This window comes from Xiphophorus couchianus, chromosome 11, assembly GCF_001444195.1.
Source record: "Xiphophorus couchianus chromosome 11, X_couchianus-1.0, whole genome shotgun sequence".
Lineage (NCBI taxonomy): Eukaryota > Metazoa > Chordata > Actinopteri > Cyprinodontiformes > Poeciliidae > Xiphophorus > Xiphophorus couchianus.
In genome coordinates, this window is record NC_040238.1 from 23,176,122 (window position 1) to 23,306,959 (window position 130,838).

The 130,838-nt window shown below is 40.2% G+C and overlaps 8 protein-coding genes and 1 long non-coding RNA gene across 12 annotated transcripts; 5 read left to right on the plus strand and 4 right to left on the minus strand.

Moving 5' to 3' along the window:
* The first annotated feature begins 1,538 nt into the window (after positions 1-1,538).
* esrra (estrogen-related receptor alpha) lies at positions 1,539-21,480 on the plus strand. 2 transcript variants are annotated; one of them, XM_028030644.1, is made up of 8 exons: positions 1,539-1,857; positions 3,618-3,715; positions 9,106-9,489; positions 9,711-9,827; positions 9,947-10,060; positions 16,091-16,258; positions 17,238-17,507; positions 18,266-21,480. In XM_028030644.1, exons 3-8 carry the CDS (start codon positions 9,111-9,113, stop codon positions 18,517-18,519), a joined length of 1,302 nt encoding a protein of 433 aa, XP_027886445.1. In that variant the 5' UTR covers positions 1,539-1,857; positions 3,618-3,715; positions 9,106-9,110; the 3' UTR covers positions 18,520-21,480. The 2 variants fall into 2 exon arrangements, with proteins under 2 accessions (XP_027886445.1, XP_027886446.1); XM_028030645.1 differs by lacking the exons at positions 1,539-1,857; positions 3,618-3,715 and adding an exon at positions 4,834-5,120.
* On the minus strand, positions 10,626-13,914 carry LOC114152695 (uncharacterized). Its single transcript, XM_028030648.1, has 2 exons — positions 11,929-13,914; positions 10,626-11,720 (listed from the first exon to the last, which is right to left on the minus strand). The coding sequence occupies exons 1-2, from the start codon at positions 12,764-12,766 to the stop codon at positions 11,293-11,295; spliced, it is 1,266 nt and encodes a 421-aa protein (XP_027886449.1). The 5' UTR covers positions 12,767-13,914; the 3' UTR covers positions 10,626-11,292.
* A 1,364-nt stretch (positions 21,481-22,844) lies between the features above and the next one.
* On the plus strand, positions 22,845-25,661 carry prdx5 (peroxiredoxin 5). The gene is made up of 6 exons (XM_028030660.1): positions 22,845-23,139; positions 24,147-24,281; positions 24,373-24,504; positions 24,592-24,630; positions 24,710-24,774; positions 25,308-25,661. The coding sequence occupies exons 1-6, from the start codon at positions 23,044-23,046 to the stop codon at positions 25,411-25,413; spliced, it is 573 nt and encodes a 190-aa protein (XP_027886461.1). The 5' UTR covers positions 22,845-23,043; the 3' UTR covers positions 25,414-25,661.
* Positions 25,662-27,167: 1,506 nt separating this feature from the next.
* On the plus strand, positions 27,168-30,335 carry banf1 (barrier to autointegration nuclear assembly factor 1). Its single transcript, XM_028030662.1, has 3 exons — positions 27,168-27,305; positions 28,120-28,272; positions 28,994-30,335. Exons 2-3 carry the CDS (start codon positions 28,147-28,149, stop codon positions 29,138-29,140), a joined length of 273 nt encoding a protein of 90 aa, XP_027886463.1. The 5' UTR covers positions 27,168-27,305; positions 28,120-28,146; the 3' UTR covers positions 29,141-30,335.
* Positions 30,336-30,395: 60 nt separating this feature from the next.
* Positions 30,396-35,854, minus strand: gng3 (guanine nucleotide binding protein (G protein), gamma 3). 2 transcript variants are annotated; one of them, XM_028030664.1, is made up of 3 exons: positions 35,736-35,854; positions 33,310-33,409; positions 30,396-31,634 (listed from the first exon to the last, which is right to left on the minus strand). In XM_028030664.1, the coding sequence occupies exons 2-3, from the start codon at positions 33,406-33,408 to the stop codon at positions 31,506-31,508; spliced, it is 228 nt and encodes a 75-aa protein (XP_027886465.1). In that variant the 5' UTR covers position 33,409; positions 35,736-35,854; the 3' UTR covers positions 30,396-31,505. The 2 variants fall into 2 exon arrangements, with proteins under 2 accessions (XP_027886465.1, XP_027886464.1); XM_028030663.1 differs by lacking the exon at positions 35,736-35,854 and adding an exon at positions 33,996-34,280.
* A 2,246-nt stretch (positions 35,855-38,100) lies between these two features.
* On the minus strand, positions 38,101-62,662 carry LOC114152681 (dual specificity protein phosphatase 10). The gene is made up of 4 exons (XM_028030627.1): positions 62,321-62,662; positions 45,084-47,170; positions 44,392-44,694; positions 38,101-42,662 (listed from the first exon to the last, which is right to left on the minus strand). Exons 2-4 carry the CDS (start codon positions 47,152-47,154, stop codon positions 42,397-42,399), a joined length of 2,640 nt encoding a protein of 879 aa, XP_027886428.1. The 5' UTR covers positions 47,155-47,170; positions 62,321-62,662; the 3' UTR covers positions 38,101-42,396.
* A 4,033-nt stretch (positions 62,663-66,695) lies between these two features.
* slc8a4a (solute carrier family 8 member 4a) lies at positions 66,696-100,734 on the minus strand. Its single transcript, XM_028030626.1, has 9 exons — positions 99,575-100,734; positions 99,181-99,256; positions 93,981-95,394; positions 93,019-93,536; positions 81,090-81,196; positions 79,847-79,965; positions 78,607-78,706; positions 72,339-72,611; positions 66,696-69,915 (listed from the first exon to the last, which is right to left on the minus strand). Exons 3-9 carry the CDS (start codon positions 95,322-95,324, stop codon positions 69,536-69,538), a joined length of 2,841 nt encoding a protein of 946 aa, XP_027886427.1. The 5' UTR covers positions 95,325-95,394; positions 99,181-99,256; positions 99,575-100,734; the 3' UTR covers positions 66,696-69,535.
* Positions 100,735-104,148: 3,414 nt separating this feature from the next.
* On the plus strand, positions 104,149-106,926 carry LOC114152711 (uncharacterized). 2 transcript variants are annotated; one of them, XR_003597209.1, is made up of 5 exons: positions 104,149-104,653; positions 105,296-105,633; positions 105,761-105,910; positions 106,017-106,098; positions 106,680-106,926. It is a non-coding gene; the product is annotated as an uncharacterized LOC114152711 (long non-coding RNA). The 2 variants fall into 2 exon arrangements; XR_003597208.1 differs by having other exon boundaries at positions 105,296-105,910.
* Positions 106,927-112,067: 5,141 nt separating this feature from the next.
* On the plus strand, positions 112,068-126,727 carry cnih2 (cornichon family AMPA receptor auxiliary protein 2). The gene is made up of 6 exons (XM_028030661.1): positions 112,068-113,732; positions 116,443-116,511; positions 120,035-120,082; positions 122,211-122,323; positions 122,396-122,539; positions 123,252-126,727. Exons 1-6 carry the CDS (start codon positions 113,652-113,654, stop codon positions 123,277-123,279), a joined length of 483 nt encoding a protein of 160 aa, XP_027886462.1. The 5' UTR covers positions 112,068-113,651; the 3' UTR covers positions 123,280-126,727.
* Positions 126,728-130,838: the final 4,111 nt, after the last annotated feature.

Genomic DNA, 130,838 nt, shown 5'->3' on the forward strand with positions numbered 1-130,838 from the left:
CACAATGGCTACTTGGTATTTATAAACCATATGAGCCTACACCTGTCGGAGGTCATGACCCGCACTAAGGAGCACCCTTGAGACCGCAGCTGGCATCCATCAAGCGTTCCTTACGCCCAGACCATAAAGTCGTTCTCCACCATAGGATACACGCCGCACTGACTTGTTAGAACATTTCACGAAGCAGTAAATCATAAAACAAAACCTGCTTAAAACACGTGTGTTCCCCCCCCCCTCACGCCACTGGATGCGGCGTGAATTCTTCTGCGTGACGGCTTTCTCGTCCGGGATAATGCCGACTCTGCAGCAGAAGGCTGTGATGCAGCCCCGCAGAGTTGCAGCGTCTGCAGCGCCGAGTGAGTGACCTTGTTCAAGGTCGCGCTGACAGCACCGGGAGTTTTTCCTCTAGTGAGTCGCGAGCCCGGCCCGCCACGCGCATGTGACCACATGGTAGATCCAACAGCTCCGACGCCGCGCGCGCTAGAGAGGGAAGCGAGCGTGACCGCGTCGGTTCCGACCACACAGGCGAACAGGGACCGGGCTATATTTAGAAGCAGATAATGGTGTAGTGTCAAGAGTGGAGGGGTATACACGTACCCAACTCCCAGTTTGAACAATGTTATATTTATTTCCTGCCGTAATTTAAGAGCACGAGTCTACGTGGAAGGTTAAACACCCTCTTTTGGGAACTTTACTCTTCTTCAGTCAGTCTGGAGTCCAGCGGTACTGAGATGCGGATGTCTACAAAGTTTGAACAGAAAAAACAAAATCACAGTGAAAAAGAGCAGCCCTATTGTATTCCCCAACTTAACCCAATTTCAGTGAACTTATGAGACATTCTTCACTGAACTCTGTCCAGTCAGTGGTACGGTGGACTGAGCCCGGTCAGAGCCATGAGACCAGCAGCATGACAACATTTTCCATAGTGGTGTCCCGCAAGAGATGCAGCTCAGTCTTTCTGGAACACTCTATTATTTTAACTCAAAAATAATCCAATAAAACATCTGTAAGCAGTTATATAAACAAAACATAAATGCACGTAATCTGCCAAAAGATAAAAAAAATATATGTAAATCCTAACTGGAGTGAGAGTTTTATGAGGTGACACTACAGTACTGGTAAGTGGGCAGTACAGACTCCGAGAAAGTTACCGGGGCAACGTCACTGATTGAATTTATTTTATTTCGGGGTTGCAGACCCTTATTTTAACGCCGATGATGACGGTGGCGGAGGTGTTGACAGACGTAACGGAGAAACAGCGGACGCAAACCGAGGCAGAGGGAGGAGTGAGGAGCACGAGACAGAGGCTGCGTCATCAGCTCGTCAAGCTAGCGCGAGGAGAGGCGGAAGTTCCGCAGCCGAGCGCGAGAAAATAAAACAACATTTTCTGCTTTATTTAGTTAGATACAGACAGTTTTAAGTTTTTCTAAACATTCTTATATACTGACGTGGAGCTAAAACATTTTCTAACGTTACTCGTTGCCTCAAAGCGTCAACTGCTCTCCGAGAGACGTTGCCAGAAGAATACAATTGTTTTATTGTTGCTAATTCTTACCGGAAGTTCTCTGTTTCCCCTCCATGTCTTGACGTTCATATTAAAACACAGCCTAGTTGTGGAAGCCTAAACGGGGGGATTGATAACGCCAGTGTCCAGGAGCGAACAGCCGGGTGGAGCTTTCTGGTCTCCCGGTGGAGTTGTTGTTGGTTATCGCCTTATTGAGCAGAGAAACGGCTCAAAGGTGACGTGATGTGAAAAAAAGAAGTCCGGGCGCCATCGGAGCAGTCCAGCCGACTTTCCAGCGTTAAAGACTTGACTTGAGACTGAATAGGATCAACGCGATGCTTCTCCATCTACCAGTAAGTATACCATGTACACTTCCAGCGCTGTGGGTTTGAGGCATTATTGATGTTTTTTTTTTTTTCTTCTTCTGGGCATGCCTCAGTGATTGCCTGACGTTCATTGCACGACTCGCCTGGCAGAGCTCTAAGTTCGCCTGACCGTGTTATTGGGCTAAGGGGCACAACTCGCTGAATAAGTAGTTGTACAAATTGTGTAATAATTTGCTGCACGCACTTCCTGTCTGTCTTACAATCCTCTCATGTGATCACCTCTATGCTAATTCACGCGTTTGTCCCGTCAGTCTGTCTAATGGTTAATCCCCCTGGCTCCCATCACACACTTCACGAATCTGCAAAATGATCGTATGAATGAGCACACACACATACAGTAAGCGAAGAATGCAGAGATTTGGCTTGGTTTTGTGCAGTGGTTATTTCTGTCCTTCTGTTTCCACTGCAGCTCCTCGCTAATGACACAAATCGTGAATATTCATAACACCCAGCAGTTCCAGAACTGTATATATATATATCGAGTTATTCATCTCGATTGCAATGCATGGAACTATGTAAGTCACTGTGCCTGCTGGACCAAGATTGGGATCAGTGATCTGAAGGCATAATCCACTTTGGCAATTAACCTTTCACCGGTCCAAGATCAGTAGGCAAGGTCACCACTGGGGTGCCGCTCCGGCTCCACAGAGCGCCGCATTTGAAAGCCTCAAACTGAGTTTAATGTGCAGTCTGTGTGATGCACTGACAGGGACACCCCGCTATCTATAACTTAAACCATAACAAAAACGCTCTTTAACACTTTGCAGGTGTCTAATAACAATGAAAGCACTATTTGACTTAGTTGAGGGTGAAAAGCAAAATCTATTCTGTCCTTTTTTTTATTTTTATGAAAGTGATCATTTTACTTTTTAAAATGAACAAGAATGCATTCTCTCTCTTTTTCTCAGGCTAAAATTCGCCCTATCTAAACTAATTTCGGTAAAGATTTACCGAGAGTTGTAACCAAACTTCTGCCTACATGACTTCAGATGAATGAGGGACAAGGTGTTGGCTTTACTCTGTCTGTCCTTCAAGCATTCCTGTGACTGTGACCTTTGGAGTGTGTCATGCAGCATTCAAGGGGGAGGGTAGAGTGAAGATTTCTGCATAGACACACTGGGTGTATTTATATTTGAAAAGGAAGTTGTTTTGCTGCTAGTATACTCAAGTTTTTGGATTGAGAAACCAAGACTACTAATAGAAGGTATGGACTAAGATAAGAAAATTATTATGGTACAACAGTTTTGAATAATCATACCACAGTTGTTTTATATAATGTTATTCTAGCAAACATGTGTTGACATGGTGCAGCTGATTTATTTGATGCCAAAAAGCACCAGTGACTTCACTGAAAATATGTCCAAGTAGTCAAATTTCTCTTTCTGATAAGTGTGGGAAAGTTTTGGTGGGCTTCTTTCAGCCAGCTGACCAGCAGTGTGCACAACAAGTTTGGGAGGGGCGACATTATACTGCTGTAAACAGTCGATTTAAACCACAAAAACTATGACAAATCCAACTTCAGTAGTTTTAAATCTAGGAGAAAATGTTAAAATCTTGGTATATTTTGTGACTAGAAACTGACCAACATTAACTTGATGTATATCACATGAGTGTAATTGGTAAGCCTTTTGTAAGTTGTGAAAAAAATGAAAAGTTAATTTAACGTTTTAAAAAATAGCTGTCTTCTTGCTTTGTGTGAAACTCAAAGCTCTTTGCTTACTTTGCAGATGTCCTGATAACTACAGACCTGCAGCAAGAACGAGCCAGCGATCTGCCGACCAGGAGTGAGCAATATATAGGTTTCAAGCTCCAGTTCACAAAACAGGTAAGCTGCCCCCACATTACCTTTTATGTTGATGAAATATTTGTCCACAAAACTATGCTTCAGTAAGGATTATAGATGTCCGGGTGAGTCACCGCTCTTCAATCCTGTGATGGACCTTCGGCTGACATTGTTAACGTCTTTTTCAAAAAGTAGTCACTCAGGCTAAAGACAGAAGAGAAATAAACAAAGTATGAAGAGTAGAAGAAGTTAGGTTTGAATTTCAAATCAAAAACACTTTAAGCAGCATGCAGGTCGAATAATTTGTGGAATATTGTATCGCTGTCAAGCACTTATGCTGTCATTAAAGCCACAACATAGATCTGTCTTTTAGGCTTTTACTTCAAAGTTTATGATATAAACTGTATAGAATGGTCTTTGATTACCCTGCTGATTAAAAAAAACAAGTCAAGTGATGATCAAATATCAGCTTGTGAGAGAGAGGACGGTCTTTCGTCTAAGATTAGTCTAAGTAGCAAATCAAAAAGGAAAAACGACACAATAAAATATCTGTTTGAAAAAGTTGTTTGCAAGTAATAATGTTTGCCTAATAATACAGTTGAATTGTGGTCATTTCATCATCATACATTTCTCTTGGGCGTTTCGTACTCGACTGTTCTGGTACAAAATGAAGGAATCTTTTTCTTTTTTTTTACCTGCTTCAACAGCCTCAGATTTAAAATATTTTCAAATCATGTAATAGTCTTCTGTACGGAGAAATGGTTATGTTACTTCAATAATTAATATCTGTCAGCAGGAGGCCGTTCAGAATCATTTTATTTAGATCAATAATCACAATCTCTTATCATTTCATAACTAAGAGATCAAATTTTGGTGGAAGTATGATTTAATATAAATCTTCAGAAAATAATCTTCGGCTAAGTTAAATTATGTAATGGATTTTAGACTATTTTATATATAAAAAAAAAGACTAAATGATATGTAACTGAAGATAAAGGCAGAACCCTGTTTATTTCATCCCTTGAATTAATAAAGTTACAACTGGAACTAGAATATTTCTGCAATATCATAACTTTTGTTTTAGTCCCAACATCAGAAGAGAGTCTTAACTAGAGTTAACTCCAAGTCTCAGTTTTTTTTATTTTATTTTATTTTCATGTGAGTCTAGCTGCTTTAGAAAGACATCAACTTCCAGTGTAAAACCGGTTTCTTGTCAGCTCCCAGTGCTGCTGCTGCTGGATCTAATGTGTTTAGCCCCAGCAGATCCATCCTGATCACAGCAGCTGTTACAGAAAGCCGATGTGGCCCGGCCCATGTGAACACGCAGCCCACACAAGCTAGCAAAGGCTTGGCAGTCTGCTCTCAGATTCTCCTGTCCAGCCTGTGCCATGAAACCACACCGTGGACAGAGCTAACCGCTAAGCACTGTAGTGGTCGCGGCTGTACGGTAAGACGCCGACTTGTCCCGGGCAGAGTGACAAAAATAAACCGCAGTGGGAGAGAAGGAAGCCGGCCAGTCAGGATTAACACCAGCTAGCCAGCTTAGTTAGCTAAGGTTAGCTAACCTACAGCTGTCATCCTAATGTTGACGCTAGCTAATGCTAACGCTACACCTAAAGTGCTGGCAGGGGTTCACATCGCCGCAACACACGTTTTCTATGCTGGGTGAAGTTAATAAAACATTTATATCCGTGTTTAACTTGACAGGAGTTTAATTATGTTTTAATTAATGTAGCTATAATGTATTCCATTTTCTTCAATGTTTTCTGCCAAAGCATATGTCGAGGTGGCCAGTAGTGCACATGGTTGATGAATTGATTTACTTAATCTCAATGCTGATCATGTAGATTTTTGCACAAGGTCTGTTAAGTAAGGGATCCTCTATGCTGCATAACTCAGTCCAACTAAGCTAAACTTTAAACAGGCTGGGTTTGCTGTGACCCCCTTTCTGCTTGCCAAACAGTCCTCTCCTAACCTGAGAGGGCAAACTCCAAAAAACGTGTGCCAGCACCTGTGGGTTTGTAAGATCCACTTTATCAAAGCAAACTTTGCTTTGAGATGATTGTTTTAGCAGCAACTGAAATCCCCTGTTGTATTATTCAGTCCAAGTATTCATGAAAGTTTGCTTAGAAATTGACTCAGTTTTCCTAATATCTTTGTGTCACTGGGGGCTTCTCTAATTTTTCCTTCCTTAAGCAAGTCTCAAGTTTACACGTCTGATATTGAACAGCTCTGATCACCTTCACAACAACAGATTATGCCTGGGGAATAAATGAAAAAGTATTCAGCGGATTAGGAACAGTCGTGTGTTATCAGGACTGTGTTTGTGTAAAGGAGTGCAGAACACCGGGGTCACGCTAAATAAATGCATTTAGAGATGTGAGTCATATCAGACTCTAAATATTGTCAGTAGATGCCGGTGCGTAATAGACATCTTTTGCAAGCAGTTGGGGCAGTTTAAACATGATAACAGAGTAAAGGCTTAATGCAGTGCGATAACAAACTAGACTTATCTACGAACCCATTATTATTTTAGTCTAGTTTAGAATTGATCATTGCAGTTTTCTACCCAAACTGTTGTTGTTTTTTCTTCATGTTCTGAAGCATGGAGTTCAGCTAAATAAATTTGGAGATTTGCAACTCTTCATAAATTCGTCGGCTGCCATGTGCTTATCTGGATGGTTGGGGGGGGAAAAAAAAAAACGAGAGAAAAATGTTTTGCTGAAGTTGACCGCCACTGTAAACACACAGGCCAGGCTCAAAAGTCACAGTCAATTCTTAACTGGATTTAAGTTATTTAGGCTGCACAGATGCCGCTGCGCTCAACTCATGCATTGGGAACAAGAGCACCGTCATTCATCATGATCTGAAACCTCGAAGCAGAAGAGGTACAGATTGGAGTCCGATAAATTAGTGCATGTATGGATAACCTGGCTTGTGTTTTTGTTTTTACACACACACATATATATATATATGTATGTCTATTTCAAAGAGATTGGACTTCTTTTAGGCTTATTTACGAAAGACTTCAGAACTAAGTTACTGGAAGCTGAATTACATTTTAGAAGCACAAGTTCACGTTGGGTTTCCATTTGGCAAAAATATCTGGATTTTATACGCAATCTTAGATCCTCCATAGTACACATTTGGTCACCATTTTGAATGAATTAGTTAAAAATTAAACAAGGCTGTGTAAAGTATTTTACTTTTTGGATACTTAGAGGTGTGCTTTGTTACCTTTCCTCTTAATTTCCTGTTTTAAATTTGGGGTTTGCACACAACCTTGGTCCCAGTCGCAGGTTACTGCAGTACCTTTACCGCATTACTCCAACATAAGTCATATCTCTGGATCTGAAGGAGGAGTGGCCAGTGTTTATGAGCACTGTGACCTTCATTCTGTCACCTTGGCTGTTTTAATGGCTAGAGACACGGCTGACACAATTCACACCGCGGGGATCGTCCGAGGACTCTAGAGTTTCATCTCAAAGTATTAAACGCTACATTTTGATCGGCAGGTAAAAATAATAAGCAAGGAAGAAAGAGCACCAAGAAGGTGTCATGTTAGATTTAGGCAGGTTGAGCACCACAGTTTGTGTCGAGAGTTTTTTCTTTTTTCTGCTTTCCTGTTCTTTACTATGACGGTGTTTACAGTCAACTCACACCGCTTCTGTGATATGAGTTCAAACCTTAAACCCGGCAGATGTAGACGCTCGACTACATGGAGTTGAGGTTGGCTATAATTGACTGAGCTCTGTAGCTGAGATTAAGTTTTCAGCCAGTTTATTTAGCTTTCTCAGCAAGGAGAACATGGAGCATTTTTGTTGTGTTTGCTGTGGTTTATTCAATTTTGGATATGGCATTGCTTTTACTTTAGCAGTAAAAAAAGACACTTTATTTAACAGTTGTATTAATAATTGAGTTGTTCAGTGTGAACATTCTCATGTTATAAGATGGCGCTCTAGAAGCACATTTCAAAATGTTAAATGGCTTTGATTATAATTTTTGTTAACATTAGGTGCGGCCCAGTTTGAGAGTCTTGCAGGAAAAATCTGCATTTTTATTCCCATTAATTCACTCCTTGGATTTCCATAGTTCAGAGTGACGTTAGCCAAGATCTACCATCTTTTTTTACAAGAACACACAGATATTTTCTGTCATTTGTTCCTTTAGTTTTAAGGAAAAGGGTGAGGAGGGAAAATGTTTTTAAAATCAGAAATTGAATTTGGTATTAAAACTTCAGAGATTTTGATTTTCTTAAACCATATTTCCCAACCCTGCTGGTTTCACAGTATGTACGCAAAAATAAAAAAAAAGAAAAAGTGAATGACATGAGCCTTTATTTAACAAAATAATGTATTTTAATTAATTTATTTACTATACGTCACAGTACAAGAACATACCAGCCGTACATTAGTGAAAAAGAAAAAATGTACTACAGGTTAATGAGTGAATATGTATGACCATGTATTAAATTAACAAAATAATGTAATTCATGTAAGGTTACCTAAACATTTATTATCTTGAGATAAGTTTAAACCTGCTAAACTTGATATTAGAACTCAGCTGCTTTTAGCTGATCTGTGCTGTAGAGTAATGGCTCATATTAGCAACTGAGTTACTTGAGGTACCTGCTTGAAGTAGCTAACCACTGTTGGCATTTGCAGCGTGACCTTTAATACGAGCACTCTTTTTGCATTCACGCCGTAACACCTGTCTGTGTTTTTCAGCAGCTGACTTTCTTTCTGGAAGTTAAAAGAAGTAGCATCTTTATTTTTTTCTTTCCTTACAGTCAGCTGACTGGAAGCATATAGAAACATGTGGGGGAGGGTAAAGTTTGGTTTACTCAATTTATGCTAGGAAAATTACAGGCACTAGTAAGCCTGTTAAATTAGAATGAGTTTGATTATTTTTATTTTGATAACTTCTTTTATTTAATGGAGATTTTGTTTACGGAGACATAAACCATTTTATTCATGATTTCAGTTGTAATTGGGTTTTTATTTGATTTTGTTTGTTTTTTGTTTCTTTCGGCTATTTAAAATATCTTCCAGTTCTAGTGTGAAGTGTTCTTTACAAAAGTAAAGCTTCTTGGTCTCTGAGAGGACGAAGTTGCACTATATATTAACAAAATGGTCTCCAAACAACATCGTTTATCGCAGTCATTTCTGGGACAGTTTATCGTGACAGGCGTAGAACTTGGTTTCTCTGGCAACAAGGATTTTATACCACAGGAATCGATCGTTGTTTTAATTGCGTCCACACCTGGAGCTCATCTACTAGGTATTTAAATAGCTAAAAAAAAAAATTCTGGTAAAAGTGAAACTTCCTACTTAAGTCCAGTCAGCTTTAATGCTCTTTAATGTGGTTTAATGTGCGGTAGCGTGCTCTGCACCTGCATTTACTTTGACCTTTCTTTGTTTTTGCTCCGTCAGGCATCATGTCTTCCCGGGAGCGCCGCTCTGAGGTCTACATAAAGGCGGAGCCGAGCAGCCCGGAGGGAGGCGGCGGAGGCCGGACCAGCCCCGGCGGGGTCTCCTCGGACTCCTCTCAGAGCGGCGGCGGGGGCACCAGAGGAGACGGCGCCAAGCGCTACTCGCCGCCGCTCTACACGCCGGCCCTGCGCTGCCATTTTAAAGACGAGCCCGGCGACGGGGCGGAGGAGGGCTCCGCCGGAAACGGAGCGGGGCGCTGCAAGTACGCCCTGAGCACGCTGCCCAAGAGGCTGTGTCTGGTGTGCGGGGATGTGGCGTCAGGTTATCATTACGGCGTGGCGTCATGCGAGGCTTGCAAGGCCTTCTTCAAGAGAACCATTCAAGGTGTGTGTATGAGTGTGTTGTGGTGAATAATTTCGTAGCACACCGACCATGTAATGTGTCACTGTAACCTCTAAATGCATTTATTATGCATTAATGAGAGACGGTGTCGCTGAGATGTTTACTTCAATGATCATGTTTAGTAGCTCATGCTGATCTAAATAAAGAATCAGTGATGAAGATGACATCTATTTCACCTTAAACTTCTGTTTTCTCTCGTTAAGGTAACATTGAATACAGCTGCCCTGCATCAAATGAGTGCGAAATCACCAAAAGGCGAAGGAAAGCCTGCCAGGCATGCCGCTTTACTAAGTGCCTCAAAGTAGGCATGCTGAAAGAGGGTAAGTGTTTGACGTCGCATACTGACTCATTTTCAGTTTTTTGGGTTTTGCACCGTACGTTAATTGCTGATTGATTGGCTTTGGTCTGAGCTATTTTAAGTATTTCTTTCTGTTTTTAGGAGTACGTCTTGACAGAGTCAGAGGTGGAAGGCAGAAGTACAAAAGACGCCCAGAAGTGGAGAATGCAACATATCAGAGCGCCCCTCTATCTCTGACGAAAGAGAGCGAAAAAGGTGAAATCTATCCTCCATCTATTTTTTGTTTTTTTCTTTTCACCTTTTGAGTTCAAACAGATTTATTTGTGCAAATAAGAGCAAAACTTTTTCATTTGGACCTGATACTTTTTTTAAAAAACAAATACCAGTGTTGTGTTCAAGACCACCTAACCCGAGACCAAGACAAGACCAAGACCAGAGTGTATCGAGACCGAGACAAGACCAAGACTTTTAGGGTCCGATACCAAGTCAAGACCAAGACCGAGGGAAGTCGAGACCGAGTCAAGACCAAGACCAGCGCCAGTATGTGACAATAAAATGTGAAACATGATCAAAATCACTAAAATTGATCTAAAAGACCCACATTCACGTAAAAACACCTAGATATTTTACACAGAGAACTGGAATAAACATAAACATCTTTATTTAGTACTTCTATGTTGTAATCACAGAATTTCAAACAATCAAAGTCGATCAAAATAGTATTTTCTCTGCCTTTCATGAACAGTACATACATTTATGTTGTTTTTAAATGTGCTATTTCAAAACCATGTGCAAATATGTAAAACTGAAAAAATGCCAATCATTTCTCTCTCGTATACAGATTATAGCTACATTATATAACTTTTCTTAAATAAATCTATATCTATCACTAAGTTGTGACAATATGTTATGAGACAGATAATTTGTTGAAAAAAAGATTGATCTCCTTCACTTCCTCCCTGAGCGACTACTGCCATCTGCAGAAATACAAACCCCATTGAAATACGTGCACAAAAACATGACTGACTTTTATCAGTTCTAAGACCCTTTTGCTGGATCAGATGGTTTGTTTTTGACCAAGCAGTGTATTTCTCCAGTTAGCACTGGGAACATGGAGAAAAGGCAGAGGAGCTCAATATTTTCACAGCTTGTCGGTCTCATAACATACTGACACAACATAGTGACATAAATATATAAAAAAAACTATATAACTTTTACAAAGATATTTTTTTGTTTTAACAAAGTTACATACTGCATCTTTAACTCTGCTGTTGAATGGATGTAGCAACTTATACATAACATACATAATAAAGAAATCTGACATTTAGAGGCCCAACTGCATGCGTTTCAAAAATAAAATTATACAACTGGAAGCAGTTTCATAATACGCCAAAGCTTTAGAAAACGTCAATGGCAAAACTCGAGAACAAGGATAACCATGTAGTTGAACAGTGGTTGAAATAAAGTAGGTGATACATAAAATTAGTTTAAAGTAAGGTTTCATTGCACTTCAGAAAGATTAGAGACTGCAGCATTTTTGCACCTAAACGTGCACGATGGGGTCTCATTACAATGCCTCCTCGACTAAAAACCCTTTCCACTGGTGCAGAGGAGGCAGGGACGGATAGCACTTTCAAAGCCAAATTGTGCAGTTGAGGATATTTGGACTGGTTTTCTCCCCAGAAGGCAAGAGCATTGTCACTGTCACAGTCTCTTATATCATTAAAGTATCTGTTTAATTGTGTTGCAATACTTGAATTCTGGACAGAGGAGCTGTGCTTCTTATGTGCCTTGTAGCGTGACAGAAGTCGAGGGCATTTGGCTGGTGGCGAATGACTGGTTGGATCCACATTCATGGCTTCTGAGCACTTGTCATCTGTACTCTCCATGTTCTCCACCCCAAAGATCAATGTGTCTGAAAAACACAAACACAATGACTGTGTTAGTTTTCAAGAACTTTGAGTGTACAAAATAATGTTTATGACAAAAGTAAACTGATGAAAAGAAGACTATAAATTCCACTTTATGATTTAAGGCTTTATGTGCTACGAATTTAAGACATTTTAAGATTTATAATTTTGCAAATAAGACTTTTTTTTCAGCAAAGAAAAATGCATACCAACCTGTCAGTGTCTTCTTAAGTTCATCTCTGAACTTCTTCACCGATGCTGCATTACCTCCGTTGGTAACATCTAAATCCACCCAGCTTAAGCCAAACTGTGGATCCAGCATGGCAGCAAAGAAGTACACATCATGGTTAAAAGGTTCCTCTCTTCCACTGTCTTTGGCCATGTTTGTTTTTGTAAAGATTCCAGAAAATCTTTTCACCAGAGACTGCTGGAGGGCTCTGACCAACGGCCGGCACTGCATTCGGGTCTCCTCCATCTTGAGGAGGTGTGTGTTCAAGTCCAGTACAGTTGGAACCACCATACTAATAGTCACTGATCTTTCCCCTTGGGTCAGCTCTGTTGCTTCAGCAAATGGAGAAAGAACTATACATAGCTCCTTTAGCTGGTTCCACTCCCGCGCACTGAACACGACATCCTCATAGTCTTTGTTGCACATTTCACTGAGTGATTTGTGTTCTAGAGTTGTAAGGGCCTGTACTTGTTTAAATGTACTGTTCCAACGAGTTGTATTTGCAGCTGGAACACTTTTATTGGTGCCAAATGCAGCCTCAAACTTATCTTTAAATTGTGAGCTGCTATGTAAAAGGGTTGCGAACTTTGACGTTTTTGCTATGGTGCGAGAAATGGTCTTGACCTCCTTCATACCATCATGCACAACTAACTGGAGAGAGTGTGCAAAGCAGGAAAGACGTTCACCAGATGACCATGGTAAGTCAATGTCTTCCTCTGAATTAATGTCCTCCCACAAGTGCTCGTCATCTAAATTATCCTCTTCACTCTCACTGTCATCAGATTGCTGCTGGGGCATGTGTACTTTGAAAGCACATTTCATATTGGGTGCATTGTCTGTTATGATATAGCTAATTTTGTCACGAATACCATATTCCTCAGTGATCTCCTCAAAGGCAGACGCAATGTGCTCTCCAGTATGCCTCCCTGTAAAACGCCTACAGTCCAGCAGGTAGGATTCAAGTGCATAGCAATCTTTAGATTTGTAGCACACATGGGCAGTCACCCCAAGAAAGGAGCGTAGCCTGCGATCAGACCAAAGGTCAGTTGTTAATGACACAGACGACTGGGTCTTCAGTTTCTCCAAGACAGTTTCCTTGACTTTTCTGACCAATTCTGGAATTCGTCTCTCAGAAACTGTTTTTCTAGAGATTGGTGTGTATTTACTGTCCAGGACTTCAAGAAAGTGTTTAAAGTGTCCATTTTCCACGAGGGAGAGGGGCAGACAACATCCAATGATCAAATCTTGAACAATGGCTTCACTGATGGCTTGCTGCCTTGGCGATTGTGGGCTGTAGAGCTGCACTTTCTGTGTAAATAACGATATTGTTGGCTGTGTGACATCACTCTGTTGCCCTGCCTTGTATTCCAGGAACCTAATAAATAGGACATAGAAATCAGTTTATCTGATCATATGAACATCAATTACATAAGAAAACAACCTTAAAAATAAGTAGGAACTTTACAAATACATGTCAAATATGTGTAATGTAATGTTACTAGAAACGCATGTAGATAAACAAAATGCAAATCAATGGTATTTTGGCCATCACATTTTTGAAATGGATAAACAAGTAAGTTAAATGACTGATATGGTATGAACCATAGAGAGTGAACTGGTAAAAAGTTACTTATTGACCTGAAATTGTAAATGGCAACATAACAATGTGGTTTCTAAAAGTAATTTGCCTATATCCATACAAAGCAACTAATTTATTAATTTTTCATAAGGTGAGGCATATTAGTCTCTTCACTCTCTGCTTATATCTATAGACTAGTTCCCACAGCCAAACAACAGAGCATCACCTCCACGTCTTATCTTCAATGTCAGGAGCTATATCCAGCTCCTAAGGTCAATGTAACTTACATTGACCTTAGTTCATAATTATGAGACAGTGAATGAATTCATTCACTGTCTCATAATTGTTTTTCATGAGAAAGAAAAAATCTAACTTAGGAACAGGATGTTATTATATGTTCAGTCGACTCAGTCTCTCAAGGTTAACTGCATTTGCTTACTTCCCTTAATAATGTTAATTGTAGGACCAATGCAAGAAAATACAACTTATTTAAGGTTAAGCATATCAGGTTTGGCACATTAATAAATTATATATGATGGCTTTGGAGACATTGGGGTTACCCACCAGCACAAGCCAGCACATGCTGACAGAACCATTACGTTCTGTCATGGTTACGTTACAGAACGTAACCATTACGAACCATTAGGTTCTGTCATGGTTACTTATTGACAGAACCATTACGTTCTGTCATGGTTACGTTACAGAACGTAACCATTACGAACCATTACGTTCTGTCATGGTTACTTATTGACAGAACCATTACGAACCATTACGTTCTGTCATGGTGACTTATTGACAGAACCATTACGAACCATTGTTCTGTCATGGTGACTTATTGACAGAACCATTACGAACCATTGTTCTGTCATGGTTACGTACGTCACCTTATTATGGTTATTAAACATAGGTAGAGACTTCCACATCAGTCTTCTCCTTCATGAGAAGTATTGAACAAGAACCAAAATATATTACGATTATCTATTCAGACTTTTATTTTTGCTCTGCTTCCACCTATGTGCTGCAATCCACTCATGAAGCCGACAGAAATACGGAGACATGTTCAGGAAAGCTGTAATTGAAACAGCGTTGTCCATGCACAACACGAATCAACACTTCTTTAAATTAAATCAGTAATGTCCGACATGTTTTCACAAACACTACTAGGTGACAACTTGTGCATCAAGCTAGGTGGCAAATAGCGGATAAGAAAGGAGAACATTCACCCTAAAAGATAAAGCACACATATATAACTTTAGCTAACTTAATATGTGTAGCTAATATTGAAATAAGAACTGTGTGATGGCCGGGTAGAATAATTTTGATACCGAGGAAATTGCTTACGTTAACTTGCTAGCTTTCCTAATATCACTTTTACACACAGCTTACCTTTCTTTGTGCTTTCTTTCAAGGTGTCGTCGATAAAAGTTGGACGTAGTCCCCACCGTCTCTGATAGTGAAGCACTGCAGAACTTACATTGCGCTGTATGCTTTTTTCTCAATGTTGCTTTACAAATGTATTGTTTGTGATTTAAATAGCCAAATTTTATAACCGATGATTTGGCCGACATCTTATCCCCTTCTCAGACAACCACTTGTAACTTTCAATCGAAGTGCTGCAGTCCGCGCTCAAGGTGAAAGGGGGTGGGGCGACAGCAGTTAAAAAAACAACAACATGCATTTACCAATGAGACGGGTTATTGCTTGGATTTGAATCAGGAGTGCATCCAATAAAAAGAAGGATCTTAAAGAAATTGATACTGATGATTTAGCGTTATTTTCACAGTTGTGGTCTTGACCGGTCTTGAAATAAAATACCGAGTCCTCAATGTCCGAGACCGAGACAAGACCGAGACCAAATGTGGTCGAGTCCGAGACAAGACCGAGACTATCAAAAAATGGTCTTAAGACCGGTCTCGAGACCAAGACCGTTTTCGAGTACTACAACACTGACAAATACTAATGAGCTCAGTCTGAGATAAAGTGGTTAACTTGTGAAACACTTAATAGCTGTATAACCACTATATGTAATGTAAATGGTATATTTCACTTAGACCATAAAGCAGTGTTTATATGATACATTAAGCTAGCCATAATCCAATGATTATTATAAGAAACATATTTAAGGGGGTCAACAATTCGCTCTGATAATTTATCTCAGTCTTTACCTATTTGTTTTGTTTGGCTGCAGTTGCTTCTAAAAAAAATGCTAAATGTTTAAAATCTAAATTGTTTAAAAAATAGAAGCCACACACAAAGGCACGTTTTAGTAGAGCATTTGCAGTGGAATTGCAAAAATTTTTTCCTTTTACTTTCCTTTGTGTTTGTGAATTGATTAAAACATTCATTTAGACTAAAAACGGCGCCCTCTACTGCTAACAAAGCCTCATTGTACTCCTTATGGTTCACACAAGCTGCATTAAAATTTAACGAGCCTTTCAGCTTTTGCTGTTAAACAAATCTAGCTGCTCCATTATCAGAGGAACAAATCTGGGTATAAATTAGTTATATTTCCGTAACTTACGAGTTTTCACAGGTTAATTAACCGTTTGCTTTGTGTTTTCATGCAGGTTCCTCCAACATCATCGTGTCCCACCTTCTAGTGGCAGAGCCCGAAAAGTTATTTGCCATGCCGGACCCTCTGCAGCCCGACACGGCCCAGCGGACCCTCACCACCCTCTGTGACCTCGCTGACCGCGAGCTGGTTGTGATCATTGGCTGGGCCAAACACATTCCTGGTAAGTGATGGTGACGGAGAAAAGAAGTGGAGCTAAAGGCATCTATGGCATAATAGCAATGTAAGAGATTAAGAAGATCTGTTCCCACTGTATAGTAACACGGTATTGTAAGGTGATTGGGTCATGTGGCTTCAGTATTCAGTAAAGGAGGTGTTTATGGTGCTATGACTGTGCTTACCTTTGAGCAGGACCAGCGGCTCCTCTGCTGCAGCGCCCGCTCTGACACACTTCCTTGTCATTTAAAAGGATTGCATTGTTATTTTTATAACCTGCAAGTGTGGATTTACAAATACAGGTTTTTTTTTTCTCCACCAACTGAAAATTTGTTGTTGTGCTACCTTCAGAAAGATATTAAGCACGCCTCTGCTAAGAGGGAATTACTTCATCATTCACAGCAGCATCTGTTGTGTGCATTTTGTATAATTACCTCTGAAACATGGATGAAATGAGATTCTGGAGGCATCAATGAGTACAAATCTTTTGGTTTCCTGTTTTTGTTTTCTCATTGAAAAAGTTACTTCTCAATAAGAATCTTTTTAATCACTCAGAGATTCATATGATATATTTGGCCCAATAGGATGTTCCTAGGTCATCTATGACAAACTTTACATATACACTTATTTTTATTGTTTTTCTCTTCTTTTCCCATCCCAATAATTCATAATGACTTCCAAAAGTTTTCATACCCCATATGGGTTTTAGAATACTTTTAAAAAGAATGTGGGGGATTTGTATTTGGTCCCCTACGTTTTGATACCCCAAGTAGAAAGGAAGCTGCGTAAAGATGACCCAAAACATAGAGCCATAGCTGCAACAGAACGGTTAGAGCTAAACCAATCAGGCAGTCATTTGTTAAGATGTTATTTGTTTGCCACGTAGAGTCGGATGAGCAGCTCCCTACACCAATAATGTGTGAACCTACCATGTTCTTCTCAGACAAACCTTGTGGATGTCTTTATGCCTCTTGTGCCTCCTGCAGGCTTCCTGTCTCTGTCTCTAGCAGACCAGATGTCCGTGCTGCAGTCGGTGTGGCTGGAGGTGCTGGTTCTGGGCGTAGCGTACCGCTCCATCGGCTGTGAGGACGAGGTGGTCTTCGCCGAGGATTTTGTCCTCGATGAGGAAATGTCGCGCGTTGCCGGACTGACTGAGCTAAACGCGGCCATTAGCCAGCTCGCACGCCGTTTCCGTGCGTTAAATGTGGACCGAGAGGAGTTTGTCATGCTAAAAGCCATCGCTCTCACAAACTCGGGTACTAAAACTTGAATTTTTATGCACTAACCTCATTCAGCCTCATGATCTGTTAACTGTGTTCAACACCTCTGCATATTTACTTTTAAATCTTCTCATAGATTGACTGAATGGCTAACATGTACATAATAAACTATAAAAGTGCATTAGGTGTTTTATTAAGGTGAACAAATGTAGAGCAATAAAACAAGTGTCTGTTATCGGTGTTTCAAAAACGGCTGATTCAGCGATGTCCTTTTATGTTAAGGCTGACGGTTAACATAAGATAAACTATTAGACGTGATTGTCATATCTCATCCACACTGATGCAGTTTCTTCTGCAACAGATTGTTTGCATTGTACCTACAACACAAAGTGTTAGTTGATGGTAATTGTCTAGAAAGAAAACCAATTTAAAACGGTTGTGTTACTCGCCATTCGCTGAGTTTTACAGAATAATTATGCAGCCAACAGGGAGAGCTTCCTAGTAGCTGCAGGTGTTCTCTGGCAACACCGGCTGAATGAATTAAACAGCACACATTCTATTCTATTTATACTTTAGAGCGAGGGGGGGAAACTTCCAAAGCCAATGAGGCTACATTAACAACGGTGGGAGAAGTTGTAGGAAAGTCTGCAGTCCAAGCTGCTTCTTAAAAACGCAGATTTAAAGACTCAGCGATGAGAGCAAACGTCAGAGAAGAATATATTAGCACAATCTGCATATTATTGTTTCATTCAACTGGAACAAAAAGCTAAACTAATCTACGTTGTTTCTGTCAGACTCTGTTTACATCGAGGACATGGAGGCTGTGCAGAAGCTCCGGGACCTCCTCCACCAGGCCTTGCTGGAGCTGGAGTGTCAGCGGCGCCCGGACGACCCCCAGCGGGCGGGACGCCTCCTTTTAACATTGCCGCTCCTCCGACAGACTGCCGGCCGCGCGCTCACCACTTTCTACAGCATCAAGACCCGTGGCGGTGTTCCCATGCACAAACTATTTCTGGAGATGCTGGAGGCCATGATGGACTCTCCTTAGAGTGTGGAGCAAAAAAAAAGAAAGGAAAAAGAAAAACAACCAACAACAGAGTTGGTCTACAAGACTGGACAAGTGTTTTTTTTTTTTTTTAAAGAAAAAAACAACAAGGAAAGTTTTTATTAGAGAACTATTGAGGGATTTATGCTTCTCATTTTAAGCAAGGAAAGTATAAGAAAATAAACTGTATTCGCATTTTTTTAGACGGATTTTGCTTTTTACACCACGCGGTACCTGCCAAGCTCCAGTTGAAAAAAAACAACAAAAAACTGCAAGTGTGACAGCGTAATATTTGAACTAAATCATGGAAGGCTTTTTGTTTTTTTATGGCATCAAGCTACGAATACTTTACCACTTCACTTTTAGGTACACAACAGACTGCAATCTGTGTAGCTTTTGAACTTTTTAACATAATGCTACATCTGCACATAAAAGCCATATTGAGACATCTAGTGTAAGGCTTGAGGGTCCATTGAGGTGGGGGTGGGGGACAGGAGTTGTAGGCAAACCCGGAGGGGTTACTTGCAATATTTCTTTATTCAAAAGGTTTTATTGGCTCTGGTGCGCTTTGAGAGCGCTCAGAGAGGAAAGTGGGTATTGAGAGAGGGGGAAGACATGCGGGAATCAAACCTGCGACGCCCGCGTCGTGGACTGAGGCCTCCTTACGTGGGTTGTGCGCCACCCCTGCGCCAACGCAGCACCCCCTACTTGCAATATCTTAAAAGCAATATCATCCATGACTTTCAAAATATAAAAACAATTTGCTTGTTAGTATTTGTATCAGTTGTTCTGCATACTTTGGACCCCAAGTGCTTATTGTTATTTTTTAATTCTATTCTCTTGTATTCTAGGACTACAGGATGTATGTGTGGAAAACAGGAAAGACTACAACTTTTTTTTTTTTTTTAATAAGAGGGTTATTTAGCATTAAGCCACTGAGAAGTTCCGGATGGATTCTAAACGTTATGCTGTACGCCGGAGGATCGGGCATATCCATAGAATTTTGTCCTAGCAGCAAAAACCTGGCTTCCAGCAGCATGCGTGTCTGCGGTCCCGTGCAGTGGAAAACAAATGCGATCAGGGAAGAGGACAACTTTATTTATTTTATTTTTTTGACATTAAAGTTTTGGTGGCAGCGACAGCGGCTGGATTAGCGATGGATCCGCCTCGTTTTGCTTGTTTTTATAACGCCATCCCTCCTACCCTCTCACCTTCTTCGTCCACTACAACCACACTTTGACCTCTGCAGCTGTGTGTGTAAAAAAAAAAAAAAAAAAAAAAAGAAATGAAGAAAAAACACTTCTTTCATACTTGGGCTGCGATATGTAACACTAACCTACATGACTGCTAATGTGCGCGGTGAGATTTCGCTGCATTTTTCTGCAGTGACGACGAACATTGCATAAAAGATCTCGGAACGGTTTCGGTTGGAGATCCTTCTTCTTCCTCCTCCTCCTCTTCCTCCTCTTACTGTGGATGCACATGGTGAACTTGAACCCGCGCCCTGGATCGGTGCTCAGGGCTACAAGACGTTCAGCTTATGCAACATCTTTCTTTTAGATGTTGAAACCTTGTCTGGTTAACGTGTCGAAGGTCCTACTCTTTATTAGAATTATTTGTATAGTCACAGTGTAAATGATCATTTAGGTAAGCAAAAAAAAGAAATCTGATGTTTAAGAAGGAAAAAAAAAAGAAAGAAAGATAACCAGATCCCTATAACTAGAGACCAAAACGGTCAATTCTCTTTTAGCTATGTACAGTTCCATTCAAATAAACAAACATGCAATTTGTAGTGGAAGCTAAATAAAAATAAAAAGAAAGCCAGCAGATGTAATACTAATTCCCCCCATTACAATGTTTGTGCAGCTTACTATGTGCTGATGTTTGTAAAAACTTAAAACTTAGTTTTCATATAGTTTCCCTCTTAGGATATAAGGGTACTTGCATTGTGACTCTGTTGTGGGTTTGAAATTTTCATGCCGGCTTTAATCAATGTTCTTTTTATTTTTTGGGGGGGAGGGGTTGTTAGTTTAGGGATCAATTTCAAATGGCACTATAAATGCAGTGGCTTAGTAAGGCTACAGAAGGCTACCTCAGGAGGCAGCATCAGCCACATGGCCAACTAACTGTGGAGAAAACGATCAACTTGCATATTGGATTTAGCGAATTCGTTGAGCCCGAGTTTGTCTCATTTTTGGTTTTTAAGATGCATCTGACTCAATAATCCTGCTTGAATAGTTGGTGCAGCAGCAAAGCTACACTAGCAACATCAGATATCTGGCAGAATGTGACCCAGATTAGCTGCTGTTATCTGACGTTTGTGTTTATTTTTTTTATTATTTTTAATTTTATCTCTGATTTCTTTGTTACCACGCAGTTCTTTATTGCAAAGATGGAGTTGTTCTGTTTATGTCTGTGTGTTTTCGGTACAATGGGTTTCGGGGGGGTTGGATTGATCGCTTGTGGTGTCGCTGTTCAAATTATACAGTCATTTATGGGTTCTATTACTAATGTGCACATTAATATAAATGAGCAATACAACAAATTACCAAACCTCACACATTTCCTTGTATAGCCATCGTGTACATTTAACATCACCAGTTATAATTATTAAATAAATAAAACAGAAAAACAAGTTAATGTTATTTAGAAAATTCAAATCAATGTTTGTATTTTGAAAGAGTATTTAAATGATTAAATTCTATTTTTTACTCAATTTACTGTCGTTTGTTGACACTGCTTTAATTTTGTGTGCGATACCGGCTGTAAATTTCTGTGTAGGCTTTTTTTTTTTTTAGGTAAACAGTTTGATGTCCTTGTCTAAACATGTTCACATTAAACTCACTGTGACATAGAAGAAGAAGAAAAAAAAAACAAAAACCAGATCTTCCACTGTCTGACGAAGCAGGGAGTGGATTATTGTAGGTGCTTTGTGTTGTGTAATAAATGGACACACCACCACCACACATCATTGGACTCATCTCTCTGTGGATGTGTTATCTATACGTGTTGTGTTTTCTACCATTCTCATGCAGACGTCGACATCGGACGCCCTCACTGTTCACGCAGCTAACGAGCAGCTAATCCTTTTAAAGTAAGTCAGCCCATTCATTTAAATCAATTTGGCTTTGGTTGGCGTCCATCTGTTTTTCCTCTCACCTCTAAGCAGACCTTAGATAGTGTGATAGTGTTGGAACTATCACAGTTCCAACACTGTGATAGTGTTGGAACCCTGTTCCTCGGGTACTAAATGCTCGCCGTTTAGCATAATTAATCAGTGTGCTATGGCTTGTGTTTTGAGAAGAGTTGGGGAAAGGAATCACACAGTGACTTATATAGTCAGACCCTTTGAACTTTGTCACGTTTTGTCATAGTTGATGATCTTTGCAAAACGGCAAAAGCTCAGCCAGATTGGATGGAGAGTGTTTTGACCTTCAAGTCTCGCCACAGACTCTCAATTGGATTTAGTGTTTGAACTTTGAGCCACTTACTGCTCCACTGTAGCTCAGGCTGAATGTTTGGAAAGTGAACCTCTGCTCCAGCCTCTAGCATGCTCTCTGTCATAACTCCCCCGTTTTTAGCTGCGTCCATCTTACCATCACCTCTGACCACTTTCCCTGCCGCTAAGTAGAGCCTCCACATAGCATGATGCTACCACCACTATGTTTCACAGTAATCATTCTCTGTTTAGGATGATGGGTGAATTTTGGTCTCATCTGACCAGAGCACATTTCAACTTAATTTCTATGCCCACTGCTGTGATTGTAGGAAACTGCAGATCGTAGAACTTAACGTTCCTTTTGCCACTGTTCCATATAGACCAGTTTTGTGGTGTGCATGGCAAGTGGCTTTCTTAAGATGCCCACACCTGAGCTGGGAATCTCTGCAGCTCCTCCAGGGTACAGCTGGATCTATACTGACTTTAAATTGCATAGACTACGTAGCTCTATATCTCGATCACACTGCATTTTATTTAGGGGTATCAGCGTGAAAAGAAAAATAAATAAATTTTTTCATGTATTATTTTCCTTCCGTTTCACATATACACTACCTTGTGTTGGTTTTCCCCAAGTTACAATACGACCCAAGTTAATGGTTGTATAATGACTAAATGAGAAAAGGTTCAAGAGGTTTAAAATATTTTCAATACAGACATAATTACCCCGCTTTAACAAAGGGACAGCTGTGGATACCATGGCCACGTTCCCTTTAGCAGAGGCTGTGGCTAAGGGATAATTAGCTCTACAAACAAACCTGTATTAGCATCACTATTGAGGCTTATAGCTGCTACTAGCAGATGGCGCTGTGATACAGATTTAGCAGGTCTGAACCTGAAAGATAGGTTAAGTCCTCTCAGACAAACTCTGGGTGGGACACATCCACGGGCATTTGCTGTGAACGTAAATAACATAGAGTGGCCGTAAAACCAGTCTGACGTGCCTCTGAACACACCGGGCTAAATACACCAGTGGTGACGCAGTCCTCAAGGCTAGCCCCGGTTAGCTGCGCAGCTACAGCGGAGCCATTATGTTTTCCCTGACGGGCTCTCTCCTGAAAAACCCCCGAGTCTTCCGGTGCGTCAGACTGCTGCACTGTTCTCCAGACACCAAGATGCCGATTAAGGTAACAAACTCTCAGATAGCGTTAGCTTTGATGAACGCCTTTGACCTTTAGCGAATGGGATAACAAGTATTGCCCTGCCAAAAAAAAATGTATTTACGTTATTTTTGGGGTCTGGCTGTAGCTCGCGGGGCTGTCACGCTGTCGCCATGACAGCCGATTAGCGCATAATGTTCTGTTATATGTCATTCAGCAGCAAGTTATGCTCGACTTGGAGCTATCGACTGAAACCTAACATTTGGTAATAAAGTGCCGCTTTAGTTAACACTACTTCTTTGTGACTATTTTGGAAACCATTTTACTCATTAAAAGATATTCCTGGTACAGAACAGAAGGGATTTATTCACATATAAGTCTTTTCGCTCGTCATTCCCCTTTGTCATTGCTGTGCTTGTATGGAGGTGAAATAATTATATGTGGATGAGTCAACCTGTGTTTTTCAACTTTAAGCGTTTACGTTGGGTGCACACTTTGAAAATGTCAAGAAAATTAATTAATAAATGTCTAATTTATAAGTATGGTGATTTGTCTCCATCTAGTGGCCTTTAATCGGTATTCGCATATTTTGGAACAACCAAAATTTCTGTCAGTAAAGATATTTATCTTACCATTAAAACAAGGCATAAAAGACAAAAAGCTACTTATTATCCCATGTAAGATCCGTGCAGTTTATGTATATAGTCTAGGTCATACAGGTTTAATATAGTTTCTATTATATAGAGTCCAATTGGGTCCAAATTGAGTTCACTTCATTCTAATACTATGAAATAGTCGAATGCAGATCAGTTTTCCTTTGTGTTCGGATTCATCTGTGCTCCATAAATAGATTTATTTGAAAGTTGAGAAATGAAAAGATGTTTATTTTAACAAATCAAAATGAAAAATTAGTTTAAATAGCAAAATATATGCTACCACCTGGTATGGGGAAAAAAATAAAGTGAACATTTTTAAAAGACCGGCGTTGCTCTAGCTCAATTTTTAATCATCTTTCTTGTCCTGATCTCTGTCAGGTTGGTGAAGCTCTTCCTGCAGTGGAGGTCCAGGAGGGTGAACCAGGAAATAAAGTGTCTATGGATCAGCTGTTTAAGGGGAAAAAAGGAGTCCTCTTCGCCGTACCCGGAGCCTTTACCCCCGGCTGCTCTAAGGTGAGGCCCCCCGCCGTGGACTCCGCTTACCCTCTCCTCCACACACTGACCTTTTCATCAGCCGCCCTCATTCTTTCTCTGCTGCTTGCAGACTCACCTTCCAGGCTTCGTGCAGCAAGCCCAGGAGTTGAGGAGTAAAGGCATACAGGAGGTGGCGTGCATTTCTGTCAATGATGCATTCGTCATGGCTGCATGGGGAAAGGAGCATGGAACAGATGGAAAGGTATATATTGGATAGAAATATGCAAAATGCGAGCTTCTAGTGTGGAGAACTGTTAATTTATTTGTTTTCTTTTTTTCTTCTGTGTAGGTTAGAATGCTGGCTGATCCCACTGGTGCATTTGCAAAGGTAAAAATAAATGTCCCCTATATGCCAGCTTAGTTCAAAGTCTTTGTACTCATCAGTTCTTCCTGTTTGTGTTCATTAGGCGGTCGACCTGCTGCTTGACAGCGATACGATTGTGCAGGTACTGGGCAACAAACGCTCCAAGAGGTAAGCATTGTTATAGCTATGACTCTGATTTTAATTTCACAATTAAATTGCAGTTTAATTTAGTTCTGAATGTTTATGAACTTAAGGTATCTTTACCTTGTCTTAATAAGGTTGCATGCCCTTTACTGTTGTTACAGTTTTTTCCCCTTATATTTTCTAATAAATCCAATGTAATCCAATGAAGTTGTTAAATTGGACCTAAAACGACAAAACAAATCAATAAAACCGCTGTGTTAGGAATTTAATGAAAGTCAACAAAGTGTGGTTTAAAACAAATCTGATGTATCTTAGACTGTCAGTGTTAGATACTCTTTGCTTGACGACTACAAGATGTATAAAGTCATAAATATAGCTAATCGCAAAACATGTAAAATATTTGTTTTTGTGAATGTACCGAAATAAATCTGGAAATTTGATTGACTTCAATGTCTAAAGTTTTTAAAACTGTAATTGTGGTTGTTTTCAGAGATGGCTATTTACTTGCTGTACAGATTACTATCTAAATCCTTCGTATTCTGAATAATCCGCTTCAGATACGCAATGTTGGTGGAAGACGGAGTGGTGAAGAAGATCAACGTGGAGCCGGACGGCACTGGGCTGACCTGCAGCCTCTCCTCCAACGTTCTGGCTGAGCTGTAGGCTGCTGCTGTAGCTTATTAAGGCTAGCTCCTCTCCCTCAGCTGCTGTGAAAGTTGTACTAACGGATCTCGCCTCCTGTCGACTCAACCTTGCCTCTCTTCCCAAAGACGGATGCAAACGCCGGACACGGGTGTCAGGAGGAAGGTGATTAATGCGCACAATATTGACACGAAGAACAATTCCTTGCACAGCCCTTTAGTCTTTGTATACTCTTACTTAAAAGTTAATAAACTTCTTTTTTTTCCTCATTGTGTGTTTTTTTTTTAAAATTAATTTCCATTAAGAAAAATTATTTCTCTTCTTAATTTTATATTTAAAACTCTACACCTGCTTCAAACATTTCACTTTCAGTTCCAGAGAGCTTTCAGGCATTTCTTCACTCCATAGGGAAAACAAATTTATGCAGATTGGTTTGAAAACTCTACACCGGTGTGGGATGGTCTGTGATAAAAACTGAGCCTCCAGAAATGGTCGCCTTAGCATCCTGCGGGGTTAGTGTTAAGGGAAAGAAAGCATTCATCTTTTATCTTAGACTCTGCTTAGCGTTCCAATTAACTATGTGACTCTGTTTTTTAATCTCTATAAAATGGGATTGTCTGGTGAGCAATTCTGCTGTTAATGCAGATGCAAAACCTACAAAAGGTGGAACTGCTTTAGTTAGTTTTGCTTAAAAGACACGGGTTCTACAGCTAACATTTTCTCGTGGCCATCTTCTACTTATTTTCAAGAAGCTTTTCTTTTGAAATTGAAAACACTGGGTACTTTTTGGATTGTTCACATCAGGTATCTGCAACTTTTACAAACCAGAGAGGCATTTTTACCCTGAGTCCAACTGAATAAAGCTAACTTAGACCAGCAACTATTACCTGACCTTTTGGGAAAAGGCACCTTATAATTGTTAAATGCCTACTGCAAGAAATGTCTTGTAGAACCATCATTTTATTTCTGGGTTTTGGTTTTAAAATAAAGAAAAATATGAAACCTTTGAAAAAGGAGCATTGGTCCATTTTCTTCTATGTGGAATATAATTTGTGCAGATTTATGTAACAACAACAAAAAAAAGCACAGTTTCTAATGTAATGACAAGAAAAATAGATTTGCAAAGATATTACTGGTACTTTTGGTATCAATTTAAATGCAGTTATTCCATGAAAAAGCTAAAACCTGCATTTGGTATTATATAGTATTGTATCTTTTTTTTTTAGCCCGAGTTAGTAAAAGCCATTGTGGAAGGTCCAAAAGCCAGTTGTGGTTCTAGAGCGTAATTAATGTCAAAGCAAATTATTTTTACACGATTTAAATTTACTGACTAATTTATAAATTAAGGGACTGGATTCTTTAGAAGATATTCTTAGACCCCAAGGAGCCCCATTTGTTACCAACATGGCAACAAAAAAGGACATTCTGCAAAGAAATATCTAAATAAGAAATGAGTAAAGGTAATGTAGACAGATGTATGGAACAAAAACATTACACGATGTAGAGATACATCGCTTTATTAAGTTCTGTCTTTCCTGTCTCTCCAAGAATGCTGCAGTAAAGGGGAAAACAAAAATAATCCTAAAGCACTTACATCAGGCCATTAATCAACTAAGTCTTATTTTTCACATTCATTTGATTTGGCTGTAATTAAAAAAATAACTATTCATATTGTATCTGTAAGCTCAAAATCAACGATACATCCCTATGTTAATGATGACCCTCTGTCGAAGTCACGTCAAAAGCTTTTACGTTTTAGTGTCTTGCGCCTGCCAGGTCATGCGCAGGGCAAACAGTTCCCCTCAAAGTAATGACGTGTGGCGCGGGCGCAATGCATTGTGGGTGCCGGTGGAAACAGAAAGCAAATAGCTGCTCAGTTACGGTTTCACTTGTTTTGAACTGCACGCTGAAAGGTACGTTTTTCACGCCGTCCCATCCTGTTAGCTGTAAATGTACTGTGAGAATTACAGAGCCGTGGATTCTAGGACGCGACAAAGAGAAGGAAAACAAGCTGAGAAACGTTGTTGTTGTTTTAGTCTTAAGGCGCCTTCAATTTGAGCTACATCATGTCTCAGTAGCGCTAATTTCAAACCTGGAGCTTCCTCGGGATATGTTTTTTTTTTTTTTTATGGATTGCGCAATGTTTGGTGGTGGCTCGCACCCTCTGGGCTGCAGGGTTTCTGGGTCAGAGGGTTTTTAAACGGAATGTGAAGCTAGCAGCGAACCCACGGTCACTGGGACACAAATGCTGGTGTTGCGCGCCCATTTCACGGCTGTCTCTGGAGCGCGAACTTTCTAACAAATACACGACAGATTTTTCCACTGTGATAAGACTAGATTCCTTATTGCGGGTCAGGAACGAACATTGCTTCCATTGCGTGAAGCTTGCAGTAAACTTTACTCTTAATTTGCTGTACAACGCTGAAAGCGTTTGCGTAAACCTGATTAGAAAGGACAATCAAAACAATCTTGATATCGATTAACTTCCGATCACAGTTTACTCGACACGTGTTGGGAAGTATTTATTTTAGATGGAGTTGAATACATTTGTGTTATATAGCTGAAATAATTTGGTGCAAAGAAATACCTTGTCATACCAGTAAAATATTATTGACCAAAAAAAAAAAAGCAGTTAAAAAGGTAGATATGTTTTTTTTTTTTTTTTAAATAAAAATGATGACCATTTGCTATTGCCCGAATTATTTTGTTTGATCCTTCATGTTGCAGCTCAACCCTTGAATCTTTGACACAGCCATGTCTTCAACATCCCAAAAACATAAGGAGTTCGTGGCTGAGCCCATGGGCGAGAAACCTGTGATGGCTCTAGCCGGCATCGGAGAAGTCCTTGGGGGGAAGCTGGAGGAAAAGGGTTTTGATAAGGTGCGTCTTTTATTTCTTTGTACATTTTGAAAAAAGAAAAAAATGTATATATATATATTTCATATCACAGTTTATGGAGTGAACATAATTTATGCTGGGTGAATTGATGAAGGGTCAGAGGTCAGCGACCTGTTTTTGTTTGAGGTCTGACTTGCCTGTCTGGATTTCGACTGATTAAATAATTTATTGTTAGTGCTATATTATAAAATTATAAAATTTCTTCGATTGAAAAGAAAGGAATACTTTTTTTGTAAAGCATATGAGCCTAAGCTTTATTTGGTTTTTGACAAAAAAAACATAATAAAACAAACCACTGGGTTAACATGACAGGAAGCTGCGCTCCAACACAGAACAGACGACTAAGCTCCAGATTAGTTTTTTTTTTTTTGCATGCATTTGCAGAACTTCATTACAGTTTCAGTTTAATTATTTTTGATATATTTTATTGAATTTCCTGGGTAGTGACAAACCAGTTTAATGGTGAAAGAGTCTTGTCTTTCATTTTCTGTTTGATACAATGTTGGTAAAACGCCAGCTAGCGTTGCCTTTCCGCTGCCACATTGAACAATCTGCTAACACTTGTTAGCAGACTGGTGAGGATTTATGGTAGCCAGAGCAGCTTTTGGAAGTTCAGCAGCTTAACAACATGTTTCTCTCTATGATAAAAAAAATGATTGCAGTTTTGTTAACCAATAATTTCCTCTTCTCCTTCTTCTTCTAGGCCTACGTTGTCCTTGGGCAGTTCCTCGTTCTGAAGAAAGATGAGGAGCTTTTCCGGGACTGGCTCAAAGATACATGTGGAGCAAACGCCAAGCAGCAGCGCGACTGCTATGGCTGTCTTAAGGAATGGTGCGACGCCTTCCTATAAGCCCCGTTACCAATCATGTTGTTTTTCTAACTTGTGAGGTCTGAAATGTACATTACCTCTTCAGCAGCCAGTTCAGTCACAAGTATTCAGTAGTTTTCACAAAATAAGTAAAGTGACATGCGCTCATTCAGATTAGAGCTCATTATTTCATGACTTTTCTCATTAAGCTTGTAAGCCATACAATAATGGCAGCTTGCGATGTCTACTCACTGGTAATTTCCTTATTATGCAAAACTAATGGATAAATTTCAGCTGTAAAGAGCAGAACACCGACTTTTTCTCCTTTTGCTTGTGGGCTACTAATAAGTCAGGTTGCATCTGTGCTAGTTCTGCCCTAGCTAGGACCTTTTAAATGTTATCACAACTGTGTTTTATAATTATCTGAATAAAAGATCTGTTTATGAATGTTGAGCTTTAGCCTGATCACTTGGCTCTGATATCCCCAAATGTAAATTCAACTGATAATCTGCTGTTTTACGCTTTGTATTCTCACATCTAATAGCCACAAAAAAATGCTTTGCTTTACTAGTTCAGTAAAGGTTTAGGGTTCATTTTAGATGTCATTTTGCCTCTACTGTTCAGGAAACGATCTCTATTCACCTCCAATTCTCAGCATACTCGTTCCATTTTCTTAACCAACGTTGTGCTGTAATCCACTGCAGACTGCGTCGAGTTTAAGGGGTTTTGCGGAGGATGTAGCATTTTGCTGAGAATAAAACAGATCCTTCTTATTGTAGTAATGTAGAAAATACGTGTAGAAGCTGCTGTTCCTGGAAATGAAGGAACAACATCACCATTAGGTTTCACCGGATCTGACTTAAGGTCTCTCTCTGGAGCTGAAGATGGGAATGTACATGGTTAAAGACGCCGATGCAACAAACCTAGATGCTGTTGAGATGTAAGCTACATTACCAGACTTCTAAATAAAGTGTGTTGCTGTGCTTTTTAGTGATTATTCACGTCCGCTTTCACGTTTCATCTGTATATGGAATCATCAAATGCCTTAAAGCGAGCTGTTGTATTTAAATCTGATAACACCCTTGTTCTATCTAATCTGTATCATGAGCAGCTTTGACCGTAGTCACTGCAGTTCCTCCGTTAAAAGAAACACTGGCCCACGTGTTTTCATCCGAACTGTGAAAACGTCCGCTTTTCTATTGTGTTTATTATAAAACAATAAACTGCACGTGTCACATTCAAGCATATCTGTCGTTTTATGTTCACTTAAAAAAGAAAAATCACAAGAGAGTTCATCTTTGATGACAAGAAGTTTTATTATTTCAGTGCTTCATTTTCCAGGATAAGATTTTCTGCCACATTTTTTTTTCCTTTCCAGATTCGATGTTTGCAAGGTACCGACAATGCAAGGGGATCGTCAAAAATTGCAGAAATAATTTTGAATGTTTTTTTTTTTTTATGCAGGGATTTAAAACACAAGTAGCCTGTTAAATGAACATTTAAAACACTTTGGAAGAGGCGGGCTCTCTGCACAGGAACTTCTCTCATCTAGATGGCCACACACACCTGTCTGCAAAAGTACGTCGCAACTGCTGTAGCTATTTTGTGCTCTACAGAAATAGAAAATTATTCATACATGACAGTTAATGTAATAGCTTATTTTCGCTTCTTCGAGTTCACATCAAATGTCCTTAAATAATCACTGAAATAAGCGGCAATAGGGTTGGTGTGCTATCGAACTATATAATCTCCAATTTACAGTGCTCAAATGCTTGGACTTGTTGCTTAGCTTTCACAGTAGCACCTAGCCTTACACACACACACACACACAAACACATACGCTTCAACATCCACTCCACGGCGATACTATAAATGAGCGTACCGTTAAATCTTGACAAAACTGATAAACAAATTATAAGTTGACGTTCATAAAACAGCTGTTGTCTTTAACTGGTACAAGTAACTGCCAAAATACCAAAACATATAGCTTGACCTTCTGGTAGAAAAAGCTCAACATCATCAGCATACATGAGAATCCACTAAAGAAAAACAAATTTTTAGGGTGGAAATGTCAAACTTCACCTATAATTTCTGAACATATTGCACCACGGAAAGCTATAAACTGAATTATGGCGTGTTATCTCCTTGTTAAACGTGTTACAACAATTCAAAAATAATATTGGATGAAGATTTTGTCCATTTTAGCAGTTACTTGTAGCTTCTTCGAGCATGAGACATACGTGTTTGAAATCAGATGACGGCTTTTTCGCTTCGAATTTATAGCATCTTCACTAAACAAATGTTCACATTTTTGACTCAAATCCTTTTTCTTTTTTCTCCCTTTGCAGAAATTTGCCAGATATACTTGCCAGTTGTACTTTGAATCAATAACAATCCCTGATTTGTCTCAAAGCAGAGCACAGAAGAATTTCTTCTCCCTGAAAGGGTTTTCTGAGGTGGGCACCGGGGTGATCAGGGGGTCGTCGCAGGCGTGCGCGTCGCAGTACGCCATCAGGTCGGCCGCTGCCTTCGATACCTGCAGGCGGAGACGATCGGAACATTGTTAGAACTGGAAAAGTCACTTGTTGGCTGAAAGACGAGCAGGAATGGGTGTGGCATCGTCAGTTGGAATGTTGGTCTACATTCCAACTGTAGACCAACTTTCGGTCTACAGTTGGAACGTGCTTGTGGGCAGGCAAGATTTAAAGAAGGTGCTCGCGTTTCAATCAGCTGCATGTGGCAGTGAAGACGTGGAAACCAGGTCATCTAGCTAAAAAGAAGAGGTTCCCAACCCTTTAGGTGGCCCACTAAAATGCCACAATCAAAACAGATTAAAATTCTACGACTTGAGGTTGTTTTTCTAGTTGTTTAAGAAAAGCAACAATCCATAATCAGCCTGAAGTCAGTCAGTTATTCCCGTGGCAGCAAGGACTGCTCGCTCAGTCACATGTGACACGTTCATTTGGTGTTGGAACAGTTTCCTGAAGCAAAGACTAAAGATGAGTTTAGGACAAACAAATTACAGCCAGCTAAATGACAATTATTTAAGGCTAGCTAGCAGGACAAATAAAAAAAAAGACATCACCCTTCCACTTATCCACATGACCATTACCCTTTAACCATTTTAGTTCCTCCGTTTTGTTTGAGGTTTGAACATTTCTGCAGAGCTCTGCTAAGGTCTCTTGTCTCGGAGCTTCAGCAGGGACTGCTCTCCGTCTAACTCCCTCGATTTCTTTCCCTGAGCTCTGCTCTTTCTTTTTGAACCATCTTGCGGTCGCCTACTGTTTGAGGAAAATGTACTCGTCTGTCCGTCTCCATCCGAGGTTCACCACGCGTCATTTCACACATTGTGTGTATGGCCCTAATAATAACTCGGAATAATGAAAAGCATCAATTCCGGAGCCTCGTTCTGCCAGCATCCTTGGCTTTTCATGCTGGATTTTTTATTTTTTTTGCTCGCATTACGTGGCACAAATTTTGCTCATGAAAAGGCAGCGCTTACTTTAACCTGAGCTGCACTCATACACAGTCATTCAACTATGAATATAGGGAAATGACTGTAAGGGGAAAAAAACACACAATTTTCTTGTTAAAACCTCCATTTTTGCTGTGGGTCTTTTATGAACAGGATTTTCACGTCGATGTTAAAATGTGGCTCTTCCTTCTAAGTTGAAACTCTGTATAAGAATAAGCTCTGGTTGTATAAAACATAACAAAGGTTGGTGAAATCATTGCATTTATTTTGGATTTATCGGTGGATCTTATAGTTCTGCACCTATGGTTTATTCTTTTAAAATGTCCTTTTGAGCTAAAACCATTGAAAAACATTCCAGTGGGCTGCTATGTCTGTCTTCCTCAAATTAGCTCATAACGTTTTACACTGACATAGTGAGTCGAAAAAGAAAAAATTCCCCTTTCAGATTTCTTCCATTTTTTCCCCCCACGTTTTTCCTCACATTTTAATGTTTCAGATTATTAAAACATATTGTGATTTTTATCTAATAACAAAAAGCGTTCCAAATAAGTCTGACCGGATGCGGAAAATATAATTGCCCCCTAAACCGATGAACTCGCTCTATAACCATCTGATATTAATTGACAAAATAAAGCAAACATAGTAGAAATCTGTAAAAGGCAGCAAATATAAATGTATATACATATATATAAATATTTTACAACACTGCATATGTATGGATAGCAAGTGATTTTACCTTTATCCTACAGAAACTAGCCTCAATCTTCAGCTGCTCCACCAGCTTCCTGGCTTGGCCGACACTCATGGTGCTGTTCACTGGGGTGTCTCCTTTCATCCTGGCCACAGAAACAGCAACATTTGTGGTTTGGCTCCATACATTAGTCTTGTTAGTGCCCTGCTGCTTGCTTTCGAGCCAAATACACAGTGATGCACGATTATGTAGCTGGCGATATCTTACCGAAGAGACAATAGAGCTAAATGGCTCTGGTTGCAAAAGCAAGCTTCAACCCTGACCGTCACTTATCAAGAAGAATGAATATCTGTCAGTATTGTGTCACAAACTGATCACAGTCATGTTATTTTACACAGTGACAAAAGGCAGCGTCTTTCTTTGATAAGGCAAAAGGAGCATAAAGTGGGCCAAGTGGGCAAGTCTATACGACATGGCCCACTATTCCCCCCCCCCCAGTCTGTGCAGGAAAAGCCGTAGAGATGAAATGCTAGGAGCAGATGACTGAAGCCATGAAGAGAACTACGAGACGAGGACTTTGTACGAAATAAAAAACAGAGATCAAGTCAGATGGGTTATGAACAGAGAACAGAAAAAAAAAAAAAGCCGAGCAGAGGAAAGAGCGAATCTGCTTCCTTTCCTCATTGCCTTCTCCCCTCTCCTTCCAACCATCCCCCCTTTTTTCTCCTTACCCGTATGATATTCCTCTTCAGGTGCAATCTTCCCCCCTCTTCTCTCTCTCTCTCTCTCTTTATGTTCGCCTGTCTTTTTCAGCCTCTCCGTGTTCTTCCTCTGTGAGCTTCTGTTTTTTGGTGGTATCAGTGTAGCCGAACCCCACCCCTCACAGACTACCAGCCTTGGATGGCACCCTACTCTGTACAGTCCAGTGCACTGCAATTCTGCCACAGTGAGCACTAGATTTGTGGTGGATGGATGGATGGGATCACCCCCCTCTCCTCTCCACCCCTCAGCCGTGAATGGTAGCTACCAGACGGAGGTGTTGGTGAGGGGGTGGGGGTGGGGGGGGGGGGTATGCCACCAGTGGTGGTTCTCCTATGTGGGTGGACTGCACCATATCTGTGTACTGGATTCTCTCAGATTAAAATATTCAAATAAATATCAGAGGTGACTATATTTTTTATTTGTGTGTTTTTTTGTTTGTTTTTTACCAAATAAATTATTGTATGAAATGAGCCCCCCACTCCTCTCCACAGACCTGATTGGTGTTGTGTTTCTGAGAGATTTCTGATGCCCACCCTCTCCTCCGTTGCCATGGGGACTGCCGCTGTCTGCTTTTGTGGCTTGCAATCATGTTAAAGATTCGTAGGTTCTCACCGTTCTTTAAATTAGCCGCATCTGGGAATAAAATAATATCTTTTTTTCCCTTCCTTTTGGCATATGAGGGTGATGGACGAAGAATAAACAGAACGGCAGAGCGGGTGTATGTTTTCAGGACGCTCTCAGACCAAACACCCTGTAGAGCAAAGATGTCCGCAGGCACACGTCGATACGTGTCGCTTCTTTGTCGATGTTAAATAAATGTATTTGAACGCGTCTGGACTAGATTGTCCAATAAAGAATTCGCTATAAATTTTTACACAACAGCAAAGCCGACAGGGAAAGCCTGGGAGACGAAAATACGACATTATTTTCCGTCCGAAAACTGTTCGACGCCATCTTTGTTTCCTCTTCTTTAATGGCGCAGAACTCCCGACCTGCACTCCGGTTTTCCGGCGGAGGGATATCTTCTCCTTTTTATCGTCTCTGTGTTCCGTTTGCTTTTGATGCCTGCCGTAAATTGTCAATGGTGTAAAGGGGGGGAAAAGTATAGTCAACGTTTCAAAACATACTGTCGCTTAGACTTTTAGCCATTTTGTTACGTTACATTCACAAAGTGTAGCACCTTCCGAACAAAGACAGCCCAACACAGAACAGCTCAGAAATAGGTGGGAGGAAGTCGATACAGGGTTTTCAAACTGTTTACAAATAAATATCAGAAATATTTTGTATTCAACCTGCTTTACTTTAACAGCATGAAATAAATCTGGTGTAACAAGTCATTATAAAAGAAAATATGATTATACAGCAGTTCTCATGAGATTGTTTTTGGAAAACAACCAGCAATTATAAAAAAAAATCTTTCAGCACCTCCTAAAACGTCAAATTATGCCACAACTGAAAAACTACCAAGGTGTTCGGTTGTAAAGCGTAATGTAAACATCAGTTTGGTTTATGCTGAAGCTTTCAACTAATAAAACACAAATACACATTTTATTTCCCACTTTAAAAGTCCTAAACAGTCAGGCCCGATCAAAATCTTTAGCAATATTGAAAGCTCTCTGGCCAACCAGCCAGTTTCTCCTTGATGTCCTAAGATCAAACCTAAATCATAAAGATGATTGAGAGTTGGCTGTTAAAATATAGCCACATACCTCGGAAATATTCCTGTTTGCTTTTAGGTTCCGCCATCAGATTTAGCTGAAAGGTTACACACGGATGATTTTATTTGAAGAATTTGAGCATTTATCTCATTACTCTCCTTGCTGCTGATTAACTTAAGCAGAACAGAGCAGAGGGTGTCAGTGGATGTGAATGGCTGCAGTTGTAGGACTCCATCATCAGATCCATCATCTGATGGATCGATCTATAGATCGATCCATCAGATGAGGTGACGCATGTGCTCCCCGGTTTTGGTACCATGAAATGACCACAGTTCTAATTATTACTATTTTTTTTAAAAAAAATTATTCTATCGTTATTGGGAGTAGCAGATGAAGGGGAAGCAGAAATGAAAACCCTGAAGTGAATTAAGGTGATTTCCAGTTCTTTCTGAAATGGATATTTCCTTTTCTAGGCTTCGTTATGTTATGATGTAATACAGTCATTTCTTCAGGCATGTATACGTTACCAACATACCACACTCGGCTGTACTTCTTACTCTGTGCATTTATCCGAGCTACCTAATGTGCCATGTGAGAATTAAACACTTAATTAACATATCCTAATTAAGATGCACTTAATTACTGTAGCAGCACATAGGGACCTTTGAGTCCAGAGACACTTACGACTGAGAAATCTGGATTTACTGAACACTGATTTCATGCACTTTACTCAGAAAATCAACTACAGCCTGTGGAACAAGTGGAATGAGAGTCAGGAAAATCTGATAATCATGCAGAACTCATGTGCAAATATGTCAGAGATACACTTAATAGGTGAGCTGCTGTTACAGGCCTCTGAAGCACAGCGCAATCTATAATAAAACCTGCAGAATGTGCTTCTTATAAGTCTGAAGTTTTGATTTTTGTAATTTACCGAACTGCTGTCTCTGTCTTGTCATTCTCGATGTGACAAAAGGTTTTCATTTGAACCTATTTGGGGAATCGATTCTGTAACTGGACTCAGACACCTCAAAGCTGAACGTGTTTCAAGATTAACGGTAGCCTAATTGTAATTGTGAAGATTGGTGAATTATCAGTGTCAGAGTAAATTACATTATGGGACTGGATATACTAAGCTGTATGATGTGTCATTATTCCACATTGGGTCAAAAGCATCAAAGCCTAAAACCAATAAGACAGTAACGTGTATTTTAAATAACACTAGCTCTCACAGGCAGCAGAGTTGGTACATTAGAGCTTGTTTGAGGAAGTTACATCAGGCGGTTGCTGAGTTTGTTTCAACCTCTCTGCCGCTCTCATCGATCTGCCCTGCGGCTGCAGCAGCACGCTGCTGTCATTCACAAACCGTTCTGACGTAACGACGATGAGCGAAGCAGACGATCATTCGAATCATCGGCCGCAATCGTCCATTTGCATCGACGGAAACATAAAGACTCGATACTTTCCAAATAGACACTACTGGCTTCATTCATAGAGCGCTGATGATCTGCTGATGGTGCCAGCCTATCGGGTTCATTGCATGTTTTCGCTCAGAGGAGCTTTCAGTGCAGTAACACACTTCATGCCAGTAAATCAGAACCTCAAACATCATTTTATGTTGTGTGTCCAAGCCGTATTGCAGATTTTATGTGATTGACCGATCAGGGTTGTGCATTAAGCAGAAAGAATCGGAAAATTGTGCTTTACTTTTATATTTGGCGTCCTTTAATCTGATAGCTCTAAAAAAAAAAAAAAAATCTGTCAGAAGTAAACACAACCCTCATAGTTTAAGTTGTATTTGACAGAAATGTGTTTAAAGTCCACTTGGATCACTGTTTGTCAGCTACTGAACTTCTAACATGTGAAGCTACTCTATATGGAGCTAAATTGGGGCCATAAAGTTTGCTAAAAAAAAAAAGTTTCTTTTTGGAATAGGAAAAAAACAACCTTGAATCTGTAAAGTAGTTTTGAACTTTTTTGTTCAAAACTACTATTTATTGTATTTCAGTTCGAAATACAATAAATATTTCGTTTTAGTTTCTAAACAATTTTTTTTAGCACACTTATGGCCCCAAATTGTCCCCAATTTTGATGGGCAACTTTGTTCTTAGTTTGTAATTATTCTCATTGATTTTGTTGCTGTTTTTGCTGTACAGCATTCTAATGCAGCTCTTGTTTTTAAAAGTGCTTTATAAATAAATTGACACTGACATTAATGGGACTTATTCCTTTCACTAACGTCAGTGTTCTGGAGCAATGCTCAACATTTCGATCCTCTGTCATTTATAGTTAGAAATGAATTCTTCCATCGGAGACTAATTCGTGTCAAGTGTATCTAAAACCTGGAAGCACATGTCTGACGACAAAACAAATTGATAAACGTTAAATCAATGAACAGATGGGACGCCAAGGCACACACACACACACATCTGCATCTTTATTATCCTTTGCAACATGTCATACAAATCTTCTCAAAATCTCAGTATCCGCATGAATGGCTCAACAGTATTTGAATGCCTATATATTAAAACAAAACAAATTGTATTAAAAGTCTAAATAATTGTATCACATGTTGGGCTTAGCGAGGACATTCAGTCATAAATCTATCACCGGTTAGAGAGAATATTGGCCAGAATCACTAGTGCTGCAGAAAAGAAAGCAACACAACAGCTACACTTCGCTTTCTTTTCTATAATACTCGCAGAGGAAGACCACCGTGGACAGCTACAGATCCCGCGTTTGTGCATTTCAAGCTGGAAAACGTTAGCGGCAGCACATGGATTCCAACTGAAACAAATAAAGCAGGACTCCCCGTCACCAGCCCATCTGCTTAAATGTAACCAACATACTCAGTCTTGATGTCGCAGCATCGTGTTTGTCACAGTGCACCTCAGAAGGATTTTGAAGAGTATAGTCGGTACATGGAGGTAAAAAATGCCTAAATACAAGGACCAGATGCTACAATATGAAAAATGTTACAATTGGTTAAAGAGGTACAGTCCATTAAGAAAAAAAGGGGCAGAGGGAGAAGGAGGAGGCAGCGCTAGAGGGAAGTTTACATGAGTTTCTGGGTCTCTGGTTGGAGGCGGGCTGGAGAAACAGGACAGCGTTACTATGACGACGTCGTACCTGAAGAGTTCTTGGCCTCCCATCAGGATGGAGGAAGGGTGGTGCTCTGTTTTGATTTCTCTTCGTCAGCTGAACCATAAATAACTTCAAATTCAGAATTTGGTACAGAAAACTATTCCACAATGTTTGAAAGTAAGTTTCCAAAACAGGGATAACTTGAGTTCCCGGAAGTAAGCGAAGATATACAACGTTCCCAGATGCACAGCAAGAAATAACCCGATTTTTTTTTTTTTTGTGTCCAAGAGCAACAAACAATATAGACACTCACTCACACACACGAAAAGAGGCCCTTCAGTTCCCATAAATTAAAGAATTTCCTCCAGAGAGTTGCTCTTGAGGTCAGCAACGACCCCGCTGCGCAGCAAATTCACACAGTGTGACATTAAAGTAATTGCTTCGGCAGCCATTTTGCATATAGAGTTCATACAAAAATCTGGTAGCAACAGCAAGCCAGCGAGTGAGCCGCCTCTCTCTCTCTTTTTCTCTTTTCAAGGTGAGCTGAGCTGCAGAGACGGGAGGAGTGGTTGGGCTGGCGTTTCTCCAGCTGAAAGAAGGCGAGACGTAAAAACAAAAAAAAAAAGAAAAAAGAAAAGAAATGAGCAAAACACGAGAGCGTCATGTTGACCCTCGTTCGCCAACATCCAAACTGTCATGGCAGAGTTGGAGGAAGTCATTCTGTCCACGTAGACCTTCATGTTTAAAAAAAAAAAAGTACAAGCAATGTAACAAAAAAAGAAAAAGAAAGAAAAGAAATATGACTGTAGAAAAATATAAGAACTATAATAAAGTCGATCAGTCAGAGTAAAAGTAAAATTCGGGATTTGTTCACCCAGTTTCCACAGCAGCTGTGTACCAGTTTACACAAACTAAAGGCATTTTGGTTTTTTCAGACAACTGGAGCCAGGCCTTACGTTAATCACAGCTCAAGAAAGAAAAGGGTTAACTGCAGTCAGAGTTGAATACTTGAGAAGAACAGAGGATTCTGCTGTACTACTGCTTTTTGATCTGTCACATACACATACTTTGCTACTGTCTGGACTTTCAAGTCATTTGTGAAGAAATGCGTCAAAAAACTGCATACCTAGCCCTCCGCCGCCGTCAACAAAAACTAAAGCTGCTGCGTTTAGGTTTGTCAGGTGGAGCATCAATAACCGAGTTCACTTCCAGTGAAAGTTTGGACCATTGGATGATGCCAAATTACAATGCCTTGCAAGTATTCATACCCCACATTTGCTCACACATCCATAAACCTCAATTGGATTTTTAATGGATGGATTAAGAAAAAAAAAAAAATCTGAAAAGCGTGTCCTATAGATGTGTTTAGCCCCCTCGACTCTGATGCCTCTAAATAAAAAAAATCAGAGCTACACTACTTTGTGTTGGTGTGTTTAATAAAACTCCTCTAACATACATTAGCATCTCGAATTAAATGAATACTTTTGCAAGGCAATGTTCTGTGTGCACTGCTGTTAAAGACACAAACATGATTTTATTTTGGAGAAATCCACACCAACAAATAAAAAGAGATTACATCCAGTTAAATACAATGTTTTAAGTCCTGCTAGCTGAAGATCCGTTGGAACTACAGCACTTCAATTCATCATCTACTTGTCGAATAACCAGTTGTTTTTTTTAAATTGAGTTATAGTGAGCTAATTAAACTGAATGTAATCCTCCTGTAACCGATTATATTCTCTCTCGCGGAGTCTGAACCACTCTGGAAAATAGTTCACAGTGAATCAAGAAACATTTTCAAACCAAACTCCTTGTTATCAACACAATGCATAGTAACGGAGAAGGTCAGTAAGCCACATGAGTCGAGCTCAGTAATAATAATATTAGGGCTGATGATGGTTAATGGTGTGAAAGTAATTCGAAGATTTTTGGCATGAAGACTGCAAATAACTTAAAATGCATCGGCATCCACATCTACTGCCATGTAAAAAATGCTCAAAACATTCAGCTTTTATTACAGTAGCAATTTCTGACAATCAAAAAAATGTATATGAAACATTGTGAATATAGTTTAGTCCCATGTTAAGAAATAATTGGTTTTAAAACAGTTATTAGTGCCTCTAAGGACACATTTAGCATAAATGTGACTTGAAGCATTTTGTAAGTAGTCCTTTCATTTTTAGGAGTTTTTTTTTTTTGGATCTCCTAATTAGGAATCAGTAATGATTTCATCATCATCTGGATGCAAACAGGTTGTTTGGGACAAACACTAAAATGGTGGGATTGCTAAACTTTACTTGAGCTTTATTGGGCACAACAGAAGTGCCACACTTCCATCAGAAATGATTAACAAAGAAAAAAATAATAACTCGGCACCAGTTTTACTGGAGGACCACTAACTCTGAAAGAATTTACGTTAAAGTCTCCAAAACCTTTCTCCCCATTAGAATAAATGTTTTCAAATTAAAGGTTGGGTTTTTCCAAATGTTCCAGTGTGGAACTACGGTATTGCAATAAAAACAAATGGATTTGAAGACTTTTTAAAACATCTTTAACAACACTGTGCTACTTCAAATGAGCGAGTGAATGTGATATCACAAACTGCAGCGGGGCAGTTTTTTTTTTTTTAAATGCAGAAACAATTTTATGACCCAAAAATTTTTGCAGGACCTTAATGTCGCCCATGTGTTCTTTTGATTTCTAGAAAAGACTGCAGGTCTGTTTCATGCTACATATTAAACTAAGCAGGAAACACAGAAATAGAACATAATATAGAAAGAAAAAAAAGAAATTAGGTTTCAAAATTTGAGAAGATTTAAAAGAACATTGACATGACCCATGACATCAACCCAACCATCTACTCAGCTGTTTGCTAGGAAATGCTATTGTAGTGGAATAAATGCGTTTATACAATTGTAAAACCTGCATTTCTAAATGTTTGCATTGACATTACATGTTAATGCACCATTTAAACTCGAGTTTGCAAGATTTAACCTCTGAAATGGCAAAAAAAACAAAACCTTTCCTTTCTAGGTCCACACCTCAATGTTCCACAGTTTAAACTAAAAAACAAATGAAACTGATTAAATGAAAGCAAAGTTAATGATTTAAAAAGAGTAATTGAGCTTCTAGCTCATCTTTCTGATAACAAATGAATGGACAGTAAAGTGCATTGCGCTGCTACATGTGGTGGAAAGTAGTAAAGAGCTGTTGTAGAAGAATGATTAACAATGAACCCTTTCCATGTTGCATTCAGGTTCTGCATGCATTTATGATTTCGGGCAAGAAAGTCACTCTTCTTGCATGAACGTTGACTGTAAACAGGAACAAAAAGGAAGAGGTATTAGATTTTAAAAAAAGATATCTGAATTATGTCGGAGCTGTACAAAATATTGGCACGTTATCTTATAAACAGTACACTGGATGGGGATCAAATTGTCTAACAATTAAACAAATGAACCCTTCAGTCCTCTGTCTCATGTTTCACAGTATTGAAAGTGCACTATTTACCAAACCCACCAAGATTCTCCGGTATTCTCTCTCAACCTGTCGCTCTAAAAATGTGCTGCATTCTTTTTCTTTTTAATGCCCTTTAATGCTACCCAGTCCTGACCCTTGACTCCCCCCTTCAAACCTGCGTCTCCACACCATTTAGTTTAGGCATCAAGATCCGAGGAGTCACCCCGGAGTTGAGGTCCCTCTCAAACTCCAAGAGCTGACCCATGAAGTTCAGGTTGGGCGAAACCACGGGCCGACGGCTCCGCACGTACTTGTAGGCGTCCGTCATTGTCATGAGGGTGTGCTTCATAAGGTAGGCGATGACGATGGTTGCAGAACGGGACACACCTGCCTGGCAGTGAACCAACACACCCTGTCCACTCTGATATGCCTCCTCTGGGGATGAGAACAATAACTTAGTCTGCTTTAGTATGTGAAACGTGACCTTTTTCACTGTAATTTTGACATTAAAGTAGAAATACTACAAGAATACAGAACATCTCTTTGCTTATAAGTGGTGTATTTTGGTGTATGAAACCACAAACACACACAGCTCTTTGTCTGGGCACCTCCAGGATTTGTAAAGACTTTTCAGCTGGACCTTACAGCAGCCTTTGCTTTACCCTTGTCTCGCCTACATGACTATGTTGGTATCCATGGCACGGTCTTGAAGTGGTTTACCTCTTACCTGATTTAGAAAATCTTTGCCATCATGCTCATTTGTTCCCCCTCTTTATCTTCTTCCCTTTTGCGTAGGGTGCCACAAGGTTCTATGTTACAACCTCTGCTTTTTTTCCTTACACATGTTGACACTTGATTCAATCATAACCCAGGACAATGTTACATTTCCTTGTTATGCAGATGATTTGCAGATTTATTTACCATTAAGACCAGAATTAAATAATCCACAACATCCTCAAACAAAGAACAAAACTGATTTCATGTGGTGACAAAACTGCACTGGAGTTCTGACTACTAAATTAATTTACTGCTTTCTTTTATCTACATTGATTTTAAGTGGCTTTTTAAAGCACTTTGATCACTAATGTTATGCATATGTGAAGGGCATTTTAATAAAAATAAATGATTAATTAGTTGATTGACTGAGCTGGTTATATTCACTTGAAATTAGTCAAAGGCCCAGTCTTACATATTTACGGTTGTGTAAAACTGTTATCAAACTTACAGTATTTTGCTGTTTTTATTACACTGAATCCAGGCAACAAACGTTATTTCAAGCTGTATTTCGAATTGCTTTATGGGCAAAATCTAATTTTGATCTTTTTTCCTAAATGAGAAAATGTAAAAATATCCACATATTAATAAGTGCAGCACCCAAAACCTCACCATTACAGAACAAAACCCCTGGCAGCGATTGGCTAGTTACCATTATAAAGTTATACCAAAGTTTTAAAATGCTACTAGATCTACACCGTTAAAATCTTAATTCACACCATTCCTACACTGATCTTAGGCTGTATTGAGAATAATAATAATAATAAAAAAACACATTCTCCTGGACTTGTGACTGTGCAGCATCGCATCTGTGGCTGAAAGAAGAAGATCCAAAGATAACCAAATTATTTTTGATTTCTAAATTCTAGAACATGAAAAAAGATACTTAAAAACATACAATAATTTAAGACTTTCCTTATCTTTTTGTTGAAGTCAGAAGTTTACACATACTAAGATTTCTATGCCTTTAAGTCATTTGAGAGAGCTCAGATGATGATGTCATGATAATGACATCACAACATTTCATTATGGCCAGATATTGTTCTGGGGACTGTGTTAAATGACTTGAAGGTAAAAGTCAGTTTGTGTCCAGCATGTGTGGGATCACCAGAGATGTTCCCTGTTAATTCTTGAAAACAGTACTATAATGGAAATGTAGAAACCATTATTATAGAAAAAGGGAAAGCTCTGAAAACAGAAATGGTCCTTTCTTTAACCCTAACCAACTACAATGAGTCAAAATTTCCTAGTTCCTAGTTTACTTTTACTTAACTGGATGCTGAAAACTGTAGCAGACCTGCAAATAAGCTAATTCCCCAATCCAAAACACAACACTTACACCACATACACGCATAACAAGACATTAAGGTCATAGAAGCTGAATTCTCACCAATAAACTCAAAAACCTCCTCGAAATACTGCCGAAGGTTTTGCTTGCTGTTGTCAGTGGCTGGGAGCCTTTTGTAGTGCAGTCCCACGTTGGTGTGGTAGAGGGGCAGGTGTGTGGTCACATTTACCACATAGCCAATGTTGAGGCGTAGCAGCAGGTCCAGGTCCTGGGCGTCTCTCTCGTTCCCCAGGAACAGGAAGGGCAGGATTGGGCTGATGACAGCGTTCTCCGCATCGGGAGTCATCACAGTTTCATCGGACAGGGAAGCAGGCAACGATGAGGAGAGTGGCAAAGACAGCCTCACTGGGGAATAACAAGGAAAGTGTGGACATGCATTGGCAGAGTGGCCATAAGACTCAAACTTAAACAAAAGGATATCGACTTCTGGTCACTGCTAAAAAAAGAACGTCATGCTGGACATTCATTGTTGGGTGTAATTTCGTGCTAGCAACACAAACATTATGTAGCTACTTTGAAATTTGTTTGATGCTCTCAAATGTAACTGTCAGGACACATGAAAAGACATTATTTACAATTTCAACTATTATAAACATTAAAAAAACATCCTCAATGCAGGGTTAGCTTATGGTTGGTGTTTAGACTTCAGACTACCAGATTTTTTTGTGTGTACTTTCAGCATTAATAAACAGAAATGACCTGCTCTACTCAGCTGGACTGCAATTTAGTCTTACTTCGGTTGTTCTCCTCATCTTGCTCTCTGTTAAGGGAGTTCAGGGCCAGGTGAAGGGACTGAGCCGACGGCAGAGAGTGTCCTCCCTCCCTTTCTCTCTGCCAGGGTTTGGGTTTGATGAGTGTGCTGGGGGCTGACGGGGGAGGGGAAAAGGACACGGGTGATGGCGGAGACACGGAGCGGGGAGAGGGCGATCGTGGATACACTTGGCCATGCTCAGGACTGTCGCTCATTCCAACATCTTCTGCTTTATTCAAGAGCCTCTTCAATGAGTTACGGCCATCATCGTAGCTAGATCCCAACCTACTGCCTACAAAACCAAGGGCAGCCATTTTGCCTTGCTGAAGTCGTCGTCGGCCAGCATGGTCTGTGAAATTAGTCTGAGCGTATTCCTGAAGATTCTGACAGTCCAAGAGGGCAAGGCCGGGTCCGTTACTGCCATTCTGGGTCTGGCTAGAACAGCTTTTCCCAACACCCATCCCAGCATAGTTGTTCTTTTGAGCTTTAGAATGGGTCATTTTCTTGGCCAGTTCGTCAGGCCAGATGGTGCGCACGCTGTAGTCATCATCATCAGCTTGTAGCATAGCCATTGGGTGAGTCGGTCCTAAGCCTCTTCCAGGAGGTTTCCCCCGGCGAGGGTTGAACGTCACCACTATTGGGTCGCTGCTGCAGTAGCTGCAGGAAGAACTGCCAGTCTGAGATGCTTTGTTGTTGCAACCAGACACACAGCTTTGGATCGCCCGCAATGGGGTTGAAGATGACAGAGAAGTACAGGGAAGGCATCCTCCTACTAGCTTCTTCCGAAGGATAGCAGGACTCTCAAAGTTTCCAGCCTCTCCGCCGCAGGAGGCACAAGGTAGAGGTTTGAACAGAGCTGCTCGACAACCAGAAGCAGTGCTGTTAGATGAGGAAGTGTTTGATGTGGAAGCTGTGGAGAGACAGCCACCCAGATTCTTCAGACCCATGTCTTTACTTCCTCTCTTCACTGCGCCGACATTGTGGCCACAGGAAAATGAGGTAGAAGTGCTTCCTCCACCTCCTTGGTAACTGGAAGAGTCTCCTTTACATCCTGTGCATCTTACCAACCTCCAGCAGCCACAGTTGAATGGGTGCGTACAGTCAATGGTACAAGTGTGGTCTGGACTAGGAAACCCTCCGACACGGGAGGAGCAAGGGGACAGCGGAAGACCGTGAAGAATGTGAGGGCGGTGATCCCTTGTGCGAGGAGGGTGAGGTTGGTTAAGCTGCTGAAAGGAGACTGGGACATGAGTGGTTTGGGATGGGGGAGACGAAGGATAGGTGGAGTTTAGGATGGCAGCATGGGGAACAGGAACAGAGTGGTGGTGGTAGGGCAGACTGTGGCTATTATGGCTTTGATGAACAGTTCCCAGCTTGGAACTTTTCCTGTGACCCAAAGAGGGAAATTCCTGGTCACCTCTGTAATGAAAACTGGAGTTTTCTTTCTCCTTTTCACCCCTGAATGTATGCTGATTTGCCTGAGCAGGGACAAACTGGAGGATCCCTCCAGGGGACGACGACAGCTGACGGACTTGTTGTGGCTTATGCTCAAATCCACAGGGCCTCCCAAAGCTTCCGGTTTTTCTCTCACATTGTCCTTGATCAAACTGGGAAGAGACGCATTTCCCTCTGCTACCTTTTACACTTCCAGCGCGCCCTAATGAGCTACTTAATTCTCCCCATCTCCTTTTGTCCACCGATACCTTGATATCAATAGTATGTGTGTGGGAGGGAAGCCGTGGGGCTAGTGTTACTGTGCCATTGCTATGGCAGTGGCTCGGGATGTGGAGGACATCTGCTGGGATGACAGGCTGGTCGCCTTTGAATCTCTGCACCCGGGATGACCTGCGCTTGCATTCCACATTCACAGATTTACACGCGGGTGAGTAAAAACGGGAATGAGAGGCGTGGAGATGCGAAGGCTGGAGAACCCGTCCATTGGTAGAGGTTGATATTTGAGAGGAATGCTGTGGGATGGTTTGTGGGGAAGCCTCACACACGTTTTTGGGGCGCTGAATGACCACTATGCGCTCGTCAAGAGGGAGGGGAGGCATCTGGGTTTACGCAAAGCTGACCAAAGAGAGAAGACAGATAGAATCAAATCAGTCAGGGGTATATTGGAATTATTGCAAAAGCACTTTACATTTCACTTGTTGTAGCAAAGTCCCAAAAACTGCTGTCATACATTTTTATATTTTAAAATGTGGAGTTGTTTATTAAAATAAATAATATATTTGACTTCGAAATCTAATAAATATATGATTGATACCCTTCAAATCTTCTAAAATGTTAAAATGCTATAACCACAAACATTGTATTTTAGATGGATTTTATGAAAAAGACCAACACAAACTTGTGAACATTTTTGAAGTGGAGAGAAAGTAATATTGCAAATCTAGAAACCAAGGTTTCCCCCCCCATTTTTCTTTATAAAGTAAGTCATACTTTTCAGATTTTTAATGAAGACATAAAAAGCAAAATCATGTTTCATTTTTGTTCCACTTCACAATTATGCACCACACTGTGTTGGCATGTGACATCAAGTACAATACATATTGTTTGTGGTTGTAATGTGACAAAATGTTTGCAAGGCGCTGTCAACTCTTAAAATTGGTGACACATATTCACAGCAAATTCATACGTTTTGCATTTGCAAGTCACTTGCAGTTTGTTTGCACAACAATACATAACTGTTAAAATAAACAACCTCTGATGTTAAACCTTAGCTTTGACCTTGCAGAAATTCACATTTGCATCAACAAAAGGAGAAGCCTCCCAACAAAAACAGGTTAATTTCAGGTGCATGTTTGACTGGGATGGATATTACAGTTTGTGTATCCATTCAAACATGCAGCTTCCCAGTCTGGTCCTGCTTATACCATGGACAATGATGCTTGTCTGTAATTACAGTTTAAATTGTTCCCCTTGTCATATCTGAAGGTGCTAACCTGATTGCTGTTGGCAATGCATAATCCCAGCTAATCCTGATGGCACTGAGGGTTCTTAACAGCTAAATCCCAAAAGCTGTGATAAATGAGCTGCAACAACCGTCATCCCCTCTGAGGGGTCCTTATTCTTAACAAGACGCACTCATTTGAAATAATGAGCCAAGTCATGGCTCATGGAAAAAACAGCTAAAGCACTAAAATGCAGTGGCTTTCAAAAATGTTTTAAAAAAAACAGGTTTTTGTGATGCTAAACTTTTTCCACATACAATGCAACATTTGTTCTGTACATTTCAGATGTAAAAAGCCCAATACTAGATCCAACTCAACCAAAGAATGGCTTCACAGGGGGATGGTTCAATGAAATCTGACTAAATATGTGGGGGTCACCTGAAGAAAGCTGTGAGTCAGGGTGTTGTGATGTCCTCACAATCTGATTCTAATCCTAATTTGATTTGAAGAACCTTTGCGAGGCAGAGTTGACAAATATTGTGCAGACCACACATGGGGTGATTGGAAAAATTTATTTTGAGTAATTCTGAAGTTAAATCAAAAGGTCCATCAACAAAGCTTTTGTTTAAGGTTGTGCACACTTCTTATTTTATCATGCCATTTTATTTTATAATTCAAGAAAATGTATTTGATCTTCAGTTAATTTGTAAAGAAAAAAAATTCTTTTATGCATCATTTATTAATTTCTTTTTTTTTTTGATGCCACAAAAACCTGGTAATGCAAACACTATTGAGAACCACCAAGCATCGGTGAACCTTTCATGTTAAATCTGAAGAATATGTCAAAATGCCTGTTTTGAGATGTTTGACCAAACGTCTTGCTATGGATGGAATAATTACAAAAGAAGGACAAGCTATAGCTTGTCAGCTTGTGTAACTTGAAGCAAATAAAAACAAAAAAAATCTATTTGCATTTGTTTCTGGTCTGCATTGTGAAAGGAAAACAAGAAAGTGACTCATGTCTAGTAGCTTAGAGCATTTCTTTTCTTCAGAGGCTGCTTGAGTGCTGGAGAGTCTTGTGATCATCTGAAATGAAAAACTTCCAGCCTCTATTTATCGTATTTGTTCAGCCTGCCTTTGCTACAGACAGAACAAACCAGCTAATTTCTTTGGGCCTGCCAGAAACAAGCATTTGTCCATGCCGCGGTATAAACAGGGAACCCACATACACAACAACACAGTGCAGTTAAGGAGTAATTTTTCATTTCATTTTATAGCAAGAAAAGATGATCTGAGTGTTCCTCATATGCAAGCATTTGTGCAAAATAAACACGATAGCAGCTTAAATTGCTTCTGTGATTAATGCTACGTATAGCAAGTTGCTATACTTGTTACATTAGTTTGATATTAACATTTTTGCAGTGCAGTCATGAGCTGCAGTAAGACATTAGGATGAAATATTACTGCCATTAAAATGAAAATCCACCCTCTTGATACATACACGAGTAATTATAATCCTCCATCTTTGCTTGATGAAGTGCCTTAATTTCCTCCAGCAACACGGCTCTGTGGGTGGCAGCACTGGTCAGCAAGGATGATGTTAGCATGCTAAACTTAGCATCAAGTTCAAGTTAGTGTTGGCTGAAAAGGATCAGAGGTTTTCTCAAGGAACACAAACTCAACTATTACATTTAAGGCTGTGTTAAAGCGTTCAGTCTTTGTTGCTTGATGCAAGTAGAGTAAATACGAGCATATTCTGCTCCACCTATATTTTCAGCTTTGCTAGTAAGCTACATGTGTAATGCTAATCTTTCCCCCCATAAATAGTGCATGTTATGGACCTCAAACTTTTCACTGAAACTACTTGGATGGTTAGTTTGACACTTAGAAATGGCTGGAACACGTTCAGCAGCATGTTGACAGTCTAAAGTTATCTGATTCGGGCTCCATCCACACAGGAACATTTCTTTCTTAAAACTTGTTGCCAGTTTTAAAGATACTCGTGTCTACACGAAGCCTTTTCCAGAAATGTTTTGTTCCACACAGAAACCCTAAAAACAGCCCAAAATGCAGTTTTTAAGTGGTGCTAAACTTGAAAAATTGGACGTGTGCATAAAGCCTCCACATGAGGTTAGTGGTAAAAATAGCAAAAAAACTACAAAGTCGAAAAACAAAGAACAAGTGGAGTCATTTATGTTAAGTGAAAGTCACTTTGAATTATTTACCTACAAAACTGCAAGACGAACATATAATCCCTCAGTGTTGCTGTTATGTATGACGCATTTGGGGGTTAATCGCGTTTTCACAAAAGAGGCATTTTTTCTGTCCACATGAAAACACAGGGGGCGAAATTTGCACTAAAGAAAAACTGTTTAGTTGATTGGTCACTCTCAATCAACTAGGGTGGACTTAAGCTAACTTTACCCAACCCACAGCCCCTCCCTCCCATTGGGGTGGATTTTCATTTCAACTCAACCATAGTTTAAAAAAAATAAAAGACTTTTGGGGAATGGAAGACCATTGGGAAGACCTGGAAGTGCACGATCCTGGCTGACAGTAACAAAAGTGGGCAGAGATAAATTTACAGAGGGACAGATCATACTGATGCACCATAAACCACAGGCTACAGGGAGAGGAAGGAACATGTCAGAACAATTGTGGGGACGGGAGTTCAACCCCAACACAACACAGTTACCAACCCATCGGGAAAGCAAACCGTGCTCCAGCGTCTCCATGTTTAAGTCCTCGCGCAGTCTGGTGATGGTATCCTCATCTCTTTTCCACCCCTCTCTTTCAGCCTTGCCTGTAGTGGAGGGGGGTTGGGGTTACACTGACCCAGTTTTATCATGGTGGAAGTCACTATCACTCTGATCACTTTCCCCTCACAAGCAGAGTGTGTGACAGAAAGAGCGGGCTGGCCACTGGCATTTTCACTCAACCACAGTTACAGCTTAGGCCACACAGAAGTTAAAAATACTCGGTGGTAGTGTCGCTGGCTTATGTTTACACAGTATTTTACTGGGAAAAATACAGGAAAATGAGCAAAAGCATGAGCAACAGCCAGTGCCAGGGGCAGCAGCACAAGCGCTAGCGATTACAGAGATCTGATTTGCCATTTCGTCTGACAGCGTGATTAGGTCAAGCATTCTGCCTGATTTGCTTAATAGGTCTAATCTCGAATTGGATGTTCTAAAATAAGACACATAACGTCAAAAGTCATACTTTTCGATCAGTTTTAAATTCTTTGAGAGTTAAAAATTTACAACCTAAAAAAATATTTAGTTGAATTCCCTATATATGGATTATTGATGAATCTCAATGTATAGATTCACTCAAATCAACAGATAAAGATCTGTGTTGGAAGGTGTGTGAGGGCAACAAAACACAAATTTATGTCAATGCATTTTTTAACCATCTCTATCAGGGATGTCAATACTTCTGGAGGGCATTGGCTGAACTTTGGCTGCTGTGCATATCAGGATCATCTCAACCTGATTTTCATATTAGAAATTAGTCCAATCAATCAATCAATCAATCAATCAATCAATCAATCAATCAAAAAAAAGAGTACCAGATTATATTGAAATGCATCTAAAATCTCTGGTATAATTATGTTGATAGAAGCACTCAACTCCTTCCACGTTATATTAGGCCAGTTCTCGTACCTATTGTTGACTCTTTTTTGAATTACATCACTTGATCAAGTCTTTCCTAACATTCCACTCCAAAAAATAAGTAATAAAAGTATGTATGACTTTTGCTGATATCGTATCGGGTCGTTATCAGAATGGGCCGATACGCAGCACCGCAATATTGAGTATTGGCGTTAAAATTCCATACATACAACTGGTATTATTCCAGATGTTAACGTCTGAATTCAGAGAAATTATTAAAACGTACTGATTTGGTGAGTTTACAAACAGCGTGTCTTATTTAAAGCACAAGATCAACAGTTACCAGAAAAAAAAAAAAATCAAAAATTGTTCTCAAAAGAAGAACAATTTTATAATTTCTGAGGGTAAGACAAAATCAAAGTTTGTAAGATCAGAACCACAAGGAGTTTTTGTGTTGCAGTCTGTGATGTGAAACTATGGAACAAAATCAATGCCCAAACATGAACCAATTAAAATTTCTGTATAAGGAAATGATTTACAGTAAATATGAGAAACTGTCTTGATGTACTGTGTTGTTGTTGCAAAGCATTGTTAGCCTCAACATTATGATTACTTTGTTGTTAATATTAGAGTTATTATTAGTTTTATTAGCAGAACTTGAAAGTAGAATGAAGGTATTCTGATGCAATATTTACAAACAGGATGAGATTTTGTGATGTTGCTGGAGAAGGGTTGGGTTTTAATAGGTTTAAACTTCTACCCACTCCTTTGAAGGTTTATTGTTTGAATTGCTGTCATTTTAATTGCAACTTGATGTGTTCATTAAAATAAAAATAAAAAGAGATACATTAATGCATCATTTCCATTTAGCGTTACACACAATCTTCTACCAGCCGCCGTGTCTTCAGGGTTTTCACTTCAAAACTGATGGAAAATCTTCCAATCTGAGCTAGAACAACATTTGATATCCTGTCATGTCTCTACCTTGTTTTCTCTGGTCCCGAAGGCGAAATGCTTTGGGACCAAAGTGATCTAAAACGGTCACTTTAGGAGGTTAATCAAAACTGTGTTTAATTAGCCTGGTTTATGTGAAAGCACTTCTTTTGTTTGATCCCAATTAGTCACAGAAGCTGATAAGTTACCAAGTCCTGTTGCTCTGCGCGCTTACATCCGTCCTGAAGCTGCTTTACTTAAAACCTTCAGCCAAACAGTACAAAGAGTTTAGGGGCCTGTCTGAAGTTTGTCTAACAACAACAAAAAAAAACACTGTTGCGCTCGTGATCAAAGAACTGACTTGTTCTTTTCTCTTGGCAGTTTTTTCATTGTGGTCCACTTGTTAGCCGTTTAAACTGCCAAACAGCAGATTGCCTCGGAGGTGACAGCCAAGAAAGAGAGAGAGAAAGAAACAAAGAGAGAGAAATAACGGGAAGCACACGACGCCGAGCAGAGTGGAGGAGTGCAGGCACATTCTGGCTCGGTGCTGACTGCGAGAACGCTGAAAAAGAACCTCTTCCATCAATTTAATAGCTCCAATCGGAGCGTTCCTGATTCAGGGCCATCAGACAGCATGTAGTGGCAAACTCACGGCATTATTTGTCTTCCAAAGAAATCACATGAAGCATAAATCTATACCTGCGGATCACAACAAAGGGCACGATCAGATCTTCTTAAAAGAAAGATACCTGAATGCCGTAGGACGATATTTGTGGCAAAGCTACTGCAGAATGTGTCCACTCAGGTTTGCAAAAGCTTAAGAAAGCTACACTATGAAATCCCTTCAGCTCCGTTTGAACTGGAGCACATGAAAGAGGAGTGTTTTAGAATTGAAACTCACAAAGATAAAAAGACACGTGTTAAAAAAAAGAAGATGGGAAGCAGCACGCAGGCCTACAAAGCAAGAGCTCTAAATGTCTGCAGGGGGAGTTCATGATGGCCTCCCTCGGCTCACAACACACCAGCAGAGGGAAGATTACAGACAGCCAATAGCCAGGAGGAGGTCGGAGCACATGTCAATGTTTTGTCAAAAGATTTCACTCCCATAAACACCCAACACTGTTATGCACATAATTCCAGTATTTAGGCAGATAAGGCTTTGTAAAAGTATGCTTACTCATTGATTAACAGCATGCAACAACTGCAAACTTCACTTTAATTTATTGAGGCCATTAGATCAACACAAAGTATTGCAAAATCATGAAGTGGATTCTATGTTTTTCCCCATCCTTGGTTACCATGGGGTTAATCAATAAACACATGTGTGTGTAACTTAGTATCAGCATAATTCCAGCTTTTCTGTGAAGGACTCAGAGGTTTTTTTTTCTCCCCTCTAGGGGGTCGTTTGTGGGCTCTAGTGTCCCTCATATGAAAGTAGGCTGACAAGAAAGGGGGAAGACATGCAGCAAATGTCGCAGGGTCCGGGAATCGAACCCGCGACGAGGACTCAAGGCCTCCAAATGTGGGTCGTGCTATCCCCTACGCCACCACAGCACGCCCTCACTCAGAGGTTATTTTTCTCTCTAGACCAAACAACAGAAAGCTCAGGGCGAAAGTTGTGGAAAAGTAAAAAGGCAGGTTAGATTATAAAACTTTAATCATCTCACTGAGACGACTGGCCAAGGACGGAGAGCATTAATCAGAGAAGCAGCTCCATCAATCCAGCCAGTTAGGAACAAAGGCAAGAAGAAAGAAAAGTCATTAAAAGTCTTGTTTGCAGTTTGTTATGGAAGCCAGCGCCCAGGCTGATAAAAAGCATGGTAGCTGCTACGAACGTTGCAAACAAAATAGTGAAAAACAAATCCTTCCACTTCACAATTATACATCACATTCTGTTGATCACCTAAATATTTATTTTTTTCTTGTTTTTTTACATACATTTTGTGTTTGTAACGTGAGAAAATGTAAAAACGTTTAAGAAGTGTGAACATTAATGGAGGGTATTGTAGCTCTTTACTTAAATCATATGACAAAAAAACATATTTCTTCATCATCTGATAATGACAGCGCCTGGTATTTGCAAAGTGAGATCACAGAGGCCTCTGATTCTCCTGCAGGCTCTCCAGTCTTCAACACCTGGCCTGCTTGGGGTGAGCAGTTCTGCTCCAAATGGAGAGGCGGTGTATTTGGTGCATTCTAGATGGTTCTTTGAATGTACAAGATTGATGAAGAGCTCTCCGTTCCCACTCTCCACCCCACTTTTATGCAGCTACTTCATCAAAAAGCACATGACAGAGCCAAAAGCCCACACAGTAGAGAGGATGACATCGGAGAAACAAGGTGAAAATGATCCGCATCGGCTTCCAAATTTAAGACCTTCGTCCAAGGTCTCAAACTTGAGTTGGCAAAACTCAAATTTGAGACTTTTTAAGTCTCTATGAGACATATACAGTATATACACACATACATATATATACATGTGTGTGTGTGTAAGAATCAAAAACTATGGAGGAAGAAATGGTACTCCTTGTGAGTTTAAACATGAGAGATTTTCAAATTCTTACTCGAGATGATGAGATTAATTGCCATTTCTTTAAAGCAACAGAAGAGAGCCAGTGGTGATGAATGTTGTCCAACCTATCGCTGATAAATTTGTTCTTACCCACGATAGAAAAAGTTAGCTAGCTAGCAAGGGTATATTAGCAGCTAGTGGTAGCCTCGACTGCATCGACTTACAAAATGCAATGACGATGTCTGCGCACAATTCAAACTTTTGCCAGACAGAAAAGTACCGCGAGTAAGGGAATAGAAAAACAAAATTTGAGACTTGTGATTAATGTGTTTAATGCCAACTTGCTTTTTTAAAAATAATTTAGAATATATTAAGGCCTAAATTTTAGATTCGTTCATTTAAAATTTTTTAAGGATGCGCAGACATTGTCGCAGCAGGTAGAGGGTTTTCATCTGTGTCGGTTGTTTACGGCGATAGGACGGCCGTTCTGTTTGTTTTCGTGTAACTGTTGAGGTATGGACTCGGTTTACAGTAGAGCTGCTGCTGTGACAGGAAATGTTGCATCCTAAAATGTAAACCGACTGCTGTCCACATTGCTGGACACCTGATAGCTGCTGAGTGAGGCTGCAAATCTCAAAATAGGGACATCACATAGTTGCTCTGTTTACATTTGATTCACAACTTAAAACTCAGAGCAATAGTCCGGCTGTTGATTCGAAAGGAATATGTAAACTGTGTCAGCTATCCGTCAGTACAAAAGAATAGTAATAATGCCAAAATATCTATACATGTACAAACATTTTGTACAATCTGTTTTAATAAAACAAAAATCAAAAACGGTTCAAACTAAGCTGTTTCAACATACTACAGAATGGATAAAGATATTTTCTCTTATTGAAATCCTTTGCCGTTTTAATTTCCTGCTAAAAAAATTCAAACTTCTGGGTCATAGCAGAACCAGCTGATGCTCCATTAACTCTGGCCTGTAGCTGCTATTGGCTGTCCCCAGTGAGCAGCAGTATTTAAAGCTTTAGACAAAATGAATAATACATCCAGTGAGTTCATTATTTATCGTGTTCATGTATTTCCTATCTGGGTAACATTAGTGTCACAACCATACGTCTTCTACACTCCAGTCCTGTATTATTTACAGGCATTGCTGCTATTATCCTTCAGTTTCCTTTCTTTCTTTCTAATGAAAGAAAATTCAGACTGGAAAATTCTCTTCATCTCATAATGCGCCTCCTTCCCAGACTATCGGCGCCGGTCTTCTCCTCCAAACAGCAGGCATCACTATCTTCAATATTTCTGGCGTCCTCTCTATGCTCCTCGGCCGAGATTCAACACAACTCCACCCCTTCTCCACCTTCAGCTCTTGAAATCTTCAGCATCCTCTCCACCACCAGCGGGGGGAAAACGTCTCTAATCCTCTCTGACGGCGGTTACAAGCGCCACGTCTTCTACCGGGCTAAGAGCATCAAAGATTATTATTTGTCAAATAAACTTTCTAAGAAGATACTTGTATGAGTCTTTTCTGGACAAAGCCATAAACTGATATATTGCTGCCAAAGAAGGTTGTGTATTTCTTCACTTTCATTTTCTTATAGGAAGTACAATCAGAAGCCATTCTTCAGTGTTTATCTGAAAATGCCATTGACAAACATGTTGTATATTCCCAAATTTTACTCTAATAGAAAAAAAAATACCTGATTTGTTCTTACATGTTGAGCTAAGTCTCTATTACAGATAAAGTCATTGATGCCATTAAAAAAAATACTCTTTGCTTGTTTCTCCCCAATAGAAAGTTGTCATGACTTATTCATTTTCTCTTTACCTGGAGGAAGCTCCATAGCTCCATAAAAGCCAATAATGGGGATATTGCTGCCATTAACTTTGTGTATACTCAGGATTTATTCTTCTTGAAAGTAACCCAGTGCTTCAGTGTTTAGCTAGGACTCTTCCCAGAATAAAAACATTAAAGACATTACTGCCATTGACATAGTGCACTCTGTGGTTTTTCACCCTTTATTTCCTTTCCTGAAGCAGCCAGTCGCAGCAGATCAACGCTGAACTTTGTCTGTTAAAAGTGAAGCATTCCTCTCCACTGCTGCCACATGGCTGATCAGAAGGAGGGACTGCTACAGTTTTCCTCAGACAACGTTTTTTTAAGCAACTAGGATAATAAGATTATCTGAATTTAGAGTCTGACACACTAAATTCAGATTCTAGTGGATCTGATTCTGACTGAGCCGAGTGCATTAGCATGAACTGAATGAGATTCTGTATTTGAACCTGCTTATTTTGAGATTTGCTGTGAGTTGGCTCTACATAAATAAGCCAAACAGAATTGAGTCTCCTAATCCTTACATAAGGCTGCACAAGAAAAGGACATCAAACCGTTTCAGCCGCTCAGTTAACTACAAGGAGCTAATCAAGGAAATATATGCAAGCTGCTCAATTTGTTTTGATGCAGCAGTAACATTTACAGGAGTGTGCAGAGATGTCGGGTCCATTGGACAGATTAAATGCTGAGATATGCAGCACAGTTTGCTCAATTAGTCCACATAACAAGACCACAGAAGACATCCGCAATGAGAAAATGTTTGCAAGAAAAATAGCGTTAGACGTTCACATCTGGACGAGGAGGTAGAAGAAAATAGATTTACTCGTGTTCAAGCTAAACGGAAGAAAATAATGCACTTGGGTAAACATCAGAGGAGATAATTAAATATACAAATAAGTCTCGAGTCAGGCCTATTTGTTAAAAACAAAGAGGAAACAGTCAGCAGGGGATCAGAGGGAGCCTTGATGCTGATGTCACATCCCTCCGGCGGCCCAGTGGGGCGTAGTTCTGAGGAGGCACACACTACAACTCCATACAAACACACAGGGAATGAAAATGACAACATTAGCCGGGTCGGTCATTATCAGTAATGAAGGAGTAAATAGCTGGTCGTTTATAGAGTGTAGCTCAGGGACGCGACTAAAAAACAAAACAAAAAAAAACGGATAAGGAGCTAGATCCACACACAAATCAAATCAAATGACTGATGAATTGTTCAACCAAGTGCAGTGAATGAAAAGAAAAAAGAAAACCTACAAGATGACTCAAACTCTATTCAGGCTTACGTTACAAATCTAACGATGTCACACGAAATAAACAAAGCGACTCAGTTCAGCACGCCGCCCGCCATGACTCAGTCTCCCAAATTAAAGCGTCGCGTTAACACTGACGTTATAATACACCCCGATAATGATCTGCGCCGTTTGATTTAGATTCGTTTGGATGAACTGGGGGGGGGGAAGCAGACGCAACTGCACGTTTACAGTTAAAAGGCCCTTTCCAGATATGCGCTAAATTCGCCCGTCCGTCTCGTCAGACCTCACATCACGTCAGGCGAGAAGGGGGCAAGTCAAAATAATTACATCACTTAACCTCCGCAGTCAGCAGGCAGAGTGATTGAAGCTGCAGAGCGGAGAGGAAAACCAGCGAACAGCATGATGGAAAACATGCAGCAGTTTCTTCTTCCCTTCTCAGCCTGACGGATTTACCATGTGGACAAACCTGAGTGGACATCTAGCATCAGAATCCCCGTCTGAGATAAAACAAAAGGGTTTTTTTCATTATTTGAAAGAAAGTTTACGATTAAGTTTATAGGAAATATGTTAAACTAAGCCAGTTATAGGCCACTGAGCTGCTCAAGCATTAAACTATGCAATTGAGAGTGTGATCTTTCAGAAAGTTAGAACAAAAAGCCTCCAAAAATAGAAATCTCTGAAGAGAGTTCGCTTGAAAAGAAGGTTTTGTCGTTGGCTGAGATTTGAGCCCTCTGACAGGTGAAGATAAAACCAACTTTAATCTGCTTTGAATATATTTTAAATAATCTTCTCAAAATACAGACAGACTTAGCAAAAACTGAAACCTTAATGGACCTCAAATGGAAAATGTTCTGGCTTGGATAGAGCCTCAGAGAAGTATTAACCCCTCTTGCACTTTATGTTAAAGATGAGAACTCCATCATGTCTTATGTGACAGGGTGACACAAGGTAGAAATACCAAAAAGGAGGCAAATAAAAAGTATGTTCCATGTTTAAATTGAACTCTCCTTTACTCAGATACTCCTAATTAAACAAAAGTAGTTATAATAGGAAACAATACGCTTGTGAGGCACATTATGGTATGTATGAGAGTAATTATTTCCACTTGGGTTGATCTGAAGCAACGTGGCAGCTAGCCTTTAAATACAGCCTCTCCATTCTTCAGGTACACAATAACCTTTGGCGCAAAGAGAGTCCCCCAAACCATTTAGTTTTCAGCTCTGCCTTAGAAAATAACCCAAATATAATATGTGAGACAATTCCTTTTGACAGGAGTCTGCTTGACTTGAACATAAAAAGCCAACAGTGACATCTATGAGCTGAAGTGGCTAAAAACAGAGTCTTTGTTTTCTCCCTTTGGAATCAGCGCCAGACGGTCTTCAAGGAAAAGCAACGAAAACAACAATAGTGGAAAACTCACACGACCTCAGACAGCCTCACAGCACACACAGAAAAAAAATTACCGTTATCACTAAACTTGGGTTAAGTAACTCTAAGGACTATACATTTTGGAGAATAGCGTGACCCCAGAGAGCCAAAGTTTAGGTGCATAATAAACTTCCTTGAATCGATCAGTCAGGAGTTTGTCTTGCAGATTATGTGAAATGATAATTCGTTGAGTTTTGTTTGGGTTCGCTATTTCGTCACCTGCTTTCTTATTACATTAGTAAGATGACACGAAAAACCCCACATGGGTTTTTGTAGGGGTCTAAAAAGATCACAATATTAAAATGTGACAATACAACCACCAGTTGCTGTCATTTCTGGCTGTCGTCTGGACAAAATAGGTTTAATAATCCGCTGATATTAGGGTGAGTGCTTTAAGAGTGGCGCCCTCTATCTCAGCTAACACTCACATGGAAATCATTTCTTTCTCCCAGGCCTGCATGAACAAAATGACATCGCTCAATACTTTCATCTCTGGTTTTGGACATCTTGCATTTGTTTTGGGGCAGAAATATTTTCTTGCAGGGTGTTGGACAATTTAGAAGCTACATTTCCTGAGATTTCTTCAGGAATAATCCCATTTCACTTTGGGTCCATGTTTAACACACCCAAATGAGCCACATATTGATCATAAGTACAGAGATGATACTCAATGTCAAATTATCGAAGAAGACTAGATAGAATAAATGTTGCTAAACTGTGGCTTCGTTTACATGAGACTGCTGTTTGGGAACTTTCAACATTTTCAGATGTTAATTGGGGAAACACGTTTAGACGACACCTTGAATCCTTGTTGACTTTAAGACATAGTTTGATATTTGAGAAACACTGGGACAACAAAACATTTTTGTGAACCAAAATGTTGCGTCTTCTCATTAAGCATTTAGCTCCCCTAATAACTCAGGACTAAAACATACATGCAGTTCTGGTCAAAAAAAAGATGTCAAACAGAAAAATGACAACAAAAAAACCCAGTTAATATTGCAAAACAATCTATTTATATTTAGATCTGACGCACTGAGGCATTCAGAACAAGCCTACCTGAGGCCGTCCGTCCCCCCTGTGCCGATTATTCATGTGTCCACACCAACACCAACCACAGCCAAACGCACGGCGTTGTCCTTCCATGTTTCGCCTCGTTCCGCCTCCGTGAACATATTATCCCTCAAACACCCCAAAGGGGAATTTTTGGTTTTGCTGCAAGTCTTTCACTTTGGCTGGAGGACGGAGCGATTCCTTTAGGTGTTAAAGGTCAAAGCTTCTAAGACCTCGGAAAAGCGTTAAGTGAGCTATGCTTCACTGTGACATCATGATGGGCTGCGTGAAGACTTTGTGGCTGTTAGCCGACACCGGCACTTAGCGTCAGACCTCACATTTGGTCAGTTTGAAGGGTTATTATCATAAAAATATAAATAAAATACATATAATTTTGGATCTACTTCTGGTTCACAATGCTGACAGGAATATTTGAGCGTATAGCCTACATACAGTACATAGAACTGCACAACAGAGATAAATAGTGATTGATTTTCACATAGCAACGTGGAACAGTGGACTATCCATGCACACAGCAAATAGTGAAATGGCTCTATCTAAGCACACAGTTCAGAACTGTAGAGCCGGGCAATTAGAAGTAAGTGCTAACTGCTCGTAGAGAAAGGCTGTACCTGTCTTATTGTGAATGATCATCCTCAAGCCAGAGTGGCATCTTTCTTTTCTTTTTTTTTTTTAATCCCCACAAGCATCAAAAACTTTAGATTTCATGAGCAAAGCATATTAGCGAAACATTTCTCTGTCACCAACCAGGGTTCCTGTGGTTTTATATAAGCAATGAGTCAAGCCTATGGTGTGTGAAAGCAGCGTCAAGCTGTGCTGCTGAGTGATGACTCTCTGTGGGGTGATCAATAGACGTGACCCTGTCACAAAAAAAGACTCGTGCTGGCTTCTAAAATACATACAGTGCAATAAATGCCTCACGGGAAGTTATGCGTTTTTGTTTGTTTGTTTGTTTTCGCTTAACTTGGCTTTTGCACCTCAATGGTTCTTGTGTGTTTTATAACCAGTCACATTTTCTGCAGACTAGTTTCTGTCTAAGCAGTCCTTCAAAAACAAACAACTAATTAGCTCCAATGTAACGAGCCTCCTCTGTTAAAACCATTAATCCTTCACCGATGCCGCTTGCACCAGCAACAAAAGCCTCAAATGATGGTGAGTAAATCAGCTCTAAAATCTTGGCTGTTCTTCCTCCACCTTGTTGTTTTCAGGGCCACTTTGCAGGTCAGTGATGGAAAAAACACGCTCTCTCCTGGTCAGCGGCTAGGTGGCGCACTGCCCGCTTCCCCCCACTGTATGTTCTATCGCATCTTTGCGGTGTTGCCAACCTTTACCATGATGAGAAATAAAGCTGATGCGGGCCCGAGCCAGCAGGCCTGTCCCTTCACTTCTTCACCCTGCTTACATCTGCACCGTTTACCCAAACAGAACCGATCATTATTCTGCATATGCCGCCTTCTCGTGGCACTGGGTTTTAAATCAAAACCAAGTGGCACGCGCTGCTTGTTGTTGCACGTTTCGGCCAGAAGTGAACAACACGTTGCTATTGTAGTGGAAACCATCGGGGCCACGCAGGTGGAGGTTGTTCTGCGGCTCTTTGTTGGAACCTGCTGCTGCTTGAGGCCGACACTTTACTATAACATCACTGAGATTAAACACGACTTACATCAAGAGTCCCCGTTGTGTGTTCATCACTCACGCGCAGCCGAGCCACAAATCCTCACGCATCACGCCGCGGACCCCGAGCGGAACGAGCCGGTGGGTTAAAGCGTGCCGATCCAGATGTGTGACACTTTTCTCCGCATGGAAGCGCAGCGAGAGAAGAGCGCCGGTGTGAGTGGCAGACGCTCGGCTCGGTCGGGCTCCGGACTGAACCGACGCGGCAGCGAATGTCATCAGAAGTGCTTGGCTCGCTCGGCTGGCGTCACGTCCGAGCGTGTGTCACGCCGAGCCGCGGTGCGCGCGTGGCGAGGAGACTCTGACGGGGGAGGGAGGGAGGGGAGGTGGGCTCTATTGTCTCCGCTGTGGATGACATCATCCCACACAAATGGCGACGCGCACGAGACGAGCGGAGCAGGGGCGAGCACGCAGCACGTGCGGGCTGCTGCTGGTGCTGGTGGGGAATTAAGTGGGCAAATGGAGGGATAATAAACACAATGAAAATAAGAAAAACATATCAAACTTTGCGTAATTTGAGCTAATTAACCATTGTTTTTGTATGATAAGCAGTTTAGCAGGTGATACAATGTTAATTTAGATTATAATAGAGCATTTAAGCAAAAGTATTCCAAAACAATATAAAAAGACATAAAATTTAACACTATTATAATCAGTGTTGTCTACATTTCCAAATTTTCTCCTCCTTTAATTATGCACTTACTAACACAAAGTAGCATATAGGCTACTTGTGATGTGAAAATTATACTTGTTGCTTTTACACATTTTTTTAAAAAAATTATTTACAATGAAAATATTTAAGGCTGAAAGAACAACACACCCTTTTTTTTTTTGGAAAAGTGGGAAATCATTGTTCTTTGATGGACCACCAACCCGGTCTGAGATCCCTGCAGGAAAAAATAACAGATTTTCTTCCGGTAAGAAAAATGATGAATTAATTTTCCACAACACATAGTGTTTGGCATCTAGCTTAAAACGTTCTTCCACGTGTTTGCTGCAGGTGCTTGTTGCAAACTGCAAACAGGACTTCTTTCCTTCAGCTTTAGGTTTTTTCTTGCCAGCTAGCAGTGATCTGAGTGCCTGTCGGAATATTTTTGTGTCGTCCCCGTACCTCTTAAAGCACCGCTGTGCAATTATATATGTTGTCTGATTTTTAGAATGAATTTGACTTAAATGAAATAAGCTGAAGACCTTGTAATTTAAAAAAAAATGAAATAGTTATTTTTGCTTTCTAATGACCTGCTCTGTGGTTTAGTTGGCATAAATAGACAAACAGGTTTCTTCTGAATAATCCATCTAAAATATTATCATTTCAACCAGTTTTGAGTTGCATTTTGATCACATGTTTTGTTTATAAAAAAAACAACCCTTAATAACATGATTATCAATTTACAAATACATACTTTCATATAAATTTCTGATGATTTATTTCTATTTTTTGACTTCCATTTCATCAATTGAAATGTGTGTTTCGGTTGAATTGAAAGTGCCTTGAAACAATGTGTGCTGTGAATTGGTGCTGCGTAAATAAAGCTGACTTGAACAGAACCAAATTATTTCTCATTCAGTTATTTTTAAAACATGCAGTCGACTCTTTTGCCGCCTCTGTAATGGTTTCTTTTGAGGCTTTGTTATCTTTAGCAGGACGGCGTCCTATTTCGTTCGTCACAAGAAAAGGAGATGATTGGCAGGGATGTCACACTGACCAGGAAATTGTTTCCTCACTGTGTGAAAAAAAATCACAAAAAAGACTGGAGCCACGAGTTATCGTCTAATTTTAGCCGTTAGAGCAGCTTTAGCTGGCACAGCTGTGGAAAAAGGCTGACAGTAGAGACACACTGTGTCTATAATGGAAGGTCATATTTTATCTTTACCCTAAAAATTGCACAGCGTTTGACATTTTAGTATAAATCTTAGCTTAATTTAACAGCTGTACAGCAACATATCTTTACCTTCATCCATTCAGAGCCGCAATGCATTTTATATTAGCATTTCATTTCTTCCTGTATCTCCTGAAACACATGTTGCACAGTTTCCCAAAGAGAAAAGCAATCTCACCTACTTCGAATTATGCCTCTGCGATAAATCCCCTGCCAGCACCGGAATCACTTTATCTCAGCAACCCCCAGTCACAGCTGTGATTTTAATGAGTGAAGTCTTTTACATTTGCAATTTAACAGCATGAGCCAGACAATAGTTCACATCCCATTTGTGAGGGACTTGGCACCTGCTGCTCATGATAAAATATTGATGTGCGAATCTGCTAATTGAAGAGATTATAACATTTGACACCTGCACTTTATGTGAGTCTACGACTAAAGCTCAGAAAAATGTGGATATCACAAAAAAGGTCAGTATTTTTGTCCCTCATTTCAGAAAGTGAAAATTATGAAATGTATCATTTTTTAAAATAAACATTTCAAGCTTTTATTGCTCGCAAAATCAAAGATAATAGCTTACCGATAATGAAAAAACAAAATTTGGTGTCTCAGAAAAGTCGACTATTATGTGAAATGGACTAAAAACTGTATTTTTTTTTCATCAGGCTTCGTTACTCCATAGAGGCTCTTGAAGTCCTGACTTCAGCCTCTGCCCACTCCTTGTGAAACTCCCTCAAATCGCTGAAAAGATATTTCTTGACAATCGTCTTAAGCCACACTTTTTCCTTCCACTCAACTTTTAAAGGATATCCATTGATGGTTGTCTAAGTCCAGTCCTCTGGAACTACTACCCTGCAAGTTTTAGATGTACCCTTCTTGAATGGCTCTTTTACTTTACTGTAATATTGTGGGCCGCCGAATGTTGGGTCGCCATCATCTGTAGGCATTAGGCCGTTATGTTTCACTTTATGCGTAATGAATCTACACAAGTATGAACTTCACTTCCTGAAATGAGCAGCAAAAAATATGTAACTTTTTCATACTATTCTAATTTAGAAAAATTCAAAAGGTGTAAATACGTTGGTAAAGCACGGTGTGTAAACAAACCGATCTAAGTAGTGAAATCTAAGATGAACCGATCTAAGATGCCTCTGGCATCGCCTGCTGCTGGAGGGACCGAAAAATAAAACACAGACACCAAAATAAAACACACCTTTATTTTCAGTCTCCTCTGTCTGAAAAAATAAAACTTACCGACTCCTTTCTGTGCAGGAAGCTGAAAACAAAAGGCCACCCTCGACCAGTGCTTTTAGGAAGTTAGAGAACATAGTGCCTTCAATTTAGAGCCATAATCTGAGACTTACGTGAGTTTAGTAGAGAACTTAGAGGAGGGGTGTCCAAAGTGTGGCCCGGGGGCCATTTGTAGCCCGTGAAATGATTTTGCTCGGCCCCTGACCAAAGGTCCAGGATGATAAGAATTTGGCCAACAACATAGGAAACCCCAAAATTTGGAAATTGTCTGTTTTCTTTTTCTTTTAATAAGGCAACATTAATTCCTGTAAACCCCCAAGCCTAACCCTACGTATTGCCTTGTTGCTGAAAATGTGGTGTATAAATAAAACTACCTTTACAGTCTGAAGCCTTTGGATCTTTAATGATTGACAGATTTCATAAACAAAAATGTCGAGCAGGTAAAACTAAAATGAATTATTATGTATTTTATTTTGAGTTTGAACATTCGTAACTCTTAGTTTGTCTGTTTATTCCTCCTGAAGGGTCAAAGAACCCGCAGCACCACGAATCGTAAAGTATGGGCATTTTACATTCAAATATTAGCATTTCAGCTAATTAGCCCTTTTACAAAAACATTTTTGTACGTAAAGGAACGACTTGCATATAAAAACTGAGGTTATTTTTCATAAATAATACTGAATATTTTGCATGAATTAAAGTGTATTTTGGATGACTGCCATATCAAAAAAACATTATCGGGACAAGAACGTCCTCATTTGATCCCAATTAAAACATCCTTCAGTTTCCAGACCTTCATCCGGTTCAGCAAGCGCAACAAGTTAGCAGGGATGTTTTCATGTCTATAAATTGGGGGGGGAGAGGAAACAAACATCTTTAAGTTATAGAGCAGAGTACAAGATAATTCGACCATGAACAGAAAATTGCACGCGCCCACAAGTAATAATAATAATCTTCTTTGTCACACCAGGAGGTTTGCTTGCAAGTTAATGTGTTTGCAATTAAGGGATGTCATAAAAAGCCATAAAAAGACAGTTATTAAGACACAGTGCTGCAGTTGGGGGATTATTCCAGATCCTTTTTTACTCCCTTTTGCATCATTCCCTGTATTTTCGCTGCCACTGCTGCTAGGGAGTATATAGGTGATGTCAACATCACCCAAGCCTTAAGTTTAATTTTGTTTTGTTTTGTTTAACATATAATTATATACAAAAGTAATACAAACACTGCAAATCTTTCTGGGACCATAAATCATCAACATTTATTTCCACCTTTTATACATCAAACGTGCATATAAATAAAAGTAAAATCGATCATATAAATAGCTCTACAGCAATACAGTAACAATAAATATGGCTATACACACTCCAGGTTAAATAAATAATAATAATAATAATAATAATAATAAAAAAGACGGCTGTGTAGCACTCTCAAGTAATACTGAAGACACATCCTGTTTATAACACATTCTTCAAGTCAAATCATAAACTCTTTTGGTGCTATTTAATTGTGCTGATCGCTTCACTCGTCGGAAAGGCGTCACTTTGCTTTCTGCTGTGCTTTTGTTGTGACAGTGTCAGCAAGACGGAGGTTAAAAGAAGAGTTTTTCAAATCTACACACAAACTATCACTTTACTTGTTTTTTTTTTTTTTTAAATGTGAACAATACCGATGCGCCATCTGTAAAGTCTATTCTTTACACGACATTATCCCAGAGAAAGGCTCACCTGTACTCACACACACACACGCACACATATATGTAAACTTCATTAAATCTATCGAAAAGCAAACACTTTGCTTCAACTTCACAACTGTTGTAAAAAAGAAAAAAACAACAAAAAAAGCAGTCATTTCTTGAAAACCTTGGCTGTCTGAAACCTATGAAGAAGGCTATGTGAGGAAAGGGCACCAGGCAGTGGAGAGAGCATGAAACAGCTGGGATTCACATGTACAGAAAAACAAAAAAAACACCAACACTTCAACAGCCATGTCCAAAAAAATCACACACAGCACTTCATAAAATAGATTACCAAGAAACTGTGAATCTGAGTACGTGCAAAAGTAAACACACAGAGTCTTTCACAAAACACCCACGCACAATGTTCATCCTTTACATGATATACAATGAATAGTTAATGTTAATATTGATTACACCAGCGTGTTTTGTCCTTCTCAAGTCCTTCATATTGCATCGAAGCTCTAATGTAGCGTCACCCCATGCACCAACGTAAATTTTTCATCCTCCACCGAGGAATCTCGAGTCAAGATTAAGCGAACTGAATCAGTAGATTACACAAAATAATGCTGTAAATGTCGAGCAGAAGAGCGGCTTGGTGGTGCTGAAGCTGATTATATACAGTGAAAAAGTGTTGCGCACCTCACAGATTTCTTCTTTGTTTTGTTTTTTTATACACTTGTTTCAAATCATCAAACACATTTAAGAGACGTCTATTGCCTCAGTAAAGGTCAGTGATTTACCACTAAAGACGCAGTAATGCTGTTTCCTGTCTTGTTACGATTTGAAAATACCCGGTAAGTGGGTTCAAACTTGAGGAGAAGAAGGGCATTTTTTTTAAACGATCAGGTTTTTAAGTTTGTGTGATGCTTTTGATGCACTCCCGATGTGAAATGTCCACGCATACTACAGATTAATTGGGTGATATGACTGTCGGTGTTACTTTTCTGTGACGTCCCCATCTTGTTTTATTTATTTCTTCAATATAAGAACAGACCGACCATCAGGGAATGAAATGTCAGTGCTCTATTAGGTGGTCAAATAATCAAAAGCCAAATAAATCAGTAGGTGATGGCTTAAGTTTCACTTTTGGTTTCCCTACTCCAGGTAGTGCAGGTGTACAAACCGTCTGTACAGCCTAGTGTGAGGCTAAGTGAGATTAATTCAGAGCGACTGCTGTGACATCTGAGTCACAGTTGCATTGTTTCTGCAGCGGGGAATGAACATGTGCTGTATATGAGGCGTGGGAGAGCTGTGCCATTCACGTGGGGGGGTTCTTCTACAAATTAAAAAAAAAAAAAAAAAATCCATTGCAGGGAGGTTAATATGGTGATCAAATTGTTTATGCTTTGAGCTGAATGTGTAAAAAGATGACGTGGAAGCATCTTTTTAGTGTGGCGTTGTGCCTTCCGATACCTTTGAACCAAAAGGCTCACACACAGCGGTGCAACGAGGTTTTAAGACTGTCATCAAAATGGAGTTCAAAATGCCTCAAATGTACCAAAAAATACATCTTGATCCTCTCCAAGACGTTTGGGACAATATTCCGTGGACTGATAAGACAGAAAAAAGAAAACTTTAAATGGATGGATGTTCTGTTATATCTGCTCTAAAACTAACACAGCATTTCAGATCCAGAACTCCAGCTGTGGGAGTTCGCTCCTTTATGACCAGGACGAGTTATCCTGACGTTGTACGGGACAACGATCTGAAGCAGAGCAGGAAGCACACCTACGAATGGCTACAACATACCAAAGGTTAAGGTCTTGGAATGGCCTAGCTAAAGGCTGGACTTAAGTCTGATTGAGAGCATGTAGCATGACCCAAATTAGGTTCTTAATGCCCATCAATCCTCAAACGCTCCTGATTTTTGAAGAAATTCTGCAAAGGAGAGTAGGTCAAAATTTACTGCCAAGTTGCTGCCAAGGATGGCTAAGTTATTACTTTATGGTGCCAATTATTTTACTCCATTTATCATGATTTGATATTAAAAATGATTTGAAGATCTAAAACATGTTACCCAAAAAAAAAGAAAAACAGAAGAAATCTGTCGGTTGGTAAATACATTTTCACAGCACTGTAAACGTCACATGAAATAAGTATTTTAGCGTAGGAAAAGAAAGTTTAGCTTCAGTGGCTAAAGCTAGCTTTCACAGCATCATCAGCGGTAACAAAGTCCCAAAGTCCTTAAGTGCATCATTTTCTAGATTTTGTGCTATATCAATAATAAGTGATGATACAAATAGTTAGAAATCTTGTGAAAATAGACAAAAACAGGGAGAAAACTGTAAAAACAAGAAGAGGAGTCATGTCTGTACTTTTTTCTTTTGCCTTGCGTTTAGAAGCCAGGCACGTGGCAGTATGCCTCTAAGGAGGCCAACAGGATGTAGATGAACCAGAGGGAGAGGAACAGGAAGAAGGTGAGGAGCTTGGCTGTCCGTGGGCCCCCGAGCTCGCCGCCCGAAACGCTGGGGCGCCTGCGGTAGAGCAGCACGAGCACGCACACCAGCGCCATGACGGTGTAGAGGGTGACGGAGAAGGCCAGTGAGCCCGGGTTCACCTTGAATGTCTGACCTTTGGTTTTCCAGTAAACGGCGGCGATGGTCCACGCCACCCCAATGCCCAGGAAAACATTCACCGCGTTGCTGCCCGTCACGTTCCCAATGGAAGCGTCGGCGTACTGGTCCTGGATGGCGGCCACTTTACTCGCAAATGTGTCTGTGGAAGAGAAGACGAGAAAAACGGGGTATGTTTTTAAACTTATGCTACCAGCTGATGACAAATCACAGGGAATGTCAGTGGAGAAAGTCTCAGAGTCACCCTGTACAACTGGAACAGCTCCAGTTTTCCTGCCATTGATTTTTTCTAATCACACTTATCAAAGCTGTCTGTGAACTGCGGTGGCCTATTGATGGGCGCATTGTCATTCTTGGGGAGACTTTTCTCATCAGGATAGAAATCTTTCATTGTGGGATAACGGTAATTGCTTACAGCAACTCACTCTCGATCTGCAGTGACCCTCCTACCTACAGGAATAAGGTGGTTCAATCTGTGTCTGTATGCCAGTCGAGCACAGAGTGAGTATTGGCTGCCAAACTGGACTCAAAGCAGAGTCTGATTAAAGAGCTAATGTCTCAGCAAGATCTAGAAAAAGTCATCCATGCGTTTATCTTTAGTCGCTTTGGTTACTGCAATAGTCTATTCGCTATTTGCCTAAAAATTAGTCAACCAGATTCAGGTCGCTGCTGCTCATGTTCTCGCTAAAACCAGGAAGACGGAAAGCATCACCCCTGTTCTGAAATCATTCCACAGGCTCCCTGTAGCTCAGAGAATACACTTTAAAATACTTCTGTTTGTTTATTGACCACTGAACAGCTTAGAATCAGGTTCTGGTCTGATCTGCGTCCCCAGAACCAGAACCAGAAAAAGAGAGAAGCAGCATTCAGTTTTTATGCTCCACTAATCTGGAACAAACTTCCAGAAAACAGCAGAAACACTGAGTTCCTTTAAGCCCAGGCTAAATCCTCCACCTATTTAAAGCTGCCTTTGATTCATAGTAACTGGAAGATTGATCAATAAATATGATTTTGATGACATTTGATAAAATATACTGATATAAAATAACTATATTATCCCCTGTTTCATAACTTGTGACTGTATTGTGTTTTTATGACATAAAGCACTTTGAACCACCCTATTGCTAATTGTGGTATATAAATAAACTCAAGTTGAAAGTTGATTTGAAGGACAATATGTTTTTACAAACCTCGTTAAATATGAACACAGACATGTAAATGTTAGATAGACTTCTAAAAACAGCTAAAAAGTAAAACCTATAAAGTCAAACGCTTTAGTTACAAACACCTAGTATTTTGGATGGACTTCTTCAGCAGGCGCTCCTTCACAAACGACTACCAAATTCTTACACTCAAAATTAAAAGTGATACTTTTAATTATATCACGTAATGACTAATGATTTATCTAATTCTGGAACAGCTCCGTAGACGACTGGTATGGTCTTCAAGGGCATCCTGGTGCCTCTTACCCGGTAGGATTTTACAGGAGCCTGGCACCATCCGTTTGCTGTTAGCATGTGGCTTCATCTGGTAAAGAGTGACTGACCCGGGTGGGAACTTTTGGAAGTAGCTCCTGAGTGGGCCCCGCTAATACAGAGAGCACACTGATTTGGCTCACAACGCAGAATACAAAAGCTTTACAGAAACACTTTTGACGTAGCATTTAGAAAAACAACACAACTGACAGAGTGTCAGGGAAGATATGAGCGATGCAAATTTCATTAAACGAACCGTGGCAGGCAGAGTGGGAGAAGTAACGCACGAGCTGCCAGGGTTAGGAAACAAATTCAGGAGCGGTATCTCCTTATAACAAGGGCAGTTCTTCTTTGTCTCAATTTCGCAAGATACAAAACTCATCTAAATGGGAGACGTGGTCATTTTTGCAAGATTTATGCCTCATTAACAGCAAAACATGTTCCTGTTTAAACGAGAAAAGACGTAGCAGTGAAACGGCAACATCTTGTGGGATGTTTGAGTGTCGCCTAGCAGAAACAGGACGGAGAATCAGAGGGAGCCTCTTTCTGTTTTTCTAAGAAGCCGTAATTCCTGATTTGAAAAACGTATCAAATGAGAAAGTTTCTCATTTTAACGAGACACGTCTCCTGAATGTATTTTTTTAGCTCTGGAAGTAAACTGCTACATATATACAGGCATATTATGGCACATTTTAAACATGACTACCAAAACCTTTGAATAAACGTATTGTGTTTAAAGATATCAACTTAGTTCAGAGTGACTTCAGACTGTCTGTCTTCCACTTTGCATGCTTGTGTTCTGCACTCAAACCCGTCAGCCTAATAGAGACTCTGGTTGTGCCTCAAAGACACAAAAAAAAAGATTTAGGAAATGGTGAGATGGGAATACAAGCCGATCGTACAAGTGGAACTGTGTTTTCCTTTGTTTACGTCTTGTTAAGGTGCTAAGTGAGAGCTTTGGAGATAATTCCTCTGACAGCTCAGGAGAACAAGAGGTTACGTAAGTCTCCCCGAGCAGCTGCTTCTGCACCACAGGCGAAAAACCCAGAGGGATCACAGAGCAGGTCGATTCCCCGGCACGGACACCCACCTGGAACAGAGGTGCCGAGGGCAACAAACACCACGGCGGTGACCGAGTCCTTCAGACCGACGGTGCATCCGAAGTGCGAGGCCAAGTCGCCCGTCACAGCTGTCAGGACGCCGATGAGGGAAATGGAGACGAAGAAGCAGGCCCAGCCGTTCCAGTATTCGGTCGGGGGGACGAAGGCGAAGAGAACTTTCCAGAAAACCGTCAGGAAGTGCATGATGTAATCAAAGCAGGACGGCAGCCGTTCCTCCCCGCTCTCCTCTTCGTCGTCGTCGCCTAGCGGGAAAACATTAACGAAAAGTAAGAGCAGTAGGAAGCAGCGGCTGCCTGAAAGAATATCTGGTGATTAACACGTCTTTCTTCTGCTGTTGCCACTGGGGTTTGTGGGTTTTTTCATCACCAAGGAACCCGCGCTGCATAAACCGTCTGTCTGCTGTACTTAACGTTATCAAGATGTCATCGTTGTGCTAACGAGGATTCAGGCCCGACTTGACCCATGTGTCATCAATGTGATCTAGGTGGAGGTTACTGATACAGGGACATCAGTCAAGGCAATTATACCAACTGATGGTTCACACACACAAGCAGGATCTGTGCGTTGTTAGTCGCCATTTTTAAAACAAGTGTGTTCCTCAGAATAATGCAAGTAAAATTCACAATGATTACCCTGTTGGGACAGCTACAGCCTCCTTTTCTGTTCTTTAGTAGATGTTTTACAGACATATAAGAAGCAAGCTGTTGCTAAGCCACTATTAAATTCATAATATTATAAAACTACACAGTTATAACAAAGCCATGTACCAATAAATAATAAATAAATGCAATAAATTTTGCACTTATTTGCAGAAAATGAGAAATAGTCAAAATAACGAAAAAGATGCAGAGCTTTCAGACCTCAAATAATGCAAAGAAAACAAGTTCATGTTCATTTAGAAACAACAATACTGATGTTTTAAGTCAGGAGGAGTTCAGAGATCAATACTTGGTGGAATAACCATGAGGTTTTCAATGGGATTCATTGCAGTTAGCTCTTAATTTATTTTCCAGAGCTTTTTACACACATTTTTAAATATTATTTTTTTCAGTCAAATCAACAGTTTTGTCTATGTAATACCAGATTACATGAATGTGAAATTTTATTTCACATTATTTAATTTCAAGAGGAATTCATCAAATTCAGAGACATATTTTGTAGTTTTATCAATACTTTCTGCCACAACCGACCCTTTAAAGACGTTCTTGATCTGGACCAAAAATGAAAATGAGTCCGACTCTCCTAATTTAAACCACATATATCACAGAGCTATTAGTTTTGATGTCACAGAGCTATTAGTCAATCTGCGGTGTTGGAAAGTTTCCCCAAATCAAAGGAAGTGCTCAGGGTCCCGCAAAACCTTGGGCTTGCCCTGCATGTTGGGTAGAGCAGTGAGTAGCAGCAGATGGCGGCTCGTATTAAGTCCAGTTCTGCTGGTGATTGGTTCCGGATGAAAGTGAGTCATTAATCTCCACTGCTGCTGTGTGTCTGTGCAGGAGGCGAAGTCAGTAACTCAACCTGTCGAGCTTCCTGGACCTGACTTGACTTGCCTTTAACTAGTTGGTAGGCCTGTCGCGATAAATGATAAATCGATTAATCGTACGATAAATTAAAACCATCGACGTCATTTTAATTATCGACATTATCGTCTCTTCCGGCCTTTTTCTCGTTCTGTTGATGACACCGAATGAAAAAAGGCTCAACTCCGGTGCTCTCCACTGACCCTCCTTTCTCATTTCCTCAGTATAAAGCCCAGCGCACACTACACCATCTTAGAGCTGTCGGCTGATTGTCGGCCCATTTTTAAAACCTGAGAGACCACACATTAGCCGACAGAAATCCTAGGTATAACGGTTCGATAGGGTTCGGTCCTGACGTGTGGTGTCCAACAATGGGCACAAAATAATGGCTACAAGTCCAGGGAACAAATTTTAAAACCAGGCATTAATCAATGCTTTACTGCAATCTACCTGCAATGCATGTGGCTAGTGTCAGGGTTAGTGTCAGTCCTGACTGAATGAAAATCATTAGAACCTGTTTACGTCACGTTAACGAAGAACAGCTGAAAAGTTACCGGGTTTATCAACTGCGGTAGCAATTTCGCTCCAACTCCTCGTCTTGTCATTTCTATATTCTTTGCATGTTGAATAAACATCAATATTGTTGCCATGTTGGCTGGACTTCGGGTTGCGCCGTGTCAGCTGTTTGGGATTCCCCAACGTAATTTCCCCTCAGAAAACACGAGGAGAATCCGCGCTTTCTGATTGGCTACCTGTCACATTCAACAGGCTGTGTTAAGATCCCAGTCGGAGAAAAAACCCTGATTTGGATCGGAGCGGCAACGACGATCTACCATAACACACCACACAATCTTAGAAAGACCAACGTTTTAAGATTGTCATAAGGGGGAAAATAGGAGCAAAAAACCGTGTAGTGTGAACTATTGCATCAGGTAGTCGATGTGCCCATCTTCTCTATTTAACTCTAATTATTACTGAAGGGCAACATGATATACAGACTTCATAATCTGCACTCTTGTTTGAATGCAGTATTTATTTCCACTTTGGCTTTATGTTGTTTAGTTTTTATCAAGTACATTTTTTGTTAATGGAGACTGAGAATCCATTTTGTTTTTGGTTGTTTTGTTTATTTTGTTTATCAGGTCCAGTGTTAAATATTCTTTAGAAAATAAAGTGTATCTATCTTTGGCAGGAAATTGCATGCATTATTACGTCATTTCCATTAAATCAGTGTAAAAAGGTCTTCAGACAATATTATCGTTTATCGCAATAATTTTTTGAGACAATTAATCGCTCAGCAAAATTTGCTATCGTGACAGGCCTACTAGTTGGCAAAGAAGAATTAATTACACCGGATTACAGTTTAGTTCAGATTGAACAGGAATGTGGGTCACTGAATTTGAATCTGTCTGCCTGTGACCATTTATGCACAAGAACTGGACCTGTTTATTTTACAAAATGACTGAACGAAAATACTGAGTTGTAATTATCACTGAGACTTGAGAGGAAACCTGTTGTGCTGACAGATGAAGCCCATTGTCTGGGCTCCAACAATTTCAGATTCTCGTTTCTGTGGCAGAGTGACCGACAACAAACAAACTATTTGCAAGCAACACTGTGAGAAAAAGTGGACCGGGCTAACCGATGCTAAAGTTAGCATCTGCTTCAGTTTATAGCCAATAGGAACCAGCTTCAGTGGGTTAAGCTTTTTTTTAAATAAATTGACTAAACTTTTAGTCAATTTAGATTTCTAGTTGTGCTTACAACTCTCACTCACAAAAGCTCATTCATAAAAACTTTATGGTAGTTGTAAAACCACCAGAAATATGCATAAAATCTAGTCTCATCTCGTTCTCATGAAAAATACTGTCTTATCGTATAACCTCGGTAGCTACATGTATAGATACATCACGTTAAAACTGCTCTGTTATCCTGTTTTGATCAAAAGCTCTGAAAAACTTTAAAAGCAATTAATTTACTAAAGGTAGTAAATCTTTAGGAGATCTGTACAATGACTACATACTGTACCTCCCTGCTAATATCCTCATCAAACTCAGATTTTTCTGAGGGAAAAATCCATGATTGATTCTGTCGCCCTAATCAGCATTAAATATACCCTCCTGAATTAACATAATATCACATGGACACTTTCTTTCCACCCTTTAGGTTTTATACAGAAAGAATATCAAAAATCATCTGAAAGAAAACAAAATGGTAGAAAAGGATTGATACTTTGTGAAAGAGGTTATGTTTTGACGGTACAGTCAAGGATAGGTCTGGGTCCAAACATACAAAGCTACTGTGAATGTCAACATGCACTGAAGCGTCTAATGCCTTACAGCAGGAGTAAAGACACATTTGCTGACCTGCAATGTGAAAGAACATCTTTGAAAGAATGATTTTCAGGAACTGGAACGCGGTAAAACCTGGATTCAGACCGTCCTGTCTTCAAGCAAACAGCATGAGTCAACCCTATACCAGAGAACCTTCTCTATATGATAACAATAATAGTTCAGTTTTAAAATAGAGCATAGCTGCAGGATACAACGCAAAGAGAAAAATTATTTTGTTAGGTCTACTTTTTTTTTTTTTCATTATCTGCAAACAAGGGCACTAAAAGCAGCATAGTGGTAAAAAATATCCTCCCGATTGCCGACGGTTGTGGTGCTGCAGGTTTTGCTGTTTCCTGTTTATTCGCTCAGTACGGGCAAACTCCAACAAGCTGACCTGATCTGATTGTTGTTTCAAAAACATAAATACAATCATGAATCAATGTCTTTACCACTGAGATCGAAATAACGACTGAAGGTGTAATTTCTGTTCATTTATACAGAATATTCTGGGATAAATTCACAAAGCAGTGATATTGAAGTCATCTTTTGCAGCTGGTTTGAACACACCATCTCCAGGTTTAATGCATAGGACACGTAGCATATATTGCTTTAAAATATATGTAGCTACAAACAGATTTGCACGAGAAAGATTTGAGATATCGTCCAAATCAAGACAAGAACCTCATATTCAAGAAGGTTAATTGAGTAATCAAATCATTTGTAATAATGTATCCCCCTGACAGAATAATGCAGCGATGGGATTTGTTAGACCTCAGAGAAATAATACAACACATTCAGTCAGGTCTCGACTTTGTTCTACTTTAAGGACACCAGCATAGTTTCTTTGTAAAGTTGTCATGATTTATGGCTCACCTCCTCTAAGAATAATGTGTATTCGTATTGTTTAAATTTCCCAAATGATTCCAATTTTACCATGTCATAGATCTTTTAGAAAAAATATTGACCAACTTCATGTAAAATTGATCTCGAACTGTCACATCTCATCTTTTCTTTGCTGAAATGCTTTTTTTTGCTATATTCTGATTATAGACTTTTAGACTAATTTAAATATGCAGTGAAAGTACAGGAACTTTACAGAACCAGTGTTGAAAGTTAACTATACCATCACTTTCTTTTTTTTATGGAAAGGCTGCCCTGGAAATCCTTACTTTGCTTTTGACGATTTTCTACTTGACCATAAAGGAATCAGTCGGGAGTGAATGGATTTATTGTCCCACTAAGTTCACATGCATATTAATCCCTTTATTAGCTGAATTTAGTTACAGTAAACACATCTTACCACAAATCATTGATGTTTTATTGCCAAACAGACTCCAAGTTAAGATTTGTATCCATTTAGCACTGATGTGACTTCTAACATTTGCATATTTTACACGTACATCTACTTACAGCTGCTGTTGCTATGGTTACAGCTTCCCAAGAGGACGGTAATGTACCTGACATTAATGACTCTGACGGCGATGATAGCGAGAGCTCTGATGAACTTTGAGACCAACCGTTGGAGACTGCAGGGCTGCTGTGCTTCTGATTTCAGTCTCTCTTTTAAGGAACGCTTTACTGTAACTTCCTAAAGTTTGAACTGTAACCAGATACAGGTTTTCATTGCTAATAAAAGTAGTTTGAGGTCAAACTTGTATCTTTTTTGTATGTGTTGCTTCAATTATCTGTTTAATACTTTGAAAAACACCCCGTCAATTGGTAGGAATTTTCAAGTTCCGACTGCAAATGGAATAATTTATGATTATTGTAGATCATTTTTCAAGTTTTAGCAGCATAAGGCAGTGCTTTGATTAGATTTTTCGAATTGATAAAATTAAAGCTCTGAAAAACAAAGTGGAAATAAAAAATGATTCATTTCGGAAGCTGTTGAGCCGTGCTGAAATGTGTATTCTTGAAAACAATGAGGTAAATTCACAGCAGGAACAGACTTTCGCATGTCTTTACAAATTTAGCAAAGCGCTTTGTGAATTTACATATTTTCAAGCAAATTGTTGCCGGACTTTAAGCTGGAACAAACAAAATGAAAACTTCTGCGTCGTAAAATTCGATTTACTGTCTGTCTGATTTTGTGTGAGAGAATCTGAAAGTTTCACAAAACAAATGGCTTTTGTGAAAAAGCTGAGAGCCAAGAGTCGCATGAATTGTCCAGAGCCGCTTTTACGATGGGCCTTATAAGGAATTCAGCCCATAATGCATTTTTAATCAGCTGTCAGCTCCAAACAGATGCAGAAAATAAACGCTGAATCGCCGAAGGGCGTTAAAACTTTCAACTGAGACGCTCGTCTTTGGGGTTTTAACGCAGAAACGTCATAGAGAACGAAGCACGACAGGCAGATGTTAGCGTTCAGGTCCGTGTGGCTCACCTGCGCTGACAGTGACGGCGCTGACAAACTGCTCCCTCCAGCTGCTGCTGCCCACCACCAGCGCCAGGTTGGTCTTCTTGATCAGCTTGTCCACTGTGCTCTGGAGACGACCACGGAGACAGAGACAAGCAGGCATGAGACACACGTTATCGGCGCAGGCTTAGCAAGAAGTGACACGGGAGACACTGATGAGGTGACTGAGGGTACAATTACCGGCATCTCTCATCCCACTGGGGTGCAGAGTGAGTCACAAAACCAGATTTGGGAGGAGGTGGGGTCGGGCTGGGCTTCATGCCCACAGGAAACAGAGCCAGTGAGGGGAGCTGGGAGTCTCAGATATATATCATGTAGCAGCTTAATTGCTCTTAAATAGTCTTAAAGGAACACAACGGCCAGTTTTACACCAAGGCATCAGTTTACTCTGCAATATAAACCTGTGAACACGGTGTGTCCCGTGGCTGGAACGGGAGTAATAATAAGGCTGATGTCATGGTGATGTAATCAGGGGGTCTCAGATTGGATTAGCAGAGCAAACCAGAGGCCAAACAGGCTACAGTCGGTTTTTACTTGTTTTTGTTGTAAAATCCCATCCGTTCTCTACCAACGTGGGCTGCGTTGAGACGTTAGTTTGCAACACGAACATGCTTCATAATTCAACACGGCTCTTTGGTTGAGTTTAGATATTCATATTCGCTGTAAAAGATGAAATTATGTAATTTGATGAAAATTGCTATAACATTTGGAGACTTCTCTTGGTCTCGTGTCTCAGTTTTTCTCTTAAAAGTTATTTAACATACAGAGCTTTTGTAGTTGCCTTTATGCTCTCTACCCTCATCACTTGAAATTTGAAGACTGTGGTTTGTTTTTTTTACTTTGTTTTCTGACCTACAAGCTAAATCAGAGCCTCAAAATGAACCATCCAGAACTTTGACAAGCTTATCCAGAAAATTTTGACAGAAATAAAGATTCCTCCACTTGTGGATGTAAATGGTAGAGTTGATTCAAAATAACGAAGGGACTTACAGACACATATCCAGCACCATGACTTAACTTTCTCAGCGCAAAGCCGAAAGGTAATGTGACGTGTCTACAGAGTAATTCTTAGCAGCTTCATGTTTCAAATGATTTAAAGTTAGCTAAAAACAGTGTCAACTACAGTGTTTATCCACCGGCACAAGATGTAAACAAGAGATCTTGTTTTAGGAGGAGAGTGGCTCAAAACTGCTGGTTTTTAAGTTACCTTGAACTCGTAGGATTCCTCAATGACCACCTCCAGCTTGGTGTGCTCTCCCAGGACGGGGCAGCCCATCTTTGACACATCCTCTGGACCCACCGCCATTTTGTTGTCATTGGTGTCCCCTGCACAGATCAGCAGAAGCAAAAACTTTGATTATACCACGAAGATGACTAGAGCCAGGCGTTCTACGATGTCTCAGAGGTTTGTGAGAGAACATCAGTGAACAGCCAGCATCATGGAGACCAAGAATACACTAAGTAAGTAGCATTAAATCGGAGAAGAGCCACAAGAACCTATGAGAACTCTGGAGGAGCTGGAGATATATAAAGCTCAGGTGGGAGAATTTGGCCCACAAATCTAACTTTTATGGAGGGATAGCAAAGTGAAAGGCAACAGCTGTGCTTCCAGTAACCTTAAATTTGCCCAACTTCACCTTTTGAAAATAAATTTGCTTAATGGAAACATTGCAATTAAAAAAAAAATCTTCTTGTTTTTCAACATCAAGTCTTTGTGCTAGGATGAAACTGCAATGGAAACATTCTGTCACCAGGTGCGCAACTGTATACTTTCCGTGGTGTATGCGAACATGCCATCGCCGCCCCCCTGACCCCCTCCTGACATAAACTTGTACAACTCATTTTTAATTAAAGTATCAATAATAATAAATGTACATATATGTGAATAAATTGTTGCCCTCAGGGCAATTAAAAAAGAATGAAACAAAAAACAGGGCAATATTTCATAATTTAATATATATTTGAGCCAAAGAGCCACTTCTGTTAGCCTGTGTCTTTTTTGTTTTTGCGCCACTGTCTGTCACATCACACGGGTCCTGTGTTCAACAACTGGATCTTACTACTGGAGGAAATGACAAAGAAAATGACAGGAAGTGGTAGGAGGATGATGGTGCCCCCTGTTTTTTAATGATGTCACGTGAACAAACATTTTAACATGTGATTTTAAACGTATTTCTTTTTTTAATGGAAACGTAGCAGTTGCGAAATTGTATTTTTCAGAAAGTCGCGGAACACCACCGAAGTTAACCGCTGGTGTTGAGAGAAAGCGGTAAGAACTCCCAGTTCTGTCACAAACCATGAAAGAGAGACAGCTAGCCTTGTGGAAAAAGGTAGTCTGGTCCCATGAGACCAGAATGCTACTTTCTGACCCTCCAAAACACGTGGCAGAGAACTGAATTTACCCTCTCTTCCATCATTAAACACGGAGGAACTCATGACTGAAGACTCACCGTGTCTCTGTCCCACCTCCAACAGCACGGGTTCCTCCAACACAATCGTGAACGTTTTATTCTTCTCATATTCCTCGTCATCGATTATCTTCACGTTCAGCAGCTTCCTGGAGACAGACAAAAAACGAACAAATAAAACAATAAACTGATGACACTTAAACGTTTTAATCGGCTCCTTTATAAACGTCAGAGTCAGGAAATCTTTTTTTTTTTTTTTAAGTAGCACACAAAACACTTGATGATTATGTCCATCGTTTATTGCAGAGATTCGGGTAAAACAAATGTTCCAGCCTACACAATGAATCATGAAACTGTTAGGTAAGAGGGTGGAAGCTGAAGTGCTCCACAAAATATCCTGTAATGCCGAGCAAAATGTGATTTATTTTTCTTCTTCTTTCCTCCAGCACTCCACAAGAGGGCGGACTCCTTCTACATCATTAAGTCCATTAAAGTACGAGCGTCTAGCGAAATGGCCCACACCCCTCCCACACACTTCACATCCTAATTCAGATTACCAGAGAAGTTCGCTGTGGAAATTATAAGCTCTAACTTGCAGGGGGAAAACCCAGCAAACTCCTAAACCTCGCCCAGAAACGCATTTCTTACATCTGAATGCAGCACAAAAACACGAGGTGTCGAGCTGTGACCACCATATTTTTCTTTCTTCAGCACCGCTTCACTCTCCTACGCTGTCACAGCCCGTCTCTCTCTCTTTCCCCCCCTGCATCTCCCTAATGATATGTGGGTGGTTGTCTATTTCTGTCTACACACATACACTCAGGGTCTGACAAGGCGCAGGGAGAACGTTCACTCGCAGAACACAAGATATTTTATTTTAAACTCCAATGATCACGTCATCCCCGCTGTTTAATGTCAGGGAGAGTCATGCCAGTGGGAGCAGAGTGAGTCGCTGCAAAGCCTCGGATCCTCACAGAGAAGCAGAGAAAAAGAAGAGTTCATGTACGTGCATGGTCGTTTACTTTGAAGCTTCCTGTTTAGGTCTTAAAATAAAAAAATGTGAAGGTTCATGAGGCAGTGTTTGCCCGCGAACATGAGCTGATTCAACCGTGGAAGACGTTTCTGCTACAAATTAAACACGGTTTATTATTTAGCCATTTTATTAGAGTACAACTTACCTTTTGGACCCCCATTTTGTTTGAAAACTAGCTTAATCCCAAATCAGGGTTTTCCTCACAGATATTCAGGTGATGCCATCATGCGGTAACTTCAGATTTATTGGTTGTACATGCAGGACAAGAATCTCATGTAAACTGGGCCATCACTCCATTCACACAGATGAATAAATTGGTACAAATTCATATATAAAACTATTGGCAAAACCCCCTCCATCAGTATTCTCAATAATACTTTCATTTCAGTTCCAAGAGTTCGTACATGATTAGGTCAAACCAACGTTTGGAACAACTTGAAAAAACACTAAAGCATCGACCTTTATCAACGCGATAAAAACCATAAAACATGACCAATGTACCTGCTTTTAAAAAACTATCATGTGTATTATAATATAGTCAGTATGAGTATGGTTGCATTTCAAATTTTTTTCTCTTTTTTTGATATTCTTCTGTTTTCTGTCTGTGTGACATCCTGATGTTTTGATGTTTTCTGAACTTTTGGGTTGAAAAAAGGTTAAATAAAGGTTATGTAAGCATAAAATAAATTCACCTCATCTTCAAAGCGCTCTATTAGAAACCAGTTAGGGCTAATGGGAGCCTTACCCTAAAGTTAAAGTTAGGACTCAGCTTTAGAGGACTACCGCCGCACATATGAGTGGCACATTACTGCCATTCTGCAAAATATTCCGACATGCCAAACAAATGCATGACAACCTGCCTTAGCTGGTGATCAAATTGTGTATTCTGCAGTGTCAGATGCGAAAAGGAATCGCTGGAGTGTCGTTTATTTAAAGCTGCAGCTCTTCTTCTACCATGGAAACGCAGGCAGTGTGACCGAGCATTTAGGTTTCAGAAAGGTTTATGCAACAAGGCCTAATGAGCGATGGTTGCCAAGCAAAAATACACTTTTTGCTTAGTCAAGTTTGCAAACTCATTTGTGAAAACATGAAAAAAAAAGTTTTTGTTCAGTCTGGAATAATCTAGTTAGGTTTCAGTGATTCAGTGGATGTAAATAAAAAAAAAATAAACTACTCCTTTTTTTACAAACAGAAAAACTATTTTGGTAAACCACTAAATTGTGTTTTAAATATAGTCATCAGTGAATAATAAACTAATTAAGTGCTACCTGAAATGTTATTGATTTTAATCAGGCACTTGAGTCAAATATGTAGCTTAAAATTCAAGTTATATGAGTCATTTTAATTTACTGTATGAATTTATCTGATCACGCTGAGGCTCAGGTGTGCCGACTTGAGAAAGAGCAGAAAATTATGAATCAGTTTTGAGAGCAGAAGTTGTTCCCAGAGAGAGCCGTGCTAGATAAAATAGCTGACTAGTTGGATAAACATCGACAGGTTAAATATCGATCGCCTTCATTTACAGAGAAGCAGAGTGCATTCCTTCGAGGGAGTTTGGAATAACTTAAACACAAAATCAACCAACCCCACAAAGTCTGACTAACTGATTTTGTCCCATCCGTATAAGTTTTAGATAATGTTTCTCATTTTCCATATATTGTCTCATAAGCTACTGCTTTGCAGTTTGGGTTTTAATTAAAGTATGGGTTTAGTTCATATTCACGCTGTGATTTGCTAAGGCATAAAGGTTGCTGTTCAATTCTTCACCTGGCGAACATCGAGTCAATTTCCACACAGAATCCACCACATCTCCTGTGGTACTTAAAATCAGTGTTATTGGAAGTTGTGGAGCATTCCCTGCATTAAAGTTTAATGTGAGGTGTTTTGTTTCTGCATCTCCTGTCTGGTTAGATCCAGAAGGCCATGTCCTTAGGCTGACCCACAACATGCCTGTATAAATAATAAACAAAACAAAACAAAAAAAAGCTGTTTTGTTAAATATGCAGAAAAACATTGGAGCCATTTTTGAGACTTATTTTTATTCCACCTTTTTTGGCACCAAGGACAGCATATTTCTGATTTTCTTTTTTCCATTCATTCATGGGAATCTTATTACTTTTTCACTATGCAGAAGTGAAGGTGTGTATCATTTGAAAGATTTTACAGGCCTTGGGGAATTGAGGAGCATAACATCTCAAGGTTTATAGAAATATTTACTCTTGCGGTCAATTTCTTCTTCTTCAGTTGTCTCGTAATGGTTACATAGTTTTCCCATGGGGGAATGTTCTGCAAAACAATCTCCTCATCCATTTCCTGTTTCTGGCCATTTGTTTTTATGTTTGTGTTGCCGTCCATTTCCTGTTTTCACACCACACTGCCTCCTGTTTTCTATCCCAACCCTACAGCATTAAACCCAGGATGAGATTCTGACTTTATAAGATTGATGCCACAAAGAGATTTTGTGGCATGATGGCATCAAAACGTAACGTGGTCAACTTTTTAATTTTAGAATAAAATAACGACAACAATTACTGTATGCCAGGGGTGTCAGACTCATTTTTGTTTTGGGCCAGATCAAGATCCTGAATGTTCTTAAAGGGCCGGTCGTGCCAAAATGTGTTGATAAAACCCGTCAATAATCTGTTAAAATATTAACAAATCTTTGCAGTTTAAGTAGTTCCTAAAATTAAACATCTTTTCACATCGTTTGGTCCCTCCAAGATTTTGTGATTTTTGGGGGGAGCGGGGCAATAAAATCACAAATTTTGCAAAGCTAATTTAGAAATACTCTCAAGGAATTTTAAAATATTTACGTTTATGTGTGAGGTTGAATGTACTTTGTTAACCGTCACATCGATCACAGACTAATAACTTGACATCAAACAAGGTTGAGGCAGCGGGGCCATAAAAATACAAGATGAAAAACATACTTTTTTTCTTACAGGATGCACATTATTGTGAATTTGTAGAGTAAAAATATTCAGCATGCTGCTGAAAACCCTGCATTTCATTCATCTGATTTGTAGGAGATGTATAGCCTCAGTCTTTTCAAGCCGTTGTTAAAGCTACAGAACATTTCCATTGAGACTTCAGAGCTCTCACTAAAAGCATATCACATTTTCTTGTGCCTTGTTCATCTCTGCTTGCCAGTCTCGGGTAGTTTCTGAGAAATCTGTATCATAGTCCTGAGCTGTTGCATCATGTCGCACACATAAACTGTCCTGTCTGAGCTCTGAGGCCTTGCACACTGCAGCCCAGCTGGCTCCCTGTGGAAGCAGTAATAAAACTGCCCAGGGTTTCTCACATTGAGTCCGATAATGTCAGTTAGAAAATAAAGGGAGGGTACGCCTTATTTTAAAATTATTTCACTGGAATAACAGAAGGAAAAGAGAGATTCCGCTTTTGTCTTGTGTGTGAACATAAGATACAGCAAAGAAGTGTAATGTTAAAACTCTTTTCAGTAGTTCAGAAAAGACGCCTCACCGCGCCTTAACCCGGAGCTGAATCTCTTTATTTCTGCCAGGCTGTTATAAGGCTGAGAACAGCAGAAAAATAGAATGGAGGAGATTATAAATAAATATAAATAATGTACTTAACCATGATATGGAGCATGGAAGGGCGAAGATCGGACAGTGACTCTAGTCCTGTAGCAATCATCAGTACTCGTTGTTTTATCACATCTGGACTGTAAGTGATTGAGATAATTACCAGTTTATAGCGACATTCAACGTCTTCTACTGTCTTCAAGCACAGCTGGATAAAAATATCAATGAAATCTCTTAGTTTTATGCTGATTCACAAAGTTTGCAGAGTTAATCTGCTCATAAAGAAGATAATCGTCAGCTAATCATTTTTACTATTCAGTGAAATGATCAAAGCTTTTAATTCTAAGCAATTAAATTCTTTTCAAAAGTACGATGGCAAGAAAAATTCATTATATTTAACATATGTCAAATAATTTTGTTTTTAAATTTAAATGTTTTTTTTGGTTGGTTGGTCTCTTGCTTTTATTAAATTTAAAAAATCATGCATGAGCTGACCTTTATTTGCATACAGTCTATTTTCTGACTCTTCAGTCTTTTCAATGAGTAAAAGAAGAGCATTATGTGACTTTGGGGCTCAGCAGTGCCCCCTATTGGCCATACTTTTCACCTTACTCTGCACATTTATGGCCAATTAGACTAAAGATGCCACAGATATTTTTTGGGGTACATTTTCAAACTTTCCATACACAAGACAAATAAGAACAAACACAAGATGAAACAAGCACAGAAACAGATAAATAATATTTCAGTATAGGACACAAGCTTATTATACCTTCACTCTGTTGTTTCAATTTCCAGCTAAGTCTGACACACTCAGAAAAGGAAACATAAAACTGTATTCATTAAATTATAATTACTTTAGAAAGACCGTGGAATATCAACACATATAGTACATGTGCAATCAAACATGCCAGGTCAATCTCAGGTCATTCTGATACAGCGGTAATGGAGGCTATTAGAAAGAGATCTGTTGCCAAACAGCTAAATTGCCATTTATAGTAAATCTGAGTCTTTTTTATCCTACAGTATATTCTCCTTAAAGCCCTCTGAAGGCACTGAGACGGCTGTAATTGATTGTTATCGGAAATGTACTCAGTTATTGGATAACTAACTTGCCGTATGAGGCCCAATCAGTCTTCTAGCTTCAGTCTTTTAAACATATGAGCTTGATTTCCTTTACCTTCCCTCATGACATCATTTATGTTCCTTTAAGCGAATGATTTTGCAGAAGGATGGTGTTGTGCCTCAGTAACCTGGCGCTGTGACATAATGTGAAATAATCATGTCTCCAAACACTAAAGCACCTGAATCTCTGCTAATGGTCTGCTAGCCTGCAGGCTATGATGTTAGCTAAACTGAGATCAGCATATTTTTGAACAAACATTCAACTATCTTTGTAGTTTTGCCGCGAAGATTCACAAAAAGCTGAATTCAGAAGGCATTTGACCCAGTGTTAGATTTCTGACTTTACATTGTGTTGGTCTGATGGAATGAAGGGACTTTTCCCCCCGACTTTTTTCCATTTCTCTGGGATTATAGCATAGCGCTTAAAAGATTCACAGAAGAAGAGCCTCTGAAGTCTGACTTGAGCTTGAAGGCTTTTTAATAAATCAGCAGTCATTTCTGTGTATATTTCCCACTTTTCCTTGCATTGGTCTACACGTCAAAGAGCCGCCACGTCATCATTTTTGAATTAGTGAGAGAAAACGAACATGCGTTGTGACAGGCTGTGAAAAGTCTGAACTGATTGAACCTCACACGGCTGATGGCCCAGTTAAAGGGACAGTTCAGGTTTTTGGCTTTTGTTGAGAGGTTCTGAAATGTAACTTAGCTTTGTGGGAAACACAGATTGGTTATTTTATCAATAAAACAAATCAGTTTTTTCCTCAGTCACTTATCACTATTTACAATGATGTTTATATGGAAAAAGAGGCTGGAGGTCTCTGAAATACCAACCAGTTGTTGGTTATGTTATGTTTAGAAAGTTTTATATCTATCTTTTATTTTTGAAGCAGAAGTTATCCTGTGCTTTGTTAGCACTGGTTAACTGGAAACGCTCCAACATGTTACGAAACAAAGTTTCAACAAGTCATATCAAAATAAAGTTAAATATATTGTCTCAAAAAGAATGTGCATAAAGGTGAAACAAATAACTAGCATAGTAAACAAAAAAGAGTCTTAAAAGTTGGGCATAAAGAATTAAAGAAATTTTATGGATTTTTTTGTCCTGATCCAGAAGATATTTTTGTGTAAAAAATATGAAAAGAGAGTTAAAATGAAGGAATGACTGAGGTAAATCCAGAGGTGAATGAGAAGACTAAATTTGATGGTTAAAGTCACTGCCAGCCCTTTGCCGACAGGAACAAAAGCAGAAAACTCTTAAAGACGACTCTTCTGGGAACTGGAAGCGTCTTTGTCACTAATATTCCACAGCATGAATGAAAACAAACTTTTCTCCTTCAGGTGATGATAGAAGAAATGTCAGGGGATCGTTGATGCCAGCAGCAAACAGACAAATGTGCTGAATAGTTATTAAGATGTTTCAGTTTGGATTAACTGTGAATCATATCTGTGCAAAGCTATGCCACAAATCTAAAAAAAAAGAAAGAAAGTGTAGCGCAATTACCTGGAGAGTTAAAATTAGATGGCTGTGTGCACAAGCTAGAAGAATGGCGGTCTCACATTAGTGCTGCTTAAATGAAGCAGAGCTTTCCTTCTCCCTTAAGGAGACTGGAAGGTAGATGATTTGTGAGCTGAGAAGCAGCTGCTGTGAACCTGTTAGTCAACGTTTACCGCACCGCTTCCATCTTATCCAGGCTGTCCGCGCATCCTTCAAAAGTCTTAAAAAGGCTTAAATTCACGTATCTAAAATTAAGGTCTTAAAATGTCTTAAACTGAATTAAAAGGTGATTTAGCCTTCAATATGTTAATTACAGGACATAAATTTATCAATTTAATCTTGTATGTGTCGTTTTTCTACTGGGACTGCCCAGTTTGGCAAAAGTTTGAGTTTGTTGTGTTCTGTGACTCAAGGCGATTGAGGCTACAGCTAGCTAGCTGCTAATATACCCTTAATAACTAGCTGGTTAGCTATCTTTTTAGCATTTATCACAGGTAAGCGTAAATTTATCAGCAGTTGTATGTCGTTTGTTTTCACCACTGACTCACTTCTGTTGCCAACCCATGCTAGGCTACGTTCTTTTAAGCTAGGCACTGCGGGGGTTTTACGATGCTTGGTTACGTAGAATAGGATCGTCCAATAATCCACTACATTTAGAGTTTTTTCTATCTTAGATTTCATTCAAGGTGGCATTACAAAAACTCTTAAAAAGTCTTAAATTTGACCTGCAATTCCCCTGTCATCTGTGTGCATCCAAAAGTGTTGCTGATCGTGACGACATGAGACGCGAGCAACAAAGAGCATCGTATCAGGGCATTGGTTTCCCCTTTTGAGATGGGAAGCAGCCTCAACTCTTTCATCTTTGGTTATGTAATTGCTCCGATTACCCACTTCAACCCTGACAAGAGTGAACGGGTTGCACATTCTGAGGTGGCAAACAAAACCAGATGCGAGCTTATCCTCGATACGGATCTTCCTGTAATCCGCAAGCACGGAATCAAAACGCTTTTCCATGTCCGCTTGTTTATTTCAGTTCAGAGGTTTGTGTCTGTACACCATAATCTAGTTACCACAGGGATGCGTTTAGATGGCAAATATGATTCAACTGTATGCAGAGATGTTAAGCCGTTCCTCCTGGCTCTGTGTCAAAAGCTTAAAAACTTGGCTTCCTCCCCGTTTTTCTCTTCTGCATGCTCAAACGTCGACTTGTACACAGAAAGGAGCGAGCGGAAAGCGTGAGCCGCTGTAGCTGGCGCACACAAATACAGAGAGGACGGGCCCTGGAGGCCCGCTGCGGAGTGTCAGCTCTTTGTCCCAGTCGCTCAGGGAAATATTGGGTAAGAAAAGCCAGCTCTGTTTGAAACATAAACTCTGGCAGCCCGCAGAGCAGCAAGCACCGCAGAGAAAGTGGCAAGTCTCTGTCGATAGCAAAACACCTGGACAATTAGCTACAAAACGGAAATTCAACTGCAACTCGTGTTCTAGTTACAGCTTATTGTTCACTCCATCAGGCAAAACTGAACCATGTGACTGGTTGAAAACAGTCCATGTAGGAATTTAAGTTAAAATGATAAAACTGAAGGAAGGAAGTTTTCTTAATAAAATCCTATGTACTACAGAACGAACCCTTTGAAAACCTTTGCACGTCCACACACCTAACATTCCTCTACACTCTTCTTCACAAGACAGAGCGTCTGTAAAAAAAAAAAATCAGTTAGCAAGACTTGCTACAGACCTGTCAGATGAAGGTCTGCACAGAGCCATAAAATCTCAACAAAATATTCCAAAGTTTGTGGTGGTTATGTAGCAAAATGTGGAGAAATTCAAAGTGTGTGAACACTTTCAAAAAGGGAATCATTGTGTTAAATCCTGCAACTGTAATTTCTTAGTTTTTGATTTGTTTGCTATTTTCTGAAGTGAAAACGAACACCGAGTGGACTCTGACTTAAGCTCTTGCCTAATCACAAGCCTGCACCCTGATGTTCAGCATGAAGGAGCCATAAACAGCCTCAGGTGGCGCGCAGAGATGAAGGCTTTTCATAGAAATGGGACTTGAAAATTTACTCAGTGTAAGTTGTTGGGGTGGGGGGGTACTTTACTCGATCTGCCTCTCGAGATCGGGGATCTTTAATCAAAGATTTCCACTCATGATCAAAGCGCCCTCGCCTTTGTGCTTCCCTTCCTTCATGTCGCCTTTTTAATCCGAGGAGCACGGGAAAAGCTCAGCGTGGCTTCGGCATTTTTTCCCCTTACATCGGCAAATTGTATTCTTCTCATGGACTTCTTGTGGCAAACTGTCTTTCCCCGCCGGATCTCGCTCTCCATCGTCATTTGAAAGAAGCATGACTCCAGCATACATTAGGCAGATGCTTGAGTCTCTGGAAACCGATGATTTTGGTTCAGTAGTTGAGGATTTTATCCACAGCTCAGCTTCCTGTTAGATTGCAGACACAGGCTGCCCGACTCTAATCTTTCGTTGTTATACACTCCTGACTCATTATCTGCAGCCGTCTGCGGCATGCTCAGAACTTTTGGGATTCTCTCGACCCCTCGTCAGCCGCTTTAATTGCCTCAGATGCTAAGGAAGTTCCCTTTAATTTGCCTTCGGAGTGGCATTTTGATTGATGCTCGAGGTTTAAAGAAGTGGAACCAGCACACACAAGCGCGGCCTTGATTGCAAATGAGAAGACAGAAGCAAACAGCCAAACATACAGAGGAATCTGTTTCCATCTTACCACCACTACTGAGAGGCAAAGTAGAGAATTAGGTGAGCTCTCGGTTCTCTCTGACACCGTGTATTCACCTGCCTTCCCTCCCACTCGAGCCGGCCCACACCATCCGCCTACACCCGGCCCCTGAAACTCTCCTTGCACAGCAGCGCTCCATTCTTTCCTTTTGTCCTCCAGTTGAGCTGTTACTCGTTCTGTGATGAGCTTGACATGACGAGGGTTTTGTTTGTCTTTAAAGTGAGGGAAAAAAAATAACCAGAGAGATGGAGAGAGAGAGTCCTCTGCTTGTGAAGTCATAAAGCAAATGCAACCTACTTGTAGTTACTGTTGACACCAGATACATACAGGAGACAAAGAGTACCTATGGAGTACACTGTTGGTATGAAATTATTTTTATTTCAAAATCTCAGCATAATGAAAGATTTTTTTTGTTTACTTTCTTGAAATCGTGAATTTCACAAACATTAAGGCTGCTTTCATACTGAAGGTCTTCCTTTTTTATGCTGAAATGAATTTTTGTGTGTGTGTGTGGTTGTTCATGCTACTAATTAAACCCGACTGCAATGAGACCTTTGTGTGAATGGTTTGTGTCCCCAAAGCGACCCACATGCACAGAAGAAGAACGTTGATGTCACACAGCAGACCACTGCTTATGGAAGTTATAACGGATGGAGTTGTTTATGGATCAATTTATAAAGTTTACTCGGCAATGAGAGCCGACAGTATCGTCTCAAAATCATAACAACGGGAAGGAAGCTAATAAAAATAAAGCACAGCCCATAGCAATGACCTTTTGTGGAGCAACTTCTGACCCAACCAAGAGTGATGGGACTGCGATGTGTGTGATGCGCTCCAGTGTCACGGACTTCTTAAGCTCATAATTTTAATTTTCATCCTTTGTTTACACCCTGATTTTCACGTCTGGCTTTTTACTGTGCAGAATTATGACCCATATCTCACAAAAATGACAGAAAAATTAGATAAGATTTGGCATGGCTGTTGCAGCTGGTAGGAAAGTATTACTATTCATATTAAATGAGTCCCACACTGAATGCCACTCAGCAAGGAGGAAGCCACTAATCCAAAAGCAGCAGGAAGAGATTACCGTTTGCACATGTCCTCATTATTATGAAAAACAAAGCACACATGAAAATCCAACAGCCAGAAATTTGTCTGATTTTCTAAAGGTGGAATTTGTAGCTGAAAAAGTGTGTAAGAGAAAAGCGGCCAACAAACCAGACTAAGCTCAATGTCTAGCAGACTACCATGAGAAACTTGTGGAAGGATATTCAAAGTATTTGACCTTAATCATGCAGTTTCAACATTATATCTACCAAATACAAATGTAAGCCTTTGAATCTGAAGAAAGCTCAAACAACGTCTCTCTCGTTCTGGCCTAATTTTTCCAAAATAGCAAATGTTTAGCTTGACTTAATATCATTGAGGGAAAAAAGGCCAGCAATTTGATTTAAGCTGTATCTTTGGGTCTGTGCAATCCTTTTTTTCTGCCTCTGAGTCCTGTTTTTGGAAGAATCACACAGGTTTGCATCTCACACACCTGTTTGTGAAGCTTCCTCTGTCCCTTCCTTGCTTTTCTTGATTTCAGTCCTTGCTACTCTGTCGCTCACATGCTCTCCCCTTTGTTTTCTGCAGGGGATCTACAGTGTGGCACCACAACAAAACATCAGACGCTCAGTGCAAATCCCAACGGGCTATGTTTTTAATTCTCTCTATTCATTCACAGAGTGCTGTTCCTATGCCTCTAATTCTCCTTCTTCTTCTCTTACATCTGCTACAATGTGTCATTATCTGCGGCTCAATTATATCCTCTTATCCTCCCACTTCTTCCCCCCTGAAAGATCTAAATTTCTCCAAGCGAAGGTATCTGTGACTCATAAAAATAGCCCCTGCATCCGTTACCAGAATAGGCCGCGTACAATGCCATGGAAGCACTGTTTAGCATAACCAGTGTGTGGGCTGGGATGTTTAATCAAGGGATGTGGAGCAACAGTGTTTTTAAAAAAGCAAAGGAATTAGTGCTTACATGGTTTCGTCGTTCTGGAACTCCAGCTTGCCGGAAACCTCGTCGTAGTCCTCCCCCTCTTTGGCGGTGCCCTCGACGGTGTGGTAAGGCACGGCCACCTTCCCCCTGGCGCCGGACGTCCTGTGCACCTTCACCTGCATGTTGCCGACGCTCTCGCTCACCCTGGTGGAGTTGCTCTCGAACGTGAAGATGCCGGCGTGGTCGTCGTCGTAGATGGTGACGGTGGCGACGGGGGCGTTCCCCAGGGCCGCCTTGGGAGGGACGTGCGAGGACATGCCAACCGTGCTGTTGCTGGACGTGATGGAGTTGGGCTCCAGGACTGAGACCTCGGCCCGGTGGACAATGCGGGGGTTGCTAAGGCGCACGTAGAAGTGCTCGTCCTCCTCGAAGATGTCGTCGTCTATGACTCCGACGGTGAAGTCTTTAGTCGTCTCGCCAGGCTTGAATACCAACGTGCCCTCGGCAAACTCGTAGTCTGAGCCTGCAGTGGCTGTCGCATCCTCCGTCCGGTAGTCCACCTGTGTGCCACGGGTGAAGAGACTTCATTAAATATTTAGAGAGTGGAGCTTTAGCAAATTGCTGACTGGTTAATATTTCATAGGTTAAGTAGTTTGGGTTGGGTTTTATTTTACACTGAGGATTTAGAAGATTTTCACATTTACAGAGCCTGGCAACAGTTTTCATACCTTTGACCCTTACGATGTATTTTATTAGAATTTTAAGTGCCTAAGACAAAGTATGCACTGTACATATGGCTTTATTTTATTTTGTTTTGCAAATGAATATCTAAGAAGTGTGGCTGCATTGGATTCCAGTCTACCTGTCATGTCAAGTCAAGTTTATTTATGTCTCATATTTGAGCAAGAAGGCAGTGCAAAGTGCTTTACATGGTAAAAACAACTTGTACTTTCATCAACACTGAACTTGTGACAAGTTCAAGGTCACTGGGTTTTAGCTCTCACCTTAACTGTGCAGCCAGCCTCTCCTCCATGGCGGCTCACCGTCAGCTTCAAGGACCCGCAGTTCTCAAAGCATTGGTAGTGAGAGGGATCGAACTGCAGGTAGATGGTGTTGGGATCTTCTTCCTGCCCGCTGGCCTCATGACAGCTCACCACTTTCCTGGCCTGGTCAGCCGCGTGCTTCTTCAGAATGTTCCCGGCTCCGATCATCATGCGCGTGGCCTGAATGCGATAGAAGGCCCGGCTCTTCTGCTGCTGCACCAGCACTTGGTAGTTGGCCATCTCAATCAGCTGCTCCATGTCTTTGTCTGGATGCCTTTGTTTTAGGTCCTTCAAGGTGCGCGCCATCTCCCGGCGGGCCTCTTCCTCTTGGTCTTGCTCTGCGCTCATCCCTCCACCTTCCTCCACCCCCTCCAGCATCCCATCCAGAGCCTCCTTGTTGTGAGGGTGGGAGTTCGCGCCCTGCCCGTCCATCTCCAGGTCCATTTTGGTGAACATGGCGTCACCTTCGGACTCGATGATGATGCCACGGTTCTTGTTGGCGCGGTAGCGCTTATTGACGTACTTGTAGAAGAGCAGGCGTCGGTCTGCGATCCAGGCTTGCAGCACGCAGAGAGGGAAGAAGAGGAAGGTGAGGACCGCCTCCCAGACCTCCACCTCTCCGGGGGAGAAGACAGACAGGATCAGATACAGCCAGATGTAGGCGAACACGCTCCAGGCGGCAGTGACAAAAAACACCCTCAAGTGCTTTATCTTGCGGGTCTCGCTTTCTGGCACCACGTAGACACAAAGGGCAATAATAATAAACATGTTGAACGCGGCGCTGCCCACAATGGTGCTGGGCCCCAGAGCTCCAGCTTCAAACTCGTGGCCGACCACTTCGATGACGGACAGCAGGATCTCTGGCGCTGAGGAGCCGAGAGCCATCAAGGTCAGGTTGGATACAGTCTCGTTCCAGATGCGCACGGTGGTCGTTGTCGTTTCGCCGTTCGGCTTTTTGATGGTGATCTCCTTTTCCTGAGAGGTGATGACCTCGATGGAAGACATGAAACGATCCGCGATGATGGACATACCCAGGAACATGTATATGAGAGCCGCAAAGTAAACAATAGCTCGAGCCACCTTGTCACCAACCGCAGGGTTCTGGGGGTTCCACATGGGCAGCACCACGCCGTCTGAGCAGTTGTCCTCACTGGAGCAATTCTTCAGGACGTCGCCGGTGTCTTCATAGCCGGAGCTGCCGTGGGAGAAAGAAGTGACTCCCGGCTGAAGAACCAGCAAGAAGGTGATAAACATCCATGGGGCGATGGGTCGTGGTAAGCTCCTAGTGCATTTGTCTGAAGTCATGATCAGATTTGGTGTCTTCTAATGCTGGAGATCAAATTGTGTCACATTTGAAGGTTTGTGGAAGGTTCCTCTGCAAGAGAACAGAAAGAAAAGATTTAATATTTAAGGAGAATTCTGGATCCAGTGCCTTACAAAAGTTGAATGTAGGACTATATGGCTGAAAAATGTATCACGATATAATCATTTTATTTCATTTGAGATGGATAATTACTGATTAGTTTCTAGTTTTAAATATCTGAAATACTGCTGATGAGGTCGCATGACCTTTCCTGTTTTATCCAAAGTTTTCGCTCTGCATTGTTTGTTATTTTAAAGCAGTTTTGAGGCCAAGTGGTGAAACCTGAAACTGCTGCTGTGCAAGTTACTCAACAACCTGTTGCTAGGTAACAAGGTGGCATCAACTAACTCAGTCAAACGTGAGAGTTTGAGCGGCTATAGCCTTTCCTCTGCCTACATCTCCCAGAATGCCGTGCGGTTCTGAGGAAAATGAAAACAATGAATATTTTTCCTTCATTACTGTGCATTGGTCTATCAGGTGAAATCCAACCACACAATAATTTTGTAGCAAAATGTGGATGAAGTTGCAGAATAAAAGACATTAATCATATGCAGTTCTTTTTAGTTCTCTTTCTAAAGTGAAGAGAACCTCTAAACAAAAAGTAGGCAAAAGCAATCAGAGCTATGCACTTTAATATAAAATTGATGTGGGGATCCAACCGTTTGTTCGGTCCAAGCCTCTGGCATCTACTTTTGGTTGACTCACAGGTATTGAACAATCCAGTTAGACTCCTACACATATAATGTGTCCATTGTGCGCAGAGAAACTGTGAAAATGTTGCACTCTGCACCTGTAGTACAGAGGGGAAAAGTGACTAAGTCCACTGCATACGCTGCAGTCAGATGAAGATCCAGAAATAATCTTTCTTGGTATTAAGAGAGAGCAGGAAAAGAGCTCTGGTCCCTGGGTAAGCTCTTCTACATTATTATTTAAAAGAAAAACACTCCCGGTAGCTCATGAAAACTGCATGGGAAAGACTGCTTAATGCTAAAGTGTAGTAAACACCTCTAGTTTTGCGCTTTACATAACCAATGTCAGGGGAAGACCTTAAAATAATCCTACAGTGGTTTTCTTGGCAGCCAGGTTTTAACAGCTTTGAGTGAACAATCCAGGCAGCAGCGCCGATACCACCCGGGGAATTGACATCTGCAGCGACGTGAGCGGCGAGAAACAGCCCAAGAAGTGTCAATTAATTTAACCGGTGCCTCCTAATCAAAAATTTAAGACCACCTCCATCCCAAAATAGGTTTCCCCCATCAGCAGCAGGGGGAGATTCACGTTGCTCTACGTACAGCACAGGCTCTCATTGGCATGCAGCAGAGGAGAGCTGCTTCCTGCACTCTGACCTGCCTAACAGGAGAGCACGTTTCCCCATTGAGATTTCATTTCACGGGGAGAGGAGAGAGCAGAAAAACACAGATGCACAAATTAAGCTGGAATTTTTTTTCTATTTATTTATTTATTTTTTTAACTGCAGCTCATAAGGGAAATAACAAACCGACTGTATCTGTGCATCTCAGTGCAACGGCTCAACAACACCTGTATGCTCATCGCAGTGAGTCAAATGCCAGCAGGGTTCGGCGCCACGGACGGCAACAAAGCCAGTCAAACCGGCAAAATTCACCCTGCTCGGCTGCAGATTCATAAAATAAAATGCAGTCTTTTTCATTTGGCACACAAGCCTGCACAAATGTGTGAGTGGGTGACGTTTCTATGGCAAAGGCAAGCTTTCCAACTGGTAGTGGTGCTGAAATCCAAACACTTCTTTTGACTACGGTATCAAACCACAGAGTCTGTGTGGTTCCTCCGTTGTTCTGCAGCGGATTTCTCACAAAAAAACCTGAACAAGTAGCAACAGATAAATAAGGCTCATGTCTTGTTTCACTGGAGTTTTGAAGTCAAAGAGTGAAATGTTTAACCTTCTTTGCATTTCATTGATTATGTGAAAGAATACCAATTAGAAGAAAATAGAAATATCCTTTCTTGCCCCACAGAGCAACAGGACATTCAATTGCATCAGAAAGCAAAAGGTAAGTGGAAGCAAGAAAAATGTAAAAACAGAAAAATAAGACAGAGACTTATAGAAAGGTATATTACCAGAGTAAACTCTAACTCTCTGTACTGAGGGGTTATAAAATTGACTTTTCTTTTTTTAAAATATTCATCGTTGCTGGTGAGCCCATCAAGATGTTACCTTAAGATTTAATAATAAAAAAAAAACTCATTTCAGTTTTTAAAACAATAAAATGAACAGAAAAGTAGCACAGGCCGAGTTAAACTGTGACAATTTAATCCTCCGACATTTTTCTTTCTGCCAAGCAGAGGTTCAGAGGTCAGCAAATAAACACTTTTGCAGATAATGAGTCATTTTGATGCCTGCTTGCTCTTGTTTTGAGTCTGCCTGTGTAAGTGTGTACACACAGTCACGGTAAGAATCGAGAGTTCTCGCAAATGCCACAAAGGAAAATCACCAAGGCGAAGGAAAACAAAGGAGCTTTGACATAATTAATAAAACCTTCGTTGGCGCCCCTGGAGAAGTTACGTAAAACTTAGTTTCACAGTGTTTACCCAAGTTTATCTTACGACATGTTGGAATTCACTGTGAGCAAAAAGTGGCAACATGGGGTCAGCAAGTCTCTGCAGCAATCATCAGGTGATGTTTATGCGCCACCTGGTTGCTTGGGAGGAATTCCAGAAAACAACTTCCTGTCCCAAACCAGGAGCGTGTGTGTTTTGTGTGACTCCTTTTTCTGGAGCATGTGTATTATTTGAGCCTCATCCCAATCAATTAGCAAAATGTTGCAACTTTAAATAGCAAAGAATCTCCTGATATTACAAGAAACCATGAGGAAATTATATGCACTTAGTGGTTCATTTAAAAAAAAATTACCACTAAAATATGTTCTTGTCCAAACAGATAAGCAATGAGGAAACCAAATAAGATTTGAGAAAAAGATGATATTGTTGTAAAGAAAGAAAAATAGACTATAAATTCATCAGAACAGCTGGTTAGTTGTTGTTTTGTCCAATTTCCATGTAGGATTTGCTTTTTGTGAGTTAGAATGAATTGTTATCAAAGCCAGGCTAGTAGGACGAATCTTTTTGTTTGAACCAGATTTACAAATTTGCCACATATTCAGATATTCAGTGCCATAAGGATTTTTGGTATCCATCCCCAGATTTATACCAGTCAATAACTTTAATTCTGCTTTGCTTGGAGCGTTCTTTAGTCTTCATGCTGTAATAGTAGCCAGTGAATGGATCTTCCAGACTCGGGCGTCTTTATGCTACCATCACTGCAGACACATTCAGTGCATTCAGGAAGTCTCCATCCACTCAGCACCAATTGGGTGGACCTCTGTTAAATTACATCCATCACTTTTGTTCGCTATGATTGATTTGTAAAAGCAACAAAAAGGCTACAACATGCAAGGCGGAGAATATTTTTTATAGGCACCAAGCCTCTCATCGAGAATATCCATTGAGAGAGCTGAAGAAAAAGAACGAAGAGGACGAAGACAAAAGGTCAAAGGTCCTTCTCTCTGTACGCTCCAACCTTCTACAGTGTTACCAAGTTCTCTTCTATTGGCAGAAAATGGTTGCAGCAAATACCGACAGCAAGGTTAGCACTTTGGATTTTACATATACAAACAATTATTGCTTAATGTAATTTCTGGCATCAGGTTACATCACCGGAAAAAAAGATGGATTTAATAACTTTTGGGGTTATTTTTTTTAGAGGCATGGGACTTGCTTTATTCCTTGTATTATATTGCATTTTATTACCACATTACTCACCTGGACGCAGTTGTCAGTGAGTCAGCCCGGTGTAGAAGTTGTGGCCTCAGGAGATGAACTTCTCCCTCATGTTGCTCTGTGGAGATACAATTCATCTGTCACTAACAAACTGTGGGGAGGGTTGTACAAAAAAATACAAGTGCAAGGGAGCGATCCGCATTAGTATAGCGTTTTAATGAGCTTTTTTAAATTAACAAACAAATGCCAGCTGGGGAAAGAAAAACACAAATAATAACATTAATAAAACGCACAGCTGCGTGTTGAAGACGGTTTAAAAAAAAAAAAAAGCCAAACTACAAAGGAGAGATGGGGATCAAGTGGATTGCAGATAATCCAATCAGGAGCCAAACAGAGCGGTCCGATCGGTGCACACAGCTGTGGCTCAGATACTCACAAAAAGCCCCGAAGCCCGACTGGATCCCGGTCTCACCGTGGCCACCCTGCACCACCTGAGCGCGGAGAGGAAGCCTGTGCGCCATCCACGCAGCGGGCTGGTGTAATGCTCCTGGCTTGTTGCGCTGGTGTCTTGGAAATGCCGCGTCGCTTCCCACGCTGTTTCCTCGATGTTTTCCTGACAGTTACCCTACCTCAGCAAACTTAAGGCAGTCCGATCACTTCCTCTCACCGATTTGCTTTTTGAATCATCTTCCACCAAAGCTATTTTTATTATTATTAGTATTATTATTATTATTATTAAATGTCTAAAATAAAGAAGAAAAAAAATCAGCTTTCTTCTGTTTAGACTACGTGCGATTGTTGATGCGTAAAAATAATCAATTAAATTGCTGGATCTATCCTCGTTCCCTCAGCTTCAACCAGTCAACATTTCATGAGATTCACCAGTTTAAGAAAGAAAGAAAGAAAGAAAAACCTTTTCTTTGGAAAGCCGGAAAAAAAAAATCCTTCGCTCTTCTGTCTAAACTGGTAACGCAAAAAAAAAAACAAAAAAAACAACCAAGGACCTCACATGAAAGTAGACGTGAATGGATGGTGTAGAATCGAGAGGACGCAAAACGGCACGGAGCACGGATCAGGACAAGATGGACATCAAGCGGAGGGATGGTGGCAGACAGGGAGAGGAGTTGAGGTGCTGTGCAAAAGGAAGAAGGCTCGCCTTACTCTTGCGGCGTGGGCAGCACTGGCAGAAGAAGCGATGAGCGGAGAAGCGAGAGCTGTAACACTGCAGAAACAGGGGAGGAGACGTTCACAAGCGGCGCTGCACGCACGGCTGGTCCTCCTGACTGCGCATCAGGAGTCCGGGATGAATGAATGGACAATCTGACTCCAAAAATCCACACAATTATGCACTCATCATAGATATAGACCAGGAAGGGAAGTTGGGTATGTATACACCAACGGGTTTTTTGTTGTTGTTTTGAGCCCCCCGATGTTGGTTTGTGTCTGCTGTGGGTGGCGGATGTTTTAGTCTGGAGGGTTATGTATAGCACAGAGAAAACACAAAGTCTCAATCTCATCCTTAAATAGACCATTGACCAAATGATCAAACTCACTCTCCAAAATAAAAATGACTGAAACTGACCAGCTGTGCAACAAAACTAACCAATAAAGAATATTTAAAACAAATGTTATGCAGTTGAAATCATGTTACATTCAGCACTCTACAGTTCCTATAAAGTTGGTGTTTTGTGCTAAAACTCCATTAAATCCATCAGTGATTATTGATTGGTTTCTTGTTTTTTTCAGGTAAAGGATTAAGAAGGTTGATGACTTATCGCACAATTAATGGATTCAATTAAACACTTTTAAGACTATAAAACAGCAGACTAAAAATGTATTTAGCTGATTAGATCATCTCTTTTTTCTTGCAAAGAATAAATCAAAGAAAATTACACTACACCTGATAAGGGAGTGTTGTTGATTTTTTTTTTATATATAGAATTTCCAGAAAATAAAGTGATTAAAAGATGGTGGTAAACTAAAACAAAGACTACCATCAACAAATTCCTTAAAATACTGTAAAACTTGGAACCATGAAACTAAAAAAAAACAAACCTCAAGAGAAGTGACATCTCTGTTGCATTTATTACAATAAACAGACATTTTAAACTGATTCCCAATGTCAGAATGTCAACATGCCTAAGAATAATGTGTCAGTAATGGTTATTTATGGACCTAAAAAGGTCATCACGTTTTGTCAAGGTTTTATCATTACCATCCCTGAACGAGTGCGTCTGTAACCATCCACTTGTTCTCACGCGGAAAATATCCCGATCTACATCTTTAAAGCTGCAGTGCCAGCGACGCGAGCGATATTGCCGTCATTTAGACGGCGTTCATTTAGTTTTATAGGTGCATGATTGCCTGTTATGATTAAGAGCGGCAGGCTTGAAGGGATGATTGTGTCAAACCTTGGAGGGGAAATAAAAGGGATTAGACTGCGAGCTTGAGGACAAGGAGTGCCGGAGGAGAGGAGAGGCAGAGAGAAGTTCTCCTGCGTAGACGAGACAGTTTCAAACCACATGCTGATGCTGGAGGAAAGGTTTGTCCCATCACCTGTGGTGATGTGTCTCTTCAACACGTCACACACCGTTTAGAGGAGCAGGTGACTGCAAACACTCATCTGCATCTGAATGCTCTTAGAGTGGTGTAGAGAACAGAAAACAAAACAAAAAACAATCTCTTCTCATCTCAGCGAAATGTCAATTTATTGAAAAACTATATTGCTGCAGTGAAGCTGGGTCCTTCTGCTTGTAGGGGGGAGCAGACGGTGATGTATGTGCCTTTAGCTTCGGTGAACAGAAGGTGTTGCTCGGAGTAAACCGATGCAAATGCTTTTTACTGCCTCTTTGCAGGAAGGCAGTGAAACGACATCCCACTATATTCTCCGGCTTGTTTAAAATCTCTTCAGGCGACTTAACTAAATGTCACAGTCCATCACTGTAGTTTAGCTCCTCAGACCCACTCTAGCACTCAGCAGAGTTAGTAAAGCTTTCACAGCATGCATCCTGAAAGGTTGTATCAGGTGAAGCGCCGTCGGAGGCAGACTCCTTGAGAAATGAGGTGCAGCTTGGTTAAACGTTGACAGGGAATTTACTGCATATTCTTCTTCAAAAGCTATAAATGATAAGTAGCAACATTTCAAAGCATTAAAACAAATTAGTTTCAATCGAAATAGTTTCCGAGCTTGCGCCCCTCGATTCCCACACTCAGCTCCTTCAGACTAGCCAGCAGCGATTAGCAAACACCTGGTTGAGTTGTGCATCAGCTGAGCTCACTATATGAGCTACGTCTTGTCAAAACCTCATTAAAAATGTAATAGAGGAGCGGTGTTGCGTCGACTTTCTGAAGACGGCTTGCCAGAGAGAGCAGGAGGTTTTAAAGAGACCGAGAACCAAATTCAGGAAGTTAAATCATGACGTAGAACAACTGAAGTTAACACAGTTACCGTTCCTTCAAATTTCAGCAGTTCATGTAAGAGCATATCTATTTTGTCTCTCTAACCAATCAAACCTCATCTACTGTTGGGCAGTTTTCATAAAACCTTGTTTGCTGTACACCCGAGAAATCAACCATGTAGCTGGAGATTATTTAAAATCAAACCCAAGAAGATTTATTGCAGACCCAATAAATCCTGCAAGCAGTCCCAGCTCGAGGCCGTCGAACTCCAGCAGTTCAAAGCGACTCCGTCTCTACGAGTTCCTGCAGATATTTCTACCACCTGGTTGCCAGATGATGTTTAAATGGGCCACTTAAAGTATTATGAAGCAAAGGGCGCTCAGTCGCTTTAGCAGAACACCCAACGACACACACAATGAAGCTCACGGCTGCAGCTTGAGCGGGATGTAATTGGGCTGGTTGGAAACGCGGCTTAGATGAAATGCATTTCTTTCTGTATGTTGAGGAGGAGTCGTAAGGAACGGCGGCGTTTCAGCCCAGAGAGAAGTGACTCACATTTAGCAATGACGCACGCTTAGATAAGACCTAAAAGCGTAACAGTCTTTTAAGTTATTTCGAATGAAGAATTACACACTCGCATGATTTTGATAAATATATATATATTGCAGCATTGTGGCAGATTAGATTGATTGGACTGATTTGCTTTAAAAGTGTATGTTGCTGGAAGATTGTGAAGATTGTCTAGCTGCTCCACTTATTAGAGATGTTTGAATTGTGCGACCAAACACATAGGCCCACCATGCGCCCACCGAGTTTTTGCAAAGCTGAGATTTTCTGCACAGTTTGCACCTCTCGTCCACAGACACTAGAGTTTTTGGCGAGAGAGACACATCCCACAGTCTGCATAGATGCAGATTTCGAAAGTGGTTTTCAAAATGTCAATAATGTCATGAATAGCATTATAATTAGAGTCAAATTTGATTGTTTATTTTTATTCCAGTATTTTATGAACAAAGTACAGGATTAAATCCTGGTGAAGTGGAGTTCTGTCTCATGTCTATTCGTTCAGAGGTTTTTCTCATCAACCGCTGAGTTAAACCTGAAATTACATTTAGGTTTAGAGTGATTTTAATTGGACCAGCATGTTCCTTCTGATTGAGGGAATTGTGTACATATAGGAGTGGTCCAGTCAAAGTTCTGACTTGAATATGAGAGAGAATAAGGATAAATTATAAAGATATCAGTGGAAGACAGGCAAAAAGCTGGTCATTAATTAGAAGGGTTTGATTTGTGCATTTCCAATAAAGACCTTTCCCCCCCATTGAATATAGAGAAGAGTATCAATAAGCATGCTATTTTTCATCAAATGTAAATAAAGACATATTACCTACTTTTTCCAGATTGCTACTAATCAGAATTTCTTCTTTTTATGAGGATCAGTTGCCAATTGTTACTTTCGATATTTGATATTTAGTGAACTTTTGTTGCACGTTTACATAAGTGTTTTCCTCCACCTGCCAACAGTTCACGTGTCACGCTGTCTGAAAGCTTCACCAGTGGTGCAGACCGTGTCACAGGGCAGACCAAAGAAAGGAAAAAAAAGATGGCAGGTAGTCTCAATGGAATAAAAAAATAAAAAATAAAAAGAACAGTCAACTTTCTTTTTTTTTAAGATTATGAAGGAAAGAATCAGTGAATATTTGGAAGCTGGAGCAAATATTTAACTCAGATTATAATAAGGCTGACAAACATTTTAAAGCTCTTATAGCCGATGAAAACGACGTTCCACAGCAGCAGGAACATTGTGAAAATTTCTGGTTGGAGATCTTAAGAGCAACTAAGAAAGGTTTGTATTTGTTGCTATGGAAACTGTTGCTACTACGGCGTATCCATGGTTTTCAAAGACGTGCTCATGACTATTGTGATGCTGAGCTATTTTTGATTCCTCTATAACTTTATATTAGTTCTCATTAGAGGCTGTTTGCGCTGCAAGAGGCTCTCAGCTGTTCAGGGCTAAAAAACAAAAGGCTTTTGTCATCAACCTTTTAAACAAGACTTGATGGAGTTGTGCCCATAACACCACCTGTAATAAGATGAAGTAATACAGGAACATCAGGTGAGATTGATTGAGGATTTTTGGCATTATGAAGCATTGCAGCAGCTGGTTAGTCCACAGCTTTTACATGAAAGTCGCCGATTATGCAGTTGTAATGATAGGGGCAGGCTTGTGAAGTTTTACAGCATCCTGTTAAACAAAAGCTTCTCCCCTGGCAGCATCATTCGAACAGATGCTCCAATAACTTATTGATAACAGCCTCAATGTCTTTGCTGTCTCTGGAATATAAGACTCTAATAATAACAGATAAGATGCCAAATTTGGGGCAGCGCATCGTGCTGAGAGGTAAAGCAGCCGTCTGGGGTTCAATTCCTGATCTGATATATTCATTCCCAACACGTCTTCCTGCCTCATTTCCCGTCTGACTAATGTCACTTAAGCTAACTGGTGGCACATAAAACGTTTCAGTGGCTGAAGCTACAATTTCTGACAAATCATGGTAAGTGATTGAATTCAGAAATACTTTCTTGATCCCAAAGGGAAATTAAATGTTGTTGCAACTCAAATTATTCAGGATTCTTCAAAGAGGGCAAAGTTGTTGTATTCAGCTGCTGATCAAGCTACATGATAACATCGCCAGGTGAAGTAATTTACAGCTTATTTGGTTCTCACTCTGTACGACCCGACCCGTTCTTGAATCAGCAAAGAAGAAAAACCCAGAAGTGAGGAGACGCTCACCTGAGAACGAGAGCATGTTAACTCATCACGGTCAGTTTTTGTGTCTGTTTGCTATTTTGTGGCAAATCATTAATCAGACAGGGCAATTTTTATTTTTCAAAAACTAGCTTCCAAGCTGCAATTCTTCTGAAAACCTCACATAGAGTTAAAGTTGCTGATAAGAGCTCTGCTTTTGTTTTCTGTCTCTTTATTTGCACATTTCCTTGTATTCTGTGCATCTGCATCCGAACATGAGCCCATGTGAAGCTACTGCGTCGACCTTAAAAAGACATGGAAGGGATTTATGAAGAGGACGGAGCAGAGTTAAATGGACTGATCTAATTATTGGAGATTATGTGGCGTAAAGTTACAGTAAAAACCATTTGGTCTGGTTAATGTGTTCCATTAAGGACATTTTCAAATCCCAAATGTGTTTTCTTCACCCATCAGCTTTTCATGAAAATGATCAACAGGCAGGCAGAAGATACTGAGGCCGTTTTACCATCTATGCACCTACGGGACAGACTAGATCATTTCCATCAACACAGGCAGCGCCACAGGGACCGTTACTTGGTAATGTGGAAGAGAGAAGTTTTTCAGGTAAGCTGATGTAGCCTGCCATTATTGTGGCAAATCTCATAAATGTTTTAGCGGGTACAAGTGGAGAATAGCATTTACTCATTTTGTAAATTGGAAATGTGGATAGAAACCAAACCGATGGAATAAACACAAACGGGAAGAGAAACGGATCTGCGTCAGATGTCTGTTGTCGCCAGTGTTTGCCTCAGGTTTGCATTTTGATTAATTCTGTTGAAATATGTACTTTATTACCCACTAGCTATTATTTTAAAGCCAGTTAGTGGAACACAAACACATTTGCATACTGCATATTTAACAAAAGACATTGTGGGATGAACCGATCCGCGTTTTTCACTTCCAATACCGATACAGATATCTGAGGTTTAGTATCGACCGAGACGGTGCTGAATTGACTTAAAATATTTATTTAAAAAAAAAAAACACAGACATAAATGTACTGAATAACAAAATAGTTTGATAACTCTGCGCCAGAATAGAACACTTAAATACACCAAAAGTTTTTACATGTTGGTCAAACATGTAAAAACTACACAACTTTAACATCCAATGTAAAATAAATAATAAAGCATGTCGTTCAGAGCACAAAGTATAGAATTAGACTGAATAGATCTGATACATAGTCACCCATATCTGATCTAGAATAGCTTTCAATACTGAGACCAATACAGGTAATAAAACCAAGTCAGTGCATCTCTAGTTTGTAGTCAAACTCAATGGAGGGTTGCCATTTAGGAGAAATTAAACTCTTTCTGTTTCCCTTCTCTTGCAGCTTCCAGACTCTTGCAGTTCTATTGAGACGCTCCACTTCTACAAATCTCCACTGTCGCATGTTTTTCATTTTCCCAACCATTGTGGTGAATGTGTCTGCATGTAGGTACAGACGGTAGTAGCACTTGTAGAGCAGCTTTCTGCTAATCGCCTGTGAGGATGCCTCTAAATCTCATACAACCCATGCTGCAGTGCAGATGCCTCAAAGCATTCGCTAGCTCCAATTAAACAGACATTTCGAACATTTATTTTAGTGGGTCATTTGTTAGAATAGCCTACCTGACCATCTGCTGCTGCCTCTGCCTCTAATATGTTGCCATCTTGTGGACAATTTTCAATCTCAACAGGTGGACTGATGAAAAGATTTCCATGAAAGAGCTAGATGATTACAGCCGTTAATCTGCTTTATTTTTTACAGTTGACACTTTATATTGCAGCGAGAAACTGGATATTACGAAGCACACAAGAATACTTGAGAGACATAATTACTTTTTTTCCCCTGTCTCATTAAAAATCGATAGTTCTAAAACTGAAGAAACACACAAATCATGTGGGAGAATCTGACATTAGTTCAACATTTCACTCCACAAATCTAAAGTATGTCGGGACGAAAACCAAACGAATCCAATAGTAACACTTTATTTGACGGGTTGTGCATAAGAGTGACATGACAGTGTTATAAACATGACAAAACATCTGTCAGGAACATGAAGGAGTCTTTATGAATGTCTATAACTGTCGTCATGAAGTGTCATTCGGTAAATAATGACACTTTTTATGCAAAGTAGCTCTAAAAGTTGCATTAAAAGTGCCAACTTTGCATTATTTTGTAAATAACACTTTAATGCAAAGTTGGCACTTTTAATGGACTTTTAATGCAACCATTAGAGAAACTTTGCATTAAAAGTGTCATGATTTACCAAATTACACTTCATGATAACACTCAGACATTCATAAAGAGTCCTTCATGTTCATAGCAGGTGTTATGTCATGTTTATGACACTGTCATGTAACTCTTATGCACAACCCGTCACATAAAGTGTTACCAGTCCAATTTGCAGTTTATCCCAAGTAATGCAAGGGAATGTAGAAGATGTGGAAGAAGGTGCACTGGTCTGGTAAGACCAAAATTGCTCAGAGTTGATGGGACGGCAGAAGAAGATGAGAATATAAATGCAACATATACTTTTCATATTTTTATTGGTATGTTAAAAACTATGTGTAATCTGTGAGTTTATCCATCAAAATCCTAATTGACGGTTCTGTTTATAATGTGTCAAAATTTAGAATAGAATAGAAGTAGAACAGAACTAACTTTAACTAATCACTTCCTCTTCAAAAGATGCAGCTTCTCCAACAAACTGCAGCATATAAGATGGCTGATGCCTCCACAGAGTCAGTAAAATGTACAGGGTGAGAGTACTACTGCAAGACACTGTCTAGTGCCTTGCCAAACAGTATGACAGAAATGGTTGTTTCACAGTTATGTCTTTAATTTTACATCTTTAATAGGTGAAAATACAGTGTTGATGTTGCATTGCTTGTGTCTCACCTGTCACTTCCTGTGTGTAAAGTCAGAATGGGAATTGTAAGAAACTATGCCAGGATAACAAAATTGGTTTTTAGGTAAGAATGTTAGATATTTTCATAGACATAAATTTAGAGGGAGCTGTGATGTCTTCTTACGGCCACTAGTGGGAAGCCTACTAGTAATGGTAATGAGACAACAATAAGTCTCATTAAGTAAAGAATGAGTCTTTTCCTAATTAAGTAGATTTTAAACTGTTTGCAGGAATTTAAAGGTGGTTTTAATAGAGGTCTATCTGTTATAGGTCTAAAAGTATTGGGTTGAAAATGGCTGTGTTCAATTTTGAAACTAAAGAGACATCAGAAAGAACTGATTTTCTATGATGAAAAGAGGAAATGAAAGCAAAAGTCAGATTGACACAGAGCCATTTGAAAAAAATATAATAATCTCATAGTACGCCAGCAAAGCTTTGATTAGCATTTAAACAACTTTGTTATAGTTACACCTACAAATAAAGAAACATCACCAGGCTGTCGACCAGTTAATGTAGGTGCATTGAAACCTGGGATTAAGATCTTCACTCTGAAGGCCAGAAGACTGACCATGTTGGGCTGGTTCCCATGGATCCAGGCCCAGAAAACACATCATTTTTGATGAGTTATGGGGTTCTGACTCTAGATGGAGCCAAAACCCTGACGGAGGCTAATTTGTCAGCTTTCATCACCAGTGGAACTTAACTGCTGTTCACCGTTACATTGTTTACTGAATACTGATGGCAGAGAGAATCATTACGACACATCAGATGTTCAATTTGAGTTTGCTTGCTCGACAACTCAAATAGCTCCAAGAGAAACACAACTACGAATGTAAATGGCACAACAAACATTACATCTGGAAACTTGTTGAACAGACTACAGGCTAAACCTTAATCACTGAGAATACAGAGACTAAATAATAATACCAGAGTGGAAGCTACTAAATCCTCAACATACATAATTCCCCAACAATCATAAAGTGTTATTCTGCTATCCTAATGATTTCCCTATCACTACACACACACACCCACACACAACCCCTTTTCCCCCACACACACTGTAATCTGGATATGTATTTTAAAATGAGTCTCTTGAGTGTTGGAGACCCCAGATGCACACAAAAATAATCAATAGACTAATAACCTTACAGTCTCGAAACACACTGGTTCATGTTCAATATGCTCTATTAACCTGAGGAAAAAATAATGAATTTTTGTGAGAGTTTTTATCTATTTTGTTGCACAATAAATAAAATAATAAGCCATGCCAGCTGAAGATCTAATGTCTAAAACACCAGATAAGTAAAAAAAAAAAAGTAGGGATTAATGGTTTTGATTATGAGATAAAATTATGACATAAAATAAGAAATCATGGTACAAGATCAAACACTCTGTTCTGTGATAAGATGGATTATTATCTTGAAAAACAATTTCATCATCAGCTAATCTCCTTTGTGTTGAAATGGGAAAAGTGTCCCGGGTTCAAATGTCAGCTTGTGCTCTTTCAACGAGATGCCATGGCTCCTGCTGATCACATCCTCACACCAAACGATAATGGACCTACAATTGTCTTCTTTGCTCTAGTTTTCACTGGTTCAGTAGAAATGTAATCTGACCAAGTTCGAGCGCTGCAACCTGGATTTATTATTCTATACTATCAAGTTTTTACCGTTTACTTTATTAAATGTAAATCCAATTCCCTACCATCAATTTCTTAGAGCTGTGTCACAAACATCAACTACTGTTTTTCTCATTGCTTTTGCATTTTTTGTTACATATTGCCAAGACATTTCACATATTAAACTGTTAGTTTACCTGTTAACTGGCAGCAATTCATTCTGAATCACTTTCTCAGTTTTTATTTCTCAGTTACTCTCTCACATCTCTGTTGTTTGGACCAGGTGTCCTATGAACGAGTGAGCTTAAGCACATGCAGAACATCAAATATGTTTGCGCTTCATTAGCAATAGTTCTAGTTTCCAGCTGCTAGAAAATGTGATTTTTTTAAAATTGTGCTTCATATATTAAATGTATTTCAAAAATACTCCTGACTCGCCCCGCTCTCAGCTAACTAAACACTTGTTTTCTGTACACATGAATACTTTTTCAGGTTTGAATTTCAATAGAGCTGCTAAAGGCATCTGCTGATGTAATTTAGCAATTTTTTGTAAGAACTCAGATATCATGGAACGATTATTATTTACTCTGAATGTAAATTTTAAAAAATCACATAGCAGCAGTATACCAAGTAACTGAAAGAAATTTAAAAAAATACTTGAAATAAATTTTAATAGCTTGTTTGCTAGGTAGAATTGGTGAACAAGACACAACTTAAGGTAAAGGTAAATTACACCAAAGTTAACAAAAAGGTGAAAAGAAGGATTGTAGCTAGCTGGAAATATTTGTTTACAAGTGAAGGACCAGCTCAAATAACTCACTGTTTCTGAATGTTAGCTGAATGAGCTAGCCTAGCGGTCAGTTAGCCATAATTTTATGCTAAATACATTGAAATAAAGGTTGCCAGGTAAAACTAATCTAAAATAATATACCTGCTGTTAGCTTGTCAGTTCATTAAAAGTAAACAAGCCTTTAGTTTTCAGTTTTCACTTCTGAAATCACATAACAGTGATGGTGGTTAGGAACTGGGCTGGCTTCAGTGGTGGCTAAAAAGACATTTACTTACTTAAGAGCAGGTAATTGTTACAATTAATAGCAACTAATTTAAGTGGATAGCTAGGCAAGTGTGGATGTTCTGCCACAAAATCTTCCAACACACTGCAGGGAAATCAGCCAAGATATCAGGAAGAGAATCGTGGAGCTGAACAAGTCTGGTTCATCCTTGGGAACAACTTACTGATACTTGAAAGTGCTGCATTAATCTGTTCAGACGATTGAATGCAAGTTTAGATGTGATAACAATGTCTGACCATCATGCGGCTCAGGATGAAGATTTCCACATGTGTTTAGCTTTTTAAGTCAGAACTTGTTGCAACAACTTCCTATTGCATTTTCAGCAACTATCACATCTGGAAATAGTTTTTCCCATAGTTCCCTGCCAAGTCTTGGTCAGATTGGATGAATAGCAGGTGTGAACAGACATTTTTAATTCTTATCACAGATACTAAGTTGTGTTTAGGTTTGGGATGACATTTAATATACTTTGACTGAAACCTTTCGATTCGCTGTATGTTTAGAGTCTGTCATATCATGCAACAGGTTTTCTTCCCACATCGTTCTCTTCTGTTTACCTCCATCCATCTTCCATCCATCCTGCTAATGAAAGGCTACCAACATGTTTCACCATAGTAACAATGTGCTACACACTGAGTTTCAGATTTGAACAAAAATGTCAGGTTTGTCTCATCTGACCAGAGAACTTTCCTCAAATATCTGGTAGATTTCCAGCTAAAATTAGCAGAAACACAACAACTATAACCACCATCTTACATGGTTCTGATGCAGAAAATAAGACTGAACCATTGGATATTGTGAACATTTCTCTTCCCATATCTTTGACATTTTTGAAAGGAGATGTCCACGCTCAGATCTAGAAAACAAAATTATTTGATGCTTTTCAATTTAAAAAAAAAAAGTATGTGGCACGTCTTTGCATTACGGCACTAGCGGATTTTGAAATCATTTCATTGTGAGGCTGAGAATGACTGAGGGGGTAGAGGGGTGAGACCGTGGCAAAGTAAAATACAGCAATTTACTGCATGCTAATGGTGCGGAGGCAGGAAATGACAGGTAACAGAAAGCAACACCCTCTCAGAGCCAGACTTACATTTCCCCAAATGATGGATGATTGAAAGCTCTGGTGAGGAGGGAGAGGGAGGCAGACATCTCCAGCTTGCCCTGCCCCCTCATCAGTCTCTGGGGATCGGGGGATTATAGAAATATAAAAATGCAAGAGAGAGGGACACTGACAGAAAAGAGGAGAGAGGGAAGAAAGAGAAAGCAGGAGAGCGGGAGGGAGACGGAGCGACGCTATTGGTTGACTTTTATAACACCGACCGTGGTTGAAATTTTTCTCTTGCAGTCTAAGAAATAGTGGAAAGAGGCAGCCAGAGACGGCAGACTAAGGAAATACACATCTCTGGAAAAAGGGGGTCTGCAACAGAGGGGCTTCGGGTAGACAGGCAGCACAAGCAGGGAGATGAGAGGCTGGTATCAATGAGTCATGACTTCTGAGAGCTGTGGAGATGTCTTGCTTATCAACAGGAGTGTTTTCAAAACCAGCACAACTGCGTACTGTGAACATGTAGATTCCCTACAGGGTTCTGGTTAAATCTTTTCCCCTACGCTCTTTTTTTTTCCTTCCTTTTTTTAAATTGTTTCTGGCCAGAAGTTAAACATTTTCCTGGAGAAGAACCTGAGTGTGAAGGCTCTCTCTCTCTTTTGAGGTCGGAGAACTCTGAGGAATGCATCTGAGACGCAGATACAGGGCAGACAACACTGACATGGTGCCGACCCAAACTGACAGAAACAAGGGCAGAGTGGACTGTTCAGAGGCAGACACGGCTGCTCCCGCAGACAGGTACGCCCTACTCGATGTTAAGGTCAGTTAAGGTATCCATCCTTGCTTTTTGGTCGTGTATTTGTTGAACCTTTCAAAATTTCGTGTCAATCCCAAACTTGTGCGTGTCGTTTGAGTCCTCTTTTGGTAAATCACTGGCGTAACATGCATTTGTCACAATAAGCCCGCGAAGCAATACCTTCAACTTTAGAAGGGAGTTATAAATGCTCAACAGCCTACTGATAGAAAACCAGCACAACAAGCTGGATGTTTATAAAACCATTAAACATGACCTGAAATAACATGCCAATAAGGGTTTTTTAGTCTGAACAGTAAGCCATAATAAACTTGACTACCATAAGCCATAACCACCCTGGACAGTGATCCTCTTTTTTCTTATTCGTTTTTTTTTTACTGCTCTTAATATCGACAACAATCCTGTGCTTCTGCTGTCGGTGTGTCCATCAGACACTTTTACCTTCAGAGACATATGTGTAGGTTTTGTCTCAGGAGAAACTCCTCGGCAGAGGAGATAGACTATTTGCCTGTCAGAGACTGAAAAAAAGAGGAGCACCGGGTGTGTGTGCGTTGGGGGCAACAACAGTGAAACAGATTTCCTCAGAGCTCCCCGAGCCCCGGCTGGACGTCTTGCCATCAGCCGCACAAAAGGGGAGACAAACGCTGGAAGCAGCTTGAGCTCACTATTGATCGTCACTTTCAGTGATTGCTCTGTTCGCACCTGAAGTGGAAACAGACAATAAGCACCCACTCAGGAGGGAGGGACACCGGTAGCCTGAAAACGATACAGAAAGAAAGCAGGCAGGAAGTTTTTTTTTTTGTTTTTTTCCTCTTCCCTCCCTCCCTCCCTCCGGTCGTCAGGCTGGCTGGGGAAGCCATGGCGTTCACCTTCGCGGCCTTCTGCTACATGCTCACCCTGGTTCTGTGCGCCGGGCTCATCTTCTTTGTCATATGGCAGGTGAGTGTCACCATACACACCAAAACCACTGCCCACACACACACACACACACACACACACACACTGACAGCGAAACGGGCACATGTCGGGGCCTGTGGACGTCCACTCTTATATCATCCCACACAGGCAGACAAACACGTCCACCTACACGCAGTTGTACAACACCTCTTGGTTTTTTTCTTTCTCTTTTCTTCTGCACAAGCACACTTATTGGCTCCGGCTATTTAGAGTAAAAGTAAAAAAGTAAATGTGCCTTAAAAGTCCTAAAATGTAATCTTTTGATTGGAACCAGTGGCATCACTGAACGTCAGGCTGCAGCTCACACCTACAACCAGGGGGTCACTAATTATGACAACCAATGAACACACAGTTAATTTAACTCATTATTACTGTACACATTATTAAAAAGATGTTTTTGTGTATGTGTGCGGGTTTGTGAGCAACTTAAATCAACTTTGTGACACTCTATGCCTCTTCTTGACCAACCAGTGTAATTTCACAGATTTTTTTAAACATCTCTAAAATATATATATATATATAAAAAAGGTAAAAAATAATAATTAAAAAAATCAATTAACAGCCAGATTATAAAATAATTAATAACATCGTGCATCTTTGGTTTTACTTTACCTGAAGTTTTGATTATTACTTTGTGCCGTTTTTGTGAATACTTTCACAGTAGTGAATGTACTAAAAATGTGTTTTCGCTTTTAGATTGACAGAGTTTCTAACTGTGCACTTTTATGAGTAACATCTTATATGAATGTGTCAATTTCTGTTTAGCACAAATGTTATCAGTTGGATTTTTATTCCGTTTGAAAGGAATAAATATGTACGGTAACATAATGATGCACACAGTAGCCGTTTTTGAAATTAGCGATGTGGGCAGCAAGAGACTATTCAATAGAAATGCTAACATATGAAAATTTGGACTGTTTTCCAATATTGATACTTCTGTTATGTCCGATAACTGATACTTATCAATATCAAATAGATTCTATATAGAGCTCCTTTCACTTTCAACACTGTGTAACCTGTGCTGTGTTGCACTTCTATGTTTTTCAAAGATTGAATCAAATTTCCTTTATGCCTGCTTCGGAGAGTGGAAATTTGAAATAATGTGTCATGGTTGGTTGAAAAAACAAGAGTGGGGGGTAGGAGATGCTGAATGTTGTTCACCCAGGGCACCGAACAAGCTAGTTAGTTAACACCGAACTAGTTAGTTCCTAGTAACTACTTAGTTCCAATAACCTAATTATTATGTTAGCATGGCCAGGATAAATGCAATGTTCTGTATTTCATGGGCTGCTTGGGCGCAGCGGAGTCAAATTACATTTCAATGCTATTGGGCTCTCTAGAGGTGAACAAAGGTCATACATATCCAGTTTGGCGCCAATCGGATGATGCATGTATGATTTAGATACGACCGTATGCATTTGTCCATCAATCTCTTTGTCATTGGTGGAGATTCATGCATCTGGCCCTGGATGCACGATTTCTAATTATGCAATCAGTCATCAGCCATTGGAGAGCTCCAGACAACAAACACTTTCTCAAACAAAGTGCTCAGGCTGCTTGAAAGCCACACCGACTCTGACCCGCCAGATTGGGCTTCATCTGACTCCCTGTTTTGGGTGGAATTTGTTTAGACACCTCAGGAGACCTGAGCTCTTTGTTTGGCGGTTACGTGCTCTGCAAACATCTCCGCTTCGATGTCTCACCTATTTTTACATTTGCTGCACGGAGGCAGGCACAATGCGAAATATGAAACGCCTCATTAGGACTATAGGGCTAAAAATGACTAATGTACCAGTTGACTAAGTGGGTGAGACTTTGTGTCTCACCCACTGTGTCTGCATGTGAGGCGTGCGTCTGGCTCTGTGGTGATTTAAACACGCCCGTCAAACCAGGAATATGTTCCGACTCCCCCCCCTCATGTGTCTGCTTCCACCCACGGGTGCAGCACCCAAAACTATGTATTGCTCACACAACCAAACCAATCAGCTCCCCCCACCCCTTCTCTTTCAAGAGTAACCATGGTGCCTAGTGAAGGGACTCACCATGTCTCCATGGAAACTGCTTCTGTTTACAAGGGAGCGAAGTGTGAAAGCTGAGGGGGCACCATATGGACTCAGATAGGGGAAAATACTGGGATGTTTTCTATTATACATACAAGTGGTTCCTCAATCCAGACGTTCATTCTTCTCTTGGATTTCAAGGAGCAGGCGCAGTCATTTCCAAAGCTCACCTGCCAATCAGCGTATCGGGTTGTTGTTTTTTTCCTACTAATAATTACTTTTGAGTACTAATCTGATTTTTACTTGCATTAAATAAGCAGAAAAATGTATCCAAACAGACCAAATGGAAAATTCTTGCATTTTTCCCCTCAAAAACTTTGCAAGATACATGGATGCTTTTAATTATTGATGAATTGGTTGATTAATAGGGTAGCGTTTTTCTGGATGCTGCTGTTCACAAGACAGGCCAGATCAATGCTTCCACTAATTGCATATGTGCGCATTCATCCCTAAATCACCATGTGTGCCTCTCACAATGCGGCCGCAGCTGGGCGGTATATACGGAGAGCCGCTGCTCGTCGGTAGCATCGGCCTGCAGCCAATTGTTGTGAGTATGTCTAAAAAGTCGAAAGAACATTTTCTCATACCATTCTCCTACTTTTGTTCCCCTTTCTCTTTTCTTCTTTCTTCAGATCATTGCATTTGATGAACTCCGCACAGACTTCAAAAACCCCATTGATCAGAGCAATCCCACCAGAGCGGTAAGAAGAACCCTGTTGTTTCCCTAAATCTAAAAAACATCAAACCTTCACGTGCTTAAAGAGCAATTTCTACTTTCTGATTTTTTCTTCATAATCATTACACACATGTAAACAGAGCAATTGGCCACCATTTAATGGCGGAGAATGGTCTGGGGATCCCTCTGGGTATTTAATTGAGCTCCGTTTAGGGCGATGCATTAATTTTCTTAGCAATAAATATTTGTACTTTTGAGTTTACCGTTAATCCCGGCTTCCAAGCGATTGCCGCCGTGGCAAAGCAGACGGTGTTTCTTTGAGAAGTCATTTGTATGCAAATTAAAGCAATCAACGCTCTTCAAAGACGTCGGCTCCTTGGTCTAATCAGTTAAAGAGATCCATTCAAATGAAGCCCCTGTTTAGACAATGATGAACTGTGACGCTGTCAGAGTGAACCGTTTCCACTCTGCCTTGCAAGAACAAAATCTAAAAGTAATTTTTTTTTAAAAGCCAATTGTTGTCCCAGTTTCTAGCAGTTTTCTTCTCGTTCCTCGACCTTTTAGCAAAAATCCAATATGTTTTCTTTGGATTTTATGTAATATAAGACACACACATTAGTTCCAGGAAAGTAGGGATGGATGATATGAATTTAAAGTTTTATCGCAATATTTTGTGATATGATAAAGTTATTGTTATCATTATAACAATAACAACTTCAGTAACTGGATTTCTGTGACTTTAGGAAACAACAATCATCGCTCCACAAACACAAATACTGCTCTTGAAAAACATTCCCATTTATAATACGCTTCTTAAATCACATAAAGAAGTGATTTGTGCCGCCAAACTACACACAGTAACTGCATTTAATCCTGTTATTATTGAAGCTCTCATTGAGCAACCAGTGGATAAAAATAGTACAAATAACAATCCCAACAATATGGATGGGCTTAGGGTTCTTTAAAGGTAATTTAATTGGAATTTAACATAACGATAAATCAAAATCGTTATCACAATAAATGATAAACGATGGACGATAAATAAAATTGGCATTTGACTCCATTTACTCTCATACTAAACAAGTGGCAGCGGTTTGGTCCTCTAATCTGACAGAGGTTGAGTAATTTCATAAAGAATCACAAGTAAAAATGTTTCTACTGGTGAAAAGCTGGTGGAGTAGAAGTTTTGACTCAGCTGTGTCGAATACAAATCCTCGACACTTTTCGAATTTGCATTTGCAAGGAATCTTTCATTACTCTTGAAAAATTAGTGCTGCTAGACTATCACATAAAATATAATAGCGTACAATAATATAAATATATTTTACTGTCCCACAAGCTACAGAAAATCTCAGTGTGTGTGAACACATAACACTGCATCAGTAATTCCTCTCTTTACTTAAGCTAACAGCGCCAACATGAGTCAGAAGGAAGTGCCATCATTCACTTCAGCTGAGGAGCAGCTGTGAGCGTCTTTTTCACAGGATAGCTAATGTTCTAGCAGTCATGTGAACCTTCATCTGAAAGTGAGGGAGCGACGAGGAGCGGGAGAGGAAACTGTGAAACCAGGCCGTGGGTGTGTGGAGGCACGCCAGCCACAGGAAGTGGACACAAAAGCTGCACCACCTGTAAAATCCATAACAGTCTCTGAAAAAAGTGGAAGCCATTTTTCAACGCTGAAAGCTCGTTGCGTCAAGGCTGCATGACTGAGTGGTGTTGCCCCCACACCCCACACACCCCACACACACTGTAAGATAGCAACTCGAACACGTCAGACATCTAAAAGCTGATGTGCAGCTTCTCCCAAAAATACAAATCAACTGGACAAACAGAAGAGGAACTGGATGGAAACAGATGGTGAAATTACACGGCCATGGTTTTGGATTTAAGCCAAGAGAAACCCGCGTTCACTGGGCCAGGGTTGTGTACAAAAACGACAGTCAGTAAACATTTGAGAGAGGAATTACATACAGACAACATGGCAGTGTTGAAACATGTTTCTAGTTTGGATTTGTGTTTGTCGCCAATATTCAGTTGGAATCTTGTAAGCACAGTCAATCCTTTCAATTATTTTTATACCTCAGCTAAACAAGAAAGAAACGGTTTGATTGGCCGATAAATAGTTTAATCGTTCAGCTTTCGGTTTGATATTTCTCTGTCGTCCTGGATACAAGGACTCCCATCTTCATTATGTTTTAGAATTATTTTTGTATTTCCAACTGGGAACTCATAAGATCCGACTTTATGTTACAGAAAATGCGCTGTTACTTTGAGAAACAGACACGACTATCGAGAAAAATCACGGCTTTTTAATATCAAACCACGAAATCTTGCTACAGCCTCAGCGGTGGACCAGGATGCGTGTGTCTTTTTAAATATGGCTGCAGAATCATTATTTGTATCAATTTGATTTAAATGAAAGCACGTCAAAGAGTTTCATTATTAAAAACAGCAGATACAAATTATATTTTGTAATCTCGTCATCGTTTTCGCTCTCTTTTATTTGTTTCGTGTAATTTCTCGACCCCCTCTGAAAGATGTCTCCCGTTTGGTTCATTTGGAATCGGTCCCACTGAGCCTGCACGACCCGACACAAATACGGGCACCTCGGGGAAGCTACGGGCTATAAAGAAGGAGTAGCGCAACGATTTGCGAGTCCAACACTAAATCCAGATAACATTCGGTACATCGCGTTCACATGTTGGACCGCATCACTTCGCTGCTGACGGATGTGGGGCACGGAGCTTGAAAAAGACGGAGGGCGTCAGACAGACCGAGCTAACTGCACTGAAGCTGAAGAGTTGATAGCTGGCTGGAGATTCAGGGCAGAATTTACTCTCAGGTCAGCAGGGGATTCTCCATTTATGTCCACATTTTCGAAAAAAAAAAAAAAAAAAATCGACTAAAGGGAGCAGACATCAAGGGGCCTCGACCCGAGACAGAAGCTTTAAAAAAAGGAGCTCAGACTCATAAATAAAAGGGAATTAGACTTGCTGATTAACCAATGTTTCTTATTTGATGTAACTTTGCTTCACTGAAAAAATGAATAAATAAATAAAATGGATGAACCATCTGCTCATGACTGGACTAATGATATTTTAGCTTCGCTGCTCTATTAAACACATAATTTTCCCCACGCTGGCTTATTAGTGAACAATCCAATGAGTGACATGTAGATAGTGTCTGACGGTTTATCGATGCTGTGAAAGACGGACGGCGTTCATATCGGAGCTCCTAACTGGGCGTCGTGATATCCCTCGCAGGAGGGTTGTTAGCTCGCCCAGCCAAAACATCTCCACCAAAACATCGCAGTCCATTAAATGTAGACGGGTTTATGAGTGTAATCGATCTTAGCTATTCGAAAACTAAAAACAATTAAATCAAGTGATTGTTGGTGTTTTAGTTAATAATTACCAACATTAACATCATTTCCAGCTCATTTGTTCTAGTCCCCACATTTCATTATGTGACTGTTTTCGTTCTGCAGGAACATCTTGTAATTTGCAGACTATTGACAGGCGGTGTTCTCTCTTTGTCCACCTTTTTAGAGAGAAAGGATCTTAAACATCGAGCGGATTTGCAACCTGCTCCGCAGAGTGAGTAACAGATGTTCCTCACCTTTTGGACGGGGTGGAGGGGAGCGGATGACTAAGGCAGAAGGGCTTCAGACAACCATGACCATTTGTCTCTTTTGCACACACATATTCCTGTCCTGCAGACAGGCGGTGATGGAGATGCCATCAAGGTTTTCATCTGTGGAGTTTCTTTATTTCCTTATCTTGTTTCAAAGCTTTTAGTGAAAAAAAAAACTCAAGAGTCTCTGAAAGCTCCTGTTGCTCTTTATGCTTCTTTGAAAATGCATGAGTAGGACGTTCAGGATGTAGAAACAGCGCAAGATTCTAAGTGTTTGAGTTGTTATGGGACTCAAACCGTCAACTCCAATGTATATTTCTAAGCTGTAAAATAAACAAAAATGAAAGAAGTGAAGCTGTATTATGTGTGGTGGAAAAAAACCTCTGATGTTCCTGTGAGACGCGGTGGTGGCAGCATCATGCATGAAGCTTCAGAAAACCAGTTTAGAGCCACAAATATTACATGAACTCTTGAAAAATTGCCGCTTAAATAAATAAATAAAAAGTCTACTATAAGAAGTTTGTTATTTTTAAAGTACTGTTTTAATTGGGTTTTCTTTGTAGGTTTTGAAAAAGAAAAGAATCCACTTTCTTTCATGGGATGTTGACATTTTAAAAAATGGCAGAACAAAAGCAGATAGATTTGGAGTGCCAATTGAAAAGTCTCAGAGTCAAAAAATAAACAGCAGTAATTTATTTAGCCATTTAGTCATGAGTGAAAAAAACTGGCTTTCTCTTTCCGACTTTCCAAGACACATTTTCACCACATTTGTAAAAAAAAGAACATCCATAAGTAAATATGATATAACTTGAATAAATTCAAATGTCCGTCATAATATAAAAACAATATTAATGAATGTCAGTTCCGAAACAAGAAAAAGTGTTTGCAAATTAAATATTTAGTTACAGTCAAAATATTAGAAAATAAAATATCTGTAGTAGATACTGGTGGGGTCTCCAACATAGTCACAAGAAAAAAATTGATCTTAAGAATATGTGGAAATTCAATGCAATTATTCCACAAAAGTGTTTCAAAACAGCTAAAACTGACTTTTGTTATTACACCCATGTTTAAAAACTTTAGCTTGTTTTTTGTCATTTTTAACAAAGTCACTGAGAGCCATTGTGAAAGGTCCAAAGAGCCACTGGCAGCTCTGGATCCACAGACTTCAGTACAAGGACGACAACGCCCCCAAAACAGCCAGAGCTAGAATGGAATGGTTCAGATCAATCTGATAGAATGGTCTAGTCCAAGTCCATACTTCGATTCAAATCCGGGGCAAGACTTGTGTGAAAAACCATTAAACAAATAATAGAAAGGATATATAAGTGCAAAAAAGTAGGAAATAATTACAGCAATTCTGCATTTAGACAGACTGTTGAGCAGCAGTCTGGTGGTTCAGGATGCTGCTTACTGCATAAACAAAAAAAGCAGTTTCATACGCTTTTTCAACGGGACTAAACTAGTGAGTTGGTGGAGGAAAGCTGGCAGCTTTTAAATCAGCGCAAAAACCTTCTTGTGCCTTGGAAAAAACTTAAAAACAGCCTAAATACCTTTGGAGCTATCCATCCATCCATCCATCCATTTTCTGTTCACCCTTGTCCCTAATGGGGTCGGGAGGGTTGCTGGTGCCCATCTCCAGCTACGTTCCGGGCGAGAGGCGGGGTACACCCTGGACAGGTCGCCAGTCTGTCGCAGGGCAACACAGAGACATACAGGACAAACAACCATGCACACACACACACACCTAGGGAGAATTTAGAGAAACCAATTGACCTGACAGTCATGTTTTTGGACTATGGGAGGAAGCCGGAGTACCCGGAGAGAACCCACGCATGCACAGGGAGAACATGCAAACTCCATGCAGAAAGACCCCGGCCGGGAATCGAACCCAGGACCTTCTTGCTGCAAGGCAACAGTGCTACCAACTGCGTCACTGTGCAGCCCTCCTTTGGAGCTAATTCTTCACATTTAGCAGCAGTTTGTAATGGTAACGCCTCCACTCTGAAGCTGTGAGTTTACTCTCCTAGACAGTGCAGGCTGCGGCCTCCCAGCGATGTTTAACCGAGTCCCTGTGTCTGTCCTAACCAGCTGGTGGTACCAGAGTACTCCATCCACGGCCTCTTCTGCCTGATGTTCATGTGTGCCGGAGAGTGGGTCACACTTGGCCTCAATACCCCGCTGTTCTTCTACCATCTGTGGAGGTACGGTCCCACAGCAGCTGTCCGATTCGCTGTGTGTTGAGCCGACCAGCCAAAACCCGCTGCTCTTTTCAGGTTCTTTCATCGGCCAGCCGACGGATCGGAAGTGATGTACGATCCGGTCAGCGTGATGAACGCCGACATCCTCAACTACTGCCAGAAGGAGTCCTGGTGCAAGCTGGGCTTCTACTTGCTCTCTTTCTTCTATTACTTGTACAGGTGAGTAGAGATATGGTCATCCCTGAGGTCAGTTAATGAGGACATTCAGAAAATGTTCAGTTTTTCAGTGACTTCTTTTTGCTTAACTTCCTTGTAGCGATTTTAAGTGGGATAAAAAAAAAATTTTCTTAGCCAAAACGGTATTTTATTCGGTTTTGATGGTTATTGTTCTTGTATTTTTCTACTTATTTAGAATTCATTTGAAGTAGTCAAATGTACAAATTATCTTCGAAAAGACAGACGATTGTAGGTGTCTGTTTTCAAAATGTTTTTGATAGAAAATATATATTTTTTCATTTATTTTTTTATTAAACTCTCCTATTACCTTTTTTTTTTTGAACGGATGGACTTGTCGCATGACGGTCACGTTTGTTGATTTCCAGCAAATTAAAAGTAATTCGACTGAAAGTAAACACAAATCTGTTCTTCAAGAAATATTCTTAATTGTATACCTTTACATGTGAGAGGAAAAACAAAAGACTTAGGTTTATGTTTCGATGTTTAAATTTATCATAGTTGTTTAAGTTACTCCAGAATTTCTAAATATTTCCAATAAATTCCCACAAAAGGTTTGCAGTTTGGAACATTTCTGAGACATTTCCATGCATGTACTTGTGTTTTTCCATCACTTTGTAACACTAGTTACAGATCAGTGATACCTCTTGTTGTAACACAGACATTTTGTTAACTTTTGCCCAATTTCCATCCTCAGTATGGTCTACGCCTTGGTGAGCTTCTAACAAGTGCTGTGAAGATCTAACTGGAGGGAGCTGTAAGATATCCAAAACCGATGGAGGCAAAATCTTCTTCTTTTCATATTTTCTGACTCTTTTGGCCTAAGACTGATCTGACTGAATGTGAGTGTATAACGGTGTTACTTAGGATCTTGTTTAAGCCTTTCATCCCAGATACCGCTCTCAGAAAGCCTAAAGAAAGGAGAAAAAACAAGCAGCTCTGAAAGACTGAAAAGAAACGAAAGAAAAAGAAAAAAAGAGGATGTCGGATGTTTGAGATGCCTTCGACCCCGATACACAATTCACCGATATTTCTGAAGGGCTGGATTTCCCCCACGCTGCTCTTACTGATCCGGTCGCTCAACTCACTGTGAATCTCCAAACACTTAGGGGCCGGAAAAGAAACAAACACGTCTGTAACCTTCGACTTTCATAGCGTACAGGATTGTTTTGATATTAGTCGTGATATTTGAAGCGCTGGTTACGTCGAGCGATCGCTTTAACCGTGTCGCAGTCGCATTTCGCTGTGGCAAACGGCTAAAGCTCTGCCGGAAGAAACCCAGAATACCGGCAAGGTTCGTCAAGCTCTGTCAAAAACAAAGTTGAACACGACAAGGTAAATGACATCCAGGTACAAATCAAACCCAGTTTCACAGAAGGGCGTCAGGGAGCCGCTAACAAGAAGCTGTGTTTGTGCAAATCTGTAAGCAAACATGCGTTGGCATGGACTGGATTCAGCTTTCATGAGTATGTCCACATTTTCCCGTGTCACTGGGTTTGCTAATCATAAATTTGACTTTAAGGGTTTTGTCTGTAGCTGTAAAGACATATATTTATTGCTTCATAGGTTCATGCTTTTGAAAAGAGTAATAATGCCAAACGTTTATAGTAAAAAACCAAAAAAAACAACAACCTTGTGCCAAATTTCAGGATGAATCACGTTTTGTGCATTTAAAGGGATACTTCTGATTTTTTTCTTTCCCACGCTAAGATCTGTGAAGTTATCTCGTTTCCAAACTCATTTCTGCAGTAACACGTTTGTCTAGAAGGGAAAACGTACGAGAATAACTTCACTTCCCGAAAATCAGAACTGTGCCTTTAACACATCTGGCACCTGTTTTTTTTTTTTTTTAATGAACAAAGGAAAGGTAGAAAAAAAATCTGTTGTACTTTTAGTGCGCAGAGAGCGCCTTATTCCTGTTTCCAGTTAGGTTTACTCTCACTCATCTGCATCTATGTGAGCGGTTTTTGAAACTTTTCTCTGATCCGAGGTAGAGTAGAGATCTCATGTATAAAGAGCAATTAAAAACACGCAAAATAGCAATGTCGTACGATCCATGAGACATATCAGAGGTGTGTTAGTCAGTGTTTATAATGCCGGCGAGTGAGGCTCGAGTGTCAGGATGAGACATCAATGACTCGATGGCGACGTTTTAGTTATCGAGGAAGTGTAAAAACGCAGCGAAGTCACCATGATGCCGTTTCAGTCGTAGAGCGGACTGGTGTGAGAAGCGAAGCAGCAAAACGGTTTCCACGGCAATGGCATGTGATTGGGGCAAATGTTTGAGCTGAGATGTCGTGACCAATTTGTGGCAGCAGCCTATGAAAGACGTTTCTCATTTAGTCAAACCTTTTAAAACCTAAGCTTCACAAATTGCCGTTTTAGATATTTTTAAATGATATGTGCAAGTTTCTCACAAACTAAACATCTGATGCCTGTTCGTTGTGGGCTGTCAGGGATTTTATGTCAGCTAAAACACATGACCAATTTCTCGAAATGTGTGAGATTTTTGTGACCCCGAGTTTTCCATACTAGTCTGTTTCCTTACCATGACAGAGAGACTGTATCGGATCTTCCTGCATGTCACATGACCTGCACTGTGTGCCAGGGAGCTCATAATAAGCTCAAATACAATGGCAATATGATAAATTCAAAGCAAAAAAATGAGAAAAACAACTTTTTCAGAAAGTTTTGTGTTTACACCGTCAGCTAGACCCACGTTGGAAAAGTGTGAAAAACTGAATACACCTGCACTAATTACCATGAGTCCAAAAGTCATGGAAACAATTTTTCTACAGTTTCTTTTAAACATTACAATTGAGAAAATTTCATGTACATCATCAGTTTTGGGGAAATAAGTTTTTAAATGTTATGAATTGGGTCAAACATTTTCTACAACAGTTTGCTGCCGGTCGTCTTGCTCACACAAATCTTTTCTGCTCTGCCAACAATGTTTCTAGATCAGGACTTTCTGATGGCCTTTAAAACATGGACTTTCTCATCCTTAAGCGACTTTATAACTAATTTTGCTGAATGCTTTTGGTCGCTATTCATTTGGAAGATCCATTTGTGCCCAAACATAAACTTCCTTTTTGTAAAGTGCACCAGTCCCTCCTCCAGCAGAAATACAGACACACAACAAATGTAACAATGTTCACTAGCATATGATAGAAAGATCCTCTGCTGTCCCACAATGGGGGTGGATTTCTGTACAACAGCAGCAAACAAAAGGAGAAATCAATAGCACTAATTGATTATAGCAAAACATTTCATTTTCATCACACCACAGGACATTTCTCCAATTTTAAGATCTTTGTCCCTGAGTGCATTTGCACGTCGTAATTTGACCTTTTTTGTTGTTTTGTGGAGCAATGCATTCTTCTTCCTTTCAGCCCATGTTGATAAATGAAACTCATTTCATTGTGGATGACAGTCTTACAAGTTTCAGGGAACATCTTCACAAGTTCTTTAGCTTTCCCAAATCGATTAAAGACATAATTATCTAAATTGCAAAGAAGAACTAAAACGTACAACCTTTAGCTACTTGAATGTGGCATTGAACTGGAATATGCTTCATCAAACCAGTGGCAGGGACAAAGAAATCTTGACTAGGACACCTTTACTTATTTGTTTTAATTTTTCCCCCAATAAAATGCCATAAAGCTGAACGTCGTTGTAGTAAGATGTAATACTGACTGCAGAAACGAAGCAACACTTCTTCAAGGCGCTTTGTGGAGACACGCCGTCTATTTCCTTAGGAGAAAATCTCAAATAGGTTGTGTGATTTCCCTTTCAATCACTGAAGCAACTTTCATAGGCTGCCAGTGTTTTGGAAGACGAGCAATATGTCGTGCCAAGAGACGTTCGCAGATAATCACAGGACACCGAGACCTCATCGTTCCGCCAACTGTGTGAATGTGTGGAGTCTGGACAATCACTACTGAAGCACAGGAAGAAATAACGCCTGCTGCTGGAACGTTATCACGTAGTCGCTCTAAATAAAGCATTTTAGAAAACTGAATTTAATGAATTCTATATCGTATCCGTCTTTTATACATTCCTCATTATTATGCTACAGTCAATTTGGTGAATCACTTTATATCTATTCGGTTACAATATGATGTGCATCTATTTACACGCCATATCCCAATAAAACAGTTATGCCAAAAGTCACTTCCAAGTTTCTTCTTTGTTGCTGAAGGTCAGCTGGGTGAGGAAGGCTGCTCCGCCAAAGCCACTGGTTGGTACGCTCGAGGAGAAAAAAGATTAAAAAAAACTTCCCAAGCTTGCAGAGGCGGGAATTCGTGAGGAAACAGAGTGGTAAATTAGACGATGGTAGAGGACAGAACGCCTCGCTGGAAGCTGCCTAAGCTAACAGCTGCATTTAGAAGTGGCTGCAGAGACATTTAGGCGCATCTTGAAGAGTACAAGAATAACTGAGAGCAGGCCCCCACTGAGACGGCAAGAGCTTCCACTTCAGAGGCAGCCGAAAGCAGGTTAGAGCTTCCTGCTAATGTCTCCAGAATACTAACATGAGAACTAGATACATTAGAGTGGCTTTACACAAGCGTCACAGAAGAACATCACATAGAGTTATGGTAAAAGGTTTTAGCTATCAATAAATAAGAAAGAAAATGTACAAAACACACAAAGTATTATCATATATCCTTGTGTAATATTTAGAAACCATAAGTAAAAGCACCCAAAGACTAACGATGCTAAACTTAGCCAATAGAACTGTATCTAAAACATATTTGGATGTTTTATCCATTTTTGATCTTACACATCAATTATGATAAACATTTTTTTTTTTTTTACAAATTACAAAAATAACCCAATTAGTGTCAAAGTGAGAATTGATTTCTTCAGGTGATAGCATAAATATTCACTCCCTTTAAAGTGACTGACCTAATTCAACAGCTAATTGGTGATAACTGGTGCTAGTATCCTCACAATAATTTGAATAACACTCAAAGCAAATCACAGAAAACGTTACTGAAAAATATAAATCAGGAGATGGATACAAAATAATTTCTAAGGCATTGAGCATCCCCTGGAGTTCAGTTAAATCCATCGCATAAAATGGAAGAAATTTTATTTACGGCCCACGTGTAAATCTGCATATTTCAGGCCTAGATACCAGTCCGATAGTTTGTGGTTGGATGTGAAAAGTGCTGCTCACAGTCGATCCCCACGCAGCCTGACAGAAATTGAACAGCTTATCAAGTAAGTGGAGCAAAACTGAACTGTCCAGATGGGCAGGACTGGTGGGGTGAATATTTATTTCATGTTAAATATTTTCACTCAATCGTCATTATTTTTGGAGAAATCAATTTTCACTTCAACATTATATGTTTTTGGTATTTTTTTTAATTTTAGAACCTGGTGAATGGGAAAACTGTTTTTATTGTGTCTGTCTACATGAAACCCTGGAACAAAAAGAGGGGGTACTTTCTGTTTTTACAACAGTAGGAGAGGTTAGCGAAAATATGACAGAGGAAGGCAAAAATAAAAGGAGCTGAGCTGAAACCAGGTTGAGAATTTTGCTCCTGTTTATGTAGAAGCTGACATTAGAAGCACTAGCTAGCATTAGGGTGACATTGGCAGCACTAGCTAGCTTTAGGCTGACATTGGCAGCACTAGCTAGCTTTAGGGTGACATTGGCAGCACTAGCTAGCTTTAGGGTGACATTGGCAGCACTAGCTAGCTTTAGGGTGACATTGGCAGCACTAGCTAGCTTTAGGGTGACATTGGCAGCTCTAGCTAGCATTAGGCTGACATTGGCAGCACTTGCTAGCTTTAGGCTGACATTGGCAGCACTAGCTAGCTTTAGGCAGACATTGGCAGCACTAGCTAGCTTTAGGCTGACATTGGCAGCACTAGCTAGCATTAGGCTGACATTGGCAGCACTAGCTAGCTTTAGGCTGACATTGGCAGCACTAGCTAGCATTAGGCTGACATTGGCAGCACTAGCTAGCTTTAGGCTGGCATTAGCAGCACTAGCTAGCAGTAGGCTGACATTGGCAGCACTAGCTAGCTTTAGGCTGACATTGGCAGCACTAGCTAGCTTTAGGCTGACTAGCTAGTTTTAGGCTGACATTGGCAGCACTAGCTAGCTTTAGGCTGACATTGGCAGCAATAGCTAGCATTAGGCTGCAACAGGAAGTTACAAATGTAGCAGCTGAAATTATCTATCAATATTCACCGTTTTGCAAGGCTTGCACAGAGAAGTATTTCAGCGTGCGCAAGTATTTGTGTTTTAGATAACTAATCAGTCTGTATTTGACCAGTCATCAAATACAGACTGATGACTGTATTTTCAATGACAATCATCAGTGATTGCTGATGACTGATGCTGGTAACTAATTTTCAACAAAATAAATGTCCTTCTGCTGTAATAGGTCAGACATTCAGTTACGTGGAAATGTTGAAAGCAGGTTTTCTGCAGGAGGAAGAAAATTACAACTGAAAGGTCTTTCGAAAGAGTGAATAATTAGAAAAGGTTTGTGTTTCTGTTCGATATTATTTCATTAATATTCCTAATGACCTGTAGAAAAGGAATGCGGTTAATAAAGCGCAAACTTTTCTCTTTTAGATATCTAAACCAAACTTTACTTATTTTTTCATAAGATATTTTCAGTTCATTGTTTACATATTGCAAAATAAACTACAATTAAATTGAAATGGTGAGAACATATTAAAGTACATTCTGGGAGCATCACTGGCTCTCGTCTAGAAAAGTTCTTATAAAAATCTGACCTGCTAAAATTTATGATCCTGAAAAACACCTACAGGTCATATGTACAAATGGTGTTTGTCAAAAACAAGCCAGGGGCTTGTTCTGGTGCCTGTCAGGTCCTGCGGTATATCAATAGTCTAAATAATGATTCAGACAGAAAACAACAGGGCTTCAAGCTGGTGTTTTTTCCTCTGTTTGAAGAGGACATATCGCTCCCCGCTGTCACCATGGAAACCAAATTGTACTAGAAATTCCTGTTGACTCACATCGAGGGTCTCACTCAAAGCAAAAATATTCAAGTCAAAGTGGTGCAGATGCCCCGCCGCCGCTTTTCTGCTCAAAAACCTTTTACCGGGACATAAATATCTCGGACTCAGGTAAGCAGCCATGACAACCTGAAGCCCGCCGTGTGTCATAGCGGCCGCAGACAGGAGCGCGCACACACACACACACACACACACACACACAAACATGCATTGTTTTTTTTTCTACTCTGTCTCAGCCCACGGTTCACACTCCTGCACTCCCATCATCCTGGGCTCTTCCTTTCACAGCACCCTCCACCACAATAATTGTCTCAACTCCTTTCCCCTCTCTCCCACGTCTGTGCTCTCCCCGAGAGATGTAACCATGGAAACTGGCCACAACTGATGGGGCTGAAACGTCAGGATTGGCATACACAATCGGCCGGTGCGTGCGTGCGCGCGCGCAGACAAACACACACATGCTGGCAATTATTGTGCTCATTCATTATTATGCAAGACACTCTAGGCTGCATGTTATTGTGACTGTATGGGTTAGGAAAACCGCAAAGCGCCTTACATGTGAAATTTATGTTTAAATATGCGGAGAGAGTGTCATATTTTAGTGGAAGATTACCAGCACATTAACTGACAAGGAGACCATGAAAAGAAATCCAATTTCTGTAATTCGGTGTGTTTAATTAAAAAGAAAAAGGGGATATGCTAAAGGGCTTGTCATGGTTTGTCTGTAGCCAAACATTCCTGCCAAATATTAAAACAGATTATTTTCAAACGTATTCGTACCTTGTGAAATGTTTTCAGGGGCTTTAATATAACTGGGACTTTATGCGATTGATATATATGCTATCAGATCAAAATTGCCAAGCAGAATTTAATTATATCTTATCCGTAAGCTCAACATTATTGAATAATCAAAAAATTCCACCCAATGGGAATTCCTTACCATACATGTCTAAGGTAAGAACAGTGTCACACAAACATAATTAAATCAATAGTTCTTAAAATCTAATTAATTGTTCAGTTTTGGAGCCTTTAGACTCTATTGGAATGTAAAATTTTAGGCAATCGTTAATGTTTAGCTGTCAGCTACGTAAAGAGGCAGTTCGACGCTGTGAATCTTACCATGATAGGCTGAAATGTAAACAACCATCTCTCTGCTGTGAAGAGATAAGCTGCCAGGCTGAACAAAGCAGCTGGTAATGTAAAGTCAATGTGTGGTAGTGTGGTCGACTGAATGGCTTCGTTCACAATCTCCTACAACTACAGGCAGACTACAATTCTA

Coding starts and splice junctions, on each gene's coding strand:
- esrra (XM_028030644.1), top strand. CDS start 9,111: ATGTCTTCCCGGGAGCGCCGCTCTGAGGTCTACATAAAGGCGGAGCCG. Junction 9,490..9,710: donor CTTCAAGAGAACCATTCAAG/GTGTGTGTATGA, acceptor TCTCTCGTTAAG/GTAACATTGAATACAGCTGC. Junction 10,061..16,090: donor GACGAAAGAGAGCGAAAAAG/GTGAAATCTATC, acceptor GTTTTCATGCAG/GTTCCTCCAACATCATCGTG.
- LOC114152695 (XM_028030648.1), bottom strand. CDS start 12,766: ATGAAATGTGCTTTCAAAGTACACATGCCCCAGCAGCAATCTGATGAC. Junction 11,721..11,928: donor ACTTAAGAAGACACTGACAG/GTTGGTATGCAT, acceptor TGTGTTTTTCAG/ACACATTGATCTTTGGGGTG.
- prdx5 (XM_028030660.1), top strand. CDS start 23,044: ATGTTTTCCCTGACGGGCTCTCTCCTGAAAAACCCCCGAGTCTTCCGG. Junction 23,140..24,146: donor ACACCAAGATGCCGATTAAG/GTAACAAACTCT, acceptor GATCTCTGTCAG/GTTGGTGAAGCTCTTCCTGC. Junction 24,631..24,709: donor CCACTGGTGCATTTGCAAAG/GTAAAAATAAAT, acceptor TGTGTTCATTAG/GCGGTCGACCTGCTGCTTGA.
- banf1 (XM_028030662.1), top strand. CDS start 28,147: ATGTCTTCAACATCCCAAAAACATAAGGAGTTCGTGGCTGAGCCCATG. Junction 28,273..28,993: donor AGGAAAAGGGTTTTGATAAG/GTGCGTCTTTTA, acceptor TTCTTCTTCTAG/GCCTACGTTGTCCTTGGGCA.
- gng3 (XM_028030664.1), bottom strand. CDS start 33,408: ATGAAAGGAGACACCCCAGTGAACAGCACCATGAGTGTCGGCCAAGCC. Junction 31,635..33,309: donor CTAGTTTCTGTAGGATAAAG/GTAAAATCACTT, acceptor CTCCGCCTGCAG/GTATCGAAGGCAGCGGCCGA.
- LOC114152681 (XM_028030627.1), bottom strand. CDS start 47,154: ATGCCTCCCCTCCCTCTTGACGAGCGCATAGTGGTCATTCAGCGCCCC. Junction 44,695..45,083: donor AGATGAGGAGAACAACCGAA/GTAAGACTAAAT, acceptor GTTATTCCCCAG/TGAGGCTGTCTTTGCCACTC. Junction 42,663..44,391: donor GGAGGTTTTTGAGTTTATTG/GTGAGAATTCAG, acceptor TCTCATCCCCAG/AGGAGGCATATCAGAGTGGA.
- slc8a4a (XM_028030626.1), bottom strand. CDS start 95,324: ATGACTTCAGACAAATGCACTAGGAGCTTACCACGACCCATCGCCCCA. Junction 93,537..93,980: donor AGGCTGGCTGCACAGTTAAG/GTGAGAGCTAAA, acceptor CGTGGCACACAG/GTGGACTACCGGACGGAGGA. Junction 69,916..72,338: donor CCTCGGCACCTCTGTTCCAG/GTGGGTGTCCGT, acceptor TCTCTTCCACAG/ACACATTTGCGAGTAAAGTG.
- cnih2 (XM_028030661.1), top strand. CDS start 113,652: ATGGCGTTCACCTTCGCGGCCTTCTGCTACATGCTCACCCTGGTTCTG. Junction 122,324..122,395: donor TTCTTCTACCATCTGTGGAG/GTACGGTCCCAC, acceptor TGCTCTTTTCAG/GTTCTTTCATCGGCCAGCCG. Junction 122,540..123,251: donor TTCTTCTATTACTTGTACAG/GTGAGTAGAGAT, acceptor TTCCATCCTCAG/TATGGTCTACGCCTTGGTGA.